Source organism: Scatophagus argus, chromosome 14 (assembly GCF_020382885.2).
Source record: "Scatophagus argus isolate fScaArg1 chromosome 14, fScaArg1.pri, whole genome shotgun sequence".
Taxonomy (NCBI): domain Eukaryota; kingdom Metazoa; phylum Chordata; class Actinopteri; family Scatophagidae; genus Scatophagus; species Scatophagus argus.
Window position 1 is genome coordinate 6,574,254 of NC_058506.1, and position 144,179 is coordinate 6,718,432.

Consider the following 144,179-nt stretch of genomic DNA (forward strand, 5'->3'; position numbering starts at 1 on the left):
CTCAGCTCCAGTTCAAGAATAAAACATCATTTCATAAACCTGTGGCATAAATTAAACAAGGGTGCTCTTAGCTCATGAAAAAAAATCAGCTCTTCATGGGACAGCAGTAATATAATGTTATTTTGCATTATTTTTCATGGCACCTGGGCGGATTCCATCTGCTCATGAAGATAATGTGATTTGACTGAAAGTCCATAACAGCTACTCAGTGGAGACTGAGGTGAAACGGTATCTAAAAATCTAATATTTGAAATCTAATATTTTTGAGTAGTGTTTGTCAATGGGAATATTTCTTTAAAAGTGATGTCACACTGTACCAATGTAGTACTAAGCTATGTCACTGCTGATGATCACAGGTACGGTACAACAGACCACACTTCTGACCCCAGAATGATGATACTCTGCCAGACATATTGCTCACTGTCATTGACTGTAAGAGTTTAAGTTAGGTTGTATATGTCAATGCTCACTATTCAGCCTTGTAAACTTATTAAAGGTAGTATTTACTGCAGGGCAATTTTACACTATTACAACATCTAATTTTGCTGTTTTTCTGTATACTCTGTATGCTATAGCCATGCACGTGACAGTTATCTGTTTGTCTACCACATTGGTCCAGAAATATCTGAAATATCTCAACAAATAAAGGATGGATTGTATTGTAAAAACTTTGGTCATCCTCATAACTTCTCATGTAGCACCAACATCAAGTCAAATTCTGTCAGGTATTCTTTTTTATGACCAAATATCTACAAAAGTAACATTCTCATCAGCCTCAGCAAACAATCAAGCAAACTTCCTCCAAGTGAATCTAAGATGCTAAACATAAGCATGATAACGTGGTCATTGTGAGCATGTCACACCACATAGAAGGCAAGTCTTTTTATTTGAAATATTATTTTAAACACTGATGTCAAAGCAAATGTTAAATTTGATTTGTTGTTTCAGTACTGAATAGACCACTGTGCAGATTTTTAGTAATAACTGGTAATAAAAATGGGTACAAGCCAGTAGCTGATTGTGAACCTCGTTGTAAAACGCGTTTGGAATGTAATGTGTTTAATTCACATGTAGAGTAAACCTTTGATTTTGTTTTTCAAATAGTGTCTTTTGGATGATCACTGTTTCTCCTTACCCTGAAAATTTGGCCACACATACTGTAGCTTGCATGGAGCTGAAAGCTCATCTGCTTGGCCTGCCTTCCTGCCAGCTCCTCCACTGCTCAGCACCAAGTGAGAGAAGTCTGGGCAGGTGTATCTGAAAATACTTCACTGCTCGTTACCTGATATTCAGGGCTAAGCGATCGGAGACAGTTGAATGGTTCAATTTCTTGGATGTGTGTAACCACAGATGCGGGCCTGGGATCAGATTCAAGCCACTCTTTGCTTTCACTCCTGAGTCTGTTTCTGGGTTTCCATTTATCTGAGTAAATGATACTGATGAGTTAATGGATTTAAAACTGGTGTTCGAAAGCATTTTCATTCATGTTATTTCACCAGGGATTTATGTTGTCTTAAGTGCCATTTGTCTTACAAAATGTGTCAACCTTACTGACCTTATTGCCAGCTGTCATCCTCTACTCTGAAATAACAATAGAACCCCAAATTTATTTGATCTAAGTGACACTGCCATCATACCTAAGATTTGCTGTAGTGACTGTGCTGCATGTTTCTGCATCTACAACCACTTGAAGAGAAGAGCAGCATATTTCTCTTAGGTCGGCCATCTTGAGGCCTCCTTGCAGCCCACTGTGGTGGTATTCGATCGACCTCCTCCCTTACTGTCTGTAATGATTAAGTGCTAGAGGCCTGTGAAAACTCTCTGCAGCTCACTTCAGTCGATACACTGCACTTAGAGCTTTTTAGCCCATCTAGCCTTTCAGAGAACAGTGACCCCAAACATTCAGTGCAAAAGTTTGATTTTTTTATGAGTCAGGCAGAAACTTGGCATCAGTGAAGATTTGTGGTGAGACGGGCTGTTATTTAAGGAATAGCCTGACATTGCGGGAAATTATTTGCTTTCTTGCTGAGAGTTAGATAAGGAGATAACACCACTGTCACATCTGTCTGTTGAATATGAAACCGGAGAGAGCAGCTTGTTCGCTTAGCTTAACATAAAGACTGGGAGCAGCAATCTCGGCTCTGACCAAAGCTAACAAAATACATCTCCTAGCACGTCTAAAGCTCACTGATTAACGTGTAACTCATTTGTTCAGTACTGTAAAAAAACAAAAACAAACAAAAAAAATAAAGCCAAGAGCTAAAACTCACTGCAACCCAACATTCCTATTAACCCTTCAAGACAACAAAAAATTGTTTTTACACTTTTTATAGAGCTTTACAGGTGCTGGTAAGCAGATTTTGTTATCTTAAAAGGAATGTGGCTTTAGCCTATAGGCTACTAGTATTAACTTTAAATGTGATATTAAAATATTAAAATGTTTATATCATGTTAATAATACAAATATGGCAATACTCTGTGAATAATCCAGGGCCTCTTAAATGATTTCCGTTTCTGTGTGTAGACTGGCAATCATTCATCTCATGTAACTCTTGGCATAAACAACAAGACCAACAACAACAACAAAAAAAAAACAAGTAAGTGTATTTCCCAAAATGTCAAAATATTCAGTCACTTCAGTCAGGCCAGTAGTGACATTTGGGTACTGTCCACTGTACTAACAGAGACACAGCAGTTATATTCCTTGGCAATTTAAAATACACAGTAATATATTTAAGCTGCATAACATTTTAAATCCCAACACAGCCTATTTTCAAAACATGGTTAGAAAAAAAAAACACACCAAATATATACACTGGGCACCTGAAATCACTTTTATTGTCAATACAGTACATACACCCAAATCGAGAGAAATACAAAAGTTTGTCGGATCCCTTCTTTACAGTAAAACACAGTATCTGCTACAGTAATACACACACATACCTTACACTTGAAATGACATAGACTATGAGTGACATTTTCCAATTATCAATGCTTATTAATATTTTCTTTCAATTGGGTAGTCCGTGAACGACCTACTTCATTAAGATTTATTTTTTATACAAAACCAGCCTGTGACTTGTTATAGTAGTGGAGTGACCTCAGGATGCCTTGAAAGAATTAACTTGAGGGTCAAGCAATAAGTGTCAGAATACACGATTCCAGCCCAGATATATATTTTGTCAACATCTACTCTATCGTGGCAAACATCACATTCATCCCAGCGCCGCACTAAAGTTCATACCTCACCAAATATGGTCCAATATCATAATAAAACAACAGAAACGTGGCCTCCTTGGCAGAGGTAATAATAACATCCCAGTGTATATCCATGAATCCTCACTGAACACTTTGAATCTCAGCATGTAATAAATCCTCGTGTCCCCTGATTATCACAACTGGAATGATCTGAACGGGCTGAAGAGGGAAATGTAAAAGAGGAGACTTACAATAATGTTTTCATAACTTGCAGATGTGTGTAGTCAAGTGGGAACACAGGGACACCATAAATAAGTTTCTATTTGCAGTCAAGACAACACTAGCATGTCAAACAAAAGTCCTCCGACTACAAACGAGCAATAACTTTTACAACAGCACAGTCATTTCCAAAATGCACTTGAGACAAATAAAATGGCTGCTTTACCCACAAGCAGATCTAACATAACTACGACATAAAGAATTCAAAGTATAACAACTGCAGATCAGTAGTGACATTTGGGTGACTCCTATTTTCTGTCCTTAAAAATTTACAAAAAGGCAGCTTGAGGAATCTCCCACAACTTCACTTACATATTTCTGGAGATTGTATAAAAAAAAACCCCAAAAGGCTAAATCTGTCCAGCTAAACGATGCTAACTACCAGCCATAAAATGCCTATTATATGTCTGTGCATGCAAGTACGTATGCAAGCCAACTACAACACTGAAAGAATGACACATTAATTCACTGGCCCTGAAATGCTCACTTGATCCAGTAAAACATATGGTATGTCTTAAAAGATGCATTAAAATAACATTTTAAAATAAAGAAAAAGTCTGTGTGCATTTTCATTTGCATTCAGTCAACTTTCTTGCTGCGCAGTCGGAGTGTGTCCAGCAAGTATCTGCAGACGGAGCCCGTGTGTTGTGAGAGGAGTGTCAGGACCTTTCCGTGAAGGAGGGTCAGCAGGGTCTGGTGGCCCGTTGCCCACACCCGGTACCAAGGCCCGTAAAAGGGATCAGACACGGCTGGGCAAAGCATGTTGTTCAGGTTGACCTCAGTCACCTGGAGGGGGAACAGCGATGAACAGGTTGAGTAAGCGCAAGTCCTAATATGATGCTAATACCAATCAGAATAAAACACTGCCCAGATGGATAATGAGGTTTTGGCAAGTGGCACGGTTGACTTCATGTCATTTCTGTTACTACTGAATTGCCTGAATAATGAGTTCATGAGCCTGTAAATCCTCCACGACTCATTATTTGACTGCATAAACTGCCCTGACTAATGAATGTCACACTACATGTCATCATCTAAACCTCAGTTAGATTTACATAGATTTACAGTGTTTTTACGGTTGTTTATTATCTGCAGAGGGTTGAAAGCCAACCCAATGTTACATTAAAAACGGACTCTATGAAGTTTACCATGTTCACTATTCATATACGTCTCCAGTTTTCAGATTTACTGAATGTTTTTCATTCAGTGATGGGGAGAGTGTCCACTACTGATGCTCTTTGTTGTGATAGTTGAGATTTGTCTGTGCACCGTAAAAAAAAATAAAAGTGTCAGAAAACAGGATATTAATTCTAAGTGTCCAGCTACAGAATATAAATCAGGACAATAAGACAAGAAAACTTAGCAGTGGTCACAAACAGATCCTTTCCAAAAGTCATTTACACACAAATGGCTGGCTATTATACAATAACTAATGAACTATCTGAACATCAGTTTAAATGTTTTAGGAACATATGATAAGGTGCTCGTCAGATGTCAAAATTTGTTTCAAATCTGTGAATTAATTTCTCCTATCTGATGTGACAATGCTATCACGTCAGGTCAGAGTGTAAGAGTCGGTGGCAGCTAAACTCGGGAAGAGGGTTGGAGGTAGTAGGAACTAATCAATGCTGCTGGAGCAGTTCAGCTACCAGACGCCAGCCTTCGCTAACCCGAGAGATAGCAACTTGGGCCACGGCTGTACCGCCCGCTGCTGAATTTAAGAGGCCCTGTCAGCCAAACTTTTCAGGTCAGTATCCTACAATACCATCCCTCAGAACTGTCTGGCATCTGCTGAATGCAGCACAAACGCCTGCAGCTGCCACAGACAACAGCAGTTGCCATGTCATCTGAGGGTGCCCCCGGAAGTTCTGTTGCTAGGTGCTAATGCCACTATTTGAGTGAGGCTTTGTTGAAGGAAAGTGTGTAACTGCCTATCTAAACATTAAAATGTATTTATTTATTCTTGTACAGAGGCCTTTCATGAAAAAGAGATCAGACAAAAATACACTCATAATAAGCTAACAGTATTCTTGTTTAAATAAATGACAAATCAATAAACTATTTGGTATTCTCCCTGGAAATGAAACCGATGACACAAGTGATGGTGCGATTACTACATGCATGTTGTGAAGTGCCACATAATGCCCAGCAGAGGACTCCATCTTACCAGGCCAAGGAATTGCAAGAAGAGGAAGTGATAGAGAAACAGAATGCCGTTGGAGAGCAGTGCCCACCACATGTCTCCCAGAGGTTCAGGCTTGTACACGCCTGCGGAGAGAAACATTTGAACATGTTAACCGGTGTGTGCGTTAACGAATGGTTAAAAACAAACCCTGGCAAGTTAAAATAATAGGGAGCAACAGCCATCTCTATTCACTTCATTCTGTGACACATCAGTCGAGTCAACAGACAGGAAAAGCTGCAAACACATTAAAACTAATAACAGGATGTGGTCTCAAACTGGCTTTTCCTGGTTCCTCACTGCTTGCATTTGATAGAGTAATACCAAGGGAAGGCATTCAATGTGCACCGACTATATCGCCTTAATAGGAGCAATTAAGATTTCTTTTCATATGGCTTCAGTGTTACTAATGAACAATGAGGCACTGCTGGCAGAGGATTGATTACTGTGCTAGACCCCCACATAAATCTATCCAACATTAACCTGACTTCCATCAACTCCTCTTCAATTCGCATCACCCTCTAGACTCTAGAGTCTAGAGCATAAACTAGGGGTCATCAGGACCCTCCAACACGGGGTACTCAACATCCCCACAATGCCCCCTGGCAAAGAGACGGAACAGAGCCACATCAAAAAAGCACTAAAAACTTGTGGTTATCCAAACTGGACCATCATGAAAGGCAACAGAAAGAGGACAACAGAGAAGGACACCGAGGAGGAACATCACTATTCCATACATTGCAGGAGTATCAGAGAAACTCAGGATGATTTTTAATAAACACCAGATCCTGGTATATTACAAACCCAGCAACGCTTTAAGACAGAAACTAGCACACCCTAAGGACAAAACTCCCAGACACAAACTAGATAACGTGGTATATGCGGTGCAGTGCAGTGAGGAATGCGCTGACATACATTGGGGAAACCAAACAACCACTCCACAGACGTATGGCACAACACAGGAGAGCCAACACTTCTGGACAGGACTCAGCAGTCCACCTGCACCTCAAAGCCAAGGGACACTCCAGGTTCATATTCTAGCCAGGGAAGACAGATGGTTTGAGAGAGGAGTAAAAGAAAACATTTTTGTTAACCTGGAAAAGCCTTCACTCAACAGAGGAGGTGGGCTCCGCCACAACCTGTCCCCCACTTACAGGGCCCTCCTGGCTTTTCTGCCCGGGGAATTCACAGCCCAGTCTCATTCAGCCGTGGCCTAGAGGTTGGAGAAGCGGCTTGTGATCGGAGGGTCATTGGTTCGATTCCCCCAGGAAAAATTTGGGTGTGGTGGAGTGATTAATGCGAAAAATGCTCCACCCCCCTCCATTAGCCGGCTGATGTTCCCTTGAGTGCTCCCCGGGCACTTGATACTGCCCACTGCTCCTGTGTGTGTTTCACTGCATGTAATTTGCCGGGTGCTGCATGTGTGTGTTCAACTAAGGATGGGTCAAATGCAGAAGATGAATTCAGTGTGTGTATGTAAAAATATATATACTGTCGATAAAGCTGATTCTTCTTCTATTCTTCTTCTTCTTCTTCAAATGACCCTTTTTACCATAATGACGCAGGTGGCCACAACAACTCAGTTAACAACATGGGGGGGGGGTCAACGGCCCACCAGACCCCTTAACGACCCGCGACACCTCTCCCAGGTGGATGTAACGACCCACTTCAGGGAAGGGACTTCACTTACAGCTCCTTTTGCTTAGACATTCAATACCCACAGAGGTTAAATTCTCTGCACTCCCCACCAAAATTTAGAACTGAAGAAGCTTCTTGGATGAGAGGCGAAATGTATTCAAGAACCCTAACAAGTCCAGATGCCCTAAGAATTTACCACACACGTCATGGTGTTATAACCTGGCATGTGAAAGGTATTTCATTGTGGCTGTCAGTGTGAATGTAGAGAACTCAGACACCTACCGCCTTTCCTGAAAAGGTAAAGAGGCACCAGGTACAGCATGGAGTGCTGGATGTAGTAGATCTCCTTCTCAAATGGCAGCTGTGGAGAGAACAACCTATGTCAGTTCTTGTTGTTTGGTGTTCGAACCGCTGAACTAAACCAGTGCATCGTCTGGACATTTTATTGTGCCCAAGCTAAGATAAGCAGAAATTTTGGCCTCTTTGAGAAGAACATGGCTGGAATGTGCACAATATGGATGGGAATAAGAAGACAAAGAACTACTTTCATGATTTCTCACACACACACACACACACACACACTTCACAATTGGTTTAAATGAATAAAAACTAATATTTCTCAGTAAATATCGACCATGACTTCTTAGACTTGAATATGTATAATATATAATTCAATGAGAGGATTTTCTTCAGTTGAGTCGTCTTAACGTTAAAAGTTATTAATACTCATTACTCACAGATCTGTTTGATCTATCTGCTGTGATAACCATTTTGAAGGGCAGGCGTTACGTGAAGACGTACTGTACTTCCCTTGTTCGAAACAAGTTCTTTAGGGAAATAGAGTCACGGCAGATGTTTTACTTTGATAAGACTTGCTCTGTGGTGGGAGTGTTTAATTTTCACAGGGATCACGTTAGAATTTCAAAGTTTAAAGTACAAATGCCACATTTTTTTGACAAGAAATGTCCTTAACATATCAAAGCTAAGAGGAAAAAACACTTTCCCTGTCAAGCTGTTAAAAAAATAAAATACATGGACTAAGAACACGACACCAATCTGTGGTAACCTCAGAGATCAAGAGCTTGCTGAAATCAGAGCAGGGGCCTTTCTGAATGAGATGAAGGCTGATGGAGACTGCCCAGTACTGATTACTTACCAGTCTAGTGTTGACTACAGGGAACATTAAAGCCAGCAATGCACCATTCAACATGTGGACTTGCAGCCTGAAAACACACAGAGGGAAAAACATAAGCTAATAATAATAATAACAACAACAACACTGAAGTTCCCAGAAGATCTGATAAACTTCTCGTCTTCCATCACAGCTGCCTGAGACCCCCAGGAAAATTTAAACAATCACTTCCACATTGAATGCATCATTGAGCTGACATGTTAGTTTCAGCCGATTAGTGCTGAGACCAGCACAGAGGAACAGGTGGAGGGGAGCGTAGATTATGTTCTGTGTTACTGAAAACCAATAAGAGTCCTCCCTGACGCTGTTAGAAGCAGCTGTCTTTCATTCGCTGGCAGGGTCTGCTCCTCATCCAGCGCTGATTGTGAGAAATCAGGTGACTTACAAACTTCTAATCCATGTGTGTTTTGTAGAGACATTAAGATATAAAGAAATCCATTAAGAAATCACACTGTTGTTGTCAGAACTGTAAAAACAAATCAATTAATTCTAACTATTGATTCATACTTAGTGGACTTCTAGCTATAATCCAGTCTTTGGTTAGCACTTATTCCTCAGCTGCTTCCATCTCACTCACCATGCAGCACACACACAGCCTGTCTGCTCCTGCAAACAGAGGGAGTGTGATGCTTGTTTAGTCAACCTCTACACACACAACATGAGGAGATGTGTTTCTTTTGACCAACAATTATTCTAAGAGCCACAGTACAGAAAAGCCCAGGAGCTTATGTGTCAAAGTGTAGACCTACATCTATATCCTCTGACTGCTCACTTTGTCAAATGGGCCAAAATAACTGTTGTGACAGCCAAGGTCACTGGGAAAACAGCAGTGCTGTAGGAATGTCAGTTCAAATGAGCCCAGCTGTCACTCCAGGGGCTTCCAGACCTTTTTGAAAAAACAGTCTGCTTCATTCAAATTCAAATTCATTTATTGATCATTAGCAACCTTTGCACTGCATTTCCCCTTCACTTTAATTGCATATATTTAAGAATAGACCTATTTATAAAGATGTTTTGGTATGTATAAGTCCCACTCCCATCTTACTTTCCATACCTGTAAATGTAAAGTTCTGGAGAGTTTTGAACTTCTTGCTAGATACATGTAGAGACTCGAATGTGTCCTACTATATACGAGTGAACTATTACACTCCACTAAATATTCATACAATATTTGTATGTAATTTCCATTGTTAAACTATATGTTTACATATTCCTTTCTGTATTATAATAATATGTATTTATACATAAGATGTACCGCTGTGTATTTACATAGGCTATGCAGTATAACATTGTTGTGTACATTTACTCCTGACCTTCAGAACATTCCTGACTTGCTGGTTCTAATTGCACCACTATGTCACTTTTCTTGAGGCAGCATTGCTCTTGTACAGTTTCTATTTAAGGTATCTTTATTGTCACTTTATACACTGATAATTATTTTTTTCCGAGGTTCTCTACATATCAGTACTCAATTCTGTCCTTGTGCAGCTGTGACACCTAAACTTTATATCTTGTATCTTTTTATCATATTTTACATGTTACACTGCATGTACGATGGTGCTCTCCTGTCCTGTGGTATATGTTTTCTTCTCATGCAATGCTTGGTTTGCCTAGTGAACAAACTGAGCTGAAACTCAGCAGAGTAATAACTGGTCAATGTATTTATATTATGCAATAACATTGCTACAATTTGCATTGTTACTGGTGGGGTCCGCTAATCCCAGACAGGACTCCACTGGCCTCATATGTATGAGGAATGTATCAGCCTCTGTTTGTATCACAGCTGTATCAACTTACTGCTAATGCAAAATTAACTGTTTCTGCCATTGCTTCTTTGCATTAAAATTGTTCACCTGGCGACAGACAACAAAACAACAGTCACTGTCATTGTCAGTGGATCAGATTTAAATACTACAGGCTGTTATTTGTGTCACTGCACTGTAAACAGATGCAGCGGTTGCTCTTCTGTTGTATTACTAAATAAGCAGGTGTTGAAGCGGTTTTTGCTGTTCTCTGCTGTTCTGAAATCTTACAAGAATTACAGATTAGAGCATTTCTTATTTTAGTCTGTGGGCTTTTCATGTTCTCATCTGTGGCATTGCTAGTGACCTTCTTATTAAAGTGTATATAAAATTCTACGTTTACACAGACCACACCTGCCGAACCAGGACAGAAAACAGCTGAAGTGTTTCTCATGGGAAATACCCTTGCAATGTCCAGTAAACTGATACTGAATTACATAAACTACTCTGCTAACATCTTGACCTCCTGGGTAAGAATCACTTTTCTGAACTGACTTACTTTAGTACTTTTTGTTTCCCAGAGATGAGAGACTTGGAGAGCATTTCATAAAGCTTCTAAAACTCACAATTTTATTTTTAGGCGACCATTTTTACAGTCATTTCAGGTGAGACACAGCTTCAGTGCCTTGACAGAACTTCTACCACTCACTGCAGCTGTTCACTGCACGACTCCCATGGGCTAAGGTAACAGAAAGTGACCTTGCTCGTATTTATTTCTGAGTAAATTCAACTTTGTGTTCCCACTGGCAAAAACACAGTCATTTCTACTGAATTATTAATTGCCCAGAGCAGAGCAGCTGTTGAGGAGAGACGACTATAAACCCTAAACAAAAAATGGTGAAAAACCAATTTATTCTGAAGATGCCCAGGTAATTACAATCAATGTGGCAATTTCTTTAATATGAAATTAAGATTTAGGTTTGTTTTTATAATATTTTATATTACATTCAGGGCAGATTGAAATGGAGGATGAACGACTGAAACTGTGAGTCGTATCACTAAACATTTCAGTGAATCTGAATGCTGGCAATTAACGGTCCATTTTAACTCAATGTTAGCAAGAGTAAAACACTAAAGACACACATGAGCCAAAAGTAAACACACTCACCTAAATACAACCATTGCTGTTTTACATGGCGGGCAGGCCAGCAGGAAGATCTGTTGAAGAAAGCATGGAGAAAGAGATGAAAAATCACATTATCATGTCATTCTGGAGAAGTTTGAATGCTTCAAGAGCTTCCAGGGCTTCAGTGCTGTAGGTAAAGAAAATGAACAAACTGCCTCAACAATTTTTTTTTAAGTTAATACAATAAGAGCATGAGGTTTGAACAGAGAATCCCACAGGCAACAGTAAAGTGCTTCTTTCCTCAAATAAGAGAAAACAAAGTGCAGTGAGTGAACATGGGACCCAGGAGGATGGCCAAACAATTAGGGTGAAATTACAAAGCATTAAAACGGCTGCCACCTATTGACATTAATGTATTTTACTGCCTGATTTCTAACAGGACTGTTGATTGAAACAATCTACAAGTCACTGCTCATGGAACAGGGGGAAGGAAAATAATCAGTTCCTGTTGGAGACATGAACCTTTATCAGTGCTGGACTGTTTGGTCCACTACGGCTTAGTTGTGACAATCCTGCACTTTTGTCAGGCTTTTTAATTTTATGACAATGATTGTATTACAAAGCGGAAACCTTGGACTTGGACTCCAACCTTGGCTGGACTTGAGCACAGGTTTAATTCACAGTAGAATCACAAATGATTTACATGTTTTATACACATGAGAACAAGTTTTTAATTCCTTCATTTCCTCTGGCTTTCTAACTGAATGAGAACATAGGTTACAATGTGGAAACGAATTCTACATGTCATCTCTGCTCAGTGACTGTGCTATTGGGGCCTGGAGGATACTGCAAACATGGATTGGTTCAAAACACCATCTGACACAAGAAAGAGTTGGTTTGCCTGGAAAGCAAAAGCTGGAAACGGCATTACAAGAAAGCAATTTACTCTCAATCTGTTGTACAACTACCCACCGGCCAGGTGATATGTCTTAGGGATTGATCTGCTGTACACCTATCAACTCATATTAGCCTGCACTGTGAACAGAACCGAAGTTTACTCTGACAAGTACATTTTGCACCATCTGTGACAAACAAAAACTTTTAATTCAGGGCAAGATCACTTACATGTATAATCCTGAACTTTTAAATACAAGTAGGAATTTTCCAGAATATAAAACATTTGCTCCCTTGATACATCTCAAACCTTGTCCACTTTTTTCATTCTACCTTGTGAAAATGAATAGCCAGAGCTGATCCGGCTATTCATATCTGGCAAAAGAACAGACGCAAATAGATTGCATGGAAATTACTGAGGAAGTTGTTTGTCAATACAGACTTGTGCCACCGGTTGTGCTTGTTGTCCACAATGAAACAGAGCAAATGATGTAAGTACTGCTGTACCGGACTAAGAGCCCTTCAACATGTTGCTAAATCGGGGCCTGTTTCATAAAAACGTATGAGTTAACCTCATTCAAAAGGATTCATGTGGCATGCTGGTCTATGACATCTGGATCATATTCATAGTCGAGAAGCACCACTTAAGTATAATCGTTTTGATGCATGAGAAACAAGTCAGTCGATTCCTCAGGTGTACTGAGACTCAGTATTCAGCAAAAACTTGGATTATTTTTGGGCTGAATTTTGTGAAGCTGCCCATTGTTTTCAGTATCGGTCATTAGGAGCTGTGGGAATCTTGCTGCCGTTAACACGGTGTGCTATGTTTGCAATTAGCCACCAGCCTATGCCATGTGGTTCTGTAGTTTCTTTTCAGTTTTTATCACTAATACCAACTAAGCCCTCCATGCAGTGACTGGTATGCCATCTCCTGTGCTCGTGTGTGTCCGCAACACTGTGGATGTTTACTAGTTAACTTGAAACATAATAAAACTGATGAAAAAAAAAAGAGAAGAACTAGAATATATCCACATGCATGATCACATTTATGATAGTCAAACCAGCCTTCACGCTGCTGTTGCAGTATAAAAGACACTATCGCCTGTAATACTTGTTTCTCCCTATGAATTTCACAACTGAAACATTAATTGATCTGCAGGTACAGCAGGCTGAGGCATGATGTCAGTACCATGATCGTTCTCGTTTCTGATCTACCTGCAGGTGACACGGAAACGACATGAAGTACAACAAAAAGAGAAAAACCTCTATTTCATTATCTTAAGGTGATGGCAGCTGGTTGTTAAATGACTGAAAACTAAAAATGTACACTTCAAGGTGACTTGGATTGATATGGTGGACAATGTTGACAGTTTGGTAAATCTGAGCTTCCTTCACAATATTTACTTAAATGATACAAATATAATCCAGTTATAAAGGTCAGGTGTGTAGGATGTGGTAGCATCTAGGTGTGGGGTCGCAGACTGCAACCAACTATGGTGGCCACTAAAAATGCAAAAAGCCCTTTAGAGCTAGTGTTTGGTTTGTTCATTCACAGCAGTGCATCATGATGCACTCTGGGAAGAGGATCCGCTCCCTCTGAAAAAGCTCACTCTAAAAGTAATGAAAACACTTAGTCTCAGGTGATTGTGCACAACATTTTCTGTAATGTTGCAGAGCATTTTCAAAGTAAAAGTATAATAATCTTACAAGCTGTGAAGAAAAACTGCTGAAATAAAAGAGATAAATGACTTTAAGAACAGCTTATCCTGCCTGATAAGCCATACTCCCTTTTCACCAACGTAGTCATTAACTAATTCAGTATAGTGCCTTCAGCGTAAACTGAATGACGGAGTGTGCAATCTGTTGTGCAGCAGATAAATGTGGTTATATTTAACGATAATGCTGATACTGTACACTGTGATACTGATGGTGAATGTTTGTTGTACACTTGTTAACAGCATGGTGCTTCAATTTATAGGCAAGCTCTCAACCTATGGAGCAAAGACAAAGCACAACTCTTTATGCTCATTGCTGAAGTGTGCAACCGGGGCAGTATTTTAAACTCCTATTAAACCCATTCAAAGCTGCTGCAGAAATGCCAGAGGCCTGTTTTGAAGAGGGATGAGCCTGGAGCCTGCAGCAATATCTATCATGAACCAGCTTATTATCTGTGATTGTTTTCAATGATCCACATGTTCAGTCACATGGGACCCCTGGCAAGACCTACAAGAGAAGAAAGTTCACTTGGTAAGGTGCTTGTGTGTATGGCAGAAGCTTACATTTCACCATGAGTTAAAAGGAAACTCTCAGCTCACTGGAGACTCCTATCGGAGTTATTTGAACACCAAAGCTGGGAGCTACTGGAAACTCAGACTTTATCAAAATCAGACTTTTGTTTCCAAACTGATATGAGAAACGATACGAGTCCTGATATTAACATGATAAAACAGCTTTTGGTTATATTGTAGTACCCTACAAAAGGAGGTCTTAGCATCTGGTCTTAGCATTCCATTGGTCAAAGCTACACAAGAAATACAATGACTGATCTGTTTTAGAACCCCAGCCACATCCACTGGACTCAAATGAAAATGCATGACAGTAAACTGATCAGTCAGCGATCAGCCAGACGTCTGTCAGCACGGCAATGTGGCTGCTCGTGTTCTGTGTGGAAGACAACATATCAGACATCTGTGTTGTCAGATGCAGAGCATCAACTCATCAGTCATCAGACACTGAACTCTTCACCCCCAGTGGGGTGCCCTCACCTTGTGTTTTGGTTATGGTTGTGTGTGTGTGTGTGAACTCTGCAACTGACAAGGCCAGCCAATCTGTACTAGACTAAGCTAGGTCAGCAGTTTCCCTTAAAGGGTGCGAAATTTCTTTCCAGTCGATATTCATATTTTCACAGTAAACAGCAATGTGTCCCAGAATTGCGTTAACACGTCTTTGACACTTACAACCTATGAACTGAATTTAGCCAGCAGGCTGCTGTATAATGACGTTGCAGGCCAAGTGCCAACTGCTGCAGCATAGCAACACAGTCGAGTGGTTATATTCCTTTTAATAGCACTCAGGTGAAGTGGATGCCTGTGATGATTACTCAAGGACTGTGTTAACTTCAACTACAGCAACACTCGACTCTGCTCGTCTCAACAGACAGGCACCAAGGGAACCTTACAGCAGCCTACATTTTTCAACCTATAACGTATTCAGAATTTTGGACTTCTCACTTTTCATTTCCAAATGTGTTGTTTTTAAGCACAGATAAACAAGCTAAAAGGATAAGGGAAAAGGGCCACTTAAGGATATTTGCAATCCCTATGAGATGTTTTGTTCTAAGGTAATGGGTGTGGTAAAAAGGTACCACACCCATACACAAATGCATCAACTCTGATGACTTGCTAGGTGGACACTGATGGTAAGATGAGTCAGTGGTCAAAGAAACATCCTCAGAACTATCACCACTACCAAGCTATCAAGTATTTGACAAGTATTTTAAATCTCCTTCCAGCCCTCTCACTGACAAATCCTGTGGAAGACAACATTCGGCCCACAGATATCACTTTCATCAGAGTACAAACGCATAACACACTTTCTGTTCCACCGATTTTGCCTCATACCACATAGTCAGGCCCCAGGCCCTATTCTCCTGGAGGCGATCCCTGTTGATGAAAACAACTCCTCCCTTTTATTCTGTTTCAAAAGTCAAACAGAAACCTTACCGCAAACTGGCAACTTCCACCTTCTTTCAGTGCACTTCTTCCTCTTTTAAAATGTACTGCTTATCTTCTTTAGTGTCCTCATCACACTCAAGTGTCAACAGTCATGACAAATACCTACTGCTCACCATACATCCAAGGACATTTTGCTACCTTTGCCACAATCAGTCAACTCTTCACCACAGGTCAAGTCATTCGTGTCCATATCATTCATGTCCATTTGCTATCACAGCTCTGCCGTGTAATCTGAAATAATCGCAACACATCCATATTATATGTTCTCCATAGTTCATGTGTATAACAAACACATCAATGTTGGCAGTTGGCAATTGGCGGTGACCTGTTCCCATGACCCATGGTGTGCAGTCATGTACTGTGAAGGTCAGCCAGCCAGGAGGCGTGAATGAAGTACTGCAGGTACTGTATACTCTCACAGCAGCGAGGACTGTATCATCTGACAACACAAAAAATGTCACTCATTTTAATTCCACCATCAGTCAAACTATCAATCAGATGTGTGTGTAGTTATAAATTAAACTTTAAAGCTGTTCATAACATTTCCTCTTCCAGTCAACAACAATTATATGGGCGTCACCTGATTGTGACACCCAGCTCCTGTTGCATACCTCCAGGGCTATGCAACAGGTCTTATTTCATGGCAGCACTTTCCCCCAACACAGATCACATGACTATCTTATCAAGTCTCCAAAACAAGACTCCAAACTTTTGTTGTTCTTTTTATTATAGTTGTTATGTGGTTATGATTTACTTATTTACAATTTTCAGTACCTTTGAACCAGCTATATTTAAATGAAGGGTTACATATTTTCCTTCCTCATCTTCTTCTTAATACTAATACTGCTATAATAGCCAGGTTTAATTATCCTAACACCCCATGTTAAAACTGTGCAAAATGTACACACATAACCAGGATGTTTTCCGCTTCCATTGCATGACGAGTTCTGTAATAAACCCCAAATAGAAAAGCGTGTTGTAGCTTGAGAAAGTGAAAACCACTTAGTATGTTTCACCACAATGTAGATGGGTGAGGCCAATACGCTCTGGAAATAAAAAGTCACTTTACATATTACAATACAAATCACAAACAGTCACTCAGTCTGTCATAAAGACAATGAAATAAAACCACCCTGAGCGAGCACACAAATACACGTAGCCTTATGAAGCCTGCATCGCCACAGGCCCGCCTGATATCCTTACCTGAACCATGGTTATGACATGGCAGGGATTCAGCAGATATATCACGGTCTTGGTCGCGAATTTGAATCCAACCTCCACTCCAAAAGTCATACAAAGGGCAACCAGCAACAGGTTCTTTCCTAAACTATCCCCCTTTGCCCTTGTGCAGTCTTTTCCAATCACTTTAAGCTCTTTGGAGATGTTTATTTTCTTCAGCGCCACGCCAATCTCCACGAGGGAGATGAGCACGATGACCAGACTTTCACTGATGCGCTGCTGGGGCGCAATGAAGGCGGCACACTCGGGGCCCCCGTTGCCCTCAAACTTCGGGTCCACCCCGCCGTAGATCCAATCCAACAAGCTGTATATGTTATATCTGGACATATTCCTCTTCTCGTGTTGGAAAAGATACGAACAAGATGGAATTAAAGACGTCACACTGACTTCTTGGCGAAACATGAACTGCAAGATTTCCCTTTCGTAAATGGTGTCGTGGTTGAGAGGTAGACATGTATCCACCGCCTTGGCGTATTTCAGCTACCTAAACTGTGAAACTACCTCATCTACATACGGATGTGGAACTTCAGCTAGCAGCAGGAGTATTCAAGACTATCCGAGGCAGCCGCTGGTGGTGACAGTGGGTGGAGGTAAGCGTCTTTCTTTTTCCACGTCCCCAACACACTCAGAGACTAGACACGCTAACGCTGACAGTCAAATTGGCAGCAGCATCATATGAAGCAAGCCATCATGCTGGTTAGTGGTCTTAGTCATACCAAGCCGGAAAGCTGTTTCTAGGACGTTGGGTTAGCGCGTGTTAGCAACAGCGTAGATACCGGATAGGTATCGTTAGCCTAGCTACCAAGCCTACCCTGTTGAATTAAAGCAGTGCTACTATATATTTTCCCCGTGTTTAGCCTCTCAGGCTCAGCTCACAAACGCCAGTGCACAGCGAAGGTCCCCAATTCTCGCCCTTCAGTGGGAAAACTAAAAAATAACTAAAATAACAAAAAAGAAAATTAAAAGTACAGGGTACTAGTTTTCCTACTTATTGATTTTCTCCGCTAACGTGGACTGTTACAGGTACATACATACTTTAAAGTGGAGATACTGACGTTAACTGTATAACAAAACAGTTCTTAAATATTACATGTATATCACCTTAACCCGAATACATTAAACGTAAGTAGAGATATTCACAGATCGTATTTATTACTTAAACTGAAACCTAACACAGAGTGTATTCTGCCTGACAGGCCTATACGAGGGCATACAATTATCACGTAGCACCGCGGAAGACCCCATCACACGTGATGCTTGGGAATGTTGCGTTCATGAAAGATACGGAAACTGTCTTTATTCTTGCTGGATTTCAGAAATAAACCCGCGGAGAATGCTGCCATGGTAAAGTTTCTGTTCTAAACTTTTATTGCTCACCAGCGTAAGGGGCTTCTTAGCTAAATTAGTAATACATTAGTAATGGTAATAAATTAGTAATAATAGAATTTGCCCTCGGGGATAAATAAAGGAATTATGACTCTGATTTCACCTCATATTGCTGTAATAAGAAAGTGTATAATAACAATTTTATTGATAGATTTTATTCTCCACAGAGAAACATTTACAGTAAAACTGTTATTTAGTTCCATGTTATACATAATAAACATTTCCAGATGGCATTCTTGGGAGATATCAACAAGATTTTAAGTTATTTATATAGATATTATTTATAGATAAATTTCATTCTTAGTTTCCTTTGATTTTCTCAATGTGAATTAGTTACACTTTTTCAGAGCAGCATTTACCACCACACATCTCCACATGACACATACTGTAGGGTATCAGTAAAGTAGCATTCCAGTAGGTTTTAGTGTGGCAACTAAAACAAAATGAACTGAAAAAACCTTTACCTCTTTTTAGAGAAAGACAGCAGTATGTGTTCTCATAAGCGCTATGCCTTCTGTTATCTGCGCAGTCAAAGTTTCAAGAAGTTCAGACTTTGATAGGGAACTCAAATTCAACTTGACCTGTTTATATTACATTAATTGTGTGAATAGTTATGAATGAAATGACAGTTGAGCCTCAGTAGATAGCAGAATTCATTTTTTAAACATGGTTTTAATTAGCTCCAGCATTGATGCAACGTGATTGTCTTTATCAGTTTTTTCCACTGTGACCAATTTACCTTGCAAACTATTGACAGAATTGGTTAACATTTTCTGTGCTTGTTTATTCTTCCATAACCTTTCCATTTTGATGGCGCTTTTCTTCAAGCACTACCATCAAGCAAAATTTTAAAGCTCATTTAAAGCCAAGTATCCAGTGAAACATTATCTGTAAACACATATTTTCTGTACAAATCCACAGCTCCAAAAGAAAGAAACACATTTTTGGTGAATACTTGATCTTTTTCATAGTGCCGCCATCAGAGCAAACTTTGTAAATTTTATTGTAATTAAAAAGTGAGGTAAAGTAGTTTTTTTTTTTTTTGTTTTTTTTTTAAGTTAATGATTAACCATGACGATTCTAGCAAGGTGTCACTCCAAAAGAGCAGTGCACCTTATTGAGCGGTAGGTAATAAAAGAAGTGATGACCTTGCTTGACCTTTGTGGGTGTAGAAATGACTAGTTTTACAAAGAAAAAAAGAAAGTGATAACCATGGAACACCTTCATCACTGTTGGAAGAAAGTGCCCTATAAGCTGATTTGAGTTGTTGATCAGTTGCTCTGATGTTTAGGTTTTTTTGTTGTTTTTTACTTTTCCTTACAAATGCAAGACACCACACAGTAGCTGTACCACAGCATATCACATGCATCCTCCTAACAACAGACAAACATGATCAAGGGCCGAAGTAATATTTCCTCTGAAATCCATTCCCGTATGAGAAAAAAGGCAGTGTGATTGAAGTGAAATGCAAAATACACACTTGCCAATATCAAAGTCCACAGAGGACTAATTTGTAAGTGGATTTCCTGCATGTCCATTTGGCTCATTGTGTTTCCATCGTGATGGAGGGGAGTATGTGCTCTCCACACTGGGTACAGGGAACTGACACAGGCTCGTGAGTGAAGAGAAAACATGACAGAAGGGAAAGAGACAGCTAATGTTTCTCCCACAGCGCCTGTTTTGGTTGGCCAATGCTCGGTTTTTGAAATAACCACACGCTGACATGACTCCATTAGTGTCGGGATGTGTGTAGCACTCAGCGTGGTGCGGGGCCTGTTTGAAAGCAGGGTCCAGCATTCTGAGTGCAAATGATGTTGAAATGTTGTAATTGTGGCCCAAACTGCTTTACTATGCACAGTGAGGGACTACTTGACATTTTGGTTTGGTCATACTATTGATATACTGGGTAAACTGAGCCTGGGTGTGTAATCACCATCTAGTATTGAAAAATGTTACATAAATAAGATGCATTTTACATTGGTGGGTAATTTCTTAATGACATAATTTACAGATAAGTGTGCAGAGAGGACCTAAAATAAGGAGAGGAGTTAAAAATTAAATAAAAAACATGATGAATGGAAATGCAGTCACAATAACATGAAACCATCCAGTTGGCCTCAATATGAACAATTGTTTTCCTGAAAAGATCCTTTAGCTTTATATACAGCATGAGCATGATTTACACTATGACTAATTAGTGGATTTTTTTCTATTCAAAGCTCATCCTGCTCATGTTACCACTGCTTTCTATTTAAGACATAGGTCACCAAGTGTCACCATAGATATATGTGCAACAAGCTAATATTTGTAGAAAAGGCATATTGAAGCTATAAGACATTGACATAGTTAATCTGGAAGACTCCAGACAGGTTGCTGAAGTGATTCAGTCCTCCATTTCGGGGCTAGAGGGCCCGCTGAGGAAACTGTCTCATCAGCAGACTCTTTACCCTCACTTGCTGCCCAGGAAAATAAAACAGACCCCATTTTCAACATTTTTAAAAGGGTAATACAGTATGTTCTCTCAGTCCCATAGGTGAAAATATTCTGACTCAGTTTACAACCCGATGTGGACTGTAAAGTCCAGGCTTCGCTTCAGGGGGTGGAGAGTAACAGGGAGAGGGCTAAAGATCAACTGCCCTCTCAGGGATAGAGAATGAGCTGCACTCCTGGCTCGAGCTGCTGAACTCCTCAAGTAAAAAAAGTGTCAGATATGAGCAACTTAGTGAAATCAAGACCCATAGGTCTCGTGGAAAAAGACCAATTAGCTGAAGTTTGAGGAGAAAAACAGCCATTTCACTTGCATGGAAAAAAGGTTTCAAGCATTTTAATGTGCTGTGCATTTATTCATACAGGTTCAAGGCTGTGTTGTTTGTCAGGAAACAGAGAAGGCAGAGGATCAGTGCCTGTGGAAAAAATATGAACACAGTATTTCTGACAGCTGTTCACACCTAAAAGCTGCGTTTCAACATTAGTTTTCTCCCGAGAAAAACATATTTTTGACAGATCTAAATAGCTTTGTAGCTATAACAGTTTCCACTCTTCTGGGAAGGCTTTCCACAAGATGTCGGAGTGTTTTTGTGGGAATTTTTGTCCATTTATGCAGTAGAGCATTTGTGAGGTCAGGCACTGATGTTGGACCAAAAGGCCTGACTCACAATCTCCATTCAGGTTCATCCCAAAGGTGTTGAATGGGGTTGAGGTCAGGACTCTTTGTGAGCCAGTCAAGGTTTTCCACACCAAACTCATCCAACCATGTCTTTATGGACTTTGCTTTGTGCACTGGGGCACAGTCACGCTGGAATAGAAAAGAGCCTTCAACAAACTTTTGCCACAATGTTGGAAGCATAGCATTGTCCAAAATGTCTTGGTATGCTGAAGCAGTAAGATTTCCCTTCAATGGGAGTAAGGGACACAGCCCAGCCCTTGAAAACCAGCACCATAACGAGATGTCTGGATACTTTTGTCTACATAGTGTATGTGAGAAACACCTGATGAAATTTGATTGTGTTGCAGTATGCAAATATATTCTTGCCCCACCTTGCAGCCTTATGTTAATATTTGCTTTATTTTTGAACTTCTGTGGTTTGTTTGATTTGTTTTGTAATGAGGATCACAGTTTCTTCCCAGCATTCCTCTTATGTCATTCCTCCCTATGTTTCATCCGTGTCTTGAAAATATTTGGGTTGGTTCATTGACTACAGATAGTTTTTACAACAACAACAACAACAATAATAATAATGATAATAATAATAATAACGGTAATAATAATAATAATATCCATCATAAAAACAAAATATCCTTCAGGGAAAGTGTGAGTTTATGAGCTCATACAGAGCTGCATGTCACTTTTGATGCTTTAAGTCAACCCAAAAGCATTAGGATTCAAAGCTGCTTTGACTCTCTAGCCCTCCATATTGCAAAAAAATTATGAGCCAAGTGTTGTCACAACTGAATCAACCCCCTGTTTATATATCAAATGGATTATGTCTGACACAAACACACACTTAGAAAGCTGCACAAAATCCTGTATCACACTTGTCAGTGCTGTCTGTAATATCTGTGCTTTGCTGTTCTGCATGCTGTAAGCTTATGAATGGACTTGGAATGAAACCTAACACCAAACATATGATATCACACTATCTTTGCAAAATGTATTTATGTTTTGGATTTGAATCATGCTGCAAGACACTTCTCTTTCAAAGAGATAAGCCTTTTCTCAGAGTGTCACCAGGGGGCGATGTTACCATTTTTCCTCACTGAGTGCATTTCAGCATTCATTTCGCATGAAGCTTTTTCTTATTTTTTCTTTCTTATTTTTGAAGCACCACTTCATTGCAAATCAGAGCCTCCTTAAATAGAGTCCAGTTGCAGACCACACACCTATAACTATTCAGTTGTTTAATATGCCCCAATATTAAGGATTACAAACCGTTTTTTATTGTAATGTTATTATTTTCACATTGTGAATATAAAAGTCAAAAGCCAATCAACACAGCTGCCAGACCACATTCGTAACTCACATTACACATTAATCAATGCGAGTCACTTCAACAGAAATGGTTGCGCTGATTTTGTTTGTTTTGATTTTGCTTCCATTTATTTCATTATGATTCTCACTTTTGCTTTGATTGTTTTTCTTTCACACTGATCTGTTAAGTTATATAACTCTGCTTATGAAATATTGATTTAATCTTTTTACTGTGTGGACTGCAGAACTGCTACAGAAGAAGATATTGGGGCTCCACATCAAATAAACATAAATAAATAAAAAAATGTTTGAAGCAATAGATGCAAATTTGTATTAGTGTGTAGTTTTGTCATTCGCATACTGCGAGAGAGTGGATGAAATTAACAAGAAATACCAGGCAGCTAAAACAGCACTGTTTTAAAAAAGCACATGTGGACAGCTGAGCCTGAGGGGGTGGCATCTAAATGTACAGCAAATAAAGTATTTTGTGGGTCTAGGAGGTTTATGTTTGTCAGAATGGTGTGAAAATCAATGGACTCCTGAGGGGGTGGCTGTGCTCTGATAGGCCTACTCCTCTCTTCACCGCAGAGCAGGAATCAGTCAAGGATATTAATCTAAACATCAGTCATGCATGGGGAACACCCCACGAGGAGAATAAGATTGCTCATCCATGCATCTCCTGGGGAGGTAGGGGGCTTTGAAGAAGGGAGTTGAATGGGTAAGTATGTCAGGGTATCATCTATCAGGAAATGTGATGTGGGCTGACTTTAGGCACACAGACAATAAAACCCAGACTGAAGTAGTTGGCACCATCAAACTGAAATTTGTGCATAGTTCACTGAACCACATTACAATCTATAGTACAACAATGTCAAACAGAGCTGAGAATGCCACAGTCCAAACAGTGACCAGCAAAGAACAATCCATATGTCCTGTGTGGGAAAGGAAAGAAGGAAAGGCTATAGTTCTGAGTTATATGTTAATGTGATTCATCTTATTGCTATCTAATCCCACAGCCATTCTAAGAAGCCACACAAGTAGCTGGAAATATTAAAATTCAGAAGCAGTACATTTTCTTATTACCTACATTATGCTGCATTTCATTTTCTCTCATCACCTTTATAAAATGTCTGCTCTGCCGGCCTTTTTCTTCTGCTTGTGCTGAGTTGTCTTCTCAAGGACAAATGCAGCTGTCGAGTTGGTCCCTCCATGAGGATACCCCATACTGACTGCAGGGCATTTGAGCTTTCCACTCCACGGCTAATCTAATGTACCACTGTCAAGTGTGCGAACAGAAACATGCCAACATAGTCCATTTTTACTGGCCAATCAATGACATAACCTAAGCTGGAAACTATGGCTGGAATTTGAAATTAATCTCCTGTCATCAGGGCTAGAAGAGGCAGATTTTTAATCAGTTCTACCTTCAGCTGTAAGGCTACCACTGAATGTGTTATAAGTCAGTGATACTACACCTTGTTGAGAAAACATTAAATAATTGCTGAGGTTTCAGTGGAATCAAGTCATGTCTCCCAATCTTCTAATCTAATGTATGATGTAATGTATATTGGTACAGTTTTACGTAGCTGTGACATCCCAACAATCATAATGTGATATATGTTGAAAATAAACGATTGTCCTTTTCGGTGAATCCAGTGTCTCCTCCTCATTGGAGGCAATCAAACATGCAAGCAAACTTTCCTTCATATAGTTTTCTTTGAGTCCTAGCATTATTTATTTCCAAACCCATTTGTTAGTCATCCATAGTCTGAGGCCATGGGGGCCTTTGCTTGTCCCAGCAGCAGAACAACGCAACTGAAAGGCATATGAATAGCCTCATCGTAATGTTAAGACCAGCCAGTCTGCTCTTGTATGCTTGACAAATCATCAGCGTTCATGAGGCAGTCTCTTCCCAGGCAGATAAAAAACAGTCAGGCACAGTCATGTGAGAGAGGGCTTATTCACAATTGAAAGACAAGCAATTGTTTCCTTTTTTAAAGATGATTTTTGACATGTAATGGCCATTAAAGGTGAAAAATGTGACTCTTTTGTAAGATCTAGTGGCAGCTCAAGACTATAACATTAACAATTATGCATCCCGAAGAAGATGCTTGTTTTGTTTTTAGCAAATTCTATAGTGGGATTTAAATTGCAAGCTTTAGTATTAGCTAATAATGGTAGCTGCTGTAGCTGCAGAGGTAAGACCAGAAGCTGCATTAAGTATCACAATCTTAGCTAAATATACCCGATTACTAAATTTTCCACTGGTAAGTATGCCGTAATGCTGAAAAGTTTCAATCAATCAAGTCCTCCAAATGGGGCAAACTTGCAATATTTTCAGGTTTTAGAGTCTTGCACTTAATTATGCATTGAGCACCCTTTAAAGCACACTGCAGTTTATGCTGGTGTTGAGTTAACTTAAAAGGCAGTTTCATTTATTTGATTAATATTTATTACTTTTCCAGTAAATACAAACCCTTTAACACTTCTGTCTTTTGTAGAAGGAGGGTTATGCTGCAATTTTAATTGAATAAAGACAATTCAAACACTGTTTTCACCAGTACACACAACAAGCAACGTAATTAACAACAAATCCTGTCCTGAGAAACTCTTCAGGCGTGTGTCTGCCTGAGGCTTCTGGTACCTGAACCAATCACTGAAAAGCAGCATACACCCAGGGCCAGCGGTATCTTGCTCAGTGAGAAATAAGTCAACATTCAGTACAGTGCTAATATCGCTAATAAGTGCCATCAAAGCAGAGGGAACCTACGAGGAACAGAATTAAAAGTAAACAATGCAGGATAGTCCAGTTTTTTTTTTTTTTTTTTTTTTTTTTTTAGTGACATATTTTTGTCATTGGAGGGAACTCACTCCAACGAAATTTGTTCTCTGCATTTAACCCACCCAAGTGACGTGCACACACACACAGCAAACCCGGGGCAGTGGGCGACCGCGTGCAGCGCCCGGGGAGCAGTGGGGGTTAGGTACCTTGCTCAAGGGTACCTCAGCCATGGACACCGAGACGGGGAATCGAACCAGCGATCCACCGGTTACGGGTCCGACACCCTAACCGCTGATCCACGACTGCCCCACACAGTCACAGTATGTTGACAGGACTGCCAGTGAAAAGAACGTAATAAATCACAGAAGCCTAGACAATAATTTACACTGTTAATATACTGATGCGCAAGTAATAACAATAATCTAACATGTAATATTGTGGTACTGTTGTTGGCACATTGTACTCCCTGCATAATAAGGTAATATGCAGGTGAGTTTCTTGTTGTAAGTCTTGGTTAATTCCACTGTTACTATTATTGATGAATTGCTTTAGTACCAATAATTACTTCATTACTTGACCGTATGTTTAAAACAGACCATATAAGTGGGACAAAACTACATGGGACTGTACTTACACAGTACAGATGCTACAGATGTTAATTTCAATTGTCTAAAAGACTGGCTGAAAGTGGCTGAAAGAATAATGTCTGGTTGTGGCAGGAATCGCAGTGGACACTGGATCTAGATGAGACTAAATCATTGAAAAGTATCATTTAGATTCTGATGGAACAATTGCTCGAGTCCCCCTGAATGGTTAAAGCTCAACAGAGGAAAGAAACAGGCTTTAGTGAATAGTGGGAGTTGACACCGAGGGGAAATTGCCCCACAGGATCAACAAGACGGCACACTTGCCCACTGGCTACGATTAAAGATAATAATAGTGCTTTACACATGTGTGTCAGAGACATCGGTGGGAATAAAGGTCAGGCTTTTAGAAGTCAAAAGATGATTGACTCATTAAATGTCAAGTCCACATTGATGCAATACTTGTGTCACCTGTTCACACCTCCGCATGCATTTATAACCTTGACAACTTCTAATCTGTAAAGGAAAAAGAAAAACCTAATCTTATCTGAATAGTCTGAAAAAGTCTCCATTTTATATGTACACTATGTAGAATAGGACAATTTTGCAAGGTGTTATCAGCTGTTCTCCCAAGATAAAGAGATAATTAATTTGTTATCATGAGAAACTATTGTGTCCAGAGATAAAGAAACTACTGTTATACTGAAACACCAGGGTTATAAGTTGATTGCAACAATGGCCAATAAAATGGCTATTTAACAATGGGTTAAATATAGTGGAAAGAAAAAAAACTATTCCCTCTGAAATAGAACAAATATAAGTGTAAAAAAAGTATATATGTAAAACCAAAAAAGAGAAAAACCCATAAAATTAAAACTCAAGTTAAGTAGAAGTTGTAAATAACAAATTCAGTGATAACTGTGTTAAGCTATTCATGCCTCATTGGGACACTGGAACAGGACAAAGACACTGCTGTTATTAACAACACCTGTGTTTAATTACTACTCTGTGCGCTGTGAAAAGGGCTTATTGTGTGAAATGAACCCTTAATACTGAGCTTCATGCACCCTTTGGTCCATTTAAGCTTTTAATATCCACCCACTCTTGTTTGGCCGCTACTGCTCTTGTGATGCTTTTCACTGTTTTACTGTTAATGCTACAAAACTTGCTATCTCTTCCGCTTGTCATACAGCTAGCACTGTGTTAGCTAGCTCACCTGTAGTCAGTGATATAAGCTTTAAGCTAAGTGTCTGCTGCTTGTGCTAGCATATTGCGAGCCTTTCTTTGCCCTGTTCAGCCTGTTGGTTCTTTGCTCTTTCTACCACAGAGTTACTTCTGATTACATTTTTGGAATCTGTAAACTTTAAATCTGTGCTGTAATGCTGCTACCATTTAATCTAAATGTAAATTAAATTATAGTCTTGGCCTTTTCTCTGTGTTGTTATAAAGCAGGTGCAACAACTTTTGACTTTTGGCTCACTGGGAAAGATCTTTGGTGAAGGCTACTGTACATCTTTTGTCTGTCAGGATGTAAAGATTAAGTAATTACTTCCTTGTTATATTGGCTTCATAAGAAACACAAGGTTTTTGCGGCACAGCACAGTGTACGCTTTCACATGAATTACATCTGAAGTGTAAGCTTTGTTTTAGAGTTCATGCTGCTGTTGCACTCAGCTGCATTTATTGCCAACTTATGGTCGACAACACTGCGTAACATTACGTAGAAATTGTCTGCTTCGAGCCACAATCTTTTGAGTTTAATATGCTCTAATTAAAAAGTATTTGCTGCACGGATGACATTTGCTTGTTGCACATCAGCTGGATTGCTGGGCTAAGACTTTCATCACAATTCATTAGTTTATTCTCTTCAGTGTTTGGAGGCACTTTGCTTGGTAAAGGCCACATGACAACTGGTGTTGTCACCAAATAGATTGAACATAAGCTGGTGTCAGGTTGTCTAATGTGATGGTGGTGTGGTGGTGTGTATTATTGTCTTCATTATTTTTCCAAAGTGACATCAGTACTGAACTTGATGTGTCCTTGTTTGTAAGAAATGAAAGGGCTTACTAGCAAAGTATAACCTGTAATGTTGTACATCTATATTAGTCGGTTCAATGTGAGTTGGCTGACTGACTGTATTTCTACACCTTGGAACTACATCAGAAGTGTCCCCCCAGCTTACCTGGCTACATATCTGCGAGACTGAAGACTCCCCCAAATGTACAAGAGCCAGCGAACTGGGAAATAACTGGGAATGTTTTTGGACTGCGGTGTTCTGTGTAATGTTTTTCATGTAATTTGTTGCACATTTTGCACATTATAATCCTCAGTAAAAGAAAGGTGGACTCCTATAAGGGCAGTTAACAGAGGTTAAAAACAAAGGGGAAGCATCTTTTATGTCACATCACCCACTGTGCAAGTCGGTGCACACCAGACATTAGCTTTCTTGCAGTTTAGCATCCTCCATTCTCATCCTGGTTTGCATATCAGTGAGAGGGTCAGTGTAAACACTGCACAACATGCATTAGACCTATTTGCAATTTTTTGTGTTGTTGTGTTGTTTGTACAGTTTGTACAAATTATACGGTTAAACAGTTGGATTCCACATTTTTCAGGTGTATGTGACTTACATAGCTCTTAACATGGCATTTTTCTGGAAATAAAAGCAGTGGCTGCTTCTGTGAAAAAACATTTGTGTCATTTAATTTCTATATGTTTTGCGATCGATTGTTTTCCCGAGGGCCTTTCATTTTGCTCAGATTAATGTTAACAGTACTTTTATTTTTTGTGAAACTGCTCCCCATATTATTCTTTACTCTTGGTCATTTTTATGTTTTGAGTATTGAAATCATGTAAGGAATATGTCTGAATTACCGTCTTTTATCAACCAAATAATAATTTAGTGGCGTGTGTTGAAGATTTGTGTCATCACTCTCATTTTAAACTGCATATAGCATGAATCCAAGAAGAATCCTTCCTCAAATAGAGGTAATATTCCAGTAAGAGATGACCTTCAACTGGACTAGACCAAGTCTTTAGTCTTAGTACAATCCAATTCTTTAATGTGTCTGCTTTTCCTGTGTTTGAGATCTGGGAGATAAGGATGACAGTAGTGCAGCTCTAAAACATAGAGCACTTTATAGTCCTTAAATAAACGCAGCCTGTAAATACATAATAGATTGTTTCATTTATCATGGCAAGCATAAGCAAGCAATGTACGGAAAAAAATGAGGTGTTTTAACTTTAGATATAATAGCGTTCCTGTGCAGCTGAAGGCACCTACAGGGCAGTCAGGGTTGGACGTCAGCCAGACGGCAGTGGTAACCTTCAAAATTGGAACAGCTGAGCCTTGTTTATTAGAAATGCTCAATAATGTTCCCGTTGAAACCCATCTGCTTTGCCCATTTCTCTGGACAGACTTCAGTAGATTTAATGTTTTAAGCTCTTCATATCTATTCCCTTGGAAGTACCTAAACTTCTGATTTGGACATTGTTGTGATAATAATGCTACAAAACTGAAACTTGTTGGGAACTTTTGGCAGTTCTACTCATAGAGAAGAGCTTTGAGGATGTGTAGTTTTTACTTACTAAATAATTTATGAAGTCAAATGGGTGAAATGTTGCAGCACCTTCTGGCCAAACTTCACCACTGCAGCTTTAAAACATGTTTACATGTTTGGCTCTGCTACAGCAAAAATAGGACTCTGACTAATGACAGTATTTCAGCTTTCTAAGGTGTATCAAACATCTTTGTTATATGTAATGCACAATGTGCCTATGCTGCCAAACTTCACAGAAATATGCCAAGACATTTTAATTGCCTGTGCTCTGATTTAAATGATGTGTTCCCTGTAGGATGTTCTTACAAAATAGCCTTCCGCCTGACTTTCTCCCTATGCCGCGAACAAAACGACTTGCATGCAATGACATAAAAAAATCAGACAAAAACACCTTTTAAATGAGCCACTGAAAGAACATCAGAGGAGCGCACCCAGTTGAAAATATTTGCACCTTTGAGGTTTGAATGTGACCAAGAAGGACCTGATAACTCCAACACAAAATACATCGTCTTTTTAATCCCCATTTCCATTCGCTACATCTCATACAGTAAGAACACGAACGAGAGAGGGCAACATATAGAGTCCAGTCACTGAGCGTATGCTGTAGAGAGCAACTTCCCAACAAAAACACAAAGTCCACTATATTCCCGGAGCTGTCTTTGTGGAGGAAGTCTTTGATCACTCAACGCGTGGGGACATGCAGTGAAATTGCTGGAGAGAGAGAACACAGTGTGTACAACTCTGCTTGCAGACAGCTGCTAATTCACAGTTAAGATTTGAAAAGTGCACACAAGGTACTGATCTTGTAAATAGCTTGATGAATATTATCTTTTTACTCTACGTGTGTAAAACACCATAACACGTAGTGTTATAGAGCTCAACGTGAGACAGCGGTACTTATCAGATGTAAAAATAAATGACGTGACATATCAATATTCACAAAAACTATTGGAATTGATTTCACAATATCTACAAATTCACAACTTGGTAACACTATTTTGAGCAATCAGAATTGTTGCCATTTAGTTGATAATAATTTGTTCTATTTGTCTACGGCTTTCTACCCATCAAGAGATTTGCATCAATGCTGCAGAGGTTATGTTGTATAAAACATATAATATTTAATGCTGTACTGAATAGCATAAATATATTCCTATAGTAATATACTCTTAATATACTATATCTTATAGGATGACATGTTTCTGTTGATGTTAACTTTGGCCCTGTGAGGAAAAGATTTACCACATGAATCGCACAGTCCTAACCAAACCTAAATGGCAACAATACAGAAGAGTCCTGCTTATCAAAACCCTCAGGAGCGAAGATGTTCAAAAGATTCCTGAATCACCACAAACTCTGGACATAAAATGCCAGTTGCACATGCTTTTCATGCTTACATCCTCAAACTACTGTATAATTACAGTTTCTTCTTTTCTTCTCTTATTTCTGCCCTTTTGCTTTTGTTTTGTTTGCTGTGGCCATCAGTCTGAGCAGTTTGAATGACAGAGATTCTCCTGCAGATTCAGCTGCAGAGTGCAGAGTTTGTGGTACTGCGGCTCTGGAAGTGTTTTTAACCCTTTTTTGCTACACACAGACACACAAAGTGCTCAGACAAAAAAAACCCCAAAACAATCAGAAATTCAGAAATCAGAAAACAGGTCATATTGGCTGTCTGACACAAAGACTTCAAGTACTTATATACAGTCTAATGATTAAGTGTGAATTACATTCAAGAGTAAGATCACAAGTGAAATGGACTCTAAACTCCTGGTGAACCATTTTGACAAAATTCTCTTCCTCTGAGAGATGTATTCATTTTTTTTTGTCTTTCTAGAATTATTTTGGTCATATAACTTTTAAGAGGTGCATTGCCATCCTGTCAAGAATATTATAAATATGTAAATGCATTGATGTATTCCATGAGTTACCCACAGAGAGCCTTTCTCTATGTTAAATTGGATTCTGAACAGCCCTGACGCACAGGAAGTTGCCATATGAATGTATCTTTGGTCAGCACATTATGTAAGATGCTGCTCATGTCAGATGGCTGACATGACATACTGGCGATATTTATGAGTGAGAAGGTTGTGTCACTCAAAAGATGGCTGCCTTTGAAGCAAATTATTTCACAAAGGCGAATACTTGGCGGCTGTTGCTTCTTGTAGCCACTCACCTACAGTACCTTGATCACATTACTCAGAGGAATCATGCATAAACATTAGCGCTCTGTGTCATCAGATCCTGAATTAGCAGCAGCCAGCAGGCTTTAAACACCCTCAGCCGATGGGTATCATGAATCAGTTTGTTTGAGACAAAATGATTAAAATCACGTCTGAAAAGGAGACAGTGCCTCACAGTAGTGTTTCAAAAAAAACTAAACCCAGTCACAAAGAAGTATGATGTCTGACTATTTTCCTGTGGTAGTGAAAAATATGAGGACATATTAAAGTCCCTATTAAACAGGCTCACATTCACCTGACTTGTGATTTGATGTGGCTATAAAAATTTGATGAGCTCCTTACAAATCTCATCCAGAGTTTACAGTGTCATGATTTATTACACCAGTCTAGTTATTGTTCGAGTTTATAGTGTGTGTGTTGTTTGAATATGAAAATGGTTTACCAGGAGATATCCAGTCAGGCTGAAGTGAACCGCGTGTTCGCTAATTGAAAATCACGGCGAGAGTAGAGTTGGTGGCATACAACCAACTCTACTCTCTCAATATTTAATAATTACTAAATGAATAAGCAATAAATACTTGACCTATTGTTGATCAATACAATAATTTTCCTTCACTTTCTTGCATTTAAACGGAGCCTACAATGTATTTTCCAAGGAAGGAACAACATTAAGAATCGCAGTTTATGTGGTCATGCATCTCCACGCTGGTATGCAAACCGACCTCATGTTTCCTAATTTTGTGTTTTACTGTTTTGGAACTGAGATGAATGTAGAGCCAGCTCGGTGTGTGCGTGTAGTAATACACTTTGTTACAACTAAAATCTGTATTCAACCAAATGAGGGTAAAAACACTTTCAGAACTCCGTGCCAACTGTAAATTATTAGCATCCCATTAGTATGCACAAATAATTAGGGTTTAAGTGCGTTTATGCAGATGTGGCTGAGGTTATGAGTGGGTAATTGATGAGAAACTGTGATGAACTACAGAAACATTGATACTAAGCCCTATTTCAGTGTGACAAACACCATTATTGGAGATTGCAGACATACACGTGTACAGATTGTCATGCATTAACCTATGACTGATACATTATACATGTTGTGTGTTATTAACACACCTTTAAAGAGGCCACAACACAGTTCACTCATTCTTCTATGCTCACCACTGAAGATACAGTTTGAAGAGATCCACTGTGTGTCGGGGTCTAGAGTACAGTGGTCATTACAGAGTCTATACTTAAGATGATGCAAAATATCCTGAATGCTGGGGGGAAAAAAAGCAACAGAAATTGCTTAAGAATCACATCTGTATAAACATGTACCAAATTCAACACATAACAGAATCACAGATGTCAATTCACAAAAAAACAAAGCTGGAGACAATCACCACAACTGGAGATAAAAAAAAATATATGATTTTCAAACCTACTGATAAATCATCACTTTGACCATACGTTTGCTCTTCAGTGTGATCACAACAATTACATTTAGTTGGAGTAATTAAACATATTGTTGGATAAATCGGACAGTTCTTCTTTTTACTGATTTTGGCAGCTTTTTTCAGAAAAACAGCCTCCAGTGACAACAGTGTCTCTGACATTTGTTCAGAAATATTGTTTGACTGAGACATATTGGCCTTTGTTGTCTACTTCAAAACACAAAACAGTACAGCATATGTAGGCAATCAAATCAACAATAATATATCCTACACAATCAAGTAATCAAGGTCAAAAAAATCACAACATGAATCAAAATCTTGCTCATGACAAGGCAGAAATGCGGAAAAATCCTAATGGAGCCAGGAGATAGCTACAGTGACCGATGAAGACAAAAAACTTATAGAAAGAAAGTGTGGTGATTTAATGTATAGAACATCTAGGGTTATTTGCATTATTTTGGAAAACGTGTAACAAACTGGGATTCAGAATTTGACTTCTGTCTGAGGTAATGGTGGTAGTTTGTTTTGACTGCCCGGCTTGTGAGCCAAAACATAAATGCACATGATAAATGATCTGTTCTACGCTGGGTCATCTTTTCACAGGCAGAGAGGTTTGTTAGCCTTCCACACTAACGGGCAATTTTACACTTGGTGCTCATGCCCAGGGGCTGCGGGTGGGTGGGGCACAGCCACATATTGCATCACACGGAGCCTGTGGACACCAGTTTGCGTGTAATATACACACAGGCCGTTGTGCATACGTGTGCTGTAAATGCAAGTGAGAATGAGTCAAAGCCTTTTTTTTTTCTTTATAATGTGTGTATTCACCAAGGCACATAGCTTCACTGTCATTGAACATACTCAGCCAGTTAAAACAATAAGAGCCACTGGACTAGAAAATGTACAGGCAGCCCCCATGGGACGCCAAAGCAATTCCAGATGATACTGCATTGGGTCTGTTGAGATTCAGCACGAGCTGAAGGCCAGACAATGACGATTATTAATGATGTTCCTATGGAACCATACAGGCTGCTCCCGGCTAAGGGAGCACAGTAAAGCAACCGACGGATGGCTCCTCTGGCGTTTTCTGATGCGTCGCTGTGTGTGTACGTGTGCGTGCGTGCATGCATGTGGTTAACTCGATGGATATGTCAAAACCTTATCATTGGTAATGAGCTAGAATGAAAACTTCAAAGGCATGCTTGCTTAACTTATTATAAGCAAAGCACAAACATGTCAAAACATAGTGAAAACACAATTTGACTACTCTACAAAACAGCAAGCAATCAAGATACAGCAAAACTTGGTTACTCACAACAGGGAACAGGGCCGGAGCTAAGTGTGGAGGGGACAAAAGAAATGCTGCACAAACACAGTCCAATGTGACAATGTGCTCCCTGCAAGGTCTGCTATTATATGTTAATCTCTGCTCAATGGTAAAATTTGCCTTCCACCTATAACAGATGTGCAAAATACCAAACTGTCAAGAAAAACCCCAAAAGAAAAAAACAGACACGCGAAACATACGCTCACACACACACACACACACACACAATGAAAGGTGAAATGGATTTGGGCTCCTGCAAACCTTTCTACCTTCCAAAACAAACCAGATCACACCTAACATTTGGTTAAATTCAGTTTAGGTTGTTGGCCTTCATGATAGCTGGCTTTCTGTTGACATATGTGGCCCAGTAGCCTAAGTTGAAGATGAAGAACAGAACTGGGAAAATGATGCGCGATATCTTGTCCACTTTGCTGACACGATTGTAGGACTTCTTGGCCTCTGTGTAGGGGTCATCCATTTTATGGAGATAGGAGTGTTTGGCCGATGCTCCGGGGGCACTCTTGGAAATGGTCGTTAAACCCTGGTCTTTAGCTACGTTGATGGCGTAGGTGGTTCCAACAATGTTGAAGGTGTTGTTCGCCTTTTTGGACAAAGTCGCGGATTCTCTTCTCTGAAAAGGAAGAAGGCAGTAAGGGTTGTCAGGAGCGAAGCACCAGACTCAACAATACTTCCATTTGAACTCATAAAGAGGAAATAGAAGCAACACCACGAGACACGACACACACAAGAACAAAACAAAAGCCTAACCATATCTTTAATCCTGGCCATGTTAGCCTGAAACGGTTCCTGAAAAGAAAAGTAGAAAAGAAAAAAAGTTTACCAATTATATTAAAATTACCCAACTTACATACTCTATTCATCAGTATCTAGCTGGAAGTACTTTTGAACATTTTACACCATTAATGTTGTCAATTCAAAGCTGCATCATACAAATCTGGATTGCAGAAAAAAAAGGTCATGATGATAATTCATGACAAAATGATCAGGCTGGTAAATTGAGAGTGCGGAAACAATTATATTTAGCGTCATTACAGAACCGGGCTGGACTGGCGTCTGATACTGCTAACGGTAGCAGTAGCAGCACAGAGCAGGATTAGAAACAAAGGAAGAAAGCACAGTGCCTGAAAACATGTCTGACAAACTGTATCAATGAGAGCAGCCGGGCCTCTTCAGGCAAACAGCTTGCGATAAAACAAACACGACAAAGGCTGTGTGTGATAAAGCTGGCTGCAGAAACTGCCTTCTTCCTGCTACTAGAGAGAAATTATCAGGCTGTCTTTCATATTGAAGCGCACAGGGAGACTGAATTGTATTTGCTAAATTGGTGCGCTCAGATAGCTAAACTTGCATCACCAGAGGATCCTGTCAGCCTGAAAGACTACAGTGCAGAGCACACGGTAAATGTGAGAGAACAAGTAGGGCACCAGGATTGATCACTGGGCAGAGTTTTAGTTTCCTGTGTGCCATGCAGTGTGTGAGCCTGTGCTGGGGTCATTTTCTTCACACCATTCATCCCCACTGTGGCCACTTCTAAGATCTGAGGCACAACTGAAGCGGTGTGTGTCATGTAACGGAGTGTTTCATTTTCAGGGCTCCCTGTTTTCACTTTTGCTTTGAGCATAGTTCTAATTTCTGCTCTACTTTTTCAGCTTCATTTAATTTTCCTTCCTTTTGCCTTTGACTCCATCTTTTTAATTAGCATAACTAATGTCCCCTCTTTTCCCTCCTCCAAAATGCTTCACGGTGGATCTCTCTCTGCACGCAGCTCATCCCCAAATGGTTTTGTTTGGTCTTTTTTCCCAATGCAAGATGCAAGTACGCTCTCGAAAGGAGGCAGAAAACATGTGATGAGACCTGTGTTATATGTTTGTTCAGTGTGTGAACCAGACCACTTTGTCACCGTTAGGCACAAGGACACCACTTTGTAATGTCAAATGTGTCAAGCAGTGGAACAATAATATTAGAAGCAGTTATCACAATGATGTGGTGACGTGATTGAAGATTCACATTATTTGTCCAAGGAGATGGCAGGATTGAGGAGGAAATGCACTGAGTGCGAGCAGTGTTCCACTCTGAACTCATTTCATTTGAGCAGGACAACAGGAGAAGGACGATCCCTCAAGCTTCTCTGCAAAGACAGCAGCGAACAAACTTCGCAGACATCTGATTGCATCAAACAGAGAAATGGTGAGCTGTTGCCTGAAGGGGTCTATCTCAAGTCAATTAGTACAGGGAGATAAAGAGTCATACTGTTACCCCCCTAGATAACCAGATCCTTTCCCAGAATATCGATTCCTCCACATCTAACACCACCACGAGCCTCTTCAATCACAGCAATAGCTTACATCAGCAGGAAAAGCCAACGACTGCTGTAACGTGTTGTATGACCTTAATCATAGCCCCCCTAAACTCTTCAGTCCTTGGCATTAAGGATGTTCTCTGCCCAGTAACCTGACAAACTGGCCAAGCAAAGTAATTTTCTGTCACTATTTAGCTCGGTTTTGCTTGCAGTAATTTATATGGTGGAATTACTGGGGAAGCCAAATGTTGCACTGGGCTGTGTGCATGCCTTTACAAACCTAAAGTGATGCAGCACATAACATGCTTCTGGGCAGCCAGAGATTCTTGCGCACTATTCAAAGTCATTTGGCTAGCTGCAGGCACAAATATACAATGCGTCTATTGACCTTGTCTTTGTAACTTCTGCAAATTGTTGCACCAGAACTTCTTTATGAGTGTGATTAAGTATCCTGGGGGTAACTGTGCCTTGCTGTGTCCTGCTGTTTGGAGCTCAGTGTGTGCATGTGAGCGTGTAACTGAACCTTGTGACAGTCTGTCCCTGTCTAAGACTGGAGATGAGGTGTTGGCATATTTAATAGCCTCAAGTGTGTGAGCATGTGGGCGTATGAGCGTTCAGACTGCATTTAGGGAACCACAATGTCCCCATTTCTGTCCCTGTGTGTGTGGTTGTGTGTGTGTGTGCTACTATTAAGTGTTTCTATTTTTTCAATGGGACTTTTCTGTAAACCTGGTAGCTGGCCTGAGCTTGATCTCATCACTACAGGTTGTGTCACCCGTAATCAGTAATAATTAAACGCTATGTAATTATGAATCAAAACAAATGATGGTTCCTCAGAACACTTCTTCTCTCCTTTTACTTGTTCCTGTGTTTGCAGCATGTATCTGCTTTTCGCCATATATATATAAAATCCCTTGTTCAATTCCAGTTTGATTGTGCTAATATGCAATAAAAAAAGTTTAGGATCAGTAGTCAAACATAACCGCTCCATTGTACAAAGGTTGTTTCCCATCACAACAGCCAGAGGAGGCTTGCCAAGAAGCAGATAATCATAATCCAGCTCAAACAACAAACGTGTGGAAAATTTTGTGATAACAAATTGCCCCTAGATTTTTTTTCCCCGCAAATTTCAATTCTTAACTTCAAAAACAGGTTTGTTTTCGCTAGCAGAGTTAGCTGTACTCCCTGTTGTTCCGTGAAATGACTGTCAGTGTCATTCTGCCATTTTCTAACAAATTATTGTGTTGAAACAGCAGAAAATGTCATGCTCCAGCAGTGAAGCCCACAGCACAATGAGCCAGCAACTCTGCCTCTGCTGATGAAACCAACACATAATATCGAACACAGCAGAGTCCAATCATGTGTCGCGAAGTGGCTGGAATAAGCAGGCTTTCATCCCGGCCAAACTCCCCAGCGGCTCATTTGTGTAGTAAGCACACCTTCAGCCGGCGAGGGGAGAGCTAATTAGGTAGCTCGCATGTCAAACAGAATGTTAGGCGACAAAAAAGACAGAAAATGACATCGAAACTCCATAACCAACAAGATAAATTAGAGCACATTGACTCGTCTACAGCTCACAGTTTCAGTCCAAAAAAAGAAGGAGCCTGGTGTTTTCAAAAAAACTTACTGAGTTAAAGTTCCTGAAAGACACTTTGTCCTCATATGTTCACTTTTTATTTTATTGTAAATATATTAAGATGAAAAAAGAAAACCCAAAAACATGCATAGTCCGATCCCTTTGCTTTGCAGAAGCCCATTCTAGCAGGGAGTGTGATGATGGCAGCGCATTGTCTCGGTCTGTGACCCCATTCTTTTTTATCTATCATGACAACTGCATGCTCAGCACAGCCGCCGAGAAAGCAGACCAGGCTGTTGCCATTAAGACAAGGCATCAAAGGAAAAGAAAAACCCAAACCCTCCATTCTGCTGTAAATTATCCCCACCGCCTGAAAAGTTCTGTGGCAGCAATATGCGTTTCTGTCAATCACTCAGAGGACCAAATGTCAGGATATAAAAAACTGGAAAGGCTGTACTGATTGTGTCAAACAGTTTGCACATTAGTAGCAGAAAATAGATTTGTGGTGCTGTCTGTTGCTGCAGAAGAAATATGTTTTGTCCCATGTTGTCCGACGTGTCTGATAGAAGTATTCCAGTAATTCATGTGCTCACAGCAACATATCAACAACTTTTACCTCACCACTATTTATCACAAGTACAGTTTCATATTGTTACAAATGTGATTTTCACATTCTCAGACGTACACCCAGAAGGTCATCCTTTTAAGGTACCGGTAGCTTAATGTTGTTTATTTCCACTGCTTGTTTTAGCTAATTAAAAAAGGAAAATGAAAAGAAATAAATATGAAGCACACACTTTCTTACTCTTCACTTTCCAACATCAGCAATGTTCGTCAGCTCTCTTGCTGTCAGTAATCAGTGTGGCTTTGTAAAGCCTGCATGTGGTTCAGCGATTTGTATACAAAATCAGACTTTCTGCTGTTCTTTGACATCTTCTCAGCACCATGTGGAGATCTGCTGAGTTTACTGATCAAAAATAAAAACATCTGGGGAAACATTATAATTGCATTATTTATTCACAGATGTAAATGTTTTTTGACAGGAGGGCAACATATTTTATAGTCAGCTTCTCAGTACTGTCAATCAAACCGCAGCAGGCTATCCACACTCATGTGAGACATATGAAAAATAGGGGAAATAATGCAGTTGTTCCTTCCAGTCCTGGAGCACATGAATTTCTTTGAAGCTAAAGGCTACATTTACTCAAGAGAAACAGGAGCAAGAGCTTTAATTTTCCTCACTGCTTCTCTTTAGTCACTCTGATACAGTCTCATGCCTCTAATCTATTGAATTTGATGTAATCAGCCATAAAACATCATAGAAATCATGGCAAATTTAAGCGGTGAAGTTATCCTGCAGAACTTAACAGGTTTTATTTATGTGACTTCACCTTCAAAGAAAAGCATCTTGTTAAAATTCCTCTAGCTTCCAAATAAAACTACAGTCCTTAAATTGAGAGCTAAGGTAAAAAAAAAAAAAAAAAAAAAAAAAAAGATTTTGTGCCAAAGTAATTCAGTCATCTGTGTTTATACTTCCATACTTTGATTCTTCATAAACAACAGCCCAGACTTTTGACAAATTAAAAATCTGCAAGCTGTGATTTATGAGATTTAATGCTTAAAATTAAAATGTCAGCCTCAGGTGATTCATTTTAAATAATGCACACTCCCTTTTCAATCAATTTGTGTCCACAACAAGCAGACTAAGTGTAAGGCTGCCATCTTGTCTGTGGAGAATGAGCCCGCTGACTTTAGGATGAGATTTGAACATATGCTGCCATCATAAATCAGGGCCAGCGTCTCTGGGAGTTTACCTCAGCTTCTGCTCTCACTGTTCCACCCCGCTGTCCCTGTTCCATTTGGCTGTTAATGAATAAATAAAATCTCTCTTTATAGTCTTTATAGAGTACTCCGGGGAACTTTCTATCAGTGTTTCCAAAGTGCAATTTGCCATCATCGCTCCTCCAGTACAAAATGGTGACTTACTGAGCATCTTGGAGCATTTTTGTATTATATCAAAGGACGGGAAACAATTAATCTGGAACTTAGTAAGAATAAAAAAAAAGTGAGAAGGGAGACTTCAGGGTAGTTTTTTTGTAATTGTTAATGTTGCTGTGTGTGTGTGTCACGTGCATTAATTAAAAAAAAATATATAGAAATAAGAATCACTCACCCTTATTTCCATGCCTTCTTTTTTCCCATCCCATGCCCAGCTGCGCTTGGTGAAGTAGTTGACTGTGGCAAACTCAATCAAGGCAGAGAAGACAAAGGCATAGCACACAGCCATGAACCAGTCCATGGCTGTGGCATAGGCCACCTTAGGAAGGGAGTTTCTAGCACTGATGCTCAAGGTAGTCATGGTTAGGACAGTGGTGACACCTGAGGATAAAATGAAAACATCAGTAAACAGTTAACTTTTTGGAGCAAACACTTCAAGGAAAGTTCAGCTTTTTACAACTGGGCAAATCCTGCATAGGTTTTACCATGGCTAAGAGGTTTCTTATGTAATTTCTTTGAACATTTTGGAGACCATGTGCAGCTTTAAAATAGTATCTACTGGGGCCACGCAAGAGATGGTTTCATTCATCTCTCAATTGTCTGAATGACTTTTTGGGCTTACAGTGTGAAATGAGACAGTTAAGATACATAAGACTGACAAAATTCAGTGGTGTAGTGCACTGTCAGTCCTGCAGATTCAAGCTATAAGGAACAAGTTTAACAATCCAATGAACCATTATAAAGGATGTTTCAGACTATATTTTAGTTCAAACCAGTCTGACGTATGGCCGTCTAAGCCTGAGTAAATGCTCTCAGAAAGCTGTGTGTAGTGGAGTTGCAAGATCAAAAATATTTACAATAAAAATACATCTCAGTACGACCCAAGTTGTAAATCTAAATTTCCTTCCTTAAACTTCAGAGACAAACAGAGTCAGACATGTTTTGCATACATTTAGCGCAAACAATCTCAAGTGCACCATTACGCAAAAAAGGTTATGGTACAATGACTTTAAATTACAACTTGTGTAAAAGTGGAAACAGACCTAAATAAATTTATCTGAAAATGGATCCTTTGGGATAAAAACTTAGAAACATTTCGCTAATAATTTCAGTGCTGCTGGAATGAAATGTGGGCCGCACAATGGTTGCCCATCCAACCACAAAAAAGCAATCACTTCATCTGTTCCGTGTGATCTGATGAAAAATAGATACACAGTGGGCTCTAAAAATGAGTGCTGTGTCACAGAACAGGGAGGTCAACTCATTCCGGTGAGAAATTGCAATTTGTGACAAAAAGATGGATAGGTAACTAACCACTTTTTTTGAGGATGGAGATTGATTTATTTTCTTTGGGGCTGTATTTTGCATAGCTCAATCTCAGAACCCATCGGCTACTGTCTGATGACGATTTAGCTTCCTGCAACAAGAGCAAATGTTTCGGGGCTTTAGGTGTAGCCAGCTTATATCCGGATAATCAATATCTGGGCCAAGAATTCCTCTTCCTCTTCTTGAGATGTCAGAATGGATGCTAATCTCAGATAAACAGGTATCTACATACAAATGCAGATAATTAAAAAAAGATGATAAAAAGCTAAATTGTTGCCTGCTCAAACGTGATGGGTCACAAAGCAGAAAACTTCTGATGCCAAGAAATCTTGTCTTTTACCCACAGATTTTGCATTCATGTGCAGATTACTGTTCATAGAGATTATGCATAACTTGACTTTATTCCAACATTTTAACTGTGTGCTCAGTTTATTTAATTAGTTTATTACTCAGCACGGAGGGAGAGCAGACACTATTAGCACAGTGTTAAAAAAAATACGATAAATTGCTGTTGAACAAATTGAGGACGTGCTTGTAATTTCAGTAAGATACAGCTCAACAAATCTTGAAAGGTGAAACTCTAAAACCTGGTAACCACCCAGATGTATTTAATCATGCTTGCAATATACAACCCGAAAGAAATGATAAATCAGTTTAGTTGCTGATGAGTGTTAGCTCAGAAGAGAATAGAAAGATGCTTATTTTGGCCGATCAATGTGGCCATGTGATCAAAAAATACAAAGATGTGAGCGCTGCCTTAAACCTTCACAGCAAATGTTTCACTCATCCCACTGAGAAAAAAAATCACTGATAACAGCTCCGCTCCTCATGTGAGGAAAATTGTTGTCTAAAAATTGAATTTCTTAACGTGACTGAAACAATTTTCAGATGTCTGCTCGAGGAAAAATACAGCGTTTGTGTGTACGTGGAGAAGTAGGAGGAGTTGAAGGAGCTGTGATTATTCAGAGGAATGCATGTGAACAGGCAGCTGTAACAGTTTCCATTTCCTCACCAGCATGAGGGAAACTGCCCCTTGCTTTGCATACTGTTCAGCGTCTATTGTACAATGTGCTTCATTTCCAAATCAAAATGCTAATCATTCAACACGCACTTTCATAGATTGTGCAACACAACAACAATTGAGAGAAGAAGAGGAAATTACATCTCATCTCTAACGCAGAGTGGCCTGTACAGGCATAATGTTCTTAACCTGGACGGTACTCAACAGAAAGACTGAATCCAATTATTCACAATACAAAGGGAGATTAACCCAGCCAAGGGTATGTCCCTTACACCTTTTTAAATAATATCTATTAACATTTAGTTGCAAAATACATGATATCTTTTTAAAAGCTTGGGTTTGTTGATGGTGATGCTTTTCGTGAGATCCACTGATTTATTTTATTCCACAACTGCAAATGTGTGATCTGACCTTTGTAAGAGTCCATGGTAGCTTTGGTGAGATTACCTCTGTTTTTAAATCTGACATGCCTGGTTCTTTCTAAATAACCTCAAGCTCGATGAGTAATAACACTTCAAACCGGGTTGGCTGTTTGTATAGTGGAGGAAGCAGACGAACACCTCGTCCATCACCTGCCACACTTTCCATCTTTGCCCTGACTTATCTTTGATTAATTAGTGTTTGCAGCTACAGAGTTAGGGGAAAGTCAATACTGTGATAAAAGCTTTGGAAAAACTTGATTACTTATTCATGGCCATGTGCACCTGAATGCACTAAGCTAAGTTTTGTACATCGTTATGTTAATTAGAAGTTTTTAAGGGGAACTGTTTTTTTTTTAACTCTCTGCTTGTTTTGCACTTTGCTGAATCATCTGATGATGTAAACAAATGCAGCTCTGAACATTTACCTCAGAAGGCTCCAGCAAATTATCTAACCTGTTCAATTACATTATTTAGTGCATTTTCTTTGAGTTGGATTAAAAACACAAGATGGCACTCACCAAAAACAGTGCGAGCAGGAACCGATTCTCTGTTTAGCCAGAAGGAGACTTGAGACAGTATGACAGTCATGATGCACGGGAGGTAGGTCTGAATCACAAAATAGCCAATTTTCCTTTTCAAATGGAAATATGTTGTCATCACTACATATTCCCCTGAGGGAGAGGAGAGAAACACAGAGAAAGACGGAGAGAGACACAGAGGGTCGTAATTATTAATACAGCTCTGCACAATCAGGAGCAAAAAGAGCTGGAAAATTCAAAGTAAGATTTCTTAAAGTTAAAACATTAACATGTACACTGGCATCATCAAAGTAGCTCACAGAATTGTCATCAGTCCCTTAAATGAGCCTTTAAATCAAACATGCATGCACAATGTTGATTAAAAGACATCAGGCCATTAAAGAATATTAAGAGAAAGAATGAAATATGAATTTGTAATCTCATTCCACGTAACTGTCTTCAGCGGTAATTCAATTTAAACTTTCAATTTAAACTTTCTCTGCTTTCACAAAAGCAGAGAAAGTGGAATTTGAAAGAGAAACAAATGAAAGCGAGATGACATCATCGTTTTGGTTTAGATTTGATGCTACAATTGTCTTTTTTAAGAAAAGAGTTAGAGCGTTATGGCACCATACATACTAGAAAACTGAGGGCAATAACACAGCAACAGGAAACCTTGAGTTGAGAAACATCACTCATCACTTTAGTTCTTTGATTATTGTGCCTAAAGGAGTACTCCACCAAAAAAGGCAGAGAAGTGGCTCTGAACAGTTTGTTGCTTGATCCTTTGTGGAAGAATGACTACAACTTCACACTACAAGTTCACAATGTTCTCAGAGCCACCTGTCAAGCTAATGCAAAGCATTTTATTTTAAAAATACAGAATGTGAGTGGAGTTTTTCTTTAAATAAATAGTTAGAATTCCCTGTAGTTCTTTTTGGGGGTAGATGAAGCGTAACGGCCTGTGTCATTGTAACCCTCGAAACTGAAAGTTTCCTTCAGCTCAGATTATGTGACTGATGGCAGCAAATGGACAACTTCACAGTTCCCCCAAGCACCAGCTCTCTTTTCCATGTCTGTAATCTGTGTTGCAAAGATATAAGAAAAACAGCCTGTCATTCCCTGAGGTGAATTTTTTTTTTCCAGAGCAGATTCTAACCAGAGCTGCACTGGCTGAAATCCTCCCTCTGCTCACTGAAGTCCACTCAGTTTAAAGTTTAAATAAATTTGATTTCCCCCCTCACAGACTTGTTTCCTTTTATCTCTGCAATTCACTTGACTTGAGGTTAAACCACCGTAAAGAACAACAAAGATGGACTCAAAGAAAGTGGCATCTCTATAGAGTTATACGGTTGCTGTTATTTCAACAGCTTTCAACACACTTTTTGCTTCTCCGGAAAACAGGCTGAGGTTTCACAGCGGTTTTGTCTCTGAACACAAGTGAAGTCTGACAGATCTGTGTGACTCAGCAGCTCACCTCCTGAGAGCTGAACCGCAGGAGCAAACGGCTTCACCACAGAGGTTAAATCTCTCAAAATGGGGAGCCAGTGTGGCTCAGTTGTAAGTTATGCGTTCTTTCGGTATTTACTAACCACCCCACTGAAGCAAGCTTTTATCTATAGCTTTGCAGTAATCAGTACTTCAGCACTTTGTCCATTTCCCATGCACTGTTAATGTACTCAAACCAGGACTGTTGATTTATGTTGAAAATATCATACTGATGCAATTAGCCTCATAGATCTCAATCAAAATTGGGCAACAACTTACAAATATTATAACTGCTTATTTTTTTTCTGAGGAGATTACTGGATAATTGCTGTGAATTGCCTTGTTACTGGCATGCATCAGTAGCCAGCACTTATGTTGTTATTCCACGCCCTTATGTGAAAAATCCCCCCGGAGAGAAATAAAGAAAAAGTGATTTGATTGCGTGTGACAGATAAAAGGTGTGCGCAACAGTTTTCACAATAAGAATTTAAGAATGATGAATATACAATCAACACAGTGCGGACAGATTTTATTTTGTGCTTATTAAAGTTGACTCTGGACCATAGGCTAAAACAGACTCGAAATGAGACCTTCACCTCTGGCAGACCTTTTCATATTATCTTTGTAAATAAGCTGAACAGTTTTTCCAAAGCTGATAACTCAACATTTTCTCCATGGACCCAAATAATGCAAGCTGAATCCAAAATGGAGAAAAGTGCAGACTGTGAAAACACACAAAAGAGTGCCAGCATATGGAAGACAATTTTGTTTATTGCAAATCTTATGCAGAAAAACTAAAAAGAGGTTATGTTTCAAAGGAATACATTTGAGACAGTGGAACTGCTTGCTGTATCCTCCATCAAAATAGTCTGGAAAAACTGTCGAATTGCTGTGAATTTTTGCTTGGCTGACCAGCCTGTGTCTTTTCCCCGTTCAAACGCACAAACTCTGACTACAGTATACTGTCTGCTGCTGTCTGAGCCGGCATATAGCGTACCTGTGCTGGAGCTGATGGTTTCTTTGCCAATAACGTGTCCCAGTAAGTCATACTGGTTCAGCCTGGAGCCATCCTCAGCAACAGCAACAGACCTCTCATCTCCTTGGGTCCACAGGTAGATCACCTCGTTATTGGTGTAGGCGTCTGGGCAGCCGGGAGAAGATGAAAACAGTGGAAAACTGTGGTTAGAAATCAACAGACAAGCTTCTGCTATGCCCTGCTAAATCACTATTGTTATAAGTATGTTATCATGCTGATGTTAGCATGTAGCTCAAAGCAGAGCTGCTAGTGTAGCTGCAAACTTTTCAAACTGATCAAGGGTATTTTTTTTTATAGGAACTCTCACTTCAAGTCAGTGGATGACTGCTTCTGCTGTACTGTTAAAGAAACACTTCCTCTGACAGTTATTCCATAGTGTCATATTTATTGTGGTGAGTTCTGTATGAGTATTTTGAAGTTTTCCCAGGACGGGAAGTGTGTCTAACACCTGCAGAGAACAATCACCACTGTTTCTGCAGTGCGTTTTTACAGTAAACTCTTTTTGCTTTGTGGTGACCATCTGGACTGACTTACAACTTCCAAACTTCAGAGGACAGGCATGTGCATCCATCGGGAAATCCTCCAGGTGCATGGGGCACTCAGCATGAATGGTCAACCTGACGTGGGGGATGGAAGGAAAGTTGGGGAGAGACAAAATTTCACAGGTCAGGCTTCAGTATGGTTGAGGTTACAAACGCATCATGACATTTAGCAACAAAACAAGAGGTGCATTTTCTCAATGTCTCTATTGTTTTTTACACGACACAGTAAGGGCTTGAATATCAGAGTATTGCACCCATTTTAAAGCCACAGTCTGTATGTTTTATGGATGGAGAACAGACATTGCACTCGTAGCCACTGAAGGTAATGAGCGCTCAGATGACTGACAACAAAGAAAAAGTCTCTAGAGAGCACCAGTTTATTTCATTTGGTCAGATGGCCCAGTCACAAAATGCACTCTGAAAGTAAACAGAGAAATGATGCATATTATCTGACTCATACATGTTTAATCAATATGGAAACTACATTTGCTGAGTTCAAACAAAGCAGCAACCCATAAAACCAACCTACACTGGACTGAGTTACACATGAAATGGACCACAAAGTAGGTTATGGTCACTCATTTACAACATTTGTAGTCCATGCATCAGTCCATTACTGGGTTAGTTGACTACCAACATAGCAACAGAAGATCTGAGCAAAAAGCAGTTAGTATAATTAGTATATCTGTAAACATGTTGGATATACTGACTACAGCTCAATCGCGTCTACAGTTTCATGCCTTTATTGGTTCATTGGTAGTGCACAGGTTTACTTTATATTCTTTGAAGAGCATGAGAGCCAGTTGGTCTCACCTGTGTTATCACAGTTTTGTGCTACAGAATGTTCCAGTAGCAAAGTTTGTTGCAGCCTCAGTATAAAAGCTACTTTTAAGGACCGTTTCTACAGACAAACTTATTGTTTCTAATTAGCTCCTTATGTTGCACTTGCAACAACCCTGTCATCCTTTTATTACACCCTCTTGACAGCTCTCTAGTGCTGACTCATTACTGATAAGTGGCTCAGTAACTAAGCAAATTAATGCCATACAACATCAATCAAATGTGAGCAACGCACCACTGCATATCATATAGCACTTAAACTGGCAACTAATTGATGAAATTCATCTCACTCCTAAGCTGTATTCCCATTCTGACAGAAACAAAAGCAAAACATAAATAATAAAATAAAAGATTACAGATAACATAATTAGACGTACTTTGATCAAAGACAACTAAGAGAGCTTTCTCTGTAACTGTCCTGTATTTTGAAATGGCAAAACTTCGTATAAAGTATGATGGTAACGAGTCTACAGCCTTGCCAGCAGCTTATGAGGCTGTGCTTGGCAACATCAGTACTTTAAGCTTAATGATCAAATCAGCATGCCAACATGTTCACTTAAAATGTATTTCATGTTTTTTCTGGAGCATTTAACAAATCTGCTTTTGTTGCTGACACTAAACCACAGACTGAAGCCTGGAGTCAAACCATGGTTTCTGGTGCCGAAGTCCTGCACTTTGTAGGCCAGTGCAGCATATACATTTAATATTTAATACAGTACAGTCCCAGTACAATAAATGATCTCTGAACATAACCACTACTGTGAATACATGTTCCTTATAAATATATTTGCTAGCTATTTGTAAATCTGTGCAGTATTTAAACCTAATTCCTAAGAGACAGAGTTTTCGCAAAATTTCATGGCATTTCAGCTAAAAGTTATTGAGTTACGTCAGTGTGAACCAAAGTGCCAGACTGACTGGCACTGGCAAAAAAGCTCTGGTGTGGATTTCACAGTACAGACAATGTTTTCTATACTAAATTTAACATGTTTAAAATCCATATCTAATATCCAACAATATTTAATAAGTCTGTTCTTTAAATCAGCATCTCACAGCTGTTGCTGCACAGCGGTGAGTCTTTAGTCGTGCATCACAGGTCCGGTGGATCTCATTTTGTTGAAAATACTTTCACCAACTTTCTCAACTAGAATCTATATATTCACTCATTTGAAAAAAATATACACACCAGTGCCTTTGATAAGTACTTTTTAAACCGTTCAGTAATTATTATTCTCTATCAGAGAAGTTAAATTGGGATGAACTGCGAGTGAATGATAAATGCTCTCACGCAAAAAACAAAACTGCAGCACCACTGGCAGACAATACCAGCTCCCCCAATACAAAAATAATGATGCAATCCTGCAGAGCCGAGGCTTTCGCAGCATTTTTCAGTTCAGATGCTGCAGACATGCTGATTAAAGTGTTTCAGGCAGTTGGTACTATGGTAACATACTTCAGACTAAACTTCTATAAAAATAAATGGATTATATTTTAAAGCCTGTGAAGTGTGCTGAGGCAAAGGTGTTATCAGTCTCTCTTCTTGGAGTGTCTCTAACAATACAGACAAAATTTCATTTAGACCTCAACTAACCAGCGCTTCACTATAAAGGTAAGGTAGCAACTCTGAAACAGCAAAATTTTACTGTTCATACGCTGATATGCTGTCAGATAAAATTGAAATGGTCAAAGAGAATAATTTGGAGCTTTTAATACCAATAACTAATCCTTGGGATGAAAATCAATTCCATTGCAAATGTAGTACAGACAACTCCAGAAATCAAGTTTGGAAGCTTGGAATTACAAACTGAATATGTGATGATCAGTAAGCTGGTTCCAAAAAGGCGCTTTTTGAATTGTCTGACAGAACTTGATCAGACTTTACCATACATCTTCATCATCTCATCACACACTTACTCGGTTATGTAAACACAACAGTCCTTGTTATACCCTATTAGAGCTCTGATGTCTTTCTTGGCCGAGGCAGAGCTGCAGCCACATCAAATCCACTCTTGTGGGACCAAAAGATAAAAATTCTTTTCATTTTTGCCCTTGAAAATCAATACAGACACTTGTGGACAAGTATCATTAAAAAAATTTATTTTCAAATGATTCGTGGCTGTGACTCAAAGCACGAGGAAAACTGACTGAATGACAGATTGAATGATTAGATGCACTGAAATCCAACTAATTATTTTTTTCTCTAGTCCTGTTGATAGCAGTGCTCACTGGCTATTAACAGTATATTTTAGGCCAACATACGCATAAAGGTTACCTTTGATCAAGTGATTATTTATCGAGTTGTATGTGAAACATGTGGGGCCCAGACTGGCTGCAAGTTATCTAACACTTGGACAGATAAAACAATTGAAAATGACAACTTTCTTTTGATCGGCTGACTTTTCATCTGATACCACGATGAGGCTGAATTATGAGACTTTAAGAAATGTCTCCACAAATACTGAATTAATTGCCATTCAGGTTTTGCACAGATATTAATGTTCCAGCCAGGAAAATTTGTAATAACTTCGGTGGTCCCCTGACTTTTCAATCATGCTGATGTTAGCATCTAGAATGTTGGCCATTAGCATGACTGTAGACTTTTGTTTAAGTACAATATTCAACAAAAAAGTCAGTGTCATTTCAAAAGTGGCTCACCTCATTGTGTAGAGAAGCGTGCCGTTGTCGACTAGTCGTAGCAGTTTGTTGGGAGTTGTCATGTTATGGGCCACAGATTTCTTCCCATTGTGGAAAAAGGTATCAGGAGTCCAGATCTTACTAGCCAGGAGGTTGTTCAGGGGTAAAACTTGCATGGGTCCGTCAAACTTCAGCCTCTCGTCCCTCCAGCTCTGACGAAAGAAGACGTCGATGGTGTACTCCTGAGGAGAAGAGATTGAAAAGGATTAGTTGGAAAGATAACATTTTACAGAGCTGGGACATAGAACTGGTTGTAAAGAGGTAATTCCTTTGGTGGTAATATTTAACCCTTAAAGGTAGACATTTTGACTTGCATTACAAGCACAGGTGAAACTAATAATGTAAATCATGCTTTGCATTGCATAGCATTTATTTAAGGGAACCAGGTCCTAGGCACTGAGCACTGGCTCCGCTGACACGAGTGAAACCAGAAACCAGTGGAAATGTTATTATTTATAGCTGGTACAACTGAAAATGTCCATTGTGAAATTGTTCTGCCCACTGAAAGCTAACGCTATTTAAAGCTTTGCTGCAAGTACTACTGAAATGCAGCATAAGTACTGACAGATGTTATGCAGCGCTAACATCTTTTCAGTCATTGTGGTTATGTACAAAAAGGTCTCATGTCTTAACAGATAAAGGGGAAAAAAGCATCAAGATTCAAAAAGAATTAATAGTATTTTTCTTTACAATGTAAAGATAAATAATTAGCAAAAAGTTATACGCTAACAAACAAATGAATTAAAAAATATGGAATCATCACTTGCTGCAACTGTACGTGAAACACATCGTTAACAGAAAACCGGAAGGCATGTCTACTCTCTGTCCAATAGGAAAACAATACACATACTGTATCATATCAGTTATAGTTGAATATATTTTATTCTTTTAATGATGCATTCCTGCATCGTCTAATTATTCTGTTAACAATGCTGTGTTTATCTTTCAAAGCCCAGCCATGGACCGAGACCTTGTAATACATCTGTTTCATGTTTTATTAATATGCAACAAAATCTTTCTGTGTTGTCACCAACACATGAAAAGTAAATAAAATGAAATGAATGCAGGAAGTAGCCAGTGAAATGGAATTTATTTCACATTATTCATTCAATAGGACTTGGTGTCCTAGCAACAGACTTCATCAGCTGCATACGGCGGCTGTGCAGACCGAATGCAGCCGTCTTAACAGAGTGAGATGGAAGTAAGCTGTCTGTATCTCATGCAACAGTACACATTATCGGTGATCGATAGAAGCACGCCGTATGTGTTTCTCTGTAATTCTCCTTGTGGTTTTGCTGGTACAGTGAAAGGGCTTGTGTACTGTACTGCTCACCAGTGAGCTGTAACTGGCTTGTCCCTGAGTGAAAAACTCATAAAGTCATTTCTCAGTGGCTTTAACAACAGGAAGCCATCATTCCCAGCAGGAGAGGTATACAGCTTTCGCTCGACACATCAACAGGGCTCCCTTAAACAGTCCAGGATGGGTGGACGGGTGTGACTGGAGTCCTTCCTAAGCTCTTAGGGTCTTATGCTCCCCAGTTCAACATACATGCTCTCCCAGGCTCCTACGTTTCTCAGATCTGGGGTTACAGATATTTAACGCAAATACAATATGAGGATTAATACGTGCTACAGAATACAGAATAATGGAACATATATTTGCTCCCATGTGACTGACTTCCTGGCAGCCTGAATACAGTACCATTAAAAAAGAAATACACTGCGTCTGTTATCACAACAGTGCTCTTAATAAAGCCTGCAGAGAGCTTCTCAGACAGGTAAAAGCAGATCAGAACCTTTTTCCACCTATGGACCTCATTTAATTCCAATCTCTGTTCAGGATCTACAGCCTCTACACTGAAGTTTGTTGAATTGTATTCCCAGTGCAGACAACAAAAGATTCTCCAGGTCACAAGAAACACTGATGAACACACACAAATAAAGTCTAGCACACACATTATATGATGATTTATTTTTCTGTGTCCTGTGTATCTTCGGCCAAAATGTTCTGGCAACACTACAAGAAAGTTTATTCTATCCTGGCACAGAGAGCTTCTGAACCATTTAAATCTCCATTATCACAGGTATACACTATGGTATGCACTTTCTTTATGAGATCTAACAACATTGCCAAATCTCTTCCCAGTAAATGTAAAACATCCAGTGATGAATAAGGAGACAAAAGTGTGCTCGGTCCAGCTGGGGGAAGTCATCATTTGTTTGCTTCTTTTGGACAGAAATCTCCTGGAAACACAAGGAATTAATTTGAAAACTGAAAGACTGGAATGGGGGAAAGCATAGTCAATCTCCAAAACAGGCCAAATGGCACAATCAGTTCAAATGCCAGCTGGTGTTCCTCCAGGGACTGAGTGATTGATTTCTCCTTGACAGAAGAGAGAGAGCGGAGCCTCCACCCAACAGTAATTTTCAAATGTCTTTTTTTATAGCAGCGAGGGTCATGAGTGGATTTACTGTAACAACTTATAGCTGTAAACAACTGAAATTTAAACGACACTTCAAAACACATTCATGGCACCTGAATGACAGCATTACAAATAGATGCATGAATAAAGAATCACTCTCCATAAATATCATACAGGTCCCTCTTTATGGCTGTATACATATAAGAATATTTTTGTCACCCTGCAAGGCGGAGACCATTGAGGTACTTAAGTAAAAGTAGAAAAGCATTAGCATCAAAATTTACTTAAAGTAGCAAAAGAAAACACTCATTTTGTAGAATAGCAAATTTCTTAATAACGTTTATTACTGTACATTGTTGGGGTCATGATTATTGGTGCACACACATGCATTTTTTGCAGCTGGTAAATTCTGGGCTAATATTAACTAATTTATATATATGTATATATTTAATATATACTGTGGAGCAGTTTGTAACTGTAAACTGTAACTGTATCATGAGTTATTTATTATTAGTATTTAGCTGAATATGGAATATAACTAGTAAGTAATCAACTAAATGTATTGTAAAAATGTAAAATATTTGCCTCTGAACTGAGGTGCAGGCGGAGCACGAAGTAAGAAAGTAGAAACACATGTAGGTCAAAACTGCAGGCCAAGCACAGAGCTTCAGTAAAATGTACTGAGTTACTTTCCACCACTGGTAGGGAAGAGGGAAACAGTGGCATGTCACAAGAATCCCTGGAGGGTCTAGAAATGAGGCTCTGGAGAAAAAGCTGTAAGTGTCTTTTATGGGGTTACCATCATATTCAGTTTACTCCAAACTGTTTGACTGCAACTCTCTCTTAAAAACAATTCTAGTTTAGTTTAAGATAATTTTTTGTCATTTTGTTTATGGGACAGTGATGTACAGTATGAGATGGACATGAGACACGGGGTTGTCTCAAAATAATAGTTTCTCTCTGCAGACACATGTCCAATATTCTATCACATACTGCAAGCTTCAGCACACAGTTAAGCTTTTGTCTGTATCAGCAACTACTGTATCAGCGAGGTGAACAAGTTTGAACAGCGAAATCGATTCAGGCTACATGTAATGCAGAATAATCTGATTCTTTTGTGCCTGGTAATTTCTGCTATATGCAGGGCAGAGCCCAACAAGCTGAAATGGGCTGTCTCAATGTCATCGTTCTAAATGCCATAACTAAATGGATCTCTAATGTTTCTAAAGTCGAGGTTAATTCCTGAACACTTTCAGTAAATAAAAGAATGCACAAATGGATAAGAATAGGGGTTACAAAACCAGACAAGGAACAAGCATCTCCTATATGCGAGTGTGTGTCTCAGCGGAGAAGAGAGGCAGCCAATAACAAGGCTGCAGATGTGAGAAAAGGATGAGAATGAAAGGAAATGAGTTAAACGATAGGAAAGGCTGATAAGGTGGGATGTAAGGTAGGATGTACAGCAGACTGGGCTAAATGAGTCTAGATGGTAAAAAACGACTGTCTGGTTCTCTGATAATGGCAGGAAGGTTGTGTCTAATATCTGATAGAATATTAATGCAGCCTTTTATCTTAAATTAATGACTTCATTAAATTCTAAACATTTAGATATGAGATCACATTTCAATAATGTCATCACATTTTAGTTTTAATTTGGTTTCACTCAACAGATCCGCACATTTTAGTCTTCCACTTATTTCAGTCGTTTCACAGATCTCTTGTGGTTTTACAGCTGACGCATCCGTTTTCTTTGTGTTTTACTGAATTATTTGCTTAATCAAGCGAAGTAGCTGCCATTTTAAAATCACATTGTTTTTCTTACCCAAGTATATTACAAAAGCAAAATAAATGTCATGTCTGAGTACACAGTGACCTGAACAAGTTGCTGACTCCCGGAAATTGAAATTTCTCATTATTGCTGCACAGTAACGTATTGTTCAGTGTTCTTACCAGGCTACAACATGATGTAGACATTCTGTTTATCTGTAGAAACTGACTGGCTTGACAGGTTTGATTTAGTACGCCTTACAAGAGAGGATGCTGTGTGAGAGAGCTGTTTTCCCAATTCATGTGCAGAAATGTTACATGTGATACATATTATGATATCTTATTTTTGGCAGTTCAAATATGGCTCATCAGAGCAGTTCTGATGAGCCAGTGTGGTGATGATATAAACTACTTCCTGGAAGCAGAGTATCCATTTGACCTGGATCTTCTGAACTTCACACTCTGGACATTGTAATGATGACTCAAACATTTGATTAATGTCTTAATTACTAATCCAGCTTGCTCTCTGGTTGTCAATTAGCCCCTCTCACTTTGCTTCTTCTGTGCTGTTCACCTTTCCCTGCAGGGAGTAAAACCTGTGGAAGACTTGCAATGAGCTGTGAATCCCACACCAACTCCAATTATCTTCACATTCACCAGCTTCTGCAGCTCTGATGCAGAAACGTGTTTTAGCACTTTAGCGTGCCACACTTCAGACGCTGAAATTTAGTTCCACGAATATAATCAGCCTAGAACGAAAAAGCAGTAAACAAATATAGTGGTGAACATGTTTATGCCAGGAAAAACATCATGCATTTTTAAACTCTAAGACGCATTATTAAATGATGGTTAACGTGAGCTGCTCTCAGGGAAATTAATGCACTTGGCTCACATTCATTAAAGAATTGAGAGAGGAAATGGTTTACAGAATTTACAGAAACACAATGTCCAATTTGGAGAGCCGGTGAGGGCGTCCCTATGATATGTGCCTCTGTGCTAAATAAAACACAATAAAGTGCCCTTCCATTGTGATGCAGTGCTGTAAAAGCTGCCCTACAGTAGAAAATTAGTTAAATGAATAGTTCCTGGTATGTTGTCATTATAGTGGTGTAGTAGTGATAACATCTGAGTCGCATAAAACAATTTTAATCCTACCCAGGGTTCCACTGTAAACGCATCACGACTTTCTGCACCCTGATGCCTCATGGCATAGCCGCTGCACAATAGTGGCAGCATGAGTTCACCGTATATACAGTACAATACAGTATATTATGTTTAAATAGTTCTAAAAGGATTTACTTCACATGCTTTAAAGGAAATGTATTTGCTGTGTGGATTATTTTTATTGGCAATGTTTCTGAAGTCATCAGAGATCATTGTGGATAATAGTCATACAAAGGTGCTACATTCTGATACTAGAGAGCAATGCTTGGGTCTCACACCCTTGATTAAGCTCACGGTGTGTCTACACAGCAGTGATTTCAGCATAACTAACCGAAATTTTTAACATAACATTGACTGATCACCAAAACTGCACATCAAACAGCCGCTAATCTGGCAGTAAGAAAGAAATCGAATAAAATACGATTTGATTTTTAAGGTTGTTCTGTTAATGGTCATAACAAAGTGATAGGAGGAGCGACAGGGAAAATGTGAGGCAACAAGGTGGAAAAATTAACATTTTGAGAAGAAGTACTCTTTGTATGCCTTTTATATTTGAGATGAAAAACAGTCAAAGATTATATCTGAATGAGGGAGTTTAGTTAGGACAACATAGACTTCTATAAATATTTTTATATGATTTCCATGTGTCCCAAGTTTCACAGTGAAGGATGTTCCATCCTCCAGCCAACATAACCTCCTCTTGGCATTCTTCACAGGGCTTCAAAAACGGACATGCTGAAACTTGGATCAATACAATAGGTTGTTGTCAGTTTAAAAAATGTCCCTTTGCCATCAATTGGTTGTCATACCCAATGGTGTGTTAACTGTACCTGCAATTTTCACAAAAAAATTAAAGAGTGTTAGGGTGCAAAAAAGCTGTACCTGCTCTGCTCTCAGGTTGTTTCCACACTGCACATGAATCATATGGTGACGCTGGGGAACATGATGACCTGTGGGGCTACCGAAAAATAGTGCTATTTTAAGAGTATGTTTTTGTTCTGAAAAGTTCTGAGAATGTAGGACAAATTTAAAAAATTTTATGAAAAGGGGCTTAATTGGGCTTGTAAGCCTGTGAACAAGGTCAGTATGATTGATGCAGAATCCAGGAGTTCACCTACAAATTTTAGCAACACAAACCTCCATCTCTCCTGTTCAAAAGACCTTGAACTGCTCAGGCATTTCAGACTTTGAGTTTCCTGAATTTTAAGCACACAGGTTTGTACTGAAAAACTCCAGTATTCCAGAAGTGTTTACTCCCTGGGACTTTGAAACCCTGGTGAGATCAGGCCATGACTGACATCTTTGTCAAAGGAAACTTCAAGCACAGTACCTGTGACAGCCTCAATCGCTTTCCGTTTCATCGGAGCAGATCCTGTCACATCCCACCAGTGTACCATGACACTGCATACATGTGAATGTGATGTGACTCCATAGGCAGAAAAAAATCAGCATGAAGAAATGAGAAAGGAGGGGCTTGAGGTAGACACACACACACACACACACACACACCCACCTACTTACCAGAGATCAGCATCAAGATCATAAACCCACATTCTGGGTCTTGGTGTGACACACTGCAGAAATCTGCCGTGGTCAGACATGACTCTGAACAACGTGCCCTGTTATTGGCCTAATATTCCAGTTTCACTCCGATTATGCACTTAGCTTTCCTCCTGTGGTGATAGCGGGACACTAAAGGCAGATGTAGTGTATTGAGGTCCAAGTGAAGGCTGAATGAATAGCCCTCAGGGTGAGCGAGAAGCAGACATTTCTGGGACACTTGATGTTACAGAGATGGGTAATTGGACGACTGGATGTACAGGACATAAAGTATGAGATGCCCAGGGTATACAGAGCACCCTGTCTAGAAACATCTCAGTTTTAACAGTTTCTAGAAATATTTATGCTCCACATTTTTAGTCATGCCAGCAGTGTGGCCTTAAGGATGGCGGTAGTTCAGACTGAAATATTTTAACAATGGATTAATGGATTGCCATGAAACCCAGAGGATGAATCCTAATGGCTTTGGTGATATGACTTCTCATCTAGCTGAAAAAAACAGGACAGAGTGTTCACCTACCTAGTGAAATTTCAGTGCATCAACAAGATGCACAGGCACAAATTTTTACAGACTGCTGTGATTGCTTGACTCTTGCTCTAGCATCACTAGCAAGGTGACCTTTGTGGTTTTGAGTAAAATATCTCAATAATTTTTGGAATTTGGAATGGGCACTATGCCTCACAGAAGCGCCACTGTGGCTATTAGTCCTTGCAACTTATCAATAATCCATTTCATGTGTTCAGAAGTTCAGAATGAAGACACCTGCAGTTTATGTGGTGAATGAGCTCCAAACAATTTAAAAAAGTGACTAGAAACTTTGCAGAATGTGCAGGAGCAAGGACTTGGGTGATTTGGCAGTGCATGAGTGCATGTGCCTCTTCTAGCCCTCCCCTCCCACACAGCAATACGCTTATCTCCGTCCTCTAATCCCTCACTGCTGTCCCATTCAAACTTAAACACAAGCCGTGAATTTCTTCATGCCTTTTTGCAGCAATGAGGTAATTAAATAATGCCCAAATCATCATGGATAACCCTTTCTCTCATTTTTCACTTCCATGTTGATATAAAAGCTTTCTACCTGTGTGTTTGTGTGTGTGCATTGTCACATGCAACCAGCAGGATTAAATCTGGGTTCAATTTCCTGTAATGTATCACAAGCAACTGCAGCTTTTATAGAGTGCTTTATTAGAGAGAAGGAACCTGGAGAGAGACAAAGTAACAGAACAATGACACAGTGGCAACAAGGCAATAAGAAGCAGACTAAGTTAAAACATCCTAAGGCGCCTACAGCTGATTTTCCTCACTTTACTTTAATGACTAGATAGCTGCCCCAAATGAATCTGTTCAACTCTGGTGAAATGTCTCAGCTACAGAACTTTACTTTGGTGAACACATCAAGGAAATATTTTAAAAAGATTCTTTCCACCTCTGAAATACCTCCAGGATTAGTCAGTTCCTCTCCTTTAACTGACCTAGAAAACTGGTCCATGCTTTTGTTTCCCAGAACTGTTTACTGCAATGCTCCATACTCCGAGGCTGTCCTGCTCCACACTCAAAGAACACATCCGACTCATTCTGAACTCAGTAGCCTGGAAACTCATGAACCAGAAAACAAGATCGCAGACCATGACCTACTGTAGATCTGCCATCATTGGGTCCTAGTGCCACAACTCAAGAGTGTCTTCAACAGTCCATATACACTTTCTAAAAATCACATAAAGGCCTCGCCCGACAGTATATCACACATTTACCTTGATATCTGATTCAGCTCTCCTCTCGTAAGATAAAACAGTCTTTGTCATTCTCTAAACTCAAAAGGTAATCCGAGCTATGCTGCCACACAAACGCTCGCTTCTAGAGGGGGCCTTGCTTTGGGAAACAGGCACAGATTTCCCCAATTCAGACTACTCATTATTGAAGTTCACAGTCAAGACCTATTTATTTAGTGCTGCCTACCATTCACATTTGCTCACTGTGCTGTGTAATCGTCTGCCTCGTCCTCTCATTCCACCAGAGCTCCCACTGCTGATCTGTGATCTGCATCCTAATCTGGTGGATTTCATGCAATCCCATACAACGATTCTGCAACACATTATGCCTGTGAGAAAGTAGAATTTAGTAGGTACAGTAGGAGGAAGTAATTGGACTATTATATTTTCCCACTTACATAATGTTGTAAAAAAAAATGAACCAAAGCACATAGACTTTAGACTTACTTGCAGAAAAATTACAAAGTATCTGGCTACACCTTTTCATTGTGCTCACAACAATGTAAACAAAAAACTGTAACCTGATAGAAGCAATAAGGAGATTTTACTTTAAACACTACATGCAATGTGTTACATATGTTAAAAATAAAGACACGCACGTAATTTACACATATTCAAAACATATATTTACATACTTTGTTTCACAAGATGATAATGAGTAGTCTGTTCCACGGTGTGATGCTGCTTGAAAGTCTGATCGTTTGAGGCTAGACTGTGGAGAATGTTGAAAGGAACTGCCTGAAGCCTTTACGCTGTGTTCACAGAATAAGAAATGCAGTGTAGACCGAGGCCTGCATGAGCTTAGTGTAATGATCAGTAAAATCCTGAAATCATTGATTTAATTTTTTTTCTTTATTCCTACATTGCTTAATCAGTGGATATGTTGATAATATCTTTCCACATGTGGATACGGTGGAGACCTTGGCAGCTGCTCTACATCCATCGATTACAAGACAAAGGTGTGAGTGTGTACGGCCACACTAATTTGACAACAGACAGAAAACACCTGCTGTGTCCTCACCAACTTGTTCTGATCAAAACATTAGCACAAGTGGGTTCCCATGTCCTTTGTGCCACTGACTGTGCCATATGCCGTTTGTCATTGATTCATGGTGTTGTCAAGTGGAGCATGTGAAGAGAATAAAATATCGAGGCTAGAATTGAGCCCTGGGAGACCTGAAAGGTGATATCTGCTGAAAAAGATGAAGCACTGTCTATTGTAATAAAGAAAGAGAGCTCTCACTCACTCTTACACAATGCAAGTTCAACATACTGTTATCAGCACCTTGAATCTTCAAAATGGCAGAAATGGTCTCACAAGGCAGCGATGGGTTTAGAAAGTTCTGATTAAAGGCAGTGGAGGTGGGGTTACAGCTCTAGTTTGAAGCCCTGGTTGTTGGTAATGATTTAGTTAAAACAGTGTGTTAAATGGATGCTGAATAAATAACTTTTAATATTTTAATATGAAATAATATCAATAAATAGCTGCTAATTGTAACATGGACTGATCATGAGAAAATGTGCACCTGGATGTGTAGGAGCAAGACTCCCAGACTGTTATTGGTAGATGTTGTTTGTTCATTTTATTGTTCTTCTTGTGTTTTTGTAGTTGTTTTGCATCCTTTTGAAGTAGTAGTTGGTTACCATCAGGGTTTTTTTGTAGCTGTTTTCTCTCTGTTTAATGGACTCTCCAACAGCGGCTGTGGTCCAGGGGCTTTGGACCTGGAAACTGTAAGCCTGTTCAATAATCCGTCCACGATGCCAATAAACCAACTACCCATCACTTTCTTACTGTGAATGCTTAACAGGAAACTGAATTTTCACAATACATGCTTCTAAGGGGAAAGAAGTCAAAACAGTGCCAAATAGGTACTGTATTAAAAAGTTTGCAAAAACAAGCGGAACAGAAAATGAGTTAAACCGCTAAATTGTCACCTCACTTTACTGCATGTGTCCCTGGTTATATGTACAGTATAACACAGTAAATAAAAGGGATGTATGAGCACCCAGTAGTTCTTGCAAGTCGAGGTTAATATCTTCTATTCAGAGTCGGCCACATGTCACTGAGTGCTGCACTGAGTGAATAAGGTTTGTAGGTTTCTGAATCAATCATTCTGAATTAATTCAGTGTAGTAAATATGCAAAGGTCAATGTCATCAAGTATTGACAAATATCGCTAAATAATGTAAGCTGCCTCCTTTGTGACACTGTGAATAGCTGGGAAATCTTATAAGCTCATTGCAATGATACAGAAATAAGCTTACGTTGACAAAATGTTGAATATGGTTGACATAAAAACTTCATTACAGTAATTGGTGCCTTTCGATTTGTACATAATCAACTAGTTACATTATTTATTTTGTGATGTAAGCACCCAGGACATATGGGTGAAATCTGGCTATGTCTATAGCTTGTGATAATGTAGCTGAACACTGATCAGTAATCAGCCAAAACACTGAAACCACTGACAGATGAAGTGAACAACAATAATCATCTATTTACAATGCAATGTTCTACTGGGAGATTCATGTAAAGTTTGAGTCCGCATTTATACTATACCAGAGAACTTTATGAAAAGAAACTTGTTTCAAAGTGAATCGGCCCTCTAATGTGACCAAAAAACTGAAGTTCTCCAAAACTCACTAATCGTCCTACGTCATACAGGCTGTCAGGCCAGCTCAGTGCTGAGCCGGTGAAACAACCCAGTGCTCAAGGCAGTCAATTAGAGCTGCATGTTCAAATATGTCAAATGCCGCATGAGGTCCCAAGACAGAGCATGGACCATCTCCAGCATCTACTGTTTAAAGGAGGTCATCCAGGGCTCGTGATTCTCCGGAATGTTGCTGTTTAAAGAGAGCCCTACGACAGAAACATTTATTGTTTTGGATACACTGTCTTCATATAAATGTTGTCTTTTCCTGCTGGACAAGACTGCCCTACAGCTGATGTTTTCCTGAAGTAGTTTTTTTTTTTTTTTTTACTTTTCTATCCGAGTAGTGAAATTAACAATGTAAGGCCTAAAGGCCAATACCTGCACAATGCTCGGTTGCAAATCACAATAAGATTTGTTTTTAATGTGATCATGTAAGCAAACACTAATTGTCAAACATCAGGGGACAGGTAAAATTGGAGAAAGCAGCTTAAGAACAAAAGGTGTAACGGTTTAAAATAGCTGTCAGACTGTGGCCACAAAGAGTGTGAAAATATGACGAAAAGATCAAACAAGAGTTTGCTTTGGCTGGTTGGTTGAGTTACCATATTCTGCTCATTTCCTGCCTGATTTAAAGTCCTTAGTTTTGCAAATAACCTGAGTTATTGCTTAACTGTAGTGACAAGGGGATATTTTACAGCTATTTTACAAACTGTAACATCTGAAGAACCTCTCTGAATCAGAACCTTGATATTAGTCACAGCGAGGATTGCTAACTTAGAAAATGCATGCAGTCCTAGCTGAAATGAAATTCTACTATTATGCAAAGAAGGTTTACTAGTTGCACAATCCAAAATGTTCTCCAAGTATAACAATTACACAGACTGATGACCTGCTTAGATCTGATGACTCATAGCGGTGATTAAAGTGAGGAAGCAGGTGAAGAGAAACATACTCACCATGTCTGTATCTGACACCGGCCCGAAACTCGTCACATAGATGTTTGTCCTCACTTCTGTCACACTCTCTGAGGGAGGAGACGACAAGGAGCAGAGAATGTTACAGCACAGTCTGTATACAAAAAGCTTTGCTGCAGCTCTGTCTTTGTTAAGCCGATTGTTTGTGTACATGACAGTGAAGTCTGCCCGTTGGCATTTAACTAAGCCGCTTCACACAAATATTCAACTGTAATCAAGGGTTGGAGGAACACTTCAGCTGAGGAAAAACTTTAGATTCGTGCACACTCAGCGAGGAATTTGTGCACCCCTGGACAGCTTAGACCCTGGATTCTCCCTCTCTTTGTGAAACAGTTGTCAAAACCGTGTCAACTTCTGCCACAGTGCCACTGACTGCAGGTTTAAGAAGGTAATACAGGACAAACAGTATGCGACGTTTCCCAAAATATAGACTCACTGGACAGCTTTGAACATAGCATTCCAAATATTTCAACCGTTATATTGCACGTTACTGTGAGCAACTTCACAGATGTTTTCAAAAGTCTTTAATTGAGTAAAACCATACCATTTGTTTGGCTCAAGCTAGTTTTGTCCACCACAGCATAAAATCTGCTTTGGGCCAGGCCCAAGTATGTATCTTTGGAGAGAAGACATCCCCTTTGACCCAAAATAATTTTAGTTAGCCTGCCCCACAAACATTTAACAATTCCTAAGGGGCTACTGGCTCAGAAGTAAAATGCAGCAGCCCAGCATTAAGGATGTAGATCTGTGTGTATTTCAAATAATAGGCACACTTAGCTGCCATTACACAATTCTGTGCACACATTATAATCACATTAGACAGGATGTAGTCTATTGTGGCATGAATCTGGCACAATTTTTACAGGCCATTTTTCTTCTGCATATTCCTACAGTCACTGTAGTTACTTCTGTTCTGTAACAGTATTTTTGATAACAATGATCAGATTGATCATTAGACAGTACAGTGAGTTAGTTAAGTCCACAAATCATTTTAATAGTACTAAGTAGGGCATGATACTGAAGTTCAGTCAGATCAAAATTTGCCCTCTACAGTGTGGGATGAATCAGCTCCTCTGGGCCAAATGTGAAAAGCAGGCTTTTGGGCCATTGGTGAGACAAATAGCTGCTCCCAGTGGTACAACAGCTAGAGACTGATGAGCCTTTTCTCCAAAAGTGAACAGATCCTCGGCTCTAACTGTGTCCCAGATCTAAGCGGCCACCCACAGGTGAAGTTTCCAATCCTTTGGCAAAGGGCCCCCATGAGAGAGGAGATCCATTTCCACATTAATCATTCCTGTGACACAAATAGCTCTCACAAATATGTGATTATCACAACACCAACTCAGCAGTTTGCATGGCAGGCATAGGCGGGGGAAAAGAATGAGTTGCCCCGTTCCTGTTTACAACAATGCACCAGAGCATAGGGCAGAGCTAATGGTTGTCGCTGAAAATGAAATTAAATGGTTTTCTCCAGTTTCTATCCAGTCTGTTTGTCTGAGATGATTCCACATGGCTGTTCCTTTAAGGGACTGTGGGTGGTGAGGCATGGGGGTGGCTGACAAAAGGAAACTGTCAGTGTTGTATATGTAGAAGCCTCTGACTTTGACTGCAGGTAGACATCTTACATCTTGTAATTTCACAGTATATTTTGGTAATTAAGATAAATGTACAGTAGATCCATCTGCAGCACAAAATGTCTGCTATACCATTATGTTCTGCTATTACAGGAAAAGCTCATGTAATTTAAGTCTACAACAGCAAACAGTCTACACGTGGATATGGATATGGACGAATGATAGATAAAAAATACAAGAGGGACAAATAAATCATTTAAAATATGTCCATCTTACCACTTAATAGATAAAACAAACACACACTTTAAAATTGGAACTATCTTATAGTGCATGTAACGATAACTACGAAAATTCAAATAAAAACAAGACAAAGTGAACCATAACCATATTTTAAATCAAAATCACTTCACAATTACCAATCACAATTATTTTCATCGTACCATGTGTGTGTGTGTGTGTGTGTGTGTGAGGGATGGCTCTTTGTGGTTGCTCCTGTGTTTTTTTCAACTAGCCAGTTTAGCCTGAGTAAACCTCTGAGGACTGGTGGAAAAGCCTGCTTCGTTTCACCACACCACACAGGTCTGCACTTTCAGTCACTGCACTACAGAAGGAAGCCATCATGACTGTACGCCCAGAGTGGTACAGGCCTCATCATCTCCTTGCCCTTGGAAATGAGAAACCTCCACGCAGAGGCAGAATATGACATTAACATCTTGTGTCTGCTTCCTCTCTCTGGTTGCTGCCATGGAGTCCAGGTCATCCAGCCTGGTGGGTCTGCAGCCTGGTAGCCACGCTCGTGGCTTTAGCAGCAAGCAGCAGAGCAGAAATGACCATTCCAGCTGGCTGGCTGAGAAATGGCAAAGCCCGTTTGAGCATGTGGGCTTGCTGTTATGCAGTTTGTTGTCCTTGGGGGGGTGGGTGAATACTTGGATGAAATGGCATCAATTAGAATTATTTCCACTGACATATGTGCTTATTTGCCATTTGGGCATGATTGAACAAAGACTTACACCCAAGGGAAGGCAGATTTTCTGTGCAAAGTGACCTGACTTGAGTGTGATTCTGGTATTGTCTGTATGAGTTCACATGTCTCCAAATGTCCTCGAGCAGTAGACAGGTTTACAGAGAGCCAAGCAGTGACTTTATGAGGTCCAAAAACTACCACTGCAAACAGGGAATAAAATTATCATCTGTCACCTGTAATACACCAAAGTAAAGTGTAAATGTTAGCTGTGGCGGGCAAAAATGTCAGGTCACCTGCCACCATGGAAGAGGTTTGGAGGTATTTTTATTTTTTATATTATATTGTATTCATATTAATAAATAAGTAAGAATAGTCAGGGGTAAATGTTGTGTGAAATATTCCATTTTTATTCTCTCAGGTACCACTAACTTGGGCAAATTCACTAAAGGCCACACAGCTTTTGGGGCTGCTAAACCTGCATGAATAAGACAAAAAGAAGGTGTGCATTTGTCAAAGCACCAGCAAAAGGTGCCACTCAAATAACATCTCAGTGCTTTGGTGCTATTTGTGTGTATTTAAATTAGGTAATATGCATGCATTTGGTGCAAAATTGATCCCTTTCTATGCAAATGAGCCTCATTGCAAAATTAAGGTTCAATTCACAAACGTCAGCGCTAATAGCTACATGCAGTTAAAGTGAAAATCATTAGCATCTTCATGATAGCGTCTAATCATCCTTATTGTGCAGGTGTCAATAAAATAACCGCTCACTCTTATGATGTCGCTCCAGATTGAAATGAAGCATAATGAAGTTTAGCATATGTTCAACCAGGGAGACTATTCTTATGTTATTTATTCTTATCTCGATCCATCCTTTGCAAATTTGTCCCTCAGTGTTCATAAGTCTAAAACGTTTCACATGATTTCAGAAAAGGCAGACAAAAAACTGACCCACCACAGTAGCTGGTAAGGATGTACGTGTAAATACTTGTCATCATATGCAATCATCCATATGCTTTTTAAGAGAGAGAAAAAGTGACACATTTACTAGTCTTTTTCGCTGTAGGAGTCTGTGATTTATCTAACATACAGCGTTGCTTACCTCCCAGCCCAGGACGTAGCCTGTTGTCATATCCATCCAACAGCCTGTCTAAGATTCTGGTGAAAATGGTGATATTGTCTTTGCTATCATCAGGCAGCGGCTCTCTGTGTCCAACTACTGCCCTGCAGCAGGAAACCAAGAGAGGAAGACAGAGTCAAAAGATGGAAAACACATACAATGTAGTAAAAGCTTTGATATATTGTTCCTCTGAAGCACTGGAGACTGGCAAGACTGTCATTATTCTTAAAGTAAACATAAAGGTTGAAATGAATAAATGATTTATTAATGATTTAATGTTATAGATACCAGCTTTCAGTGTGACATAATAAAGTGAAAGATAATTTTATAAAATATTTAGAACACACACATACAGTATATATGTGCTCAGAATGTATGTAATGCAATATACAAAATGTGACCTGTTTCAGTTAATACTTGTCTCACAGCTTCAGGCTTCAATCAATATTTGGATTATACAGTTTGATTGTGTTTGTTTTTACAGGATGGAACATCCATAATTATAAAAAACTGTGAATTTGTGTTTAATGAATTCTTTTCCAAAAAGGAAATGCTATGTTTTGGTAGAGAATTCATCATATGCTCATCAGCCACATCTCAACCACTGGTTATTAATTTACATGGCTCACAATCCCCTGCAGAACAACATTGTGGTGAGATGAAAAGGCCACTATATAGTAGGTGGAACACTGATGGGTTAATGAGTACCCTCTTTAATTAAACTTAAATTCCCCAAGGAGCTGACCTATAATATCCAAGTAATCCCTATCAACAACCAGTCCATGTCCTGATGCACTATCACACACACAGAGCATTGTGCTGCTCAGTTTAATGTTTCAATAGTACCATTCTCAACAGCAAATCTGTCTTTGCTAGGCCTCTCAGAATGGCTTTCTTTAGCTTAATCTGTCCTATACTAACAACTCAGCACAAGAGTCCATCGCAGCTACAAGTCCACATCTGTTAAAATGCTAACTGGGTGAAGGTCACTGCTTAAAATGTATGTAATTGTAATTACTATCAGTTTTGGGCATCTGAAATGACATTCCTGCATGCTCTAAACAGCAAGCACATCATCATTTTGAGGCATTTGTGCAAATTACTTCAGCCCAGCTAAGTGGCTATTACGTGGGCATTTGTGGGCAATAAATACATAACAATTAAAGCTCACAGCCCCCACATGTCCCAGCAGTCTACAACATAATACATCAGGACGTCCAAATTTATAAAGCCCAAAAAAGAATGAAAAAGTTTTTTTTTCCGCATTTATTGATTTAATTCTTTGTTTCTTTTCTAGGGACAGCGAAAACTGCCAATGTTACAATCAAAAGTTTTGAATGCAGCTTTAATACCATCTGGGTAACTACTGGGGCCATTCTTCCACTCACACTCTCAGCTGCAATACACAGAACCACAGAAAGTATTCATTTATGTATTCATTAATTAAAATAACATCTTTTTCACTTTCCCGTATCAAATCACACATATCCCTCATGTGGTGACATTTTAAAATTTTTTGGTAAACTTGATTGATTTTTATACTTTTATGGTGGACATTTTGACTTTCTTTACCATTCTCTGCACTGGGTTCAAAACCCAAGTAATACCCAAGTACCTTCAAAACCTATGAGGGACATCACTGATAACACCTTCAGTGTTTACTATCCTCTCTCTTTAGACCATTTCAGAGCTTATTATGTTATTATTTCCTCCTTCTGCTGCTTTACACTAAAAGCATTTAACTGCTGAAACACAGTGCGGCACTTATTGTGAAGCAACAACAAAAAATGGAAGATTATTCATCAAAAATGAGTCTACAAAACAAGACAACAATCAGTTTTGACTTTTTTTTTTTTTTAATTTTTTCAAAAATTTTAAATATTTCAGGGAGCTGAATGTTGTAAGTAGCTGCAAATGACTGACTGCAAATTTCCAACTTCTCAACAAGGCAACCAACTTTACTTGAACCTGTTGTGTGAAAAACTACTTGTGCCATGTGCAGCAAGAAATCACATCACAATTTGCAATTATTTTCAACTGAAATCCTTATTAAAACATTGTTTGGTTGCACTATTAACAGATATATCCATTGCTATGTCGTATTTCTAACAAAAAAGCTGCTCAAGGGAGGTTTGCTGTGATGTTAAACCACACTTTCTTTCACCATGGTAACCATGGGTGGTGCCAAGTAAGTGAAGACTGAAATCTTAAGAATTACAACTTTAACAAGAGAGTACTAATGATGAGCCAGATGATGTCAGATATTTGAGGCTCAGTATTCCCAAAGTGCACTCCACAGAGACTGAGCTTTTTAACACTAAGCTCAGGATTTGCACCTCATTGAGTGGGGCACAGTGTGATATATTCTAGTTGTCAAACGGGTATCTAACTGTATAATTAAGCTCTGCCAAAAATATGTTAAAATATGACAGTGCTACAGTGTACTCATAAATATTTGAAAGAAATATACATTTCTGGCTTTTCATTCACGCTTCTTATCAAAAAATGACAGGCGTGCATGTTTGAGGCTTCTCACACGCACTGAAAACACCAAATACAAAATGTCTGGGATGAATTTAACTGCAATGGTTAATATCTCACTTAACATGAATCATATATCAAACAAAAAGCCTCTGTGGACTCTCTCACAGCACCAGTGGAAATTCAAAAATTAATGAGAAACCTTTACTGGCGGAGAAAGCGCTCTAACAATGTCTGCTCCGCACTAAAATATCCACTTCAGAAAAACAAAGCACTTGTGCAGTGTGTAGCATCTGTGTGCTTTACTGAAGCACACACACTCTCTCTCAAACACACATATGGGCACTCACGCACACACATATGCGTAGTGACAATAACGTCTTCCAGCATCAGCCAGCTGTTTAAATTCCCTGATGACGACAAAGAAATGGGACATTCCCTCATTCCCTCTGAATTTACAATTATTTCTGTTAAAACACACAGATTTTATAATCATTTTCTCTTGCTCTGTCCCCTTCATTATTTACACAGAAGCACAGAACAGTCACCTGTTCCTGAACTATTCACATCCACAGAAAAACACCCAAAACAAAGACCTGTGACATTAGACTGAATGTTTGCTTGAGTTTTAAATGAAAGAAAACATTTTGTAGAAGGAGCAGAGAAGGAAAAGGTCCTGTAGATATAAACACTGAAGACATAAGAAGCGAAGCATCTGCAGTCTTCAGATGCAGTCTTCACCACTGTTGTACTCCATAGCTATTCTCATTTCAGCTTGATGCTAAATTTGACATAGCCTGCATCTGTGAAAAATTTATACTGGTCATGGCTTTAGCATATAAATGATTCTTAATAACTGCCATGCTGTCAGAATGTGTGGTTGAAGCTTGATGGCTAAAAGTGAATTGTGAGTGTTTGATCATGTGATAAATAACATGTACCAATGCTGCGTGAGTGGATCCTGGAAAAGTGAAACATATCGGACTTATTTTGTTTGCAACAGAATTGAAAGAAATTATTCACTACGTAATTACACATGTGTTTGTACAGATGTGGGGTTAGAAAGGTTTTGCTGCTGCAAGAAAGAGCAGGACAACTAGCATGTCTGTGATTCTTATGTCTTTTTATAGCAGATATTTAAGCACAGGTGTAGCTAATAACATTAATAATACAGATGCAACAGTTCCAGCATCCTGCTATTGAGCATGCTGGCTCACTGCTACTGCAAGGCTGACTGAGATCCAGCCAAATCAATAATGTTTCGACTTTTGACTTTTTTTTCCCATATGACAAGTCAAAATGTCTGCCTGTGAAAATGTCTACTGGTGCATGGATGGTGCACTAGCTGTAGCCCACTTGAGCCTGAGCAGAGGTTTAATTAGTCAGAGTGAGTGAAAGCGTCTGTAGGTGTGCAGGTCCTCTAAGATGTTAATGAATAATAATCACAATGTACTTTCCACTCATGGGATTGTACATACAGTGTATGTTATGTATTTGTCCCCAAGGAACAGCCTCGGATTAAAAGTATGTATACACTTGCTGTGAATATATACATATATATGTATACAATTAAGTCTTAAGAGAGTTAAGAGAGTTTCAACACGTTTCCCTTTTAGAACACTGGTTTGAAATCAAAGATAATTTAGCTGCTCATTTTCATGTTTATTTCACTTGTGGAATCATTAGGAAGGCTTGTCTGCAATGGGAGATGTCAGCCACATAATCTAACAGGGTCAGATGGACGACTCGGTCAACTAATCTGTCAGTCTTTCACAATGTCTAAATAACATTATCTTACACCAAAATTGTCAAAGTACTCTGTGTTACTGTCTAATACAGTACTTTAACTTTCAACTTTTCTTTGCTACACAGCTGTATCAAAGTGACTACTGATTGGCTGATTGTGACATTTTACAGTTTCAAAATTCACCAGTCATGCCACACCATTTGTGACAAGAAAATCACTGCCACGTCCAACAACACCTCAGACCTGATGGAGCAGTGACCAGAGCACAATGTTAACCTGAGGCAGGTTTGACTGAAAGACAAGCAAAAATAGAATTTTGTTTGACTCCTAAACTCTGAAGTAAAACTCTGTTATGGTGATACTTCAAATGGTAAACCTTTCATGTTATTGGATAAAAAAGCTTTAATTTGGCATTGAAAAACAGCATTTTGTTAGGGGCATCACATTTATGTTAGTAGTATAAAGCAGATGCAGCATAATTAGGGTTATTACGTGTCCTGGAGCATATGGGCAAAGTAAACTTATATTGTTTGTGCAAACCTTACTGGAAATTTATTCTCTCAGAAGTACTCAGAAGTCTGGATTGAAATGTTCCCCTGCAAAAAGGTAGTTTGTTAATTGGCCATCTTCTGTAGAAATCATCTCATTAATTATTGTCCAGTCCAGTCCCATTTCTTCACCTGATTTTCAACATGCTTCAAATGAAATGAACAGGACTCTTTCTCTTTTCTCTTTCAAAGTTGAGAGACAGCACATATTTCACAGATTGTAACATATTACAATCATGGTAAAAGTGGACGAGGCCACATTCTCCTGTGGAGGTTGTGTAGTGTCTTGTACGTGAGTGACTTGTAATGTGGCACTTCTCAGGCTAGTGGGAAAAAAGCGTGTGTGGCCTGAGCAGTCTGAGTTGGTGGAACTGGCATGTACTGAGCACTGGATCTGATCCAAGGTTGGTGCAGTGAACCAGTCTGACAGGTGAAGGATTGCAGACTTGGCCGGGGAAGAGATGTAGTGGTGGTCTCCCAGGGCATATGAGTGCCTGCTGCCAGCCAGGAGTGAAGAGTGTGGGAAGTGTGATGAGGAGGAGGAGGAGCAGGAGGAGTGTGTGGGGAAGATGGATGGAGGTAAACAGTAATGAGAGCCGTTTGGTGGGGCTGTACATGATAAAGGTGTTTCATGAGATGATCATAGACGAGCTTAAGTTGGGGCAACTGGACTTCAGTTTAAACTGAAGGTTTCAAGCTGAAGAGTTTAAGTAAATCTAATCTGTGAAGAGAATCCATGCAGATATTCATGAGCTGATGGAGTGAGGGCAAACAGTCTTGAGAGGGGAGGAACACTTGTACAAGTTTACCATTCGAGCCTGAAACATGCACGTTTCATTCAGTGACTAATTTTTAGTTTCATGAAATCTCTTATATCATTCTGTATCTTCCTGGATGTTGGATATTTGAAGCAGTTTGAAACGATTTGATAAAATACTCTATGTACACAGAGCAGGGCACATAGTTCACAAATTACAAAAGAAATGTGCTCTGAGAAAGGCCAACAGAAAAGTCACCCAGTTAAAGGTCTAGTGTGTAGGATTTAGGAGGGTCTGTTGGCATAAATATCATAATTACTGTACAATCATCTGAAACCAAGAATAGCTGTGCTATTGTCACCTTAAAATGAGCCTTTTACATCTACAAAAGGAGTGAGTCCTCTTCCAGAAAATCCACCATGCTGCACCACCAAGTTCTTACAATAACCCAAAAAAACAAACCAAACACTAAAGGGTATCCAGTTGGTTCCAAACAGTAACTTCACGACTCAATGTGACTAAATCCTATACAATGGTCCTTTAAAGAAAGTGAAACTTGTGGTCTAGTGAATGTACTCCTAATCTGTCTACCACACAGTGCAGGTACAACCAGCTTAAAGTTCTGATACGAAACCGTGAACTTAAAGCAAGTATGTGTATTGTGGAGTTTAAAGGTAGTCTAAATCATAGTTGCCTGGAGACACTCATTGGCACATCCTGTCTCTGCATGTGTCTTTAACTGTCCAACGTAACTCTAACAACATTATAGGAGTGCAATGCTAAATCAACGGAATACTTTTTAAATGTATCTTGGAACTGTGATTGAAACTGTGTTTTCTGTTCATTTCTCAAACAATCTCTCTGATTTAAACCCATCTTAACAAACATTTGGCTGCTACACATACTTGAATTCAAAGTGGGCACTTGAGGAAGCTACCACGTCTCTCTCTAAGGTGCGTCACCTCCTCTGGAGTGGTATGTGAACCACGGATGACTGATAAGGATCCTGATATCCATCCACTGCTACAGTGCCCAGATGACGAACCTGCTGAACTGTCTTGCTGTCGAGTGCCAGGGGAAACTGAAATCGAATGGTGGGGATTAGTGCGACTCCTCTGAGTCTTGTGGAGAAAATATATTTGAAGCTGATGACTGTTCTTGACTGTGGTTATAGAGGCACTGATTTATTTATTATATACATATAGCTGGCAACAAATATTGGATTCCATCTGCCTGTCATCCCACAATGGGGGGAAAAGACATGGGGGAGGGGAAGTCTAATTAGCACATTCTTGATTAGTAAATAGTAAATTCCAAGGTTGAATTCATGCATGAGTTAACCTTTACAACATAACTAATCTTCCTCACCAGATCCTCCCACTCACATTCTCTCCAAGTCTACTAACAATATCTTGATAATGTTATGCAGCAGCGCATTATGCAGCATATTGTCCCTTACCAACGGATGTCTCGTATCATTCAAAGCCTTTACAATATGACTGATTTTTCTTTGTTTGCTTCTTTCTCCTGTGTTCCACTTGCCTGTTTGCAGCAGATAATATGCACAGCAGAGAAAGTGTGTGTGTGTGTGTGTGTGTGTGTGTGTGTTGGGGGGGGGGTGCTCCAGGGACAACTGCCACATCTATGGTTGTTCAACTAGGACAAAATTTTCTCATGTTACATCTTTCATCCACTTTACATTTCTGAAGGAAGTTGCACTCAGAATTTATTTTAGAATTTGTGGAAAGTGGAACTTGAGTCTGGGTACCTCTTTAGTCTGGACTGAATTACCTCATCAGCTACTGACTGGATTGCTATTAAATTTTGTGCAGACATTCACAGTGTCCAGAAGGTGAATTCTGACAATTTTGGTAACCCCATGACTCACTTTCATGTTACCCTGATGAGATGAGTTTTAATCACTTTATTCCTTAATTTCATCTATCCACTACTTTGGTTAATGATCAATGCTTGAAAATTCAGTAACATTCCCATCAGATGAAATTGTTCTTGTTAAATATCATATTTCAATTTTTTTACATAATATATCCATTGTAGAGGTGTAGCTGTATAATATCCACCCATCCATCCATCCATCCATCCATCCATCCATCCATCCAGCTTCCTCCAGCTCTTCATGTGGGATCCTCAGGCGTTCCCCTTCTGGCTGGGCTGGAGTCCCTCCAGCATGTTCTGGGTCAGCCCCCAGGCCTTTTCCCAGTTGGCTCGCTTCTTAAAGCAGGCATCTGGGGGACATTTTCAGCAAATGCCCAAACCACCTTCACTGAACACACTTTGTGTTTGGAGTAGATGCCAAGTTAGGTTTTGTGTCCACTGGGAACATTTCTTTAGAATGAGGTCTGCTTTTACCAACTGTATTGACTTGAGAGAACAAAGTGTTGACCATTTCAGACAGTCCAAAGTTGTTACTCAAACTATTTCAACTTGGGAAAAGGTTTTCAATAGCTGTTCACCAATAATACAGCCATGGCCAGCACTTCCTCCCCAGCATCTGTTTAACACTTCCAATTTAAGCAAGACGTGCCTTGGCCCATTGATCGCCATTACAAGGCAAAAGTTGGACTGTATTTAACAAATACATTGTGTCTAGACAGTGGAACAAGAAGAGGAAAATAAAATTTAGGAAAAATGTTAATTGCCAGTTGGTGCTACCAACAAACTGGCCAACACTGCTTTTCTGTACCCTCTAATTGATGATCTTGAGAACAAAGATGCGTGCTTATCTTTGAAAGTCTCTATCACTCATTACTTTGCAGTCTCAGTTCAGCATAGAGTTTTTGTTTGGTGAGGTTACAGAAATCGCCCACATTTATTATTAATATGATGAACATTCAGATGGTTAAAATGACTCATGTAAGTTCACATCTACTCAAAAGTCAAACTGTTTTTAAATGTACACTGTAATGTGCTGCACATTCTTCCCTTTAAAACAGCACTGCACCATCCTTTCCAGCACTGGGCTCCTCTTTCAATTCTATACGCATTCACGCTCCTTTCAGACAGTCTCAATTCCCCAGTCCATCTCTGTAAAAGCCTCTGCTTACTTGATCTCGGATTTTAACAGTTTTCGTCTGTCTTGTTGTCCTTGATCTTTAACTAGCCTTAATTGACTGCCATGACAGCCAAGGTCAGAGAGAGGGCAGGGTGTCTTTCTGCTTTCCAGGCTGCAAAATGAAAGCCAAATCAACATCTAAGAGGTTTGGGGTACATATGGAACAAAAAAGTGGAGAAACATTATTTCAAAAATAATGAGAGTAAGGTCAGTGAAGTTCAACTTTCCCATCATAATATTAATAACAGTTTTTTAGAATGAGGTCCAAGCTTAATGTGGAGATCCACAGCAAGGCGTTACTGCAATTAATTATTATTTATCTTATTATTTCATTTAATGAAACCAATATATATAAAACATATCCAAATATAATATATCCAAAACATCTTGTAACAGTGATAACAAACATATGTTTAGCAAGAGGAAACAGATATTTTATTTGCAAATACAGCACCACAAATTAAATATGCTGGATAGGACAGGACCTTCCCTACAGTAGCAGGAGATTATCTAACACAGATACAATCTGTGATGTATGATATCACCGTTTGTGACACCAGGCTACTTTCTGAGGCATTTTTAGAAAAAAAAAAGGACCACTTGATATCTATAGGGATTAGAAAAGTGCAATCACCTGCATCAGCAGCAACAAAGAGATCATTTATATCTGTAAGCAAACTCCAAAACACTCCACTCCGTAAAACCTGACTCCTTTAAAAATGTGGTTATTTTTCATGGGAGAGGACAGGAGTGGTAGATGAGTTCATGAGGTAAATAATTTCCTACAAAGCCCCAGGAAAGCTAGATTAGAAAACAACTCAAGAGCTGATAATCTTGAGGGTGACATTTCCCCTTTTTTAATTCAAAATCTCATTACAATTTCCAAGGAATACAGTATTACTGCAGCTAGAGGAGTGTGGAGGCAAAAACAATCCAATGCATCAAACAGGACCGTGTTGGGTTTATTGTAACAGACCTACACATAAATCCTGGCTGCACAGGCCACACTACACTCCATGCAACTCCCAATCAGGCACTGTGTGTATATTTCTTTTTCTATTGCCTAAAGTGCCTTGATTTAGTGATACTGAACCCACAGGTAAGGACACGTACAACAGTGTGTCACAGGTTTTACAGCCAACATATGCATCCCCAGCTGGCAGGGCAAGGTATGTCATAGTGTTTGTCTGTGTGGAAAAGAGTCTGAAAATATTGAAGCTCCTCTTTCTCATTACTCTGATCCTTGACAGAAGTGTTATCCTTTCACTGTTTTCCATCTCACTAACATGTGTCCTCTCTCCTCATCTCTGATCTCAATACCCCTTTCAACTTGATTTCTTCCTCCCTCTTTCTTTTTTTTGTCTACATATATATATATATATATATATACATGTCTATATTTCCCTATATTTCCAACCCATTGGAAGATCTAACCGTTTCTCATATTACGGGTAAGGTGTAGTACACCAGAATTAGTATACTCAAACATTCATGGAAGTGGGTTTCTCAGTATATAAATGTGTCCTTTCATCATAAACATTTACTAGTTTTCATTCAATTTTTCATCCTTCATTCTCTTGTCACAATGGCCGCTGCAGTAAAAGTCTGTCTGTGGCAAAATGTGTCAGTCACAGCTGTGCAAAATGCCGACCACACTGCGACATTAAGAACATTCAGAGGACCATCCATGCATGCAGACACAAAACTGTGACATTCCAAGCAACATTAGTTCTTTGCATGCACTACTGCCCTGAAATTGTCTGGACTTTAACAGGAGGAGATGGTTGTGTGAATGCAAATGTTTCAGTCAGTTGGCCTGGATGATAAACAAACTTAGTTACTCACTCTGTTGTACAAACTCTGCATAACATCTGAGGCCATGTTTAAAAAGATGTTGCAAAATGTTGCACATTGACTGTAGGTGCTGTACTCTTTTCTGCTGGCCTGTATATTGTTATACATCCAAATATGTAGTATTGACATCAATGCAAATCATCGTTATGGCTGAGTTCTTGTTGAGTTAGTTTTACCAGTAGGTGAGAATGAGTCTGATATGTATGCTACATGTGTGAAAGGGCAATTTCTTTTCCACTTTCAAAAACACGCCTATTTGATAAGCACACATGATACATCCACTTGTGACACCTCTGAGGAACTTGGTAGAGTGATGGGGACAACAAAAACTGAGGAGGAAGGGCTATGAAAGTGCAATCTCAGCCCAAGTAACAATAACCACCTACATTACAACTTGATGTGTGTATAAACACACTTGGTCTGTGAAAATGAAAGTAAACACATGTACAAATGCTATAATGTAGATACATAAGTGTTTAACATGCCAATTTCTACAACCGTGAGCAATTTTAAAAAGTGATCCATAAAAGATGAGCATTAAACCACAGCTAATTACTGTTCTGGACCCAACACTAGAACAAAGATGACACAAGCTCCCAGAGCTTTTATCTGCTGCATCATCTTCTGTCCTCGGTCGATGATTTTAAGCACCAAATCTTAACAGTCCCAAAACCTTTTCCTGCTGGTGTTCTGTCATTATGATAACATAACATGAATAAATGTTATTGCCAATGGTTTATGAAATGAGATAGTAAAACCATCCAGAGTTTATGTTTGGAAAATTGAATATTCATACAAGGCAAAAATAAAACGATCATTTGAAACACATTCTTTTTTCTTTCATGCAATTTTGTCATGCAGTCGTCTCTGCTGAGGAGGAGAACAAACACACAGCTCGAGATTTTCTTCTTCCTCCAAGACTCTCCTGGTGAATGGATCTATTAGTGATAAAAACATGAGTAAGGTGGATATGGAGTATTTTTCCTTTAAATTAATGTTTTGCTTTTATGCTTAAGTGCACTGGAAAGGAAGCAACATTTTTAATATTGCTCCTAGCTATTTTTCAGAACTTATGGAGTAAAGCATACTGAACAATTTCCACTGTTACCAGATAACTTATAACAATAATTGTCTTTCCTCCCTGAATTGCAAATGAGCATTAAACACACTGTAGAAACAGACAAAATAATGTTGCATATTAATAACGATACAGGCCTTGCACTAGGGTTTTTTTTTTTTTGCATGTTTTATCACAGTTAAAACAAAATGTATACTCGTGTACTCTATATTAAGTCCTTCCATCTGCCAAAAACACAAACCAAGTCATCCAAAGACAAAATAGTTAGCATAATGTAGGTCTCAGATACCATCTGATTACTTGGACTGTTACTTCCAGTTTCCCTCAAAGCACACAGTCTCGGATAAAATTTGGCATTATCACAAGGCTAACTTTGGCCTACTGATCACTTTGCATTCATCTTGTTCCAGACTTTGTTTTGTTTTCCTTCTTTTACTGCTGTTACAGCTAGAAGTGCAGCTGCACTCATACTTGGGATCATAAGGCTCAAACCAAACATTCGTGAGTAGATCAAACTGAATAGTATTTACAATAACACAAATTAACAATGAGTAATCATTAGTCACTGAGTACCAGTTTAGTGTCACTGATGCTTTTCTTAATCTGTGAACAGATCCACAGCTACAATCCATGAAATCACTAAATTAAAAGCATATGGTAATGGACAACCTCAGCAGATAAAATGAATAGCGGTTCAACTAGTGGCAATTAACTGAAGTGTACAGCTATTGCAGTTATCTCGAATCTGTGATTTAGTTTTCTAGAGAGTCTGTCTTGACTCTGCCAAAGAATTTGACTGCAAAAAGCACAGGCTGGAGAATCGTAACCACCCACCCAATAGGAATGATTAAATATTCTGTTCCCCAAAAAGCTATTTGATAAACTGCCAAAGAAACCTGACACTTCTTTTGAGCTGTTAAAATATGCACTGCAGCTGGCTTGTGTGATACTGTACTCTTTATTAATATACAAGTTCTGCATCTATACATATAACTATTTAACTTCTGACATCTGGTTTTTAGTCCATGAATGATCTTCTAGCACATTTTTGAGGAGAAAACAAGCTATGTAGCCTTGAGCAGGAGAAAATGTTCATGCAGTCAGAATTAGAAGAAACTCTTTGCCAGCTTTGAGCTTAAAATATATAATACAATTAGTTACATTCGTTAAATAAAACAAATTACAAATAACTGTTAATTTGCCAACTGCAACACAGATGTTTTATTTATCTGTAACTATAAATCAGACAGAAAAGTAGATTTTTTTTCCTTCTTTAATTATACCTACACTTTCTATGAAAAGCCATTACAAACCCTTTGTTCACCACATTTTCAAAGGCGAGTTAAGTGTAAGGATTTTAATCTGTATTGAATGGGCTGTTTATCCAAAGTGTTACCTCAGACACCGATTCAACTTCAGAAGAAGTCGGGGGTGGATGTTGCTGGTGGCGAGGGATATGGGATGCACTGGAATAATTGTGTTTTGTAGACAATGCCCAAGAAAAAGTGAGTCATTTCTGTGAGAACATTTTCCCCCACGACAAACAAAAACAACATCCAAAAGATAATGCTTGTTCTGTGATAGAACAAAATTATGCACTGGATTGGAATTATTTTGAGGGTCCAGTCTGAGAGCCCTCAGACATTTGTTCGACATTTGTGTTATTTCCAGGCCTCACTGGCGTGTATTCATTGTGCAGACTTCTTCTGGGAAATCCAATCCATTCCACCCTGAGTTTGATTCATGTCTGTAGGCGTTGTCCACTAATTGGACACTTTGAAGAACTCTGTCCATATGCTCACTACATCAACAGAAAATTGACTGAACCTCAAAAGTATTTAGGGCACAAATCAATGAAATTTTTAAAAAATTTTTTCTATTGGAGGCAAAGTGTTTTCACACAACACTACTGTCACTATATGAAATATTATGATATATAAATATTATGAATATTGACAAATATTCAAGTTGTTACAAAATGGATTAATAAATTTCACAAAACATAAAAACATTAGGAAAAAAGGACTAAATGTAAAGAAAAACAGAAATTATTCATCTGGTCATTCAATCCGCAAAATGACTCAGCCATGAATACGTTACCCTTGTCTGGACCTGTGACACATTAACCTTGACAACGCTACTGAAACAGAATGTTATCTGTTGACCAGGTCACATCTCAAAGTGATGCCCCTCTCTGCCTCGCCATGCTGTGAATAATTCATGCGAGATGGGGTGAGAAAGTAAATAGAGGCCAGGCAACTTCAGAGCCAATCCATAGGCAAAGTGTACATATACCACTCTGCTCCTTATAGCTATTGATTATATGCCATGTTAGCTGGCAACTTGGCAACAGATTACAAACAAAATAGACAACAAGATGGCCTGAGTGTCCACACTTGTTAAGTGCTGACTGTAGGAGTGTGTGGTTGTGTGTGTGTGTGTGTGTTGGGGGGGGGGGGGGGGGGGGGGGGGGGGGTATAGGTGTGCTGATAGATTAGAAGATCTTTGCTGAATGGAAATAAACACTGCCTTCTCATCTATATATATAATACATGAATTCCTAGGAATGATAGCTTAATCAGCCCTGTCTTTCAGTGTGGGGGAAATGAGGAAGTTTGGTGATGTGCAGAATGACAGACCCTTATATAGAGGATTAGTCTGTTACACCTTAATCCATTAGGAAAGTCTCCTTCCTCAACTGTAGCAAAGCCGATTTGGAGCCTGCTGATAGCATCAGTAGGCATCAGGGAGGTGGCAGTTCTCAGAGAGAAACAGCTCTGCTGATACGCACATATTTTGGGAGCATCTGCGAGCTGATATTTTAAGGATTATTTCTAAACTCCAGCAACTATGATTGACAATTTATATGTTCTTTAACTTTCAGATACAAATTTCAAGAGAAATTCCATTTTTGGTTCAGGTCTGGATTTCTGAAGGGGCAACATGTAATAATGTCTTCCCTCAAATGAACTAAGGGAAAACCTCATTTAGTACAAGTTAAACTGAATAAAATGTTTTAAGTAAAGACTGTTGTGTGAGGGCTTTGCATATGTGCAGTACATAATGTCTCAAGTAATTGTCAAAAGATTAACATTTATGAATATCCTTGTCACGTGCTGTGTCCCTGCATAATGAATTGCGTTGACTGCTTAGGCCCTGCTGGAAAGGGTGTGCTGACAATTTTCAGCCACTGAATACATCAACACTTAATACATTTCCATTATTAACCTAATGTGCATCTCAACGAATGATTTTCCATATTTTTATCCATTAACTTCCTGAATACTAATACCAATAATTCTATCTTCAGTCTTCTTTTTTGGTTTCACTGCATAATCAAACCAACCTCAGGCTTCCAACACCTTTCCGATTTACGATGAGTATGTTAATTATCTGTTCACTAATTATAAGTAAGGGTAATAAGTAAGGGTACAGGTTTGGGCAGGGATTTGTCTCTTACAATGCAAAGCAAAATGTTTGTGGTTACACGCTCAGTGTAAGTCAGCCTGACTACAAGCTGTTTAAGCCTATATTTCTTAGCATTTTGTTCAAATTCACGCCATTAGAAGTATGCTGAATCAACTTATAAATGTTCCCTTTTGCAACTACCACTGGGTTACTTTGATACTGAAGAAAGCTTATAAACATGATGATTCTCAGACAAATTGTGAAGCTAGAATGTATACATCACTTTTACGAGAAAATATTTATTTTATGCGAGTGTTATAAGGCCAAGAGTGAGGACTACTGGGGCTCAACATCAAACTCACTTACACCCTCCAGTCTGAAAACCTCTGCTCTAGAGTAGATTTATGTGACACCTGAACATCACACCTGATTCCAAAACCATGGACATTAATGTGCTGACTCCAATCCTCTGGGAAAGCTTCTAAAAAAAATGTTGCAGGGATTTGCTACCATTGAGCTCCAAGAGCATAAGTGAGGTTGGCCCCTGATGTTGGGTGATAAGGCCTGACTCAGACTCAATTAATCCTAAAGATGCTGGGTTGAGGTCAGGGCTTCACCAAACTGCACAAGCTCTTTTTTAAGAACATGATTCATGGGGGCATTGTCATGCTGAAACAGCAAAGCGTCTATGTACCTATGTACCTAATATATATATATATATATTTTTTACATACGCTGAATTGTTCCTTTGCATTTAACCCATCCTTGGTTGAACACACATGCAACACACAGGAGCACTGTCAGGCGCCCGGGGAGCAAATTGGGGGTTAAGTGCCTTGCTCAAGGGCACACCAGCCGGTGCCTGTGTGTGTGTATTCACTGCATGTAATTTGCTGGGTGTTGCATGTGTGTTCAACCAAGGATGGGTTAAATGCAATGGAACAATTCAGTGTATGTAAAACATATATAATACTGCCAATAAAAGTTGATTCTATTCTGTTCTATTCTATTCTATTCTATATCGCTGTATACATTCTGGCATTGAGATTTAACGATGGAACAGCTCAAAACCAATGGTACACAAGATCACTGGATATACAGTTTGTGTCAATAACAAATCTGTCCCTAGGTTCTTCAGGTGAACCACATCCATCCTGTTCTTGAGTGAGAAAGGTACAGCAAGGCCAAAGGCCACATAATGTTCTTGTAAAATATCTCCTGCCAGGGTGGCCACCGTGTTCTCATGGCCACACGTTTCTCTTTAATATATGTAATTACAAGCACTGTGTGCTCCTAATAAGCAAGGAGAGCCAAGTGGCACAATGACAAAGCAAACTGGGCTAATCCCTGTCACACTGTTCTGATTTCTTCCCCCAGCCTGCTTTTTTCCAGGTTCCGTGAGCTTTTCCGAGCGTGAAAAATCTTAAAGTGATTTACACTCCGCGTGTCTCCCTGCCATAACATCCTACCTTATCAACAATGCTAACATGGCGGCCTGTGCAATCTTTTCGTTTGAAATTACAAGGAGTGTGATGAGAATGACTCCGAGACATCCTGGAGTTTCTTCTTCTTCTATTTCTTTTTTCTCTTTTGCTGACTCTTGACACACACAAACTGAAAAATGTGCTCAGGATGCAGCAGTGAAAATGCTGTGAATGGACAATCATAGTTGTGGTGTGCAGCACAATGCAAATTAATTCACCAGTCAGTGAAATTCAGACCAGTGCAGAGGAGAGCACTGGCTACATTTAGATGAAAGGATAAAGTTTTTTTGTGTTTGCTCTTTTCTGGCCTAATTTATAGCACAAGGTGGCATGGGGTCTATTTTGATCCTCATGAAAGTCACAGTGCTGTCCAGGAAGTCCTTGAGTGCAAAAAGCATCTGCTGAGGGTGGAGGACTAAAACAAATATATTTTTCCCAGATGAAAAGCAGTTTGTTTTATCGAAATCATTATGGAGGTATGGTCATTTCATTTGCCTAACTGCCCGTCACAGCAGAGACCACCTCAACACTTCTTGCTTCTTCTGTTCTTGTAATATAGATTAACTTTTTCCTGTAATGGTGTTGTTTAGATTACACTGTCTTCTCCAGCAGTGAGCCTGATTAATACAGTTATTATGTAAAACGCATCACAGGTGCATCAACAGCAGATGCAGAGTCAGGGGGGAATGAAATGGGTTGAGAGAAAGGAAAATAATAAACAGCAAAGAGAGGAAAAGCAAGACTGGGAAGTGAGATACAGTATGTCTTCATACCTGGCTTCAGGAAGGAGGTTGAGGAGCAGGAGGATGATTGGCAAGCCCAAGTCCAACGATTTAGGCTTCCAAAGTGCTGCAGCCATATCAGTTCAAACAGGCAGCTCCTGTAGAAACGGCAGAGCAGGGAGAAAGAGATGAGGCTCACAGGAAGTTGAGAAAATACTGCAAACATGTTCATAGCTTAGCAAGTAAATACAGTGGTGATGGACATGAAATGATCAGCAAATTGATTTCTAATCACTCATGGAAGCCACACTGCTCAACTCTCCTACTCTTGACCGGTTTATATTCTTTATTTATATGTCGATGTGTTAAACAAACTGATACACTGACATTTTTATACCTAACAGCATGTTGCTGTCAAACAAAGTCAGATGGTGACTTTTTCTCCATGATGTGACATAAATCAAAAGGTGTTTACAAAGTTTATGGGACTCAGAAAAGCGGGAAAGGGGAAGCTGATCTTTATAATATACAACGAGTGAGGAGAAAAGACAGATCAACTGAGTTTGGGTGGAAAATTAGCAGCTTGATCTGTACCACATGTACGTCACCGTCCCTCTCTGCAAACATCCGAGACACACTGAGCTTTGTTTATAAGTTTTCACATCCAACCAAATGACCTTGAGTGTCAAGTGAGAGCTCAGTGCTGGTGTCAGAGCACACACAGCTGTTTCCCTCTCCCCTGTCAGTGAGCAGAGGACTTCAACCGTTTTCCAATAATAATTAGCCTGGGTAATGATATTTGCTGGAGTGCTGTCTGCCACACTTGTCTGGAGAATTGGTCTCCTCTGAGTCTCTGGTTGCTGATCCAAAAACACACCTGGTTAACTCTCTTTATTATGTGACTTAGAATCAACAGTCAAGTAATGAATCTTACGTAAGTCAAGACATCAGACCTGCTTCATGTTGGGTTTTATTATTTGAGTCTGGGTGAGGCTTTCTTCATTCTTTATGCTTCTCCTCCTTTATTTTTTTATGAAATGAGCTGCTCTCTGTGTTATTTGATATATTGGAAGAGAGGATATAGAAAATGTGGAGGTACTTCTGACCTTGGAAAAGAGAAAACAGCCTCAAAAATATTTGTACAGTCTCTAACTTATCCATACTTCTAACTGTATCCATCACAGATGTTAGCCTAAATAATTAAGTCTACCTCAAACCAAATACTAAAATATTAAATAACCCACCTAAATATCTGCAAACCAAATTAACACAGAACATTCATTTATTTAAATTCTGTGCTTCAGTTTGTTCATAAGGTTTGAATAGTACACTAAACACAATTTGACCAAGCACTAAAATGTCACATAAACGTCTGGAACAAACACATAATACAGCATTATGCATTTTCCTTCTTCTGGTATAAAAATTACTATTAATTATTTTAATGAGATTTGCAAACTGGGGATTTGCAAAAACATTAAATGACCTCTCATTAAAAATAAACATACTCAGAATTTGCCCTGTCTGCTACTGAAGGAAAGGAAGCCAAATGATTGAGGCACTGCGCTTACACGGCCACTCGAGCATCCACATGTGGTGCAGCTGTGTCATACTTAAAAGGCTTTCATTGTGCTTTTGTGAGACCAAGCCCCCCTTTATTGCCATAGTACAGAGAGAAGATCAAACGCTTTCTCCGGGGTGGGGGGGGGGGGAATCAGCGTTCTCTGTGTTGCTGTAGAGTACTGATCATTACAGGGGAGCAAACAAATGAATGGATGTAAAGATACACTTCAGGGTACTGTTCGAGTAAGAGGCTACACTAATAATGCTATAAACTGCGGCCATACTTCTGCACTACGCTTAAGACGGCTCTGAAGTGAAACCTCTCTCTGTGTTAACTGTAGCTGAGCACCAAGTCATGATCCACGTCTAACGAGTCTGATGAGCCAAAGAACTCGAAATAACCACACAATTATTATACAGTACAATGTGCGATTTCCTAACAGTTTATAAATCAAATTCTAAGAGAGTCTGAGGTTAGCCAGTGGCAAATAATTGTTTTAACAAAGTGATACTCTGATGTCACTGCTCTTGGCATCATTACAAACCTTATCTTCTTATTATGTTGCAGAATAAAAAGCTTCTGACGGCTGCATGCGCTATAAAACCATAACAGTTTGATTCTTCCTCATTAAAACTGGCAGGCTGAACAGCTTAGTAAGACCCATATTCATGTATGTTTGTGTTAGGCAGCAATGCATAGTTGCCTTGGTAATTATGGACAGGAGCAGATTACAATGTCAGGTGAAGTAGTCTAGGAGCAACAACGTCTGTAGAAAGAGGAGGCTGCAGCTTTGGAGGGTGTGTCACTAAATTATTTGAGTAACTGTCCAGTAGTACAGGCAGCAGCACATCAGCCAGATTGGATACCACTGGGTACATTTGTTAAGTTTTTGTTATTGCTGATTGTTTGCTAAAGACTATTGTTGTCTGTGTTTAGTTTGGTTATTGTGTACTATCCAAATATCTGGACAAATGTTAGATTGATGCTTGGTCAATATTAAATGTTTTCTTGACAATTAGCATTTTCATAATCATAATTATAACAAAACATAACACATTGCCAGGTTTACTGCAGTTCTGCGTGTGGTTTGTATAAGCGGTGTTGCTGTACCCAGTTGTCCAAAATGTTGGCTACACTTGCACATGCACTACTCAGATCGAGCAATGACAAGGTAGATGAGTCAAACAACCTTCACCAGGAGCCTGCTGTTCTTGTCCCATGTGAAACTAAGACCTATTTTAAGTAAGGTAATGTACCTAACGTACATCATGTACATAATGTAAATTTTACATAACTCATTTTAACATAAACCACAATCTCAACCTTAACCAAGCAATTTTATTACCTAATCCTAACCAAACTGCAACCGTTTCACATTAGGTCAGGTACACCTGCTGCTGGCACTCTCCCACTGTCACACAGGCCATTTTCAGTCACTGGAAATCCCCCTTTCCATTTGCTTGGGTGTGAGAATGTGTTGGCTTGATAAAGAGCAACAGTCAGTGCAGATACATGGAATCTGACAGGTATTTGAGGTATTTCACATGCATTTGCCCAGAGCTGAGTTGCTTGAGTAACCACTTTGTGAATGTGGCCAATTAAACATAGCACGGTTCATGCAAATGAGTTGAAACTCAGTTAATTTTCTGAATTTCAGCGATCATCTCCCTCTCAACAAATGTCAAGCTCAAGGGCAGGCCAAGTCCTAGACTGTGTCAAATTAAACCAGTTTTGTATTGCTTGACTAATGCTGGTAAACAGAAGAGTGCAGACAGCCGAGTTCCTCCTTGTTGTCTGGCTCATATCATATTAACACCTCTTTCTTTCTCTCTTTCATTTCTCTTTGTGTTTTTTGCAAATGGAGTTTATGTTAAAACCAAGTCTGGATCATTATCCATTTAAGATTTTATGTTCCCCATAAAAACTACAGGATGCCCTCTGGAGTCAGAGGTATCATTTCCTTGTCTTATAATGTCTGTATGAGAATTGCAGTGCTAATTTCCTGATGTATATTGCCTCCTATTCAAGTCACTTCCACTCACTTGGGGATCATCTTTACATACGTACCATCTTTAGTGCTCTAAATGTCCTGAATGAATTAAATTTTTTGAAAATATTCCTGTATGCCTTCAGGTTCAGTCACATCAAAGTGTAGTTTCATCACTAGTAGTCATTATAGTTTGAAAAGTATAAAGATTGAGTCAAATCTATCACCTTTCCTATAGGATCACTGATCTGTTTATTCAGTTCATGTCTCCTCAACACAACAGCAATTAGAGCTGCAGTGAAAAATCATCCAGAAAGCTCACTAGACAGCACTCTTACAAGTGTCAACAAATCCTTTCTATAAGAATGAGACATTAAAAGACTGGCTGCTGGCCGTGCGCCGTCTGCAATTCTGCACCCGATTTACCAATACCTGTCATGCAAACGAGAGGCTCAGCAGTCCCTGGGGCTCAGATTGTGCTTGAAACAGAGAATATGAAGGGAGGGAGAGAAGACATGATGCTTTTGTTGGCAAATTAAAAATAGCTTGCCTAAGGTGACAGCAGAGCTAAAGCACTCCGCATTTCCCAGGCTTCTAACATTTGTTTGCAATTCTACTGTCAGCTATTTATTTTTTTCAGGGAATAAAAGCATATGCAATGAGTTATGTAATTGCATTTGACAGAACTAAAAGGATACAAATGTCTTTGATGCAAATTTGCTGAATAATGTGACCGGACAACTATGTGGACTGATTTGTTTGTTGATAAGAAGTGGTAAGATAAGAAGTAGCAAGGCCCAGTTTCCTACTAGAAGTATGTCCGTCGGGGACAGTATGGTTTTGCATTTATTTTTATAGTTTGGCTGACGTTCACCTAAAGGAAAGTGCAGTTCAGACTGTAATATTATAAAGTTCATCATATGTTTTCTACACAAACAAAGCTTTCTGATGTAGTTAATGCATAGGTTGTCCAAGAACAGCTAGCATCTGAAAAACTGTGGACCTCATCAGCCAATAAACAGTGTCGACTGCAGTAATTGTTGAATTTGGGACACAGCTCTATAGCCATGTAATCCGAGTGGCTGTTCAACTAAAAATAGCCCTAAATCCTGTCACATTTGGTTTGATGTGATGGTCATGCACTGAGCATCTACCAGTGATCTTTGTCATCTTTAATTTAAGCATATACGTAAAAAGAATGTCAAACTGCCTCCACTGTTGTTTTGAAATATTAAAGGGAAGCCATTAGGTCAGATATTTCTGTATTAACATAACATGTCATACTGAAACAGAAAGAATTAAAAGCTTCATATTTTATAACAAACCATGTACAGCCTATTTAAAGTGTCAAAAAGACAGACTGAGACAGAAAAAATAAATATATAAAAATAAGGGAGGTAAAAGACAAAAGCACAAAACACTTTTAACAGTCACTTTTAAATTAAATTAAATGAAATTAAAAAGTGACTGGCAGATCAGTGATTTCCAAAGAGGGAAAAGTTATGGATGCCATTTTTGGGTTTCAGAACTTCACTGACAATTACTCACAAATAAACGACTTAACCAAATGTAAATGTCAACAGTTCAACTGTATGTAAATAGTAACCACATGCAACTTGATGAAGATTAATCAACAGTAGGAAGTAATATCCAGTTTGATGTCATTATAAAAGACCACATTCAGAACACTGTGTGGTGGTGCTGATGAAGAGCGTGGGGACACAAAAAATGTTGGGAACAACCTTTGTAGATGATGCCCTGGACAATGAAGACAGGTGGATCTAATGAGTGAGGATGATTTTTCTCTCTGTTTTGGGACACATGTGTTAATATGATCATTAAGCCTCATCACCGCCAAATGATCAGTGTATTGGACTGCCAAGCAAGCCTGTTCCCACTCTGGCCCATCACCTTTACGTTACATCTGTGACAATTTGTCAAGAAGTGTGTTCGTTCCTCACAGACAAGAAATGAACGTACAGTGGATCCATTATGAACACAGCACCATATGACAATGAGCCTCTGTTGCTGTTTTTGGGGGAAAAAGAAAGATAAATTCCATGCTTTCATTTCCATCTTTCTGTGCCAAGGTTTGGCTGACTAATGTTCAGAGTAAGTATACTGTCCACGGGTGCTGAGAGGAACTATAAAACTGTAGAATGAAATGGCCCAAGTGACCCTTATAGTCCAGTTTAGTCAAGGCTAAATATATTTAATCATCTCTGATTTAAAGGTGAAGAGATTTGATAAATGTTTCTATTAGTGCTAAACTTGGCAGGAGTCGAAAGAATAAAATCTCTTGGAGATCCCTTTAGATTAGATTTATTTCGAAAAAAGCTTATCTAGTTTGACTGTACACTTACAAAGGTGGCAAATATATCTGCAAATGCGCTGGAATCCTTTATTATTAATAAAGAAAATTAAATAAAAAATAGACCAGATGGAGCTATTTTTCCAGAGATAGATTTAGACTTAAATTTGCACGACAGTAGAGAGGGAAAAACAGAAATCTGGCTTCCAAAATGGGGCCAAAGTGGTAAAGAGTAAAACGCTGTCACAGCCCTTAAACATATGTGATTTGATGTTGAGAAGGAGCCCATTTTTGACTGCATGCACACGAACAAGGTTACAATACAGTGAATTCGACTTGATATATTACAAGGCAAGGCTTTCAGAGGCTCAAGCTTTTGTCAAGGCTGCGCGACAGCAGACCAGAGATAAAACAATAAGAGAAAGCATGCAGAGAAGTGCAGTCTCCTGTTAGTGCATGCGTGTATGTTAGTACATGTTTAAACCCATGCCACCTTGGCTTCCATAAATTCACAATGGCCTACTGCTGAGGCTATGGCCTCTGCAGACTGCTCCCTGGCCTGTATTATCTAATTCAAACCATTACTCCTTCCCCATTTTCACAAGTAAAAGTGAGTTGGACTGTGAGATGGATGCAGCAGTCCCCTGTGTGACTGAATATCACCTTGATTCAGTGTTACTGTGAGCCATCAACTCTCCTCACCTGTAAATTGCTAATGGGTAAAGATCTATAATGCTTATTCAGTTATGTTTGCACACAGAGCACAGCTGGGTAAATTTCCATAGATGGTGCTGAATCTACAATATCTGATATCCATTTATCAAATCTGTAAAGTATACACAGTATAGAAATTAGTGGAGTGTGTTCCCAGACTCTGATACCAACAGAGCCAGATGAACAGTGTTGACACAATAAAACTCAAGCTTAAAAAACATAGCCATTATTTAATAACATTATTTATGGTTTAGTTTTCCTTATAGGACACAATCAGTTAAATTAGTGTAATTGAGAAACTATTCTGATATATTTCCATGCTGCCATCACACATAATTATTATTAGAAATGTACTGTTATGTCCTTGCAGTGACATTCATTATGCTGTTGGGAGGGAGAGATCTGACCAGATAAATAGAATAATCATGTAAATCAGTATGACTGCAACAATTAGAGACACAGAGCACCAAACTCCTGCAGATCAACATACAAGTCCCTACAGCCATAATTAAAAATAAATAAATAAAAACTGGAAAGCAGCTGTTAAGCCAGGCACAGGGTGCCTGCCTCGTAGGTGAAATCTGTCAGAGTTCATCAAGAATTCCTGGTGAAGAGCAATACCTTCTCTAGCACTCACCACCTGTGCTCATGTATAACCTCAGGCCTTGTTACACTGTTGGCAGCTCAACGCCTGCACAATTCAGACTGCAAACCCTCACGGTTGATTCTTCAAACTCTTTTAGCCTTTTTAGTGATGAAGTTAGTATTGGTTTATATTTACATCTACAAAATATTATTTCACATAATGGGAGCAAGGTAAATGGGCCACACACAGCATGAACAATAAATATACGAAATTTAAGTGATGCTGTAGTTGACAGTGTAAATGCCATATACATGAACGGGAAAAAAAAAAATGTGATTAGAGGAAAAACAGCATCAGGCTAAAGTAATTCTCTGCCAATATGCGGTTTCAACATCATTATTAAATAAAAGAACAGCAATATTAAAAGCGATTTTTCGAGAGCCAAGATACTCACATTGTGAGCTTTATGGCCACCAGCAAGAAAAAAGTCACTGGTTGTTCAAGACAAGAGGTTAAGAATAAAAAAAAATAATAAATTGCCATACACTTAATGTGTGGGTCTAAATTCAACCATATTACAGACAAAAGTTCTGCCATTTCCATTTAGTGTCCTTGGAAAAACACGTCAAGTCAAAATGTTTCGGCTGGTGTGTGTGAATTTATGAACATTACAATGCCATCTTCCCTTAGGCAAAAACATGTTCCTTACTATTTTAGATTCAGTGTAGTTAGGACTAGACATAAGCTACAATAAAAAAATTCCAGGTTAATGACTTAAATCAACAGTAACCCATAAAGTTATAATGCCAACAGTGTTGGAGGCATCTATAGTCAAGAGATACATCCACTCAACTGCAATCCTCTGTGCAATTCCCTTCCTGCACCATCAGCGCAAATAAAGTCTAAGCACGAAAATAGATGTCAAACACAACATTTGTAAAAGGCTTAACCAGACAAGATTCCTTCAAAGCTGATAGCATTACATGGCCAGCAGAGCAGGGCCCCACATGGAGGGGAAATTAATATCTCCGTTCAGACTGTGACAACTTCTGCATCTCCTCAATGGATTATGATTACAGCTGGAACAAAGTCTTTGCCCATTAGGAGGGGTAACCAAACTGGCTTACAATGAGAAGACATGATCACCAGAAGGAAGGGATTGAGAAGTGAGATGTACAGCACTATTCAAAGTACTGCCACATATTATAGCATTAATGGTGGATTTCTTTTATGCTTATCAGAACCTGTGAGGCTGTTGTTGGACAACTATTTTCTTTCACACTTAGAGGGAGTTTTCCCTTTATTTCTTCATTTCTTTCTTTTGTATTTTATTTTCATACTTGCACTGGGCATGTGGAAGAGGTTCAAGGTAAATCAACTCTATGTGTAACCCCCAGACTCATTTCTAGTTGCCTGCATGGACACGGATTTAGCTCATGGTTCGTCAGTTCACAGTGATGCTGACCTAGCCCCGCAGTTGGCAGGCAGTGATTGAAACAGTAACCTCATGCTGTAAGGATGCTATGGGAATACAAACGAGTACAGTATGGAAAAGCATGCAATAGACACAGCATGCAATGCAGTGACAATGACAAAAGAACATAGGAAATTGCTGTGGACCATATGGTGCTCAAGATACAGTGCAGAAGGGTACCCCAGGTATTTCACATAGTGCTCTTATGAATGTCATTTTCAGCAGATGAAAATTAACAATGAGGTGTCATGAAGGTTCAAACAGCTCGACCACACTAGACCCTGTTCACATAATCCCTTCAATTTATGTCCAAATCAGATTTGAAATGATGTTGAATCCCTACTAATTGGCCCAGCCTGCCTGCATTATTTGTGGTTAACAGCATGTTCCACTTGTTTGCATGGCAGTAATTCTTATATGATTAACCTTCTCATTGCTCACTTGATTCATTTTCTAAACCATTTTTAGTCCTCTCATGGCTGTTGGACTGTTGGAACAGGAGTGTCGGCTGGTCCCAAAAACATCATTGTTGTTGAGGTGGAGGTTGTTTTACTAAGGGAGTTAGCCGCGGTGTGCACATGAATGTAAAATTCAGGAGATAGCTGTGCCATGAGTCGCAAGATGGAAGAGCTCTCATTGCCCTGAAATCTGATTACAATGAAAAAATGTTTCACATCTGTCTCAACACACACCCAACACTTGAAGCAATAAGCTTTCAGACATGAAAACTTGAAATGTGGAAAAACTTTTCAACTTTCACCATGAAATACATGCATTTTATCTTCTATCTAATCCACCTTCACGACCTGAAATAAATTAATAGAAGAATTACTCAAAATTATCATAATAAACTGTTTCAATGATGACATTATGTGCACAAACTAGTTATATGAATAGTCATTTATGGGGAAAAACAATTTCATCACTCAGCTATGAACAAACTGTTGTCCACTATGCAAGGCACTGAGTCTCCGTCACATCAGATTCATCTCCCAAAGGAATGCTAGCTTAAAGCCAGGAAGCAGTATATTATGAACAAGGAATCACTGTTACATACTTGTTCATCTTTTATTTTTAGGATCTCATAAAGTATATTGCTAACAAGACATTTCAAGACAAACCCAGAAGCAACAGCAGCTCTGCTATTTTCACACTGCCTAGTTTTGTTAATGAGCTGAACCCTCCATGTCACACTTCCAACTGCTCCTCCAAACTACTCGGAAATTTACATCTTATACACCATTAATTTAATGTACTGTATAGGACATCTCTTGAGCGTCAGAGTTTTCAGATCGTTTTCTTATAATATATAAAATAAGTAAGCTTTGCTAATTGGTATAAGAATGAATGGCGCCAATAGCTGGTCTGAAAAGGTAAAAAGCAGTACATAACAATGGAATTCACAAGGTCATTACCATGGAAACCAACTTAAGTTATCTTGTGCCACACAGGACAGATTAAATACATCACCAGCACCATTTAATTCTGGGTCCATTAACCTAGGCCACCCTTACTTAAATAACAGCTTTCTAGGTCATAAAGGGAGTCTGACACTTCAATACAACAGTCCATTCACAAGACTAGTGGATACCCCTCCAAAGTCAAAGGACCTGGGGAAGAAATGAGAAGAGAGCACATGGTCAACACTGTCTAGCTTCATCTTATCCTCCATCTTGTCGTGTGGTTTCACTATGATTTAAGACACACCAGTGCAAGAACATGTGATGAGCTGTTTATACTCTGATGGGTATACTCATTATACTACTATAGTATACTATAGTATACTATGCCCACATATCACTTCGTATCACTGCTGTAACAAAGACAGTCTGTGCACAAGCATGTCAGGTGTCACTGTATCTCCTTATGCGTCAATTTTAGACATGATACAAATGTGGTCATTGTTTGGCAATGTCATTCCACCACTTCAGTACAGACGCTGATTGCCAAGGAATTTTGTACAGACATTTCTGATCTCCAGAGGATGAGACCTACTGATTTTGGTAATCCTTGTGTCTTTTCCTGTAGTGATCCAACAGGTCAAAGTCTTCATCTTTGCATCCATCTTAACATCTATATGATAGACTAGCAGCAAATCTTGTACACATATCCACTGTCCCTTGACAATGAATCCTAACAGCTTTGGTGATCCCCTAACACTTTCTATTTTGCAATCACAAGATTGACATTTGTGGTATTGAGTGAAATGTCTTGTGAATAGTGGATCTGTTTCCATCAAATTTGGTTCAGACATGAGTTATTCCCCTTGGGATGAATTTTCATCACGCTGATCATTCCTTGACTGTTCCAGAGTCACCCTCTGTTCAGAATCTCAGCATACTAGCATACTCCTAGTCTTGTTGGAATCCAAGCGACTGACTGTGCAGCCTCAGCATATAGTTAACATAAGAGATTACTGATATTGTAAATAGTGTTAAAAGATAAACATATCATGATCAGTCAAACAATGAAACTGATGAAACTGTACCGAGTGATTCCTTAAAAAATTTTAGAATCTGCAACTCTGATCCCGCTTACACTGAACATAAACAGTATTCGTTCAAATGGCGGGTCAGTCAAACACTGATTTACACCTACAGGCTGTATGTGGACTATTGTGTTCAACATGGATATGCACATTAGAACCAAATTATATCATACATAACACAATTAATCCTGCTTATTTTTTGTATGAGTCAAGTGGGTCTTAATACAACATGACTGAATCTATCCAGCGTGAGAGGGCGTCTTTGAAGTGGTTTGATCAGTAGCTATCGATCACACTAACAGGCAGGGTATTCATGGGCAGGGTGGCGGTTCAGTGTGAGTAAAAGCTATAGTCATTACTAATGTGAATGACAGCTATATAGCCTAACTGTAATTGGAATGCAAGGTTTCTCTCTCAGGTAATAGCCATACAAAGAGCAGTAGAGTTCAGCACATGCACTAGACTGGCCCAACAGAATAATTTAAACCATAAATCAAGCATCCGTGCCACGGTTCACCTTGAAGCTCTATAGGCTTGTCTTTGCCGCTTAGCAGGAAATTGTGTTGAATGCATGTTCTTGTTTTCTTATCCTATACGAACAATGATATACTGGAACGGTTCAAGGCTGTAGAATATAAGCTTTAAATTCGAACTTTTAGATGAATGGGCCCAATTTCAAAATGTTTGTTTTTTTATCTGTAAATCAACTCACTACTATTTGTTGCTGCAGTAAAGTCCAAATTCAGATTTGCACGAAAGTGGCATTGCTAACATTAAAAAAAGGAAGATCTGGCAGTATACTAAAGGGGTTTTCAGCAATTTAGTTTATTAGTTTTATGAAAAATCTTCTGTCTTCACTGTGTGACAGGTAGCACAACATGAATAAAAGTGAAAAGCCCCTGACTAAAACAATGCATTAAAAATATGAAATAAGCCTTCAGTAAGCTTTATCGGTTTTTTAAATTATCATGGGAGATTTCCTATGCATTCACAGAAATATGCAATCTTTTTCAAACTAGGACTGAAATTCAAAGATTTGGCTGAGATACAGACAATCAGTGTGAGCTGACGCTTGAACGGGTGATTCAGTGTGTGTTATTATAAATGCCCATATACTGAAAAAATACCATCATTTGACTGAGTTTTAAATAAGAAATTCATATTTTAACTTATGGTCATTTAGTCAGATATGTAGGCAGGTATGCCACAGGCAAGAGTTGGACACTCATTTTCCCGCATGACACAGAGGGAAATTACTGATGGTGTTCTTCCCTGAAATACATTAGGCCTGCAAGAAATATTTAATCTTATCTGAAGAGCAGATACAGTGCATCAAAAAAGACCTTACGCTGCAAATGTGATTTCCACAAATCTAGACACACACATCAAGTTTCATTACCATCTTATTACACCACACGGACAGAGAAAGGACATATTTAAATTTGATACGGCAACACACAACATGAATAAATTTATAGCTTTTCCAGTATCTTCCACCATTTTAAGGTACCTTTCCCTGGTCTAGATAATAATCAGCTTTTCCTCCAGTGGAATGAGGATGAGTGTTGTGAGTGAGGGCTGTGATCAGCTTTGGGTGCTGCTCTGAGTCTCTGTGCATGTGGGAGATGTTTACTGGGGCTTTTCGTGTGGCCAGTAAGATCCCACTTAGTGTGAATGATGGCAGCTGTGAGGGTGCCTCTGGCAAGTGTGACTCCAACTATGGCTGCTTGGTCTCATGTAGCGTATAGCACCAGCTGCTCAGGCTGTGTAGCACTTCAGTGAGCATGACTGATTGTGGCTGAGGTAAGCACGTCTCTGGCACGAATGATGCTGAACGCAGCAAGGGTGTGTACAACTCTGGCTACAACTATGGCAGACCGCGGCAAACAGCAGCTCGGTGCAGCTGGCTACTTGGAATGTGGCTGCATCAGCCCAAGTGTGGCAAGTGTGACTGAGTATCTGTGACGAGCATAATTCTGGATGCTCTGTGTGGGCTGCTGCTGCACTCTCCACCACCAGACTGTGGTGGAGAGTGAGTCTGGTGATCAAAGCAGCTTGGACTGCTGGTGCAGCAAGTTATCACTCTGGTGGAGTTTACTGGTTGGGCAGAGACCGTGATGAACACAACCACAACAAGTGTGACTGCCGCTGGGGTGAACAAGACTCAGTTAAGCATTGTTCATGCTACTCTGTTTGTAGGAGCAGTGGAGTGTGGGGCTCATAGGCTCCAGCACTGGACACACACTGCTGAGCGTGTTCCAGGTTAGAAATGTGGCCAGCGACACACAGGTTACATTTGGTTTTGATATAACCATCATCATGTGTGCATACGTTAACATGCTTTTAAACATGCTATTAAACGTAAATGGAAGTCTACAATGTGTTGAACCCCTGCTTGCATATTAGAAGGAAAGGACCTGTATGAGCTCATTTAAATTGAACTTGGCCTGTGACACTGGTATCTGTGGAAGACTTAATATTACATAGTTAGCTCTGCACTGATTAGCCCCATGACAGTCAATTGCAGCAATTTGTAAGACAAGTGACTAATTAGTTTGAAAAGACTGAACTGTGAATTGACTGTAGCCAACAACTTTGAGACAAATCAGTTATTGACCCAAAATCACAATAAACAACAGGTTTAACTGATGCCTGATGCTTCTACTACTGGCTTGAAATAGCTTAAAGTGACAGATCAGCTTTATATATACACTTGAATTGTATACACGGATAAAAATAATGAATTTGAGCAATATTTGTAATTGTTGATTTATATGAACATCACATTGTGGGTTAGCCCAGACAGTATTTGTAAGGAGAATAGTGGAAAGAAAAGTCAAAGTCTTCACTGGGGGCAAATCAGCAGCCAGGAAAATGCTTCATCAATGCTGGTGAGAGATTGCAAAATAAGTTTGCCAAGCTAATCAGTCACTTCATTTTACTTGCTCAAAGTACAAACTTAGTGTTAATTAAAAGCTGATTAGATGGCTTTCACATAAAAGCTGGGTGCAACATATAACAAAACGGAGTCCTGGAAAAACAAATATGACCTAATTACCTAATTACTTAATTCTGTAAAACATTCAAAACAAGGAACCTATGCTAATAGTCTTAAATAAAAAAAAATCTATATTATTTACGAATCAAAAAATATATAAAATATTCAGTACTCAATTGTTGAACTGTAATGTATTCCTGACATCTGTCACTTTTTCTGTCATTAAGACACTTTTTTCAGTTTTTGGTCGTCTGTCGAATGTGACGTTACTGCAAACTAATTACATCGTTGAAGTAAAGTGAATCGGCTGTCGCTAATTTGATAGCCGTTTGTGCTTATTATCTCTTACTATGGGCTCAGAGAAGGAGAAAGCAAGAGAGTTTTAGCTCTACTTCATCTGTTACTTTTTGCTGTTTACAAGGTTCATCATGAGATGGCAGGGGAGCTCAATTAATGTGAATTATTCATGTTAAAATACGCTCCGCTCCCAGGGGTCTTTGAAGTGGACTGTCCGTTTAACCAGACTCTATTCTAAAAGCAAGTGTTTTCAAATTTGCAATTAATCTGCGGAGCACAGGCCTGCCAAACAGTGAGTGGAATCTATACTGATCAGAGATCAGCTATTATCTATTACAGCACTACTTAAAATATAGATATAGCTTTAAATGTGCCTTGATGTGTACAGAAATCATTGCTGACTGCACCAATGTTTTTTTTCCTCCATCTGCCTCTGAAAGGCAAGGTAGCTTTAATTTATTTTGGTACCACATACAGTAACCTAGTAAGATCACAGTCTGGTCTCAAAATAAACAGCAGCCGATGCTCCCAACAAAGGGGCGAATACTTTCAATTCCTGATGCACTGCTCACAGTGACTGTAATGTTCTTATCATTCTCTCATATGAGTCCAAGGCAGTGAATGTTTCAAAGTGCTGTGGTTCAGAAGAAAAAGAACAGCATGGAGTGCTTACTGAGACCTACATAGTAAACGCAACTATATTTTATTATTATTATTATTATTATATATGTATGGAATATGATACCAGCATAAAGTATACTGAGTAACATTCATGCAATAACATTCACTCACTGGACTATTGAATTCTTAATAATAGAGTCTTCCTTTTGTGCTTTGTCATGATTCGCTGCAGTTCATCGTGTTTCATAGCCTTCCGGCCTGTTTCGTGTTGCCACATACTGGAGAGTCTGCAGCTAATGTCAAGCCATGGTGCTTTCATCTTTTCAAAAACAAACTCATCACAAAAAACACCCAGAAATGATTTTACACATTAAACACACATTACAGCTCACACACAAAATAGCCATCATCAATCAACAGTAAAGCCAGAGTGTGATGAGATTACAGTAGCAACAACTGATCAGTCAACTTGCAGAAAATAATTGATGGTAATGCTGATTAATGACACAATGTTGTTTATCATTGGCTATTATCAGCACAGAAATTGGATCTGAAATGATGTGCCACTTGGGAACAAACATTTTCTTTTCATGCACTCTTTGATGAGGCCACTAAAACTCCAACAATAGCTTCCAAGGAGTTTGTATTCAGGCTGTCCTGCTTTCTTCTTTCTTTCCTCATCCATAATTGAAAACTGGCAAACTTACTTCTTGAAAACCCTGACCGTTACTCGACACACAACACTGAACACAGAGCAGTCAGACGTTCAAGTTTAGTGTGTGTGCGTCTGGTGGGTAATATTCAAGTCTTCTACACTCAAAATAAGAGGAATCACATGACGAAAAAAAACAGAAACAGACAATATTAAGACAGAAAATAACTCCACATTTAAATTTGTTTTTGAATGATAATTAATCTTTATATCCCACTACATGTTTACAGGCAATGTCTAAATGTATGGGATCAGAGTACACGAACCACCCAGATCATTCAAATACTTCCGGCACCTTGAAAAACAGGAAAGCACACAACACAACTATAGTAGATTAATAAAGTGCCTGAAATTTGAAGGCAAATTAGTATCAGAGAGAATTTAAAATATATAAACACATACTTCCTGCACTGAAAGCTTTGATCTTCAGCCACCAGTGGGTAGCGAGGGACACCGACTGACAGGTATCGATTGCAGGACATTAATGATTGACCCATTGACTTGAAATGCCAGTAAAGATGTGGCTATTAGCTGGAAAGTGACTGATAAGTGAATCACCAGTGATGGGTACATCCTAGCATGGGTAGAAATGGTCGACCAGTGGCCAGAATAAAGTGAAGGAGGACAATCAGAAACAACCAGAGAAGGTCAGTGATTGCTTTAGCAGCGCTGTTCTTAGAACTTCCACATAGAACTTAGTCTGAAATTTGCACTATTGGAAGTGGATCACAGAATATCAGCTGAAGATAATGAGGACTGACAAATCACAGTTTCAGTTGTTTAAAATCCAATTGCAATGTTATGGTCCACTAAGGATCAAGGGCCACTTTCTTTTTTTCTGGACTGGGAAACAAATTCAAAATTAATGGGTATGGGGGGGGCAGCTACAGCAGTATTCACTCAATGTGGGGACATCAACAAAGTGGGTTCTTAATCATTAATTGTTAGTTTACAAAATACGCATGATTGAAGAAAAGAAAGAAAAACATTAACAACAAAAACTGAAACTGCAATGGTTAGTTCATAAATTGATTAGAGAATTGACAGTAAATGAATGGACAGCTGTTTTGATTAAAACACTGTGTTCTCCAATGTGACCTGTGGCAGGTTTTACAGCAGGACAGTCATTGCTGCAAGTCATCCCGTCCTCACACACAACTGTGTTCACATCCTTGGCATGAAGTCAAACTCATTCAAGGTGGGTGTCAGAGTCAGACAGAGTTGTCCGCTCGTCTGATCGTAATGTTCATGCATATCTATCAAGGCTAAGCCAAGGTCTGACTGTCCACCTCAGAGACATTACAGTAGGATTGCATCCCTGCTTGTACATGCCCTCTTGAGCAGACAGAAGAACAATCTGACACTTCACTGTGTTCATAAAAACTTCTCCAGCAGCACGCTATCAGCCAGATAAATCCATAGATGCATGAATGATACTGATGCATATCGCATCTACAATACCTGTGCTGCAACGGTCTATCAGATGTAACACCGTTGCGCTGTCTCTTGACAAAAGTGTTTTTATTACCACTTCTCATTTAGTTGTGAATATTTCACAGTTGAGATAAAAAAAAAAAACGCACACACAAAATGATACTTTAAAGGCAATGTAAGCACTCGCAGTGAAGAAGACAGTGAAGACAATGTGCTCAGAAATGTTGCAGCCAGGCTTTAAGGACCACAGCTCCTCTGTTTCAGCATGTTGTCGCTGGATGCCTATTTCCCATTGACTTGTATCACTGCTGTGTGTGAGACTTTGACCTCGACTTGTCTCTGGATTTAAGATTCCCTACATGACCCCGTGTGCAGCCTGAAATCCTCAGACAGGAGCCTAATGACGGTTTCTATGCCAAGGTTAAAGACTAAAGGTGACCATGCTGTTGCTGTCAGGGCTCAGAGCGTACGAACAAGCTTCCAGCATTGTGACATCGCAATTAAAGTCTTTTTTATCATCTCCGATGTTTATTCTTCTAGCATCCCTGCTGCCTTGTCTGATCTGAATATTTTGCATATATCCCCATGACTCCCTCTGTTTACCGAGGCATTTAAGTTAGTCAGTCTTTATAACCTTGACTAACAGATTTCCTGTGGCAAATGCAGAAAATCTCCTCGTTATTGTTCTTGACAGAAACTATTTATGCTATAATTTAGACTAGAAAATCCCCTTGTGCATTTAAAAGATATATTTCAACAGCTATCATCACACCTACACCATGTTTGAGCAGAGCAGTGCAATAGTGATGTAAAATAATCTCTGTGAAAGAAACCGCTCCATTCTATACCTGCTGCAATAAAGAGTAGGCTGAGACAGCATGAGGGTGGCCAAATGCTACACGCTGAAATTCCCACAATCATCTGGCAGGGTATGATTAAAATAAAGAACAACACTATGATGTCAATAGCGAGCTTACATGTGAGGAAGGGAGCTGTTGCTTGCTGTGCTTGTCATACAACCGCGTACATTTAACTTTCTTCATGACAATAGGATTACATGGCTTAAACTAAGCTCACTTTACAGTCCATTTGATCAATATAATGTGAGAAATTAATGAAATGGACTATGTCTCCACCTTAGGTCCAAAGAGACATTTTCAAATTGCTTAACCCAAAACATATTCGATTTATCATCACGTCAGAAAAAAAAATGGCAGATCTTCAAGTGAAAAATTAGGACTTGGGAATCTTAGCAGGGCTGAAGGCTGTGGCCACTTAGTTGCATTTTGTGACCACTTCTGGAGACAGTGTGTTTTACAACTTGGAGCACCAGTACAAGTTCAATTAAGGAGAAGTCTCATGTCTCATTTTCATGAGAGACAAGTTGTTGCAGGAAAACATCATGCATGAGTGAGAGCTGGAGAGAAAAGTCCTGGTAAAAGTTTGTTGTACATGCATAGTTTCTTGCTTCACATCCCACGCAGCTTCCCATTTGTTGCAGTTAAATGAAGTCACCTTGTGACACACACAATTTCCTCACGTCCATTAAAAAAAATGAAATCGTAGGACAATTAATGTTTCTCTTTCCTCATGATATCAAAGAAATCCCTCTGGACCGGCGGTTCTCAATAATCCCCTCTCCATATCTTCAGCCAAAATCAGCACTCACAGAGGCAATAGTTGCCTGCATTGTCTTGGAAAGTATAGTCTGAAGCATCATAATTGCAGTTTAATGACATGTGTTGGTTAGATTTCATAGAGAGAAAGAGACAGACACTTATTATAGATTAGATAAAAAAAAACATGCATACAGGAGGTTATGCAACCGTGTAAGGGTTTAATTGTTTATTCCACTGTGCCTACAGTCTGGAAAATGCAGAAACTGTGCCGCCAGTCCGCCTTCACACATCACACATGGCTGCAACTTGTGCGGTGCACCTTGATTCACAAAACATGCACCTGCCGTTGCATGGCCTTAAAGCACTGTTTCTCAACTTATCTGGATCAGGAAGAAAATCTGACTGCTCACTGTCTTTTACTTGAATGGCCTAAATACCTCTTAATCCTCTGCCAACTTTAATCAGAAGTCCAATATTTAATGCTTTCTTCTTTTCTTGTAGCAGCTGATCAAATTAATGCATGACTTGGGCAATTGGACAAACAACATTTTAAACTATCTGGAAGTTTTAAACACAGCATTTATCTTTCTTCAGCACCTTTTCAGGTCATGAATGTTTCTCAGGGTCTGCAGACGTCTTCATGCCTCTCCAATATAGCCAGTCCTGATATAAAGCTTTAGGTTCCTGGAAGACTCTGACATTTGAGAGATTTTGACTGTCAACCTTAAAGGTCACAGTAAACCGTGAAAGACAGATGCGGTTAAGGAGAATAGGTGAAAATAAGTGAGAGCAAAGTGGCATTATATTTCCTACAACCTCCAGTTACATATGGATTGAACAGCAAAATCAAAACAGAGACTGTTTTATTTTAAATAAAACGTACAGTAAAAGCACACACATTTTATAGTGGCTCCAAGCTGAAAAGCTTAATTTAAATGCGTGTTGGATCTGTGATTTCTTGCATTCTTCTATGCAGAACAGGATTCTGTGATAGTGATTTCCTCCCTTCCTTCCAATATACTGCAAAGAGGAGCGTGAGAAACAAAAGGTGAACATCTGCAGTGCCAGTGGATCCTGAGTGAAGGTATTGCTCGAGGATGAATTAATTCATTTGAGGCAAGTGTGCTAAATTGAGCAAAATGTTTCACAATTTAAAATTTCTTTCTTCATTTTTATGGTTATTTTACCCCCACCGAAAAACTGCTTTTGACAAGTAGCTAAATAGAAAAACATACTTTAAAATATCAACTCTAATCTCACTATCTAACATGATCAAGTTCAACATCTTAACTGTGCGACTGCGGCACAGGCTCCAACAGTCTTTTATCAAACAATAGTCGATGATTTGCTCTGCACATAATGTACTTGTTGGAAAATATTTTATGCAGTTTGGCAAGCAACTTTAGTCCCTAAATTACCAGGATGTGTGTTCACATGAGATCACTCTTGTCAGTAGACCCCAGTCTCTGCCAAAATACTGTAATACAAGTAATCTGATTGTGGAGTTTTTACCTAGCAAGTTACAGATGTGACAGAAATTTTCTGCAGGATAAAGATCAGTGACAATCACAAAAATGATCGTAATTCAGTGGGCGTCTGGAGGAAACATTATTCCTACCTGAATGGTGCTTCGGTGATTAATCTTACTCCTCTCATGCTCATAAATGAGGGGAGCTCAGCAAGATGGAGAATGAATGAGGTATGTAAAATCATTGGAAGCAGTGAATATGTTGAGAATTTCTCAGTAATGCAAGAGCACTCCACAAGCTTGAAATATTCAATTTCTTCACTTCATCCTGTGAATTATGTTTGGTGGTGCTGGATAAGTGAACCAAGTGTATCTCCATTTCTCCCTGTCTGTATTAACCCAACACAGTCCTCTCTTTCTCCTGCTTTGTTCCACTTCTCATCATCCTCGCCCCTGTGGAGCCAAGCTGTAAATTTCCCCTCAAAGCCTTTTGGTCATGACTGACGTGATCTTGGTCGAGGCTTCAATGCACTTAGAGGGCTCTCGTGATTACCTCCTGCCAGCTGTTATCATTATCATCATCGCACAGAAGCTTTATGCCTCAGTCCCATCTCCACCCGGGCTGTGTGGTGGATATCAGTACATATTGACATCTCCAAAACAAGCTTCTCTGTAGGGCAACGTCTGCGTTTGTGCGTGTGCTCGCTACTTTAAATTGCAAACGTAAACACTAGTGGAGGGTAACCCTATTATTTAACATACCGAATCATTTCCAAAACATGTTCATTTATGGGCAGACTATCTGCCTCCTGCAATCCTGCAGAAAAAGAGCGTTTTCCCTTAACACTCTTGGAGACATTACCCTCATTTATTTTGTAATCACTCGAGATACTTTGCATTTTACTGCATCATGCCTTACTGTGCCTCAAGGAACAATGCAGAAATACTAATCCCTGCAACTATCTGCCTCTATCTTTGTTACACGTTTTATTTGACTGCATCTGCATGCAGAATTCAAAGAAAGCAATCACAAACAGATCCTCTAATCACAACAGTCCAAATGTAGCAGGTCCACTGAGTCACAGAAGCACAACATATCAATCTGTAACTCCCGAGAAAGATAACACCTTCTCCCGCAACAAAATCTGCTTGCCCTGACACATCCCCTGCTGGACAATAAATCTGAGCAGCCATTTACTGTGAAAAGAAGGCTCTCTGCTCTGTCTCAGCAGATGAAGAAACTGGCTGAGAAAAGTCATTTACTTGTGGTCACACTCGTGAGTCCAGGGAGTCACCGCATTATGAGCCGTGTAGCGAGCAGGCGGAGAGACGCCGGGGGGAGGGGGGTGAGGCTGCGAGGAGCTACAGATGACTGTGCATTACATCAAATGAGAGGTGTGGTATAAACATGAATATATGATATGCAGAGGAGGGACTCCTTAAAATGTGGCAGGGAAAAGGAGGACAGAACGAAAAGTGGAAAATTATCCTGAGAATGAAAGATGTCTTGTAACCTTGATCTGGAGGAGGTTCAGTAATTAGGACAGGACTGTGGCCTCTGACACCGCCTGGTTGAGAAGAATTAAAAGATGAAACTAGGACTAATGATATATAGTTCTTCCTGATGTGCAGTATTTGCATGTGAAATTTGCTCTTTCAAACGTGCACACACATTTGTATGCAGAACCAACAGGTCTGGCTGATTCATAGGCTACATCTTGTCTGGAAAAGTGCCAGTCGCCACAATGTGCACACAGGTGCATCAAAAATAATCATTTAAATAGCGTGGGTGCTCGGGTTGGCAACCTTCTCCAACACTCCTACAGGGTGGAAGCCATTTGTTGTCTTATCACGTGACCCTGTTTCCTCTTGGGAGGCAAACAAACAACAAAACAACAATGTAATAGTAATCCTGAGCTCACGTCTCCTTTGTGGAGTCTGTGCTGACCCAATTTAAGGTGATTTTGTTTGGGAGGGACGGGGTTGCATGTGCTTGTGCAATGGGTGAAATGTTTCTGGAAGATCTGAATTATTTAAGGCTCTGATTTATAGAAACATCACTCCAGCTGTACATCGCTCAGCATACGTGGCTCTGAACATGGTACATAGGAGGCACTACATGGTCATCACAGAGAGGAGGGGTGAGGGGGGATAAAGAAAGAGAGAGTGACAGAAACAGAGGGAGGTTTTTCACAAGGAACTGTGCTGTGTTAATGAGGCGGCTTATGTCCCCTCATTGCTACAGCAACACAACTCTATTGACTTTAAATGATTAAGGCAAGCAAATCCTTTAAGTGAAACACGTGTGGCAACACTGAAATGTTTTTTTTTTTCAATTTCTGTCGTCATCAATTAACCCATTTGTTTTTTTCTTTTAGCGTCAGAGGAATTGATCAGTTCGGAAACATGTAACACAAACGCGACACCGCTGCTGTTCGTCTTATCGCCAGTGTTGTTGTGGGGAGGGGGAAGCCAGACCCTCCTCTCTAACGTTTTTCTTTTTCTTTTCTTTCTGTAAATTCAAGGTTAAGTTAGCCTCAGCTCAACAGTCTGGTCACTGGTTGCAGTAGCTTTTATCTAACTGGATTTCCAGCACGCTGGGTCAAAGCACGAGGCTGGGGTTACGGTGCAGGTGCCGATTTATCACCACAAAACGTCACGCGCGCCGGTTGTCTAATTGCCCATTAACTGAAAGTAACAATCAGCGCACGAGCCGTAGTGTCGCATTGTGTTGCCATCTGACAATCCTGAGAAGTCGAGTCAAGCCTGAGAAACCCATTTAACCACTGAATCAACTGCAATTCCCGCAAATAGAAGAAAAGAAAAGAAAAACCCAAAGCCCAACACATTTGTTGCTTGCGCCGCCCTAACAACACTTTGAACGACCCGACGAGAGGTGGACCGTGGCGGGTAAACAGTGCAGCATGCAGCGCCGCATCCTCACATCAGCATCATGAGGGAGACCTGTTAAACCATCAGTTACACTGCGGTAGCTACCCAACACAGTTGTTGCATGTGAATGAAACATTGCCACTGAGCACACTGGCAACCATCTCCGGCTATTATCACGGCAGCGACATGTGCGAAACCTAACAAATCACGTTACATCAAACACACCATAGGTAATGACCAGCATTAAAACAAAAAAGAATAATCTCACCAGCAGCAATACGGGCTGTGTTCTTGCTGTTTCTTCTCTCTCCCGACTGGGTTTCCTCGGAGTTAATGAGGTTCTGACGTTTGGTCCGACTGATTTCTCCCTCAGCTGTTACTGTCCACTGGGTTAGGATCTTTCTTTTTTTTTTCTTCCAGTGGTGAAATAATAGGGAAATCGACGTCCTTTCGCAAAGCTCTTCAAACTAACCTTCCCGCCCCCTCCTTCTACCCATCTCAGATTGGTGCTGGCCAGGAGGAGCAAACCCTGAACCCGAGGGCTGGTTTAGAGGCGGTGATCTGTCACGCGGATCAATACCCACATGGACGGACGGGGTGGACGTCTGCGAAAGGGCTCACTGTTAACCGACCAGCGTGTCAGTGATGCTTTCTACAGCTGGATGGGACTCTCTCCCCCCCCTCCCCGCTCCTTGTGCGTTATTGCACAACAACCTCCCAGGCGAGAGAAAGCAGTGAGTGGGCCCACTTATTCAGCGGGCTCCGCGGTTTGAGCACTGACGCAGGTGCCCAAGGTCCAACCACAACTGACAGAGATGCCAAGCCTATGAGCTGCTGCTGACAGTGATACAGCTATCTCGTCTGAGTCATTGCAGTAGTAGGAAATGGGAGCAGATCAGTCCCACTCCGTGACCTTGGGGTGGTGTGGTCTTCTCAGTGAGACGAGCTGGGAAAAATCGGAGCACACGGAAGAGACAAATGACACGTCTCACCTCCATCTCAAAATGTGCTCAAGATGCCCTTGTGCAAGGCATGTAATGTCACCTCCAACCTCTGCTCATGCAGCAGTAAATAGTACAAGACTGCGGTTGTACTCAGCCAACTCCCAGGTGTCGATGTTTGTGTGTGCAGTGAGCAGTCCCTGACCTGATAATGTTATCCATTTAATTTATATGATCATATGTGGCTGCTACAACTGGCACAATCGACAGTGGGTTTTCTGCTCTCCTCATTTCGCAACAGGTATCTTCTCAATTTATTATAATGTCATTTTCACGATAAACATAAATGCCCAGATGAGCTTTCTGAAACGTGTTTACTTTCATGCAAGGTAGCACACATGTTGCTCTTTTTGGTCAAACAGAGGTTTCCTCTTTCACCTGATAGTGATGACAAGTGAAGTGACCGTTCTTAAACATGCTGCTAACTGTTACTGGCCTGGATGCTCATGCAGTCAGACTGTGGTATGAGCGGTAAACCAAAGAAACACTTAACATTCATGAGTAATGAGTGAGCAGCTTTTGCAGATAAAGCCCTCTCAGATTTGAGCGCAGACAATGCCTGAACCTGCGGCAGCCATTAGTCTTCAGTGAGTTTAGTGGGATAGACAATAGATTTATTGAATAATAGGTCCACTGTTTCTAAAGCCAGATCTTATTTTAGTTTTGTTTCCTATCATTTGAAAAAAGTGCTTGGCTTCAAACGAGTCACATGGCTTTAACAGTGTTTCAATGGGGCAGCTGTCTCGAACTTGAAACACTCAAGCGGCTCAGTCGATTCATGAAGTCAACAAACCTGTGGAAAGCGTGATGTGACTCTTCTGTTGGATGGCTTTTACAGAGGGGAGAGGGGAACATGGGATCTTACCTTATCCTTAATTAAGTTGCTGTTGAAGGGTTTCCCCTTGTTGTTTGTGAAGGTCTAGGCTTTGGATGCCATTTCCATTTATCATTTTCACTTATTATTTTATTGTGAGACAGTAATTGTAATTAGGTTGTAATAAACTTGATTTGCTGCGAGCTCCTGTGGGCTAGGAGAGGAGAAGTGTCGGCCAGTTCTGCCAAGGAGCCTGTGAGCCACAAATGATGACAGAATTTGGGTGTAGGTCTTGTGAGCTTATTTTAAAGTGAAGACTCATGCCTGCACCCAGAGCTAAATGTTTCCCTGCCTACAATGCCAGCAACACCACCCGCTGTGTAAGCTGCCTTCTGGTTTATTTCTTTATTCTTCATCTTTTTGTTTGTTTTTCTGTGTAACCTCCAAGCATGTAAGTATGTACTCATAGTACTTTCGAATATGCTTGGCTGAAAACATGACATTTTAAACCAATTTCACATTTATATGGAGCTGTCTTACCTTCTTTAATATATGTGGAGAGGCATGAATCAAGCACAATGTGCCATTTCCACACTTTCTGCGGTTACCAAGTGCCTCACAGCTTTCTTTCAATAATTCCTTGGGGCGGCATGATCATGTCCACCAGCAAATAATTATAAACTCTGGGAAAAACTGACACTGATATGTGTGTGTGTTTCGGCTACTACGTTAGTTAGCTCAAGTTTGTGGACAAAGATGTGCTGGCTTATGAAAAAGAACTGTATGTAGAAAAAGTATATTTAAGGGTGATCTGGATAAATATTGCGTATTGTTAAGAAAAATCATAAAAATGTGATGTGGGGAGGGTTAATTAGGTAGATATTCATTATTCCAAATGTATAATCATTTGAGATCATTTTGTAGAATTTATGTCAACACATGATCCACCATCTCACCTTGACATAAAACTTAATCTGAACTTGGAATTTATTTGGTAGTTAAACTACCCTCTACCCTATCAGGTCATGAATCTGTTCATTACTGCGTCTCTGAATCTGCCATTTTTAGTGTAATCCAGGTTCATCCATCCATCCATTTTCTATACCGCTTATCTGTCAGAGTTGCAGGGGAGCTGGACCCTATCCCAGCTGATTACGGGCAAGAGGCGGGGTACACCCTGGACTGGTCGCCAGTCAATCGCAGGGCCAACACACAAAGACAGACAACCACACACTCTCACACTCACACACAAGGGGCAATTTAGAGTAGCCAATTAACCTAATGTGCATGTTTTTGGTATTGTGGGAGGAAGCCGGAGAACCCGGAGAAAACCCACACAGACCCACATGCAAAACTCCACATAGAAGGGCCCAGACCGGGATTCGAACCCTCTTGTTATGAGGTAACAGTGCTAACCACAGCACCACCGTGCCGCCCGTAATCCAGATTCAAATACTGTAAATTCTGTACCCTAAATTGTCGGAGCAGCAGACTTGAGGCTACCCAATCCAGTTCAGTTTGAATGTGGATTTTATTGCTCAGTAACACCTACATTTGGGGGGTCACTTTGAGTAAAATACTTAAGCCTCATAAGGTGCTGCTGGTCAAAAGGTGTGTGAACACATGTATCTGAATGTCATGTTGGAAAGCAATCTCACACTTTTTGTTTTCCCTCTCTCCTTTTCCTTTTCTCAGCACCTAATGAGCGTGACCTTTTCAGCATCTTCCATTCCTGAAAATGAGGCTGCTGTTTTTCCTATACTCATTATGGTATATTGAAAATTCAACCAAAGGGTCTGCGCTCTGGTTGGTTAGTGTGAGCCCAGGTCTGAGCCACAGGTGCAGCGGTTGTCAGGGCTGATAAACGAATACAAAATGATTTGAAGACTTGATGCTCTTTCTTTCATGAAGACAGAGCAGCGTGTTAGAGTCTTGCAGATGGGGGCTTGTGTCTTCACATGAGATCAATCAATGATTAACTACCCACTGTGGATCCTCCTTGTGGTAGCTGTAAGTCACTGCTTAAAGGAATGAACAGTCAACTCCATCACTATGTATAAAACAGCGGTACGTACATGAAGTATTGAATATGAGAAAACGTATATATTCAGCTCAGGCAGGAGACACAGTGCCACATCAGCTAGCCATCAGCTCAACCTAATTAGGGCTAATTACTTACAGCATTTAATGGAAGGCAGTTCACCGAGGCTGTCAGCTCTTCATTTAAGCTATCAGCTCCTCTATCATTCAGTGGTTCTGCCACACTGCTCACTGTGTGGCTTTACCACCCCAGCCTCTTCATGTTCCCCTAGTAATCAAATATACATGCAGTGGTATGTTTCTGTAGGCCTGTCCCTCATGATGACATGCAGTCCACATGTCAGTGCTCAGTACACCACCACCACCAGGGTGATTTGATCTTGAGCTGTGTGGATTCTGACAGGAAGAACAGAACAGAGTCTGTATTGCCAAATACAACCGTGTAAACATTTTTACAATTTCTGAGAATGTTTCTAATTGAAATGTGCGCATTTATCACAGAGCCAACATTTTGCGTTTCAGTGTTGTATATTGCTTTAGGAGAAAGTGCTGTGATCATCACGTAAAAATCAAGCAACACAAATCATTGTCAGCCGTGTAATTAATCACCAAGTGCTATGGGATTCAGCTCATAAACACTGTCATGGTCCGAAACAGGAGCTTGATGCTAATTGCTTTTGAAAAATATTGTTGCTTGTTAACAAGTCGTCCTCCTCATCCATCAATCTGCCCACTTTCTGTAACAGTTCATCTGTCACCCAGAATTTTCACTGCTACAGTGAAAACAGTGACTGAGGGAGCCAAGGTTTTTAAGGCCCTGTTTAGATGGTAAACAGTAGATCCATCTACAGTTACATCCTCCTAACCTCTCACTTCAAGAAGTGCTGGAAGACCATTTCACCTCTTCATGGTGTCATAAAAGTGTAATTTTTTTTTTTGTTTTCATTTCCCTAGTAATTTCGAACATGATATTTAAACATAAAAGGAGACAATAATTACCATCCATCCCCTCAAAGACTCCAGCAGTGATCTGAATTCAGACTATGTAGCTCAAAATAATCCCAGATGGGACTCTGGCATTTTCCACACAGGATGTGTGGCTGCTCTGAGGAGGTTCTCGTGGACAAACAACGTCCCTCTACATCAGTGCTTCTCAATCCTGGTTCTTGGCACTCCGGGTACTGCTGGTTAACTGAAGCTCCTTGCATTCTCTCAGGATTCCTGTTCTTAATCAGCCCTTCATTAGATGGCTGAAACAAAGGCCAAGAACAAATTTAAACTGAACCCTCCACAGCTGTCCCCAGATGGATGTATACAGCAGGCCTCGTGAGACTAGGTGAGCACTGCTTGTCCCAGATGTGTGTTGTAGCCTATTTGGCTGTCGAGCAAAGGGCAGAACTTTACATTTGTTCTCAAAAATAGTTCTCTGGAGATTGCACAGGCTTGTGCTACAGGATCACACTCACTTAAGTTCCCAGTGGTGTATTTGTACTGTTTGTTTCACAAAAGACTACTTATAGCTTGGCAAAATACTATGAGGTGCCCTATATATTATGCATAACGTGTGTGTCTGCATGGATGCCTAGATTTTATTAAAGTTCTGCACTAATACATGCAGCACCCTTATGGTAGTCTCCCATACATCAGGGTTATACTTGGTAAAAGTGGAATTATTCTGAATAATTCATGTACAACAACATGTCTACTATGCTGTTAGTACTCTTAAAACTGGTTGTAATGTCATACAGCATACTTTATCATTTGATCTACCTGCCACATTCAAAAGCTGTACTGTAGCAAGATATCAATCACTGATACAAGGAACAATGTTGTTTCTCACATTTTATTATGGCAACAGACACATTTTAATAGCATACAAAGTCACACCAGGCATTTTACAGCTGATCAGTATTATTATCAGTAAATAGCAATATGCCTTCAAGACAGAGCATGTCTTACTTACTGGTGAGCATTAAGTAAGATAGTCTGCTTCAGAACAGAAAAGTGATGCTTCCTGTGTCATCTTCACATCTAGCAGGATACCTGTTTGTTAATTCAATTCCATATCAAGTAGAAATGAATAAAAAGCCAGCAGTTTAAGCTTTAATAAACTGAGCTCAGTGTTGTCTTTCCATCAGCTGCTTGCATCCCACTGTGTTGGTCTGAGCTGCAGGAGGGCACACCAACGCCGTGAGAGGGATGTTAACTGCCAATTAGGAGCTCTTTATGCTAATGAGATAACTGAAAATGAATGCATACAAACATGCTTTTATGGATGTGCTTTTATACTGGTAAATGTAAAACGACTTTCTCCTAAATTCTCTCATAAAATAAAGATGAATTAATTAAAAACAATCATGTGCTTCATACTGTATAATTAGAAAAGTTATCATAGCCTGTAAATAAACACAAGCTCTCAAATTCTATTATAGATAGGCCATTCGGTGTATATAATCCTGATATTAAGTGGCACACAACTGGACATTTCTTCAGTGTTTGTTATGTCTCCATGGTCCACCACTGGAGCCAAGGTCGCCACTTTGATGCTATCGTTCTGAATCAGCTGATCCTAAGTGCCGACCCTGCCACCCCATGAACAATGACAACATTGGAAGCATTTGGTCTTCTATCCACCGTAATGTCTCAGCTGCTGAGTGCCAAACTGCAACAACACTTTGAAGATGGTCAAAAGATGTGACTGGGGATAACAACATGTGCCCACAGCCAAAATCCAATCTAGTTCAATCAAGATGGATTAAGTTGTGTGCAGGGCTCATGGTGAGATGATGGATCATGTGTTGACATCAATAACCCGATTTTTCATTTGAAATGTTGTGTTGAAATGGCTGCAAAGCACACTCACTCTAAGTACATTGTTTCTTAAAATGTCATTACAAGCACAAGCTATTAGTACAAGGAAACTTTGGAATAAGACCCCAAGGGATGAAAGTGTTCAGTGCTGTAGTTTTAACCAGAACTCTCAGTGAAGTTACATCAGTCTCAGCTGTATTGAAACTGCTGAAGTTAAATAAAATAATAAGGACATAATGCACAATGTATAATTTATATTAACATTAAAGGAAAGAAAATCAGCAGAAGCGTGGTGCTGTATGAATGCAGTGGTAATAGTTATACAATGCTATCGACAGCGCTCATTAAAGTCTAATAATGTTGGAAGAAGACTTACATTATAAATTCCTCTTTTGTAATCAAAGTGAGCATTATGGGAGTTATTTCTCATATTCTAATAATGTAATTGTAGAGTAGCTTGGAGATGGAAAAAGATTCTAAACTCATGGTGTTTGGGTTGGGCTTGTTTCTGTTTTTTGTCTTCATCACCAATATTAGAGCAGGAAGGATTAGCAGGATGATGTGCAGCACAGGGCACACAAGTCCACACGTTAAACCACAGAGATCTGACTGAAAGGCCTCAGGTATGTCAAAATGTAATTTTGTCTCAACATGCTCTTCTACATACAGTACACAGGCCCTACACACAGTATGTATTAATGTAGCTTTGATGCTGGAAGATTGTAAATGTTGAGCGTGGTTAATTTGAGTCTTTCTTTCACATAAGCTTTGATCTTTCATCAGGTAAAACACCACCACCAACAACAACTACATCAAAACCCAGTTCATATAATTTGCTAGATATGTGTCTTCCAGTAAACCCTGGTGAGTTGAGCTTCTCATAGCATCAGTGAAAAAGAACCTGGCTGCTAGTCAGCTCTATAAGCTTCAAAGAGTTTACAGTTGTGCTGTGGATTTTATAAAGCAGAAATTATTCCTTCCAATTGTTGAATTGGAAAATATCGTATAGAATGACTTGTGTGAGAGAACATTTTCTGCAGTAGTCTTACAGATATAACAACCTCAAATCCTTGAAATAAACACTGAAAGCACCCTGAAAATTGGCTGTAAATTAAACATAATAGATTAGTAAATCAAAGGTTTGATTAAACAAAAATCAATTTGTAAAATGTATTTTTGTAAATCCGTTGTTGTAAGTTTGACAGTGGGAGGAGTTCAGAAAATGAAGAGGAGAAGAGGCAAAGCAGCATGTACAATTTCATCTAAGAGTTCTTCTTTCCTTAGATACAGTTGGCACTGACAGTGCAAGCCTTTACTGCAGTGCATGGAAGTAGTAATTCAAAGCAAACCAACAGAAATTAATTATTGATGTGTTATGAGAGACAACCATTCATCATTATGGAATTTTAGGAGGAATCAAAATAAGAAAGAATTATTGAGTAGGCAGGAGTTAGGTCATCCTGCATGCACAAGGGGATAGGAAACGCAAAACAAACAAAACAAACACCATTATGGAAGACCCAACCTTCTATACAAAGGTCCATCATTCAGCTTTCTGTTTACTTTGGGGAGCTCACTGTGCCATGGGGAAGATGCAATAAATGCTTTACATTAGGCATATGGAAGTAGAAGGCACAGCTACAGAGAAAACTCCCTGAGCCTGCAGCCAAGGATGAACAGTGAACAGTTTTAAGCATGAAAAAATGTGGCCAGGGCTTTCATCAACAGCCAAAGGCATCTTCAGAGACAGATAAAGAAAACAGCAGCAAGAAGCTGTGATGGAAGGAAAATGACTTCACTGTATCTGGGACCCAAAGTTATAAAATTCATCTCAAGGGATATGTGGATTACAGTCGTTTATCATATACAGTCAGGGCAGGTTGTTGTTAATAAAATGCATTCATTGCAAGTATAAGTCTGCCATTTTCATCTTATCTACTCCCCCCCAAATCGATGCGACTGGAAGCTGATTAAAATGATAGCTGTAGCTGTTTAAAATGATGAGGTAAACATAAATCATTATTGGATCTGAGAAATTAAAAAAATATATTGATTATATCCCATTTCTGACAATCGATAAAGCCTGTCTGATGACTGCAATTGATCAACATGGTGGCAGAAAGAGGTTGACAAAAAGGTTCATGACCTTTCTAGTCACTGGAGGAGAAATGGTAATAAGAAGCTTTGCAGCAATGATCTCGTCAGCCCTGGGATTCTCTGTGTGATCAATGGACCAATATGACCTCATGTCTACAGTCACCTTAAGTCTTCAGTAGCCCCCTGAATGTGCTGGACATGTCAAAGTGCAATTATCAACACCGAGGATTTTTTGTGACTTTAAGCCCCGGTTCAAATGTCACAACTCACAGCACATCAGCGAGGCTCCAGTACATCCAAAAGGACAATCTTTGTGTAACACTGGCCACAATTTCTGGCGTCTGACTCTTTTCTTTCTTTCTTTATTTATTTATTTTTACGCACACAAGCAAACAAGCGCTGGACTGAGAAATGTGTTCCATAGAGGTATGCGTAGGTTTGACAGTATCTAGCGTGTCCATGTGCAGCCAAGACAGCAAGGCTTCCAGTGAAGCATATTAAATCAACAAATGCAGCTCTGTGGTCTTAGTCATCCTGTGGGTTCTATCAGAGCAGAATGCAGAGTTATTCTCGTAAACAGTGGTCATTGTCACTCAAAACATGGTTTGCACCTATTTCAGGCTTTTGAGTTATATGAGAGGTGTTTTTAACACACCATTTCACTGTTTATGATTTATTTGTTGATTATTTTTTGATGAATCCTGTAATCCCAAGATGCCAAGATCCCAGTTGTTTTTTTGTTGAATGAACAGTACAAAACCCAAAGATGTTTGGTTTGCACTGTCATAAAACAGAAGAAAGCAGGCTTCCTCCCACAATCCCAAAAACATGCACAATAGGTTAATTGGCTACTCTAAATTGCCCCTTGTGTGTGAGTGTGAGAGTGTGTGGTTGTTTGTCTTTGTGTGTTGGCCCTGCGATTGACTGGCAACCAGTCCAGGGTGTACCCCGCCTCTCGCCCGTAGTCAGCTGGGATAGGCTCCAGCCCCCCTGCGACCCTGATGGATAAGCGGTATAGAAAATGGATGGATGGATGTTCATCATGTTAATCAGGGATGGCATGTCAGGTTACTTTTGGGCAGAGCCTGGCTAGCTGTTTCCTCCTGTTCCAGTATTCATGCTGAGCAGAATTATCAGGCTGGCTCCATGGGACAGAGAGTGGTATCAGTTCTCTTGAGGCAGAAAGCAAATAAAGATATTTCCCTAAATGCCAAGCTCATCCTTCAACATGTTCTTAAATATCTCTTCAGCATTACATTTTCTTTTATTGTATGTAGGTCCACTGCTCAGCATTTCAGAAAAGGATTTCTGTGTTTGAAGGTTACTACAGAGAGAATTTTACTTATTGTGGTCTGATTTTTGTACTTTTTTTGTTTTGGTAGATCACAATGTTTTAATTTTTCTGATTATAGCACTTCATAGCACGGAGATGCTCTCTTTACTGAGTAGAGAGCTGGTAGCTAATAACACTGTCTGATTCCAACAAAGCACACTGGAACCATTATTCCTCTTTATACGCTCCCACAAGGGACAATTACCAGAAAACACTGTCGGGTTTTCAGTTACTCAGTTGATGTCGTGCACATGGACCGACATTTAAGGACTCTCTGTCCTCTGAATTTGATGAATGAATATTTTGATAATGAGGTGGCTGTGCCATCACACTGCAGGACACTATTTTAAATAACACATTTCAGATTGGAACAAATAACCCCCCGGTTTGCTCTGGGCACAGTGTGGCAGACTACTGAAGCAAGCTAGTTTGCCATGGATTTAATTCCCTATACCACAGGGGCCATGGAGCTGTAATGTCAAGGTGAGAAATGCAGACTGGAACCTCTAAGACATCCACTACTAATGATCAGATTTTCCTGGAAAATATGTGTGGAGGAGGGGATGAGTAACGCTCCCCTAGAGGTATCACAGTGGGGACTTCTTCCTGTGGCATGCAGTCATGCAGTTAAGACTGGTCCTATTAACCTCACACTGGTGACAGCATGATTCCACGAAGAAAAAACAGAGGAATGGCTGTAGAAATACTGTGGAAAAATGAATGAAGTGGCGCTTCATCCAGTTGGCTGCTGACATTAAAGATACATTAAAGCCCAGTGTAACTCACCCACAGGTACCTTCAGAAATTCAAAAATAAAAATAATTTATCTTAGGTTGGCTGAGGATGAAACAGGATGAGACCAGCATTGTTCTTACATATTGATTGCCTATGGTGAAACCAAAAAACTCATGATCATGACTCCGGGAGCCCTGATCAATCCTTAGAGATACAACTAAATAAAATTAGAAGATAAGCAGCTGGAGATTATGCGTCAGATTACACAGAGGCACAAGAGGAAAAAAAATCCTTATATAGAACTGAATGAGAAATAAACAAATGATATCTATTGAAAACAATATTATACCATTAACTTTGGCTCTACAGTGTAAGCATATCGGTTATCGGTTCGGTTGGCTGCAGCTTTATGTTTTACAATGTGTAAAGAAAAAGTACATAAGAGTGCATGTTCACACAAGTTATATCTTCTGAGCTGCAACCATCATCACTGCAACCGCTGACATTTACGTAATAAATGGTGGTATTTCACTCCCAATTTTGTCGAGTACAAAGTGACAGAACAAGCAAGACACAGACAGACCAAGAGGTGCACTGCAAGCAAAATATATATATATATATATGTGTATATAGTATAAACTTAACTTTACTGTTATTTGCAGACATCAGACTTAGAGAGAAGAAGAAGCTTGGCTGAATACTGTAGACTAGAAAGATAGTTCCACTTACCCTCTTACTGAAGCTGTAATTTATGGGGTCCAACACAACAGTAAGCAGAAGGAACCACTGCATAGCCACAGAGAAAAGCATGCAGGTGAGAAGGGAAACACATAGTGCCGGTGTGTACCAACAACGTTTGAGCACAGCCTGAAGCTTAAAAAATGCATGTCTCATAAACACGTTTTGCAGTCACTGTGGACTGATACATTTCATAAAAGTGAAATGTACCCATTCTGAGGAATGAGCAAGTGACAGAAATCAAAACGTTTTCTGAAAGCACCTTCTGTGTGACTGGCCTTCAGCTGCATTCTTAAACTATGTCCTCTGCTTTTCCCGTTGTTCATTTTCACATTTGGCACATTTATATCCTGACTGTATGACCAAGATGAAAGCTACCTCATCTGGCCTGGAGCTCTGAGTCTATCCTAGTATATTAACAAATAATCAGTCCCTTCCTCAAATTGGACTCAAGCCTTGAATAACAATGAATAAGTGTCCTTCAGCTGATCATCACTGCTTTAAAACCAGTTGAGCTGTTTAAGAGCCGGAAGTAGGAGGATTTGACATGCTCAGAAACACCATTCCTGTTTACTACATGGTAAAACATGTAAAATAAACAGATGGATAAATGCATCAGAATCATAGTCCCACTAGAGTGTATTTTCAACATAATCTGTCTCTTGTTCAGAGTAAGAACTGACATGTTGCAGTGCATTTCATCTGGCAACATGCGGTAAGTGCACTAGGCTTGTCAGCTGCTTCCACAGCGGTGCAGATGGTGGAACAGGGTATAAATTGTGAGAGCTTGTCAGGGATCTTGCCACAAACAGCAGCACGGTTAGTGTAGTAGGATATAAATTTTGATGCTGGATTGTTAGCTGCGATTGCTTATTAGCATTGGCCGAGGGAGCTCACACCTACAGCACAGGGAAACTGTCTATTATTCTGACAACACAAATCTGCTTTTGGATGCATCAGTTTATATGAATATTTTAACTATTAATAATAATTTAGAAAGCATCTGTTTGATATGTTAAAAGTTGAATGTGATTGTTCTCTCAAGAGGATGGATTGAGAGAGAAAGGATGTTGGCGTGCAACCGTGGTCCCAGGCTGGACTCAGAGATGCTGTTTTCATGGCACATGCTTTAGTGAGCTAAGCCACCAGGACACCCTTTCCAATCTCTGTTTTAATGATCAAGTGAAGAGAGCAGTTCAGTCTTTCTCTTTCTCCTTTATTATCTCTCGCTGACCTCATCAACGCTATCCTCTCTTTCATCTTTTCTTGGCTAGATTAGTTTACCCTCCATTCCATTCCCAGCCAGAATTCACTCCATCTTCTGCAATTAACACCACATGCAGCCACTGTACTTTAACCCAGCCAAGAAAGTCAAGCTCATATCACGTAGGCCTCACTACACATAGTTTTCGGATTGCTTAAAGTCATTTTAATTACTTATAAATCAGAGTGTAACTTCAAATTTACTGGGTAGAGACCCCACAATCCTTCTAAATCCAGTGCAAAGTTTTAGTTGTCCTTCGGCTCTTCTTTTCATGTCACTTTGATCATCAGTGATTTTATTGTTTTTTGCTGTATTCTGTGTCAGCTTCACAAGGGCAAATCTTAAGCTTATGAGAAGGTGCAGCAGTGTGTCTGGTGGACAGCTTGTTATTTCCAGAATCATAACTTTTTAGGAAATGGAAAACAACAACAACAACAACAACAACCATGGTGTTTTAAAACCATACCATCAAAGTTGGCACTATGTCTTTCTGTATGGTCAGATACTTGTGTGTTTAACACCCACATACAGCACAAAGGGTGAGCAATAATATTGTTAAAAAAAAAAGCACAAAAGACAAGTAAGGAAATTCCACCTGGCAATAACAATGTTTTTTTAAAAAAAGCACTAATGGTGAATTTTGCTGATTTTGTAATTGAAACTGCTTGCACTGTGCAAGTTGTATCTGCCTCTACATCAGCAGGCCATTTAATAGGTACAGTCTCTCAGATACAATCTGAAACTAACCAATAGTCTCAAATACTGTTCTGTATCCAAATGCATGCGCACACACGCACACCTAGAACAAAGTTATTATAAGAGGCATTGCAAAAATGATCAAATGCTACTAACTCTTTACGTAGCAGCTACATATTTGAGGTTCAGTACAACAGACACAAAATAGCTGCATGAGAAAGAACCAAATTTTGAAGGAAGCACTAAAATATTTACCTCTCAACTTCTACTTTCCAGTGAGCACTATGGAGCTGTGGAGCTCTGACTTGCTCATCTGGAGTCCCACCACGGTCTGATGTCTTCACAGGAACATTGAGCACAGCTTGATATGTCAGGAAGAGGCTGCTCAGAATCACACTCTGACAATGTTCCTTCTATCTGCAACATGATCACGTAAAGTGTGTTTTCATTAAAAAAGTAAACCTCCCGTAGTTTACAACACAAGACTGGGATTAGGCCCAGCTGTGCATGCATGACTCCCAGCAGCATTACCGAAACACCTGCCAAATGTTTTATCACAGCTGATTGTTAGAATACATGTTGGGCATTTCTTTTTATCTAACTGGAACAACCCCTCAGCTTGCCAACAGCTGAACTCAGGAGAGGGGCTTGTTTGTGCTGAAAATAAACAGTGATGCTGTGAAGAGTTTCCATTTGATGCATTACAACAACAGCAAAAAAAATCTCTCTCTCTATATATATATAAAAGAATTAATAATAATGAAACAGGGATTTGACTTAGATAACAGAAGTGTGACAGGGAATTGGCTCAAGAACATAGTGCTAAAGAAACATTTTTATGTATCAGTAATGAAATTTGACATTATCTGAAGACACACATGCACTTTTTAACAAGACTGAGACTCTACAGCCATGCTAGCGCCTTGGTGCCATGAGCAGAGGAAAATACTCACATCAGAGTCCGACTTGTATTTCTCAGTTCTCAGAGATTCCAGGAATCTCTGACAGCCAAACTGTCTCTCTCACACATGGTGAAACTACAGATATGGCTGCACAGCCATCATCGCTGGCACTTAAAGCTCAGTAAATTACTGTATTAACTCTAAAAGCACTATATGGTTTTACACGTTAAAGATGGCAAAAGTTGGAGAAACCAGCAAAAGTTGAACTAGATTTTGAAAGTATCCAACCAAAAAAATCCTGTGCCCTGTCTCCAGACCTCCCTCCAAAGCCAGTCCACCAAAGTGCCCTTTGTCTGACCAGAGTCCATGAGAAAGCATTGGGTATTGAGGAGCAGTGATGAGAACACTGGTTCTTTTAATTAATACATAAATAAACAAGTCTGTCAAATGCCACAATCCTATAAACACAAGCACAGTGCTGCTCACTGCTGTGCTCCTCTGTGCTCACAGTAGTTGCTGTACTGCTTGTGAGATTTTCTGCCATCTTTATTTTTGGATGTTTTAAATTCTACTGTTCTTTTTGTTTAGTGCAATTTTGAAGCACCTTGTCTTGCATTTGTTAATGAAAGGATGTGTATGAAATGCATTTTGATTTGATTTGCCCTAATCCAGGTTTTAGTCAATCACTAAAACTTGAATATTCAGCCTTAAGCGCTTAAAGAAGTAGTTTCAGGGTCCGTGTAAGCTCAAGATTTTATAGATTTATGGGTCTGTAGATGTAAGAAACATAGAATGAGATAGGTTGAATAAGAAAAATAATATTATTTTTCTTATTTAATGGCATACTTTTGCAATTACTCCAGCACCCTCTAATCATATGCTGAGCTGTAATGTTGGGGATTAGCCTTGGCCTATTTTTCCGTCGCACACTACGGTACAGAAGCTCTTCCTCTTCTTCATACCTCTCCCTTTTTCTTCCTCATCCTGTTCCTTTTTTGCTTTTTATTACAGTATTGCAACCCTCAATGATCTTGCAGGGGCCCAACACACATGATAATTTAATCGTGTGCTGGTGCAGCTTTAATAGTAAGCTGTTGAGGGAAGCACTGCAAAGAGGCGAAGCTGAAGGTATTGGTAATGTGTGTGCGTAAGTGTGTGTGTGTGTGTGTGTGTGTGAGCCAGCGCCCTTCTTTCACTGGTATTTTTCTACTACAATTCCTCTTCCTCTTTTTTAAGTCCTTTATTGTGCTGATATTATATGCTCACACAACCCCTGTATTCTTGCTCTTGACCCAGTATGTAATGGAGAGGTGAGTTTTCCTTTACTGACTGTAAAGCTCTCACTCATCATAGTGCCGTGTCCGCTCAGGTCGATCGGCCTGTCCTGTTCACTCGGGGACTTTTTCATTAGTGCACTTTAATGGTATTCTGGGTCTGTTGCCTTGATATTTGTGCTCTTGTAGCACCAGAGCACTTGGTCAAATCACTGCCTATAGCTGCAGTAATTGTTTTTTGCTGTCAAACAGCATCTAACATCCAAAATGAATTAGGGAAACAGCTTTTGTGTAGTCTGCTCCCTCTCTTCTTTTTGGAACAGCATTTTTTTGTGCTGTCATCCAATGTTTGAGACAGTAGGATGAAGGATATTCTGATGCTGTGTTTAGTGCTGTGATACATTTGCCAATACTTGAACTTGAAAAAGGTGGCCTTTTTATGGAAGACATTTTGAAATGTCACAGTAAGAAAAACACAGGCTCAAATGATAAAATTAATTGTGATTTGCTGGGATGGTTGAATGGAACAAAGCCATCATAACACCTGTGCCTTTCCCACTATCACAAGTCAATGAGTTTTTGTTACAAAAAGATGGTTTGGTGCATTTTTCTGTTTTACATCACTGTTAACTAAATATTTGCACACAAAACATTGGGGGACTTTTGGGTGGAAACTTGTGTGAATCTGAATGATACAAATGATATGATATTTTTAATTTATTCTCTGACATTTTGTAGACTTAACAATTAATAGATTAATGGAGAGCATAATAAGTAGATCATTCAATAATGGAATAAGTAATAATAATTAGTTAGTTTCAGTCCAGTTTGTTTTGCCTATGAACCACATGCAGGAGTGAACATCCATTTCCTGCAACATATCTCCTGCTGAGGGACATCACATCTACCTGGAGATGAGCACAGTGACTTGACACACATGCTTTGTGCCCCAAAAAATGAGGGAAATCATTTCTCACATCATAAAAGGATTCCACACAGGATATTAATTTAGAAGTTCAGCTCTGGAGTTCAGCTCTAAAGTATGTGACAATGTAATTGAAATGATGTCAAATGGACTCAGACTTCAGTCAGATGTCTAAATTCATCCTCTGCACAAGGCTGTCAAAGATTTCTTAAGTAGAGCTAATTTGCCCTGTATTCTGGGTAATTTTTCAAACTACAACAAAGGTGACTGACCAAGTAGCTGCTTCAGACGGTTAGGTTGCATTCAGCCACGCACAAAGTGTTGCCTCCTGAAAGCATTCAGCAGATAAAAAGACATTTTACTGTCACTCAGTCACTTTCCCTGGACGAATGAAATCAACTGTTGTCTCTACAGACTCCCTTCTCTCTGCGCACTCCACAACATTGTTAGCAAATCCCAAAATATAAATCATGTTTTCCACTTTTATTTTGTCATTTGGTATCACTGGTCAGCAGGTATCATTGATTGTTACCATGGAAACGTGTCCCTTAGTGCAGAGGTTGCCTTGAGGTGGGCTGGCTAACTTTTTATACATAAAACAAATCAGTCTTTATTTTTGTGAGACTGTCTATCGTGCATTATGCTAATATAAGTCCAAATGAAGGTGTAACACTACAGAGCTGACATGTTGCATCGAGGCAATCTTTAATCCTCACATCGATGACATATAATCTATATGTCAGCATATCTTTCTCATGGCTTCTGTTTAGCAGAAGATATTCTTCAGTTGTAGCAGCAACTTCAACTAATATTTCTTATCACAGTGGTCACATTTGTAAAAGTTTAAAATCCGAACAATGTAAAAATGCTTTTAAACGGCCTTTCTTTTAGAGAACTGTAGACAAAGGGCTGGTTTCATATGTAGACTGAGTCCCTGCTATGACATGTACACAGATGCTATGCACATCATGTACACAGATGACATGGAGTCTTTTTTCTTCTTTAGGGACAAAGGGCAAAACAGAGGTGTTGTCACTGTTAACAGCCGATGCTTCATGGGAAAGACTGGACAGAGTCTCTGTTGGATTCGGGCACAAAGTGACCTTGGCCATGTCTGGAATGGTGATACAGGAGGGGAGAACTGACAGTGAATGTAAATCACTTACCCCTTTAGCTGATTAGAGTGCCATATGCAGTCCAACAGGACAAAATATGAAGGACCACCCAAGTGCCACAAATAATGCATCTGCCTACCAAGAACAGGTCTCAAGAGAGAATGACAGGTTTATGTGCTGATTTTAAATGGTCTGTGTCCTTCGTAAAGAGAGCAAGCACAAAGTGCACTTCGAGTGACTTGCCATCATAACCAATATGACAAACTGAGGCTGCAGCTGGGAATACCAAATGATAGAAAAGGACAGGCTTTTATCACAGACATACTGCAGAAATGTGAGGAAGCGAACGATGGCAGCAGAAGTGTTTGGATGGGTGTGCGGTATGTGTGGAGCTTGTACCCTTCTGTAAAAACCTCATACATAAAGGCCCCAGGGAAATTAGAGTGATGAGAGAAGCTATGAGGTGGCTTTTTGCAGTGTAAGCTGTGGGAGATGTTGTGTGAATAGTTGCCTTCTCTGTGATGAGGCGGGCTGTCGTGAATCTGGCCATATTGAAGCCGTATTTTTGTTTAGCTCTTCACCATGAAATTCAATTCTGTGAGCGGTAATGAGGCAACTTTTTTTTTTTTTTTGCTTTCACAATCAGTCGTACAGACAGTTAGCTGGAGACTAGAACGAATAATGTGTGTTACTGTCGCAGCCTAAAGAACCACAGTTTAAATGACAGACTTCTTAAATATGCAACTGCAAATGTCCCAACCGCAAGGGCTCGTTAACCATGACCCAGGAGGTCTCTGCAAAATGGAGAATAGTTTGCAGCTCATATTTATTTTGCCTGAAGCCAGCTCACTACAACCATGCATCACCATCACCATTCAAATCAGAGGTTTCATTGTCTCATTGCTCTCTCCAGTCACTGCACAAAAGAAGAGTCTAGAGTGAATCACATCGCACACAAAGGGATTTCTCAGATTGAAGATCCTCAGAATAATTCTACTCTCCAACAGATTAAGGCAGGTGTGTTTGTTCTTTGCATCATTTCTCTACACTTACATATTTATGTGTCGAGTTGGAATTGCACGTCATTTTTTTGGATTCGGGTTCATCAAATGCATTTGCAATTCAAGAGCTCAAATGTCGGGTGGTTTGAGCGATTCAGGACAAAGGCAGTTTATTGTTGAGTCTCACTCCCTGATCATCAAATACAGACGCTTTGGGTTGGTGGCTCAGTCCAAGCCACTATTGTTTATTGTTGAGTCTCATTCCCAGGTGGTCAAATAGGTCAAATAAAGTATTTTTTCCTATGCAGTATGATAAATTCCCTAAGAATTAGGCAACAGATGGCAGCAAGAAAGTAAAGAAATCAAGTAGTCTTTCATCCACATGATGTCTCATATTTCATACTGATACTTGCATACTGAAACATACTTTTCAAGAGCCTGAGTTTTGTTTTGAGTATTCAGCTGTGAATGTTCATATGGGTTACACAAAGTGTGCATGTACTATGCAGGCATGAGCCACTTAAATAGGTTCCTGTTTCTAAAGCAAAGTCAAAAATGGCCAAGCGTGGCCAAGGACTTTCTTGTTCTCTCAGTTTGGCAGAATGCACTCATGGTCGTTGCCCTCCTCTTACACATGATAGCCTAATAATGTAAAAATAAATCAGTATTGGTTTTCTGCAGAACTAGCATGTTTACTTTTGAAACTTTTCTCAAGATAAGACAAAGCAAGACTTTATTTGTATAGCCCATTTTTACAGTATTGTAGCTTTACTGAAATAGCAAATTAAATACAGGACTTTTACTTGTAATGGATTGTTTTTCCGTCGTTGTATTGGTGCAGTTTCCTTATTAAAGTATAAGTTATGTTTTATGTTTTTTAATTTTATTAATTTGCTGCATCATAACCTAAAACTAGAACTGAATTCTTTGACGCATCAATCCTGATGTGTCCTCTAGAATGGGACATCTGAGAACAGGATGAAGGTTTGTTTCTTGGTATAAAAAAAAGCCATAACCTTTTTTCTTTTTTTTTTTAACTTTATTTTTAGGGTACTTTTATCTTGCTAATTTTATCTTGCTGAAAATAAAAATGAAACAGATGACGTTGTTTCTGATATAAAGGATTCTGGCAAAGCCTCGACATGCTGAGGATCAGAACATACCTGCTACAGCTCATTGGGTGAACAAAGTGCTACACCTAACTTTCTGTGATCTAATAATAATTGCGGCGCTCTACATTTACGATGATCAGTTAACTTGATCTCTCACACTGCTCAAGTCTTTCAAACTTTACCCACAAATGATTGCCGACTCACATAAAAGACAGATTTAGTCATCAGCTGCTCATACTGTGCCACAAATAAAATCTCTTTACATGAGATTTAATGCTTTTTGTTCCAACACATAATTAACACACAGATTCAACTAATGTGATGATGGACACATGCTTTGCTGTTTCAACTTGTATCTATAAGTAAGTAAGTAAAAGTTTGTGTTAATGTTTGGAAAATTATCACTCTCAGGAATATTTCAGATATCTCAGATATTTATGAAGAGTTTAATGACTGAAACTTCAGCTAATCTTCTTCATTAGAGCATGCTGTCATCACATTTTGACCCAAAAAACCCCAAATCTTTGGCAGAAAATATGTTCAGGTACTTCATCACTAGATCATTGCTCATTGTACAAAGCTGTGTTGGAAAATGGGTTTTCAGGATCTTTAATAATCAAATGTGCAGAATGTGTTGCAGTGCAGTCTACATACTTGCCTTTACATCCACAAGACAGAATATTTGATGTAAGTCCTTTGAACAAAATTCATTGTCCTCTATTGTATAGAAAATCAGTGAAACAATTTCAGCATGTTCCAGTAACAATTACATAAATTACAAATACTCTTAAGAACACAGCCTGTTCTCACCTTTCCCTCTCAGAGAGGTCAGAGGCCATGTTGGCTTCATAAGTGCCTCAGCTGGTGGCTTTCTGTACACGATGACAAACAGGGAACTGAAACAGAAAATGCTTGAATTTAAGGTTTTCTGAAATTTGGGATTTCTGTAGACAGTTGACAATGTTTTGTGCACAAAATAGGACTGTCGTTTTTTACATATTTGCATGTTTGGTGAATCATTGACGGAAATATAACTAAGCATCTTTTTGTATCACATATTAAAACCAAAGACCATTAACATTATTAGGACAGATACTCCATGTTGATTTTTGACAAGTTCCTTGTACCTGTACACACTCGTGTCTCCAGTTGTGCCAGAATGAACCTGCTGTGGGTGAAATAACAACTGGGGCCACCAGAGTGCCAACACAGATCCTTCAAGGGTGAATTCATCCAAGGAGTGATGAAACGTGTCAAGAACGAAGCAGAAAAGTGACAGATTTCTCATGTCTGTTGTCTCTGTGCGGGTAATGAAATCCCCAAGACCACGACTGAGGAGAAAGGACACAGGATTGAGACACCACCCAGAGGATCAGAGTGGTATTACAAGGAGAGAGCAAAAACATGAGCAGGGGTTGAATTTCTTTTCCCTCATTTATCTATGAGAAAGCTTCCTGAATCACAGCAGTGGTCACCAGATGGTGCTGCAAAGGCAGGTTTGATCCATGTGTTGCTGGTTCACGCAGGAGTATGAAGGAATGAAGAAGTGTGAGACCACTCGCATCAAGATAATCATTATAACTCTGGTGTCAGGTGAGCAGCCAAGTGACTGATGGCGGCTATAAATTCGGCACAAGAGAGAGAGGATATTATACATGCTGTGGAGGAGAGTGATGCTTTGCACTTTACAAGGTCCAGGGGGACAGTGCTCCTTGCTTCTTAATTAAAAAAAAACATATCACCACTTGAGACAACTCTTGTTTGTCATTTTGAGACCCAAATGAATGACAGCCGTGCATGGTAGTGGATGGATGGAACACAACTGAGAAGGAAAATATTTATCTTATTTATTATTATTATTTATTTATTTTTTACTGTGGTGAAAGTATTTTTTTATTGAAGCTTTCAAAATATTGCTAAAGGCAATTTACAGTAAGCCAAGGGGGGCATTAACGCCCTCAATAAAATGATCACAATGATTTCTTCACTTAAGACAACTTCAGATGTTGTTTATAATATAAAAAATGTAAACACAGAAAAGCCACAAGAAGCAAAAGTCCTGCATTTGAAAATGTATCTGAATTAAGGTAGAAATTTACTTAAAGATCAAAAGTAAAGCTACTCTCTCTGAAAAATGAATACTCTTTCTGCTGCTAAATTATAAATGAGTGAAGGCAACGACTTCACGATAGTCCAGGTGAAGCTACTTCCTATCGTCAGCAGCATATCTCATGTTTTGGTTTGCTTATAAAATTTCAGGCTGCAAAGTAGACAATTAGCACGTAGATAAAATAATAGAATAAAAATTAAATTCTGAAAAATGTAAGTAAAAGCATCAAGAATCAAATCTCTCAAAATGGAAACAATCAAATAAATGATATAACAGACTTTTATGCAATTTACTTTACAAAACACACACAAATCTGATCATTTGCCTTTTCATTTCATGCACTAGAAGTTGTAGTGTCAAACGTTTAGGGCATTGTGGATGTTGGTGTAGATAATGAGATGAGATGCCAGACAGCAGGGGAGCTCAGGACATTTTCCAGAAGCACAGAGGTTGGCACTAGGATGGGCGGTGGGCAGGAAAACAGGAGCACCAGATGGGGTGTCCCATTAGCAGTTGTCCTGTTAGCTAAGGCCAGCTGCCACTCTCTGAGTCTCTCACTGGGCCCGTCTTCTCCCCTGAGTCAACAGAATAAACATATTTTCATTTTGGGTTTGCTGTTTTGATGCTTACTATTGAACACAACGTAAACCTGGATATACCAAGCAGATGAGCAAGTTTACATGACAAAGCGCAGAGGATCACTTCTGCAGTCTTGAAAGAATCATTTTGCTGTATCTGTACCATTGTAAAGACTGACTGGATGTGTGTTTCACCTCCAGTCACTGCAGTGTCAGTGCTGTTTGCCGTGTCGCACCTGTGACCACACCCAGCAGTGATGTCACAGGGTCCGTGAGTCCACCTGTACATCACTGCAGCAAGTTAAACGGCTTCGGGTGGTGTTGCTCTTTGATCAGTTTTAACTTGGAAGTTTTTCCTGCACATCTATATGTACTAATTCTTTACAGTAGACTACATGTAACATGGTAATCAACACAGCATATGGTAGATAGACAAAAATATCAACATACTTTACCATTTCATCCCAGTAAGAAATGAGTTCACGTCTGTTTCTTTGCAGCTGTTAATAGAAGCTCTTCCCTTTTGTTAGTGCATTGCATTGTGGGAGAACAGTGTGCATCAGCAACACACTCCGGACTCTAGTCAACATACTGTCTGCTTTGAGTGTACCTTATCTTGTCACTTCTGCCTTGTGAACACACTACATACCCAAAACCTGCTAAGTAAAGGTAAAGGATAAAAGCGGCACATGGCGACAGACCAGAACATGTCATATCTAATACAGCATGAAGAGCTTTGAGGCACAAAGAAAGATTTTTTTGTTGAAAAGTAATAAAAAATAAAGTATGCATTATTTATAAAATATATTACAGATATCTTTTGTCTCACAACAGACACAGTGTACGTGACGTTACCACTCCATTTAATAGTGATTATAATAACAGGAGCAAAAGAAAACAGCGAAAAGGAGGAAGATGAGAGATGTCCTATCAGCGTACATGTGGTCGTCATGGCCACTAAAGACAAAGCCAGCAGCCTCTCACACTGTTCCTCAGTTGCTTTGATAATGACACATGGTAATGATGGGATTTCCTTGGCCAGACAAGCAGGCTAAGTCTGTCACTTACTGTGCGCCACCATTTGACAGAGAAGCACGTTTGCGTTGTCACTTTACACCATTTTATTCACCAGTCAAACACACACACACACACACACACACAGATACATACACACGCATTTCTATACAGATGTCCCAATTTTTCCACAACCTTTCTTCTTCACTCATCTTGTCTTTTTTTTTTTTAAATAGCTCTTTGTTCTCTGCCCATGTCTATTTTTATCCCAGCATTCACGGGAGGAGTCAGAGAAATGACGAGGCTTGGGAGACTTGCTCATCTCCATGGCAACTATATTGCAAGCTTTCACTGTCTAATAGAGCCTTTTCTTCCATGTCATATACTTGTGTTATCCTAATTTTATTGAAGCATTTGTTCAGGTCTGTCTTTTATTACATTACTCTCTCCACATGCTCTGTGGAGGTCTTTTTCCCATGCATGCCTCATCCTCTGGATCCCCAGCTCTCCACGCTGTCCACTCCTCACCAGCCCCCTTCCCCCCAGGAGTGGATTGAGCTGTCTTTTCCTCTCTTAACCAATGGGCGTGCTGTTGTAGAGTAATTCTGTACTAACCCACGCCTCACTCATGAGACACAGTTTGGATGCCATTCGTTTTGCTACCACTGTGAGGCCCACTTCCATGAGACTGAAAATCTCTGTGGGCTTTGTTCGGTTCAAGGGGGTTTCCCCAACATCCCCCCCCCCCACCTCCCCTCTTTTACTGGATCCTGCTGAGAAATGCAAATCTACTGGCATCCTCCCCAGTTAATAACTGCAGTATGGCACCCTCTTTTGAAACACTACTGTACTACTGGCCTTGTTTATGATTTGATAACAGCAGGGCTTTCATCAGTGTTAAGTTCATTATGTTTTTTCTTCTCCATATGTCCCATAAAATATAATAAAGTTTTGTTTAAGATCCTCTGATAATTAATGTAGTAGTATTTATTTTAAAACAAATTTCTAATTAGAGATGTATTTTTGATGCAAACTTTGCACCAACTCAACTTCTGTCTGGTCTGTGTGCACCAAGGCAGTGCAAACAAATCAGTACATGCATTATTCTGTCATTTCTCAGCCATTAGTCACTGCTTCATCAAAATGTTTTCAACCACTGTGGCTCACTCTGTGTTTGAAAAACAGGAAATGCATTCAATTCCACATGCAGGATTCCTTGTAGTCACGTGGCCAGACAGCACAAAGATATGCTGTCAGTGGAAGCTTCTGTGTTGTGGTGGTGTTAGGTACACAAAAAACACACACAGAGAGTACAGAGAAGTACAGACAGTCTTAGGAGCTATAATGGTACCAACATGAAGGGGGTGGGGGCTTCTGAGGAGGCGCTCCAATGAAACATAAGCAGGAGACAGAAATATACCATGGAGGCAAACAGCAGACTGATGCACACCCTCCTATTTAATACAGCCTGCACAGTATTAAAGGATAAAAGAATATGCTAGCACCCAGACTAACAATGCCAGGTGAGATAATGAAGTTAATTATGTGTTGCCTATTGTGCCAGTCCACAAGGGCCGACAGATGCCAGTAGCCCTGAGGAACTAAGTGCTCACCCACGGTCTTCCAGATTGCCCCTAAAAGAAAACCTTTTCACGGGTCCGCCTGTTCCCTATGGCAACAGTCAGCCCCCTCTGTGTCACCTGCCAGCAAGGGAGCAGGTGGACCCAGCGGGGCCAGGTGGAGGCATCACCTGTCACACTTCCAGAGTTGTCCTACGCATGCCAACACAAATGTAAATGGGGGCACAAATAGTGCAAACCTGTAATATTTCATGCAGGTTTCATTATAAAAAACACATGGAACCCTGCTGCACACACACCAACACATGTAAACACATTTATATTTATAAATAGGCATGCTTACATGTGATAAGAGAGACTACAGACTGCAATATGGAGTTGAAATGGGGCTTTCTTTCCATCAGCTCTGTCTCCAAGTGAATCTCTCACAGCAGTTCCAGTTTAGTCCTCTTCATTATTACATACATTTAGATCAATTCCTATTTATAACTTTTTACATATAACCGAACAGAAAGCACAAGTCCAAAGATTACACAGTTGATAATCACACAGAGAGCTTTATAGTGGTGGGCGAGGTCTTAGGACTGGTCTTATGGGTTGTATGAGGGCTGCGTGCGACCCTTGATGTGAAGTGAGTGACAGTCAGGCAATCCGCAACAGTGTCTAAGGTCACAGGCCCCCTACCCTGAAATACAGCGCAATCAATACTGGCAATGAGATGCAGTGTGACCAGTGGTCTATCAATACCCCTGGGCAGAAGGAGGTAGATTCATAAATCAATCCTGTCTTTCAGGTTCTGATTGTACAAGAGTCCTTACAATGGCAGGACATGAGGGCGTGTCAGCAGTTTACTGTTTTATCCAAACGAATAATCTTGTAAGCATAAATTATAATAAAAGTTTATGAAATTGCTACCTTTATTAACTACTGTATTATGTATTGAAGATCTATTTCAAACAGATTATGGAATTCTCTCTTTGCTCATACAGTATTTGAAGAACAAACCAATATGGTGAATGGAGAAAATACAACTTTATTCTGTAAGCCTTTTCAGCAACTTGACAAACAGAATGATGATTTTGAAAAGAGAAATGACAATGATGGAATACACCATGATATTAAACTACTGGTCCAATGAATAGTACTTGATATTTTGGCATTGACAACTTAAATCAATTCCAAATGCCTTTAAAAATATATGTTTCCTTCCTTTTTATTCCATGGCCTTGTTTGCTATCCCAATTGTTTTGGCATGATCGATGTGCAGAGAGAATTGCACGTCACATAACCAACTACAAAGGTAGCAGCAACAGCACTGTGAAAGCTGAAGCCTCACTGGCGGACGAGCTAAACCGCTTCTTTGCCCGTTTTGAGGTTAGCAGGCCTGCTCCAGTATCACTGCCACCCAGTGCCTCCAACACTCATACACTCACACTGCAAAACAGGGTGTGAGATCTGAGCAGCAATCAGTAAATCCAAGGAAGCTGGACTGGACCTGAAAGAGTGCTAATCAGGTCGTTGGAGTCCTTACCAGGATCTTCAACACCTCCCTGTCACAAGCCATCATCCCTTCCTGCTTAAAGATGGCCACTATCATTCCTTTGCCCAGAAAGCCATCCTCCACTGACTTCAACAGCTACGGACTGGTTGCACTCACTCCAGGAGCTCCTCAAGGCTGTGTGCTGAGTCTGCTTCTTTACTCACTGTAAACCCATGACTGCGGACCCACCCACTCATCAAACATCAGAAAATTTGCAGACAACACAACTGTTGTAGGCCTCTTCTTGGGAGGAGATGAGTCAGTGCACAGAGATGAGGTACAGAGATTGTAAGTGCAGTGTGTGGAGAATAACCTCTCTCTGAAAGCAACAAAGATCAAAGAACTGATTCTGGACTTCAGGAAGAAGTGAGACTTCAAATTAATTAATAACAATTCATGCTGACTCTGAGTTATATGCCACTATGCTGCTATTCTTCTCACACTTTAAACTTTGATGCTCAATGCTAATTACTAATTGGCTGCTAATTATTTATTATACTCAGGGTATGTTTTATACATATTTATTAGTTGTAGTTTTCATGACCTGTGTTTTTATGTTTGCTCCTAAGCACCTTGCAGAGCTGCTCTCCCAGTTTTGCTGTTTGCTCTGCTTACGATGACAATAAAGTTATTCTGTTATTCTGTGGGATGAACGATGTAGTGGCTCCTGATGTGCTTTACTAGGAAAGAAAAGCTACTGGGCTTTACTGGACCACTAGAAGTGTCACAGGATGTCAAGGGTTCACATCACTGGGATCACATCTGTCTGTCTGAACTATCTGGTTCTGGAATTTCCTTCTCAACTTTAAGGCTGTTCATTCACCGATACAGGGGGCCATTAGACATGAGTGGTGACATGTGTGGACAATGTGATATTACACTTTGTTGCCTGTTCACTGTGAACATCCTTTTCCCCTAAAAGGGTGAATATCTGTGCAAGGGCACTGGGGTGTGACCCCTGGATCCACAGTTACCCTCAGTTGGGAAATCAATGAAGCGTGTGCGCAAAAAGACTCCCTTAGGACAGTCCACATCTGCGCAAATCAGCACTGTTTTGTCACCATCATTTTTTTCTCAACTCTGTCAGATGAGATCAGGAGGCACAAATGTGCCACATTTCACACACCTACGCTGCATCTTCACACACAAATAACCAGAGGATACCCGAGGGACAGGTGATGCAATCCATACTTCACATGTCTTAAAATATATTTCAAAAAGTAGGCCATATAAGTGTCAAAATGCAACGTCTTGATTGGAATATAGTCTTCACAATACTGTTATTGTGTCATGACTAGTAATACATAGAGAACTGCTGCAGTGTCATACACATTTATCATTTAGACATGGACACCGTTGTCAAATCACAATATTCAGTTTAGTTGACTGAAATGATCAAAATCACAACCAGGAGCACATTAAACCTCTGTCTCTCTACTCTCTCACGCTGTACAATCCATTTGCTTTCCAGGGCCTTTAGTTGGCTCTGGTCTTGTCTTTGCTTGATACTGTACAGTATATGAGTTTCTTCCCTTGGGTCTCTTAGACATGCAGAATACTGAGCTGTGCACATTTAGGTTGACAGATTAGTTTACATTTGATTTGACACCACAAGAGAAGGGCTTGACTTGCCTGCAGTAATCACCATTGTTTTCTGGGTTGGTTTAGTGTGAAAGCATGGCCTGCCAGGAGAAATATGGAGGTCCAAACCCTGACCCAGTAGGACCTGCCTGTGAGTTCACAGCCCCTTGCCTTTGGAATATGAGGTGAATCATCTATATGGGAATCCATATATACCAAGTAAAGCAGAAAGAAGCCCTGGGGAAGATTCTGTTTCTAAATTAGTGGCCACTGAAGGCTGCATTACAGAAGAATGCATAATCAGGCTTCAAGTGCGCTTAATTCAACACTGACCATCTCAGACACACACACACACACACACACACACACGCGTGCGCGCACACACTCACACACACAGACACAAAGAGTGAGAGAGAGAGAGAAAACAAGTCAGTCAGTCATGTACTTATTTGCAACATTGTCTGTGATTATAGTATATGCTTAAAGTATGTTTAATTGTGGCATAAATCATTTAATAGCTGACTGAATCAAATGCTTGTTACATGTATACAACTTCTATGATTTTTTTCATTTTATGCATTTATAACTGAGTCTAAATGAGCGTTGTCATTGTTGTACATATCAAACTAATACAGTATGAGATGCCTTAACCTGATTAATTCATTTCCATCTATGTGAGGGCGCCTCTCTAAAAGAGTAGCGCAGCTGCTTTGAGATGGCTCAGGTCCCTTGGCTGAATCCCACCACACAAACCAACACACGCACACAGACACAGAGAGACACACACAAACACATATACAGAGACAGACACACACACACACACACTTCCTTTCCCCTAGAGTGGACTCCGCAGCTGTTCCTGTAGGGAGTCTGTGTGATTTTGATCACTAAGGCCAGAACAAAGTCTACACAATTGTACGAAAAATAGGTGCTTCAAGGAAGATTAGTCAGATGTCAGATATTTAACAAAATATATTCCAGAGATGGGAACATAGATGCATTTGTTCCCCTGCGGTGATGCTTTTCGAAATGTATTAATCAAGGTTCTTGGGTGCTTCTTGCTGTGACTGCGTGTGACTGTATGAAGATGGACATTCTAGCTTGGCCAAGCCACAATGATTAAATTCATGCTAAAGAAGACAAATATTGATATTAATTGTGCTAGAAAATCTGAATAACTGATCATATTTTAAAATGTTTCATAAGAAAGGGTTTTATTGATAAAAATCATCCAATGTAACGTTTCCATCCAAAGTCATGGCAACACATCGTTATCCCTGGTGGTCAGATACTGATGTCACTTTCTCATGTACTCTAAACGTCTCACAGGGATGCACAAGCCACCCTTTTGTGTCTATGCACAACGTATAAAGCATGAAACAACACTTGGTTAACATGAACAGCACTTCAATACACAATGACTCCCTGTTGCATTGGGAATACATCACTGATGTAAAGCTGTACAGTTTATATCTGTATATAGTGTGTTCAGTATGAAATGTGACAAAATGAAAAATAATATAACATAAAAAATAAAATGTTGATTTTTGAGTGTCTCATCAATGGGTACCACGGCCCACAGTGCAATGTACAAAGAAAATAGAAGAACTGCTGGTGACATCTAACACTCTAACACATCTGTGTTGTTTAGTTCTGTTACTATGTATAAGTATGCTATGACAATAACAGACCATATACAGTATTAGAAATTAGTATGTTATGGATTTTAATTTAAATGAATTTAATTTGGAAGGTTTCATTCATTATGTAATGCAGCTGAGGGCCAACAAGACAGGGCACTGTCTGTGCACCCCCCTTCCTCTCTCTCCAAACCCATCCGGTCAAGGCAGATGACCACCCACCTAGAGCTGGTGTCTGCTCCAAGGTCTCTGCCTTTTAAAAGGAAGTTTTTCCTTGCCACTGCGGCCAAGTGCTTGCTCTTGGGGGTTTTGTTGGGTCTCTCTATACCAAAATTAAATTAAACAGTTTCATCTAGACCTGCTCTGATATGAAATTGGCATGAAACAACTTTTGTTGTGATTTAGTGCTATATAAATAAATTGAATTGAACTGAAAAATTAATTTATTTGAATGAAAGCCTCTGCTACAGTAAGTCTGACATCATGTTTAAAATTAGTTCATATAATTGATCAGTAGATCCCAAATCCTTATATTGATTGTTAATGAATCTAATTCTTAATATGTACACTGTTGTGATTGTTAACATTACAGTACATTACATTACAGTGCATTTCTTAAAGAAAAGAACAGACATGTTTAACATGTGGTCTCTTTCTCACCCACTGTAGCGATGTATTGATCTCATCACAATCAGTGAGGCTGATGAGGCATGAAAAGCACAGTGGTTGCTGATTGCTTGAGACTAAAATGAAGTTGACCTCAGGTCATTTTGTAGTTTCTGTTACATATTGTAAAGAACATACAATGCTTCACTTAACCTCAAATGTAATAGGAGTCCTCAATAAGAAATGTTTTTCAGCAGGTCACAATTTGATGTAGTCAAAATATTACTGTGAAAGCAGATTGATGTATATCAGTAAAGCATATTTAATTATATAAACTTGTACTACAAAATAAGAAACTCTCAGACGTAATGAAAAAATATGAACTCTGTGGTTACACACATTGTTTTTTGGCTTGCAGAAGGTGGCAGTTTCAAAGTAATACCTATTTAGTTTAGCAAGGGCAATGGCTACAAAGTGACAACATCCCATTCATTATCTATGCAGACAGACAAAGAGGGAAGACAGCAAGAAATCTATAAAAAGTGTCAACAAATGAACTGAAAGTGGCAACATGCCACTATGACTATGCATATGTTGGTGTCAACCATGAGAGCTCTTGGCATACTTAGCATAGTATCAAATGGGTAAGCAGTGCTGGCCTCAGTTGTTTCACTGCAATTTCTATAATCCAATTGTGCCAAGATAGATTAAGTGGTGGATCTGGATACTTGGATTGTGATTTGATGAACCAGATGATGTGCTTTAGTGGTTTGGCTTGTTCAGTGATCTGAATTGTATGGACGCCATCCAGTCACACTGCTTATATGAGCAATGTCAAATAAACAACAACAGGCACTGTATAGTGAATCGATTTTCAGGCATTCAAAGGATAAATTCTAAAAACTGGTGCTCCCTGATTTTTCTTCTACACAGTCGAATCACAGTTTCAGTTTGTCCAATACCCTGGATAATACCTACCAAACTGATGATTTTCTCATCAATCTCAGCTGTGCTCTGTTTAATTCTAATTAGCAAATGTTAGCATGCTATGATATATATATAGTATATAGATATATTGTGTAGTAAACATTATACCTGCTAAGCTGTAGCATTTTATTTTAGTCATTGTGAGAATGTTGCCATGCTAGTTTTTATCTCAATGCACTGCTGTGTCTAAGTACACCATTTCAGAGCTGCAAACATGGCTGCAGACTCTACTGTCTTTTTAAAGAGTGAAATGTAGCCTCATAACACGTATCTTTTTGATTGCATCTTTAAACTTCAACGTTCAGGTTTACTCTGATACATCATCTCCTCAGTAGCAAGGAAGTTATGTTTATGGGTCATGTGTGAAACTACATTTCTGCACAGAACAACAAACCCTTAACCATATAGAGTTGAGCAAAGACAAGTGAATGACAAAGACAAGACTTGATCACAGAATCCTGAAGAAGTTTCACCTCTCATCAAAGAGTTTATTCTATTATTATTCAGTTTTGGGGAAGAGGTGGAACATCTTCAAGAATCTATGGCCAAGTCCACTTGCCTTTTCTCAACCCTGCATGGACAACCATGACCTGAATAAATGAGAATCTTCACAGACAGTGAACCTATAACCCTCGTGTGCGTGAGGTGTCTGTACTTATCTTACCTCATTTTTGCATTTTGGAAAGAAAATTGACTAGGATTTAAAGACTAACAGTTACTGATGAGTGTTGAGGTTTTTGTGTACAGTGACTGGATATGTAATGAGTGTGTATGCACAGACTAGTCTGGGGAATGGATGAAAGAGTGACCGTGTTTTTGAAGTGGACAAACAGGCACTGCCATTTTTCTATTTTACACAGACAAGTCAGGGTTGCAGTCCTCTCTCTGCGTCCTGTGTCCTTGCTTGCTTGTTCATTTGTGGTCTGCTGCATCTGATGCCAGCACTTGATTAAATGTGGTGGCCAGGTAACAGAACCCTCTTTGTGAAGATGTGTTAAAACAAGAGACACAGTGAGATTCTTCCAAATAATTCATTTGGATTATGCTCTAGTCCCATAGCCACTATACCACTGTAGTCACAGTGACCGCAGTGTGTCATCTGGTGTCTGGTGTCATCATTACATGTCATACCAAAAGAACTGAGCCTCTCTAAATTTGTTTTTGTATTTGAATATATTGATTCAAAAATAGAACCAAACAAAAACAAAATAGTTTTGGCACTAACTATATTTGTTGTAAAAATCAGTTCTGTATTTCTGCCAGGAAAACTATTCTGATCCCCCGTTTCTACAGCAGGGGGGATTTCCTCTTTGAAGGTGACACCCGTGCCTTTCCTTCTGCTGATGGGACCACATGGCTGAAATATGAGAGAGATGCAGCACATTGTAGTACATCACAGTGGTCTACTGCCTGTGTGATTTAAGTGGTGCCTGGTGGCATCCAGGACATCAGCAATGGTACTTGCTGATAAATGGTGCAGTTTATATCCATAGACAGATTATGAAATGATGTGCCCGGGCTCGTATCCCTAAAAGGCCCCTCGTCCCACCTGATTCCAGTGGTGTCATGATGATTTCTCTGTTGTGTGGTCTTCAATTTGAAGCTGTTTGACTGAAAAGACTTTTGACTCAACCTTTTGACTCCCCAGAAATGTTTTTTTTTTCCTGGTGATTTCATTTAGGCTAATTATCAAGTTGTATTGACTGGTGATTAATGACTGAGCAATTTATTGATCAGGTAGTGATTTAGTGACCAGTTGTCCTGTTTGGTGTTATGGGTTGGTTGGGTTTACATTTGAAATTTGACAGCAGTTATTTTGTTTAATGCTTGTAAGGGCTGTTTTCTGTGGCATTTCTGTAATGAGGCTCAATTATGAATCCATACTTGTTGTATTCAGGCTTCTCAAACGAGGGAGCAGCTGTGCTCTAGAGGTTGGAGAAGCGACTTGTGATGGGAGGGTCACTGGTTTGATTCCCCCACCGGACGGGCAGAAAAAATTTGGGTGTGGTGGAGTGATTAATGTGACAAATGCTCCCCTCTCCACTTAGCCGGCTGTGCCCTTGAGCAAGGCACTTAACCCCCAATTTGCTCCTTGGGCGCTTGATGCTGCCCACTGCTCCTGTGTGTGTTTCACTGCATGTAATTTGCCAGGTGTTACATGTGTGTTCAACTAAGGATGGGTCAAATGCAGAGGAAGAATTCAGTGTGTGTATGTAAAAATTATATATGCTGCCAATAAAAGCTGATTCTTCTTCTTGCAAATCCTGTCCTGCTGGGACAGCTTACGATAGTCAACTAGGTTTTGATAGTAATTCATTTAACAGTCAGCGTGACCAAGGTGCCCTCGGGCTACCATATTTGTTTCTGACCTCGTCCATGACCTGGATGAATAGTGCTCTTGACTCACCTGTGCTTCACAAGATATGATGATGGTGACTGTCAGCCATCTTCAGAAGTAGACCACTGATGTCCCCGTGAGTCCTTCACACATTAAAAAAATATCAGACTGAACAGGTTCTGGATTACAGAGGCTATCCAGTGCTTGGTGTTCCTCTTCTGTCACTGACCTTTGTTACAGGTCAGCCAGTCTAATAACTTACAATAGCAAATCTGGAGTGCAGCGGCTAAGATCATTGTTCAGACTCAGAGTGTGTGGGCACAGTAATTTATCTGTCCAACTGAGTGGCTGAGGAGCCACAAAAGCATTCCTCTGAAGCGTGGGTTTGCCTGCTACCAGACGGTTGGCCTTGGGGGGCCAAATAGTTAGCCTGCATGTTTTCTATAGGGGGCTCCAGAGTCTCCATCTCATCAAAATCGTAGCCAAGGAAGGGCTTAAGTGCTTTCTTGGGAGTAAACAAGGATGGATTTAGCTTGCTGGCAAAGTCAGGAAAAACAGGAATATTTGTAACTGAGAAGGGAAAATGATGGCATCTTCTTGCCATCTGTGGAGGGGCAGCCTGCCAGGCTACATGAGAGCATATGAAGGCAGAGGTTGTACTGTAGATTCAGATGTGACTAATAAATAAATAAATTGAAGCCTGGAACTGAACTGAAACAACATGATAAGTCAAATTTTTAGGACCCTGAGATGAGATATTTAGGCATGTAGGTCCTAAGATTAACATTTGTGTGGTGTGTGCCTGTTGTTTAATCACAGGAGAGGAGTTACAAGCAAGGATTTATTTCATACAGAACCTCTGTGCAGCACTGCAGCTGTGTTTTCCTCAGTGTGGACGTACAACTAGCTGCTGCCCTGAAACATGGGCATTTTGACAGAAACTGGAAGGTGTGTCAAGAGAAGTGGACATGTTGACAGATTGGCTGTGATTGACTGTTTGGGTTTAGGGTTTGAAGGTCAGCATGCAGCTGTGCCATGACACAACCATGACATAGGTTGTAAATATAGGGACCGTCTTATTTGAATTTGTCCTGCTTTATTAATTTTGGGATTTATTTTTGTCAAAATGTAAAATTTGTTTAAATTTCAAGATTGTGTCCAGCTATTTGTAATGTCAGGAGTGTGGCAGAAACACAGAGGCTCAAGGTCAGCATACAAGTGGAGCTGATTCAAAAGCGAATATCAGGCTAAATAATGTCCCCAATAAATAACGGCTCCACATTACTGTAAAGGGGTAATAAGTAAGATTTTACCGCCTCGTCGAACAAAATGATCATAATATATCTGCAGTAGGTTGATAGGATTATTGATCAATAGAAAGGAATCAACACAACTCACAAGGTTCTGAGATTTTCTTTCTATTTTGGCTTCCTGTTCATTGGTATCTCAAGACATTTCCTCCATGCTGCTTACTTAGATTTCCAACTGCTTCAAGATGGAGGGCAGTGAGCACGTAACTGAAAACTGCAGAACATTATGTTCTCAAACTAAAAACAGCATCTTGTATTCCTGTTTTGTGTCACATTACTTAATTGTGATCCTATTTTTTCGCAGCTCCACTCCCAGGAGGCTTAAATGTCTCAGAAATAATTAGGAATTCTGAAAATGTGGCTTTATGTCAGTCACAGCAGCCAGTAGTCCTTATTCTCGAGGTAAGGGTGATGGAGACTTGTGACCTGATGACATCGACGAGAACCTCCTGCCTGCTGAAACTGTTGTCTGAGACAAGCCATAGCATCCTCTAAAGCTGAGTAAACCTACGAGTCCCTAATATAAGACTTTTTGTGTCTGTCTGGTGGCACCAAATGCTTTAAAACATAGCAGCTGTTTCAAGGTTGAATGTGACGAGATCATGAACTTCTTTTAAATGAAGATCAATAAAGAATCTCTGCATGTGAGTCTGTCACGTGTATTTTCATTGAGATATTGAACAAAAAAGCCATAATCAAAACACATTTTATTAAAGAAACAGTTTGACATTTTTGGACAATACACTTGATTTTCTTGCTAAGGCTTACACTTAAAAAATGCCATGCAACTGTCATGTCTGTCTGCAGTAGCTAGTTAGCTTAGCTTATCACAAAAGACTTAAGGATGTCAGATATAACAAATATTCATTGTGAGACTTAGAAATGCTGGTAGTTGGATTTTGTTACCTTCAGACAAGGCCAGGTGCTGCCACTGGCTTCATATTTACTGTACAAGCATGCAAGTGGAATCACTCATTAAACTCTCAGCAAAAGTGGGCAAACAAGAATATTTATCGAAAATCAAACTGTATGTCCTTGAATTAACTTTGTACCCTTAGAAAACCTAATATGCGCCCTTAAATTTGGGGCATTTTTGTGATTTCCTGTGAAGCCATGTAGCATTCCAGTATGCAGAGTGCGGCTGATGTGTTCTGTTATACACTGCACTGAGTTTATTAGAGGCACAGCATTTTGTTCATGGAACTTTAAATTCTATTTTGTCAAAAATCTTGCTTGATAATTAGAAACATTATAGTTTTAGACTGAAAAGGCACAAGAAATGCGCCTTTAATGTCTTGCCCACATGTGACTGTAAAATCCTGGCGTGTAATGTGTATAGCTATAAAAAATGATGGTGTCCATCCATGGCTCATTAGGCAAATAAGATAATATCTCTTCACGTACCTGCCTGACAAAGTCGCAGAGCCTCCCACTAATTTGCTTTATGACTTACTTCTCTGCCTGTGTGATAAGCTATGATAGTCACCTCATCCTGTAACTTCTGGCAGCTGTGAGCTATCTCATCAATTAACAATTCCCATTGGGGGATTGGATCCCAAAAGGAATTACTAAAAAATTATTATCCAATTATGATCTGCTTACAGCTGTGTAATTACACTTGACCACATTTCGTCCTGCTGTGCGATGAGGGGATTGCTGAAGTCCATCTCTTTTTAATTAACCTGGATGAATGGGACTCAAAAACTGTTGCACTGGTCTGAACTCAAATTATGAATCGACTGATCCCCTGTGAGCCCCAACCTGTGACATTTCCTGACTAATTACAGCTGATGTTTGTTGATTTCTGAAAATAGCTTTAATTCATTTTTGGCAGTGAATGTGAGCATTTAATGTGATTGTATTCACATGGTTGATTTTGCTGCAGTGTTATTTTAAATGAAAAGCAATATCACAGACTGTTTTTGGCAAATTTTGTTTTTTTACACGACAAAATAACTCAAAATAATCAAGAATGAAAATGAAAATCTTAATGTAAACAGATTATTGAAGATTGTTTCA

The 144,179-nt window shown here is 39.6% G+C and overlaps 2 protein-coding genes across 3 annotated transcripts; both read right to left on the minus strand.

Moving 5' to 3' along the window:
• Positions 1-2,811: 2,811 nt before the first annotated feature.
• On the minus strand, positions 2,812-18,247 carry LOC124070166 (transmembrane protein 164). Its single transcript, XM_046409762.1, has 6 exons — positions 17,189-18,247; positions 11,400-11,449; positions 8,454-8,520; positions 7,580-7,658; positions 5,645-5,745; positions 2,812-4,263 (listed from the first exon to the last, which is right to left on the minus strand). Exons 1-6 carry the CDS (start codon positions 17,624-17,626, stop codon positions 4,057-4,059), a joined length of 942 nt encoding a protein of 313 aa, XP_046265718.1. The 5' UTR covers positions 17,627-18,247; the 3' UTR covers positions 2,812-4,056.
• A 16,879-nt stretch (positions 18,248-35,126) lies between these two features.
• gabra3 (gamma-aminobutyric acid type A receptor subunit alpha3) lies at positions 35,127-107,673 on the minus strand. Of its 2 annotated transcripts, XM_046410935.1 has the most exons (11): positions 107,287-107,673; positions 83,905-84,011; positions 66,683-66,804; positions 63,025-63,092; positions 50,693-50,913; positions 47,190-47,272; positions 46,617-46,760; positions 44,132-44,284; positions 41,020-41,225; positions 35,719-35,757; positions 35,127-35,581 (listed from the first exon to the last, which is right to left on the minus strand). In XM_046410935.1, the coding sequence occupies exons 2-11, from the start codon at positions 83,988-83,990 to the stop codon at positions 35,261-35,263; spliced, it is 1,443 nt and encodes a 480-aa protein (XP_046266891.1). In that variant the 5' UTR covers positions 83,991-84,011; positions 107,287-107,673; the 3' UTR covers positions 35,127-35,260. The 2 variants fall into 2 exon arrangements, with proteins under 2 accessions (XP_046266891.1, XP_046266892.1); XM_046410936.1 differs by lacking the exon at positions 35,719-35,757.
• Positions 107,674-144,179: the final 36,506 nt, after the last annotated feature.

Excerpts from the sequence above, each read along its gene's own strand:
- LOC124070166 (XM_046409762.1), bottom strand. The coding sequence starts at position 17,626 with ATGTTTCGCCAAGAAGTCAGTGTGACGTCTTTAATTCCATCTTGTTCG. Across the intron at positions 5,746-7,579 it reads TTACCTTTTCAGGAAAGGCG|GCGTGTACAAGCCTGAACCT; the intron begins GTAGGTGTCTGA and ends TTCTCTCCGCAG. Across the intron at positions 4,264-5,644 it reads TCTTGCAATTCCTTGGCCTG|GTGACTGAGGTCAACCTGAA; the intron begins GTAAGATGGAGT and ends TTCCCCCTCCAG.
- gabra3 (XM_046410935.1), bottom strand. The coding sequence starts at position 83,990 with ATGGCTGCAGCACTTTGGAAGCCTAAATCGTTGGACTTGGGCTTGCCA. Across the intron at positions 50,914-63,024 it reads CGGTGTCAGATACAGACATG|GAGTACACCATCGACGTCTT; the intron begins GTGAGTATGTTT and ends TCTTCTCCTCAG. Across the intron at positions 47,273-50,692 it reads ACGCTTCTCTACACAATGAG|GTTGACCATTCATGCTGAGT; the intron begins GTGAGCCACTTT and ends CCCCCACGTCAG.